The 142,553-nt window shown below is 46.1% G+C and overlaps 3 protein-coding genes, 1 long non-coding RNA gene and 6 other non-coding genes across 12 annotated transcripts; 3 read left to right on the top strand and 7 right to left on the bottom strand.

Moving 5' to 3' along the window:
* Positions 1-1,640: 1,640 nt before the first annotated feature.
* LOC133228748 (uncharacterized) lies at positions 1,641-5,260 on the bottom strand. The gene is made up of 2 exons (XR_009730353.1): positions 2,083-5,260; positions 1,641-1,779 (listed from the first exon to the last, which is right to left on the bottom strand). It is a non-coding gene; the product is annotated as an uncharacterized LOC133228748 (long non-coding RNA).
* A 20,443-nt stretch (positions 5,261-25,703) lies between these two features.
* UBC (ubiquitin C) lies at positions 25,704-29,773 on the bottom strand. The gene is made up of 2 exons (XM_061384544.1): positions 29,442-29,773; positions 25,704-28,517 (listed from the first exon to the last, which is right to left on the bottom strand). Exon 2 carries the CDS (start codon positions 28,512-28,514, stop codon positions 25,758-25,760), a length of 2,757 nt encoding a protein of 918 aa, XP_061240528.1. The 5' UTR covers positions 28,515-28,517; positions 29,442-29,773; the 3' UTR covers positions 25,704-25,757.
* A 6,462-nt stretch (positions 29,774-36,235) lies between these two features.
* TRNAA-UGC (transfer RNA alanine (anticodon UGC)) lies at positions 36,236-36,307 on the bottom strand. The gene has a single exon. It is a non-coding gene; the product is annotated as a tRNA-Ala (tRNA).
* A 3,431-nt stretch (positions 36,308-39,738) lies between these two features.
* TRNAD-GUC (transfer RNA aspartic acid (anticodon GUC)) lies at positions 39,739-39,810 on the bottom strand. Its single transcript has one exon. It is a non-coding gene; the product is annotated as a tRNA-Asp (tRNA).
* A 506-nt stretch (positions 39,811-40,316) lies between these two features.
* On the bottom strand, positions 40,317-40,389 carry TRNAF-GAA (transfer RNA phenylalanine (anticodon GAA)). Its single transcript has one exon. It is a non-coding gene; the product is annotated as a tRNA-Phe (tRNA).
* A 2,320-nt stretch (positions 40,390-42,709) lies between these two features.
* Positions 42,710-42,781, bottom strand: TRNAD-GUC (transfer RNA aspartic acid (anticodon GUC)). The gene has a single exon. It is a non-coding gene; the product is annotated as a tRNA-Asp (tRNA).
* A 259-nt stretch (positions 42,782-43,040) lies between these two features.
* On the top strand, positions 43,041-43,112 carry TRNAA-UGC (transfer RNA alanine (anticodon UGC)). The gene has a single exon. It is a non-coding gene; the product is annotated as a tRNA-Ala (tRNA).
* A 5,020-nt stretch (positions 43,113-48,132) lies between these two features.
* On the bottom strand, positions 48,133-78,887 carry DHX37 (DEAH-box helicase 37). 2 transcript variants are annotated; one of them, XM_061384542.1, is made up of 27 exons: positions 78,670-78,886; positions 75,477-75,646; positions 72,402-72,514; positions 70,768-71,110; positions 67,710-67,858; positions 66,776-66,868; positions 65,500-65,596; positions 64,504-64,617; positions 61,600-61,701; positions 61,300-61,414; positions 60,600-60,695; positions 60,313-60,395; positions 59,337-59,484; positions 58,827-58,903; positions 58,269-58,501; positions 56,348-56,459; positions 54,781-54,887; positions 54,502-54,690; positions 53,917-54,041; positions 53,706-53,822; positions 52,276-52,448; positions 51,251-51,365; positions 50,990-51,127; positions 50,698-50,792; positions 50,531-50,604; positions 48,805-48,902; positions 48,133-48,649 (listed from the first exon to the last, which is right to left on the bottom strand). In XM_061384542.1, exons 1-27 carry the CDS (start codon positions 78,773-78,775, stop codon positions 48,564-48,566), a joined length of 3,468 nt encoding a protein of 1,155 aa, XP_061240526.1. In that variant the 5' UTR covers positions 78,776-78,886; the 3' UTR covers positions 48,133-48,563. The 2 variants fall into 2 exon arrangements, with proteins under 2 accessions (XP_061240526.1, XP_061240527.1); XM_061384543.1 differs by lacking the exon at positions 48,133-48,649 and having other exon boundaries at positions 48,814-48,902; positions 50,698-50,806; positions 78,670-78,887.
* Positions 61,991-62,063, top strand: TRNAR-UCU (transfer RNA arginine (anticodon UCU)). Its single transcript has one exon. It is a non-coding gene; the product is annotated as a tRNA-Arg (tRNA).
* A 3,187-nt stretch (positions 78,888-82,074) lies between the features above and the next one.
* Positions 82,075-108,806, top strand: BRI3BP (BRI3 binding protein). Of its 2 annotated transcripts, XM_061384540.1 has the most exons (4): positions 82,075-82,647; positions 94,791-94,893; positions 102,495-102,578; positions 102,978-108,806. In XM_061384540.1, the coding sequence occupies exons 1-4, from the start codon at positions 82,444-82,446 to the stop codon at positions 103,397-103,399; spliced, it is 813 nt and encodes a 270-aa protein (XP_061240524.1). In that variant the 5' UTR covers positions 82,075-82,443; the 3' UTR covers positions 103,400-108,806. The 2 variants fall into 2 exon arrangements, with proteins under 2 accessions (XP_061240524.1, XP_061240525.1); XM_061384541.1 differs by lacking the exon at positions 102,495-102,578 and having other exon boundaries at positions 82,079-82,647.
* The last annotated feature ends 33,747 nt before the right edge of the window (positions 108,807-142,553 follow it).

The raw sequence follows: 142,553 nt of genomic DNA, 5'->3' as shown, positions 1-142,553 counted from the left end.
TTTGTCATCACAGGTCTGGGACCTGTGTGAGACTGTGTCCCCCTCACCCATAGCAAATTCTCAGCAAACACAGTTAAAAAGCCCTGTGAGTGAGTGTTGAGGGGTCCCCCTTGGTACCACCACATCTTGCCTAAAGGATTTTCTGCAGCTGGCTGCAATGTGCAGAATAGTGTCGCCATCCATTGGTTGCCAAACAATATTTTTGGAACCTGCTTGTACCTAGGTTTCAGCCACCTCTGACACACACATCTCAGCCTGGTGCCCAGAAACAATGTTCCCCTTAGGAAAGAAACTGGCAACTTTGCTGTTCTGAAGTTGAATGAATTTTTTAAAAGAGCAAAGGACTTAAAGGAGTCTTTGTACCAACATTGGCCTCAACAACATTCCTGCCTGGCCATCCTCTTTTTTTCTTTTTCAAATGATTTTATTTATTTATCTATATTTGGCTGTGCTGGGTCTTCGTTGCAGCACGGGCTTTTCTCTAGTTGCAGTGAGTAGGGGCTATTCTCCAGTTGTGGTGCATGGGCTTCTCACTGCAAGGGCTTCTCTTATTGTGGAGCATGGGTTCTAGGGTGTGTGGGCTCAGACGTTGCCATTCCTGGGCCCTAGAACTCAAGCTCAATAGTTAGGCATAGTTGTTCCACATCATGTGGAATCTTCCTGGACCAGGGATCAAACCCACGTCTCCTGCATTGACAGGCAGATTCTTTACCACTGAGCCACCGGGAAAGCCCTAGCCATCTTCTCGCTCTGATGCTGTGAGATATGGCCCCAGGCCTCAGCAGGCCCCAGGCAAAGGAGGTAGGTATTGGAAAGGAAGGGGCCATGACAGGAGCTGAAATTTTCTGGGCAAGACAGAAAATGTTGCTCTGGCAGGAAAAATAGCAAAACAGACGGAGACTTACTGCAGATGGAGCCGTTTAGACAGGCTGAAGCACAGATACCTGGCTTTCACTGAAAAAAACCAGTGTACAGCAGACCACACACAGTGAGAGGTTAAGTGGTTCTCTTGAGTTAGGAAGAAAAGCCTGAAAAACTCCACTCAGATTTCAGCAAACCAGAGCTCACACACTTTGGGCCTAAGAACAAAAGCCCTAAGAAATTGAGACAGAAACTTGGACTGTGGACCTTTTGTGTGCTTTTAGCTACTTCCCTGAAAACCTCTGCCATAATCATGCCACCTTCACAGTCCACATTTCACATGCTTGAACAAAGTTCACTCCCACCCCAGGGCCTTTGCACCTGCTGTGTCCTCTACCTGGAATCCTTCCTGCAGGGATGTTCACATGGCTGGCTCTTCTTCATTCAGTTGTCTGCTCAGATGTCACCTTCCCAGAGAAGCCCCAGTCTCCTGCACTCTCAAACCACTCTATTTTCTTTCTTGAACATTATCTGAAATTATTACTTTCGTGTCTGTCTTCACCCACTGGAACGCAGCTCTATGACAGCAAGGCCCTCTCTCAAGCTCTCCACTACCCAGAACCATCCTGACACACAGAATGCCCTCAGTAGACTTTCACTGAATAAAGAAATCAATAAAGCTGTTGATTGTGGCTGCTGGCTCCTTGCCAAAAGATTTCACATCTGTAGCAACTGTAATGCTTTCAGTTGAAAGTACTAGAAAGCACCAACCCATGCCATTTAATAATAAAGACATTTATTACTTCCACATCTCAGGAAGTCCTGAGATGGTGCAGCTTCGGGGTTCTCAGTTTCAGTGGTCAAGTATGGACACCACTGAGAACTCAGATTCTTTCCGTCTTCCTGCTGTAGTATCTTCTGCAATGCAAGACAGTGGTTATTAACCCAGAAGTCCCCCAGCAACCACCCCCTTGTCTTATTGTCCAGAATTTTGTCACTGTGTCTACTGCTCAGCCAATCATAGTGATAGAATGATGCTAACCTCAAACCTGACTATCCTTTAGAATCCTGGGGTACTCTAAAGTCAGAGGTAATGCTCCATCCTTGAAGATTCTGGCAGTCTGGGATCCAGCACTGGCATTAGTATTTTTAACTCCCCATATCCCTGGGTCAGGAAGATCCCCCGGAGAAGGGCATGGCAGCCCACTCCAGTATTCTTACCTGGAGAATTCAGGTAACCTGGAGGTTACAGTCCATGGGGTCGCAAAGAGTCCAGCACAACTGAGCAACAAAGCACAGCACAGCACAGTGACCCCTACACGCAACCAGGGCTGAGAGCCGTTCATCTCTGGCTGTGGTTCTCCATTCTCAGAAATGGGAACAACACAGAAATGCAAACTTTGGGTCCTTACCCCAGACCTGCTGAATCAGACACTCTGGGGTGAGGCCCAGTAATCTGTGTCTTCCCACGTCCTCCAGAGCATCAGAACCTCTGAGCACTGCAAGAAAGGAGGAAAAGAAGCTTCCAGGAGAGCAAATGCTTTGAGTCCGGCCTGAGTCAGAAAGGAGGGACTCCCGCACCCACCGGTCCTCTAGATGGTCCTCCTTGAGAAAGGCCCATGGTCTCCCATTCCATCCTTTCTTTGAGGCAGCTAAGACATGGAGCAGCTTCAGGTGTCCCCAGCACTCTGTGATCTTGATTTTGGCTTTCCAGTGTGTTCTGAATTGAAGTTAGTGCGATCAGCCGGGGACTCCATGGGCAAAGGGCATGTGCTCTTCCAGCTCCTCCCTCCCCAGACCTGCCCCACGGGTAAGGGAGACAGGCTCTCAGGCAGAAAGTTTATTTCAGCAAGATGTTTACTGATCCCAATATATTGGAATCAAGTTCCTGAAACCCTACCCTAAGGATCTCATTCAGAGAGGAGCAAGACACCAGCATCACTCCAGGCTTTGTTATGTATGTAACAGTATTTGAGTCATTTTACTCTTTGTTCTGTTTTCCCTCCTTCCTCCCCCCAAATAATCATTAAGATTTCTCTTGTTTTGATATTTCTCGAATCCCTTCATTTCTCTCCATATGTTGTGTGTGAAATTGTGTGCCCTGAAAAAGGTTATGTTCAAGTCTTAATCCCAGGACCTGTGAGTGTGACCTTATTTGGAAACAGGGTCTTTGCTGGTGTGATTAAGTGAAGATGAGGTCATCTAGGATTTGGGTGAGCCCTAAATCCAATGACTGGTGTTCATACAACAGGAGAGGGGGACTTCCCTGGGGTCCCATTGGCTTAAGACTCCATGCTCCCAATGCAGGGTGCCTGGGTTCAATCCCTGGTCAGGGCACTAAGATCCCATATGCCACAACTAAGACCTGATACAGCAAAATATATTCATTCAGTTCAGTTCAATCACTCAGTCGTGTCCGACTCTTTGCGACCCCATGAATCACAGCACACCAGGCCTCCCTGTCCATCACCAACTCCCGAAGTTCACCTAAACTCATGTCCATCGAGTCGGTGATACCATCCAGCCATCTCGTCCTCTGTCGTCTCCTTCTCTTCCTGCCTGCAATCCCTCCCAGCATCAAGGTCTTTTCAAATGAGTCAGCTCTTCACAGGAGGTGGCCAAAGTATTGGAGTTTCAGCTTCAGCATCAGTCCTTCCAATTAACACCCAGGACTGATCTCCTTTAGGATGGACTGGTTGGATCTCTTTGCAGTCCAAGGGACTCTCAAGAGTCTTCTCCAACACCACAGTTCAAAAGCATCAATTCTTCAGCGCTCAGCTTTCTTCACAGTTCAACTCTCACATCCATACGTGACAACTGGAAAAACCATAGCCTTGACTAAACAGACCTTTATTGACAAAGTAATGTCTCTGCTTTTTAATATGCTATCTAGGTTGGTCATAACTTTCCTTCCAAGGAGTAAGCATCTTTTAATTTCATGGCTGCAATCACCATCTGCAGTGATTTTGGAGCCCCCCAAAATAAAGTCTGACACTGTTTCCACCGTTTCCCCATCTATTTCCCATGAAGTGATGGGACCAGATGCCATGATCTTAGTTTTCTGAATGTTGAGCTTTAAGCCAACTTTTTCACTCTCCTTTTTCACTTTCATCAAGAGGCTTTTTAGTTCCTCTTCACTTTCTGCTATAAGGATGGTGTCATCTGCATATCTGAGGTTATTGATATTTCTCCCGGCAATCTTGATTCCAGCTTGTGCTTCTTCCAGCCCAGCGTTTCTCATGATGTACTCTGCATAGAAGTTAAATAAGCAGGGTGACAATATACAACCTTGACGTACTCCTTTTCCTATTTGGAACCAGTCTGTTGTTCCATATCCAGTTCTAACTGTTGCTTCCTGACCTGCATATAGGTTTCTCAAGAGACGGGTCAGGTGGTCTGGTATTCCCATCTCTTAAATAAATAAAAAAGAAAAGAAAAAAAAAAAGAGTCACTTGATGGGGCTGGGGGCAGGGGAGGGGTTGAGAGCACTGCCCCCTGTTACCCAGGGTGCCAAATTCAGTAGGTTTTAATGAGCTTATAATTTTGCATTTCTAGCAAGTTCCTGGGAGACACTGATGCTGTTACTTCGAGGACCACACTTTGAGCATCACTGAAACACCGTCATGCTGCCTGGATGACCGACTCATCCCCCGACTGGCCTAAAGTGTCTACTCCGCCCTCCACCCGCAGGCAGACAACTTTTTAAAACTCACCTCAGAAACAGTCATTTTCTAATTTAAAACCCCCAGGAGCTTCTCAGGGCCTTCAGGACAAAGTTCAAACACCTTCAAAAGCCACTTTCACTATCTGGTCTCAGCTGTGCAAACTCACCCCAGACACAGGAAGAAATAAATAAAGAATCACTTTTCTTTGAATTTATCAAATAATTTTGAATAGATATAGTATTGCTCTCCTAGGCCTGTTGTAACAAAGTATTTACCACAAAAGGGGCTGCTTAAAATACAGAGATGTATTCTTGGGCAATTCTGGAGGCTAAAATCTAGAATCAAAGCGAGAGCTGGGCCTTACTCCCTCGGAAGGCTCTTAGGGGAGGATCCTTCCTTTCTCTTCCAGCTTCTGGTGGTTGCTGACTTCCTTGATGTTCCTTAACTTGTAGACACATCTCATCACGTAGCCGTCTTCTCCCTTTGTGTCTTCAGAGGCCTTGAGCAAAACATCCAGCTAAGCTGTACCAGAGTGCTGACCCACAGACTTGAAAAAAGGTATCTGTCTCCTCTCCCATAGGGACATCAGTCACCTTGGATTAGAGGCCCACCCTATTCCAGTATGACCTCATCTTCACTAATCCGCAATGACTTTATTTCCAAATAAGGTCACATTCTGGGACTTCCCTGGTGGTCCAATGGTTAGGACTCTGTGTTTCCAGTGCAGGGGATGTGGCTTCAATCCCTGGTCTGGCAGCTAAGAGCCCATCTGCCTCGCAGTTAGTTCAGTTCAGTTCAGTAGCTCAGTCATGTTGGACTCTGTGACCCCATGGACTGCAGCATGCCAGGCTTCCCGGTCCATCACCAACTCCAGGAGCTTCCTCAAACTGACGTCCATTGAGTTGGTGATGCCATCCAACCAGCTCATCCTCTGTTGGTCCCTTCTCCTCCTACATTCAATCAAGCATCAGGGTCCTCTCCATTGAGTCAGTTCTTTGCATCAGGTGGCCAAAGTATTGGAGCTTCAGCTTCAGCATCAGTCCTACCAATGAACATTCAGGACTGATTTCCTTTAGGATGGACTGGTTTGATCTCCTTGCCGTCCAAGGAACTCTCAAAGAGTCTTCTCCAACACCACAGTTCAAAAGCATCAATTCTTCGGTGCTCAGCCTTCTTTATGGTCCAACTCTCACATCCATACATGACTACTGGAAAAACTGTAGCTTTGACTAGATGGACCTTTGCTGGCAAAGTAATGTCTCTGCTTTTTAATATACTGTCCAAGCTGGTCATAGCTTTCCTTCCAAGGAGGAAATGTTTTAATTTCATAACTGCAGTCACCATCTGAAGTGATTTTGGAGCCCAAGAAAATAAAGTCTGTCATTGTTTCCATTGTTTCCCCATCTATTTGCCATGAAGTGATGGGACCAGATGCCATGATCTTAGTTTTCTGAATGTTGAGCTTTAAGCCAACTTTTTCACTGTCCTCTTTCACTTTCATCAAGAGGCTCTTTAGTTCTTCTTCACTTTCTGCCATAAGGGTGGTGTCATCTGCATATCTGAGGCTATTGATATTTCTCCCTGCAATCTTGATTCCAGTTTGTGCTTCATCCAGCCCGGCATTTCACATGATGTACTCTGCATATAAGTTAAATAAGCAAGGTAACAATATATAGCCTTAACGTACTCCTTTCTCAATTTGGAACCAGTTCGTTGTTCCATGTCCAGTTCTAACTGTTGTTTTTTGACTTGCATACAGGTTTCTCAGGAGGCAGGTAAGGTGGTTTGGTATTCCCATCTCTTGAAGAATTTCCCACAGTTTTTTATGATCCACACAGTCAACGGCTTTAGCATAGTCAGTGAAGCAGATGTTTTTCTGAAATTCTCTTGCTTTTTCTATGATCCAACAGATGTTGGCAATTTGATCTCTGGTTCCTCTGCCTCTTCTAAATCCAGCTTGGACATCTGGAAGTTCTTAGTTCATGTACTGTTGAAGCCTGGCTTGGAGAATTTTTGGCATTACTTTGTGCAGTACTGCCTCCAAATAAACAAACAAATAAGGTCACATTCTAAGGTATTTGGGGTTAGGGCATCCACATGGCTTCTTGGAGCACACACTTCAATGCATAACAGATGTTGATCATAACAATAGCTGACACTTAGGGACCCTGAACTGTGCCGGCTGCTATTCTAAATGCTTTACATCTTAGCTAACTGAATCATCACACTGGCCTTCGGATGTCAGAACCCATAGTATTCCTACTTTCCAGATGAGGAAACTGAGGCACAGAACAGTGAGGTGTCCTGTCCAAGGTCACACAACCAAGAAGTGACCAAGCCTGGATTGGAAGCCAAGTCTTCAGATTTTAGGGCCTGAGTGCTACAAGATTCAAGATAAACATAAAGGCCTATCTGATGAATTCAGTCCCCTCCCTTGCCTGTCCCCCAGCTACTTGTTCCATTCTTACAAATTCTGAGGGACTTCCCTGGTGGTACAGTGGATAGGAATCTGCCTGCCAATTCAGGGGACACCGGTTCAATCCCTAGTGGAAAGATTTCATATGCTGTGGAGCAACTAAGCCCGTGAGCCGCAACCAATAAAGCCCACAGGCTCTAGAGCCTGTGCTCCATAACGAGAGAAGCCAGCACAGTGAGAAGCCCGCACACTGCAATGAAGAGCAGTCCCCACTGGCCACAACTGGAGAAATCTAGCTTGCAGCAACAAAGACCCAGTGCAACCAACAAATATATTTTTTTTAATTCTGAACAATTTGGTATTTATTATTTTTAAAAACACATCAAGGTGGCCAGCGTGAGATTATTATAAAGCTGTTAGAGGACTTCCTTGGAGATCCAGTGATTAAGACTCTGGGCTTTCACTTCAGGGGGCACAAGTTTAATACCTGGTCAGGGAGGTGCCACATGCCACAAGGTACAGCCAAAGAGACAAAAAAAAAAACAGCTGTTAAACTTGCTTTACCCACTTTACTATTAAACCATGGGGTTATTTTGAATCACTTCTTTGCCCATAATTTTTTTGAGTTTTAAACCTCCAAAAGCTTCACTCCAAACTCCAACAGCAGAGGTCTACCCAGCAGCCATTCCTCATCCCTTCCTCCCCGTCTCACAGAATCCTGACAGTATTTAACCAGCAGAGTTTGCTAACCCCTCCCCAGGCCTAGGATCTGGCATCCTTATGATATTATACTACTGCTACTGCTAAGTCGCTTCAGTCATGTCCGACTCTATGTGACCCCATAGGTAACCATTATTATGCTAAGGTAAAAGCAATGGAATTTTTTAAAATTTTTCATTTTATATTGGATATAATTGATAAACAATGTTGTGTTGGTTTCAGGTGTACAGCAAAGTTGTTCAGATACACATATATATGTGTCTATCCTTTTTCACATTCTTTTCCCATTTAGGTTATTACAGAATATTGAGCAGAGTTTCCTATGCTATACAGGAGATCCTAGTTGGTTATTTATTTTAAATATAATAGTGTGTATATGTCAATCCCAAACTCCCAATTTATCCCTCCCTGTTAAAAAACAATGGAAGTTTTAAAACACACAAACACACAGTTTGCATCTCTATATATTTGTGCGCATTTGCACAGTGCAAGCAAATTTTTTTTTTAATTTTTAAATAAAATAATCAACTTTTTTTTCTTTTTTCTCTTTTTCTGGCCATACCATATGGCATTCAGGGTCTTAGTTCCCTGACCAGCGATTGAATCTGTGCCCCCAGTAGTGGAAGTGCAGAGTCTTAACCACCGAACCACCAGGGAAGTCCCTTAACTTCCTCTTTTAAAAAACAATTTTATTCATAAAATTCAGTCTTTTAAGGTGTATAATTCTGTGACTTTTAGTATATTCATAATGTTGTACAACCATTACCACCATTTAATTGCAGAACATCTTCACTTCCTCAAAAAGAAACCCCAGCATACCATTTCAAAGTCATTCCCTGCTCCCCCTCTTCCATCCTCTGACAACCACCACTCTACTTTCTTTCTCTGTGGATTTGCTTATTCTGCACAGTTCATATAAATAGCATCCAGTTAACTCTTAAAAGAACATAAACAGACCTTGTATGGGCTAAATGATGAGACTGTGCTATGAACCATGAATTATGGTACATTCACTTCTGTGCCCTCACATTCAACTGAGAAAAACCAGTACCTGAGTCCTTGTGGTGATATTCAGATACTAAATTAACCCCCACTGGAGCAGCCTCATTTCTGGCTTCTTGTTATGCAAAGTAACAAATCTCTTAAAAAATTGTTTTGTTTATTTATTGGCTGTGCTGGGTCTTAGCCGTAGCATGTGGGATCTAGTCCCCTGACTAGAGATCGAACCTGGGCCCCTTGCGTTGGGAGCATGGAGTCTTAGCCAGTGGACCACCGGGCAAGTCCCATTTTGATTGGATTTGTTCTTATTTGCCACCCAGAGCCCTCAAAGTGATACAGCCCTGCAAGCCACACCCCTACAGCTACTACTCCTTCCAACCATGAGCCTCTGTATGCACTATTCCCTCTGCCTGGAAACACTCTCCAATCAGCTGTGGCTTCCCCATTCTTTTTATTTCAGCCTGTGTTTAAAAGTGACCAGAAAGTCTTATTTTAGGGGCTTGTTGGAGGCCCTGCTTACATCTTGCTGGATGGGCACATCAGCATTCACAGAGATACATGCCTTGTAGAGGAAAGAGTTCTGCTCCAGAGGAGGCAGAAGGAGAACAATTCTGTCAGGGGGTAAAAAAAAGCAACTATACTCCAATAAAAATTAATTAAAAAAAAAAAGATTCTGGTGGGGCAACCATCAATGCCACCTAGGCTGAATACCCAACTGTGAGCCCGCTGGATCCAAAGTATGCACTTTTTTCATCTTGAAAAACTTTCCCAAGCCAGTCTCCAAAAAGTATCACTGTTTATACTTCCACCAACAATATATGCAGTGTTTTCCCTGTATCCTCAACAGTTGAATTATCATCAAACTCTTTATTTTCACATACTGGATACACAAAAGATTACTAATGGCTTTGCTCTGCACTTCTTTTCATTATAAATGAGGCTGAACATTTTTTCATATAGTTATCAGCCATTTGTGAACTTCATTTTGACCTCCGGTGATTATTTCTTCTACTGGCTTGTTTGTTAGTGCTCACTTTTTGTATATGAAGGACATATACAATTCTTTGCCTAACACAGGAATTCTGAATATATTTTCCAAGCTGACTTTGCTTTTGATATTTTGCAAAAGACGAAATTTTATTTTCTCATGATCAGATTTATTTCTATGAACTCTTAGTTTTGGGTTATATTCAGATAAGGCTTCCAGGACTTCCCTGGTGGTCCAGTGATAAAGAATCTGCCTGCAATGCAAGGACATGGGTCCAACCCCTGCTCCAGGAAGATCCCACACACCAAGAAGCAGCTAGGCCCCTGCATCACAACTACTGAACATACATGTTGCAACTACTGAAGCCTGAGAACCCAAGAGCCAGTGCCCTGTAACAATAGAAGACACACCACATGAGAAGCCCGCACGCTGAAACAAGAGAGTAGCTGCCACCCACTGTGACTAGAGAAAGCCTGTATCCAGCAACAAAGACCCAGCACAGCCAGAAAGAAAGAAAGAAAACAACGTTAGAAAAGACAGTCTGCTAAAGAAAAGAAAAGGCTCCCAAACCAAGAATTTTTTAAAAATCTACATTCTCTTCCAGTGTTTAGTAGGTGTTTCTATTTTTAAATCTCTGCTCTGTAAAGCGAATTTCCCCTCACTATTCTCCATTTCCCACTTTTCCTGGCAATTCTTATGCCAGGAAGAGAATGGAATTCTCTTATGGTCCACTGGCTAAGACTCCATGCTCCCAATGCAAGGGGCCCAGGTTCGATCTCTAGTCAGGGGACTAGATGCCACATGCTACGGCTAAGACCCAGCACAGCCAATAAATAAACGAAACAATTTTTTAAGAGACTTGTTACTTTGCATAACAAGAAGCCAGAAATGAAGCTGCTCCAGTGGGGGTTAATTTAGTATCTGAATATCACCACAAGGACTCAGGTACTGGTTTTTCTCAGTTGAATGTCAGGGCACAGAATTGAATGAACCATTCAGTTCCTTATGTTGAGGAAGGAACCTTATGTTCACTTTTTAATATATTTCAGCATCATTTTCTCATATTCACCCATAATTTTCTGTTGGTTATTTAATTGGGATTGTATCAATTTCTGGCTAAATCTAGGAACTGACATTGTTCCAAAAAATTCTCTAAGAACAAAGATCATCTAGCTATTCATCCAAACTTTCTTTTATATGTGACAGTAGAATTTTAACATCTTTTATATTTATATCCTCCACATACCTTGAGAAGGTTGCCACTAAATATTTCATCATTATGGTTGCTATTGTAAATTGGATCTTTTCTTCCATGATAAGTAAAATTGTATATTTATAGCCAAGTCGAAAGATTGATTCTGCAGGTTTGAGTCAAAACTCAAAAAATTCTGTACTGTTAATCCAAGATGCAGTCCAGCGTGATGCTCCCTGACTGGAGCCTGAGAAACTTTTTATTCAACACTATGAATCTCAGATTGGGGAAGAATTTTAGGGCGGAGCAGCAGATTCGTTTTCTTCCTGTGCCATATTTCACATCCTTTGTAATTTCTGAAAAATAAGAACTGAAATGAGAGTTTCGCCCAGCACAGAACTGAAGAACTGACAAGAGGAACTGTTTTCTTATTTAAATGAAATGAAACACAGCCTCAGATTCTCACATAACAGCAACTCAGACTGTGCTCAGAGTGAATGCTTTCTCCTTTAAGAAATCACCTTCCAAGACAAGCCCAAACTTCCATCAATCGAGTGAAAGGAGGCTCAGAAGCTTGTGGGAAAGCACTCTTTCCCAGCATGCAGCCCATGTTCACTCAGGATGTAGGGTATTTACAAATCACCCACTCCAACTGTCCTGTGTTACAAATCAGCATTATGAGGTTCAGAGAAACCTGTCACAGAGAAGCCAGTGTCTACTTCACAGTTCACTTTGCATGAATACAAACTCTGCACAATTTCTAGAGACATTACATCCCAAAGCCTCAAAGAAAATCTCTGGAAAGCTTCACAATAAATCGGTAACAGAGGTGATCTCTAGGGAGGGCAATCAGAACACAGCAAGAATTTTTCTTCCCCCAAACTCTTTCATGTTGTGGTGACTTTAAAATATATTTGTGAATTCTTGGACATTTCTCCATTAAAGATGGGAGAGGTTGTGAAAAGACAACCTCTCTTGCCTGGCAAATCCCATGGATGGAGGAGCTTGGTAGGCTGCAGTCCATGGGGTCGCTAAGAGTCGGACACGACTGAGTGACTTCACTTTCACTTTTCACTTTCATGCATTAGAGAAGGAAATGGCAACCCACTTCAGTGTTCTTGCCTGGAGAATCCCAGGGACGGGGGAACCTGGTGGGCTGCTGTCTATGGGGTCTCACAGAGTCGGACACGACTGAAGTGACTTAGCAGCAGCAGCAGCAGCAGAATGGGAGAGAAAATATTTGCAAATCCTACATTTAGTAAAGGGTTTTCTGAATGTTGAGCTTTAAGCCAACTTTTTCACTCTCCAGTTTCACTTTCATCAAGAGGCTTTTTAGTTCCTCTTCACTGTCTCCCATAAAGGTGGTGTCATCTGCATATCTGAGGTTATTGATATTTCTCCCAGCAATCTTGATCCCAGCTTGTGCTTCTTCCAGCCCAGAGTTTCCCAAGATGTACTCTGCATAGAAGTTAGATAAGCAGGGTGACAATATACAGCCTTGAATACTCCTTTTCCTATTTGGAACCAGTCTGTTGTTCCATGTCCAATTCTAACTGTTGCGTCGTGACCTTCATACAGGTTTCTCAAGAGGCAGGCCAGGTGATCTGGTATTCCCATCTCTTTCAGAATTTTCCACAGTTTATAGAGATCCACACAGTCAAAGGCTTTGGTGTAGTCAATAAAGCAGAAATAGATGTTTTTCTGGAACTCTCTTGCTTTTTCCATGATCCAGCGGCTGTTGGCAATTTGATCTCTGGTTCCTCCGCCTTTTCTAAAACCAGCTTGAACATCAAGAAGTTCACGGTTCACGTATTGCTGAAGCCTGGCTTGGAGAATTTTGAGCGTTACTTTACTAGAGTGTGAGATGAGTGCAATTGTGCGGTAGTTTGAGCATTCTTTGGCATTGCCTTTCTTTGGGATTGGAATGAAAACTGACCTTTCCCAGTCCTGTGGCCACTGCTGAGTTTTCCAAATTTGCTGGCATAGGAAATAGATGGGGAAACAGTGTCAGACTTTATTTTGGGGGGCTCCAAAATCACTGCAGATGGTGACTGCAGCCATGAAATTAAAAGACGCTTACTCCTTGGAAGGAAAGTTATGACCAACCTAGATAGCATATTCAAAAGCAGAGACATTACTTTGCCAACAAAGGTTTGTCTAGTCAAGGCTATGGTTTTTCCAGTGGTCACGTGTGGATGTGAGAGTTGGACTGTGAAGAAAGCTGAGCGCTGAAGAATTGATGCTTTTGAACTGTGGTGTTGGAGAAGACTCTTGAGAGTCCCTTGGACTGCAAGGAGATCCAACCAGTCCATTCTGAAGGAGATCAGCCCTGGGATTTCTTTAGAGGGAATGATGCTGAAGCTGAAACTCCAGTACTTTGGCCACCTCATGTGAAGAGTTGACTCATTGGAAAAGACTCTGATGCTGGGAGGGATTGGGGGCAGGAGGAGAAGGGGACAACAGAGGATGAGATGGCTGGATGGCATTACTGACTCGATGGACGTGAGTCTGAGTGAACTCCGGGAGTTGGTGATGGACAGGGAGGCCTGGCGTGCTGCGATTCACGGGGTCACGAAGAGTCGGACACGACTGAGCGACTGAACTGAACTGAACTGAGTAAAGTGTTAATATCCAGAATATAATCTTACAACTCCACATCCCTAAAATCAAATAACCCAATTTAAAAGTAGACAAAGGACTTGAATAGAAATTTCTGAAAAGATGATACACGAATAGCCAAACAGCATATGAAAAGATTCTCAGCATCACTGTCAGAGAAATGGAAATCTAAATCACAGTGAGATAGCACCTCACATCCATTAGGATGGCTACTGTATTAAAACACACACACACAGAAAATAACAAGTGTTGGGAAGGATGTGAAGAAATTGGAAATTTTGGGACCTGTTGGTGGGAATGTAAAATGGTACAGCCATTATGGAACACAGTATGGTACTTTCTCAAAAAATTAAAATAGAACTACCATGCATGCTAAGTCACTTCAGTTCAGTTCAGTTCAGTTCATTCGCTCAGTCGTGTCCGACTCTTTGCGACCCCATGAATCGCAGCACGCCAGGTCTCCCTGTCCATCACCAACTCCCGGAGTTCATTCAGACTCACGTCCATCGAGTCAGTGATGCCATCCAGCCATCTCATGCTCTGTCGTCCCCTTGTCCTCCTGCCCCCAATCCCTCCCAGCATCAGAGTCTTTTCCAATGAGTCAACTCTTCACATGAGGTGGCCAAAGTACTGGAGTTTCAGCTTTAGCATCATTCCTTCCAAAGAAATCCCAGGGCTGATCTCCTTCAGAATGGACAGGTTGGATCTCCTTGCAGTCCAAGGGACTCTCAAGAGTCTTCTCCAACACTTCAGTCAGTGGTATCCAACTCTTTGGGACCCACCAGGCTCCTCTGTCCATGGGATTCTCCAGGCAAGAATACTGGAGTGGTTTGTTGCCATGCTCTCCTCCAGAAGATCTTCCTGACTCAAGGATCAAATTTGTGTCTCTTATGTCTCCTGCATTGGCAGGCAGGTTCTTTACCAGTAGGCCACCTGGGAAACCCAGAACTACCATATGATCCAGGAATTCCACTTCTGAGAATATACCCAAAAGAATTTAGAGCAGCATCTCAAAGAGATATTTATACATCCATGTTCATAGCAGCCAAGAGATAGAAGCAGCCCAAGTGTCCATTGACAGACGGATAAGCAAAACGTATACACATAAAATGGAATACCATTCAGCCTTAAAAATTAGGAAGGAAATACTATCATGGATGAAATTTCATGATATTATGCTAAGTGAAATAAGAGAGTTACAAAAAAAAAGACACATTCTGTAAGATTCCACTTACATGAAGTATCTAGAGTAGTCAGACTCTTAAGGACAGAAAGTAGAAAGCTGGTTACCAAAGGCTGGGTGGAAGTGGGTGGGGAGTTGTTATTTAATGACTTTTAGTTTTATGAGATGCAAATGTTCTGGGCTTCTGTCATAATGATGTGCATACAGTTAACAGTACTGAGCTTCTTACTTTAAAATGGTTAAGATGGTACATTCTATGTTATGTGTTTTTTTAACCACATTGTGGGGGTAGGGGGAGGCAAAAAACAGAATAAAAATGTAGAAACTGATTATCTTCCCCTTGAATGTGGACAGCTGCCTCACAGCTCTGCCACTCCCTCCCTGGGGTCAAAGCTGGCGCACTGGCACCCTGTTAACAAGCCCAAGGGAAGAAGGAAAGAAAGGGTGGAGGACAACCAGTTCTTTTTTAATAACGTGACCTTGAAGTTGTACCTTCTAGCTGTACTTGATTCTAATGCATAGAATGTGGTAGAAGTCATGCATTGTTCACCTGGCTCTCAATGGCGGCTGGCTCTTGGAAGCCAGCCGCTGTACTGGGAGGAACCCCCAACCACATGCAGCTGATCCATGCAGTGTTCTGGTAACAGCTGCCACTGAGGTCTCAGCCAAAACCAGCTCCCAATGTCAGACGAGTGAGTGAGGAAGCTTCCCTGATTCCTCTAGCCATCTTCCACGCCAAGCACATGAGACATCCCTGCAGTAACCACCCTGCTGAGCCCAAAAACCATGCGATATCATCATAAACAATCATAATTATTTTCCACCACTAAGTTCAGAATGGCTTACAAAGCAGCAATAGACAATCAAAACCATACTGTTGATCTTTTTGTGTGTGTGTGGGGGGGGGATTGCTGTGCTGGATCTTTCCTGTGGCGCACAGGCTTCTCTAGTTGTGGTGCATGGGCTTAGTTGCCCATGGCATGCAGGATCTTAGTTCCCCAACCAGAGATCAAACCCATGTCCCCTGAATTGCAAGGCAGATTCTTAACCACTGGACCCCCATTGTGCTCATCTGTGTCCAATTCTTTGTGAACCCATGGGCTGTAGCCCACCAAACTTCCGTGGAGTTGCCATTTCCTCCTCCAGGGAATCTTCCTGACTCAGGGATCAAACCCATGCCTCTTTTGCCTCCTGCATTGGCAGACAGATTCTTTACCACTGTGCCACCTGGGAATAGGTAGGCTTTTAACTTGAAAAAGATAATCAAAGCCTTATTGCTCCTTTTAAAGTCTAAGGATTTACGTAAAAGCTAAAAGGATTCTAGTTCACAGTTTTTTGCCCATGTGTCCTAACGAACTACTTTCAGAGTTTTTTCCTAATTGTGGAATATTTTAAACATTCAAGAAAGGACAGAGAATAATATAACCAGCATCCATCTCTAACAAACCTCAATGTGCTCCGTGCTAAGTTGCTTCAGTCATGTCCGACTCTTTGCGACCCAATGGACTGTAACCCACCAGGCTCCTCTGTCCATAGGATTTTTTTCAGGCAAGAATACTAGAGTGGGTTGCCATTTCCTTCTCCAGAGGCTCTTCGGGACCCAGGGATAGAACCCACATCTCTTGCCTCCTGCATTGGCAGGAGGGTTCTTTTACCACTAGCGCCACCTGGGAAGCTCAAACCTTAATAGTACATGTTTGCTCTGCTTGTTTTTTGAAAGTACATTAAAAAATTTTTTAATTGTAATTTTAAAAATACACACAACATAAAATGAACCATCTAACCACTTATAAGTGTACAGGGCAGTGGTGTTGAGTACTGTGGTACAAAGCCCCTTACCACGGCCCCTGGTGGCTGTTGAAGTTTGCGGCTGACCTTGGAGAGAACTGGACTCTCTCATTTAGGTTGTAAAGCTTTTCACTAGCACCCTCTTCCACCCCGATGCTCCATCCCCTTGAGCATCTGGGAGAAACCTATACATGGGGGTAATCACAGATGGTTCATTTTCCAGACAACATTTTAAAATCTTCCCAGGGAAGTCCCTGACTGTCTGGTGGTTAGAACTCAGTGCTTTCACTACAAGGCCAGGTTCCATCCCTGGTCGGGGAACTAAGATTCTGCAAGCCACTTGGCCTGTCCAAAGAAAAGAAAAAAAAAATCTTCCCAAGCAAGAGCCTCTATGACTATTTTCTATTTTTCCACCTATTTCCTAAACACTTTTCCATGTATATACACGCACGCACACACACATATAAATAGCCATTTTAATATGTTCCAAGTGTACAGTTCAGTGACATTAAGTACATTCACGTTTTTCATGAAAGCATCACCATGATCTCCATAGGTGACTGAAACTCTGTCCTACTTAAACAACTCCCCATGCCCCTCCCCCAGCCTCTGGTAAACCCCCATTCTACTTTCTGTGTCTATTAATTTGATCTCTCTAGGACCTCATATTGGAGAAGGAAATGGTAACCCACTCCAGTATTCTTGCCTAGAGAATCCTGTGGACAGAGGAGCCTGGTGGGCTGCTGTCCATAGGGTCGCACAGAGTCAGACACAACTGAAGCTACTTAGCATGCATGCATACATTGGAGAGGAGATGGCAGCCCACTCCTGTATTTTTGCCTGGAGAATCCCAGGGACAGAGGAGCCTGTTGGGCTGCTGTCTATGGGGTTACATAGAGTCAGACATGACTGAAGTGACTTAGCAGCAGCAGCAGCAGGACCTCATATAACCGGACTTGTACAGTATTTGTCCTTTTATGACTGGCTAATCTCACTGAGTATAATGCACTCCAGATTCATCCATGTTGCAGCCTTTGTCAGAATCCTCTTCCTTTTCATGGCTAAACAATATCCTAATGTATGTATATACCACATCTCATTTATCCATTTTTCTTATTGATAGACATTTTGATTCTTTCCATTTTTGGCTATGGAATAATGCTGCTATGGACATGGGTGTACCATAATTATCTTTAAATGTTACACAGTTTGGGGGTCTTTTTTTTATTACTTATAAAGTTTTATAGAAAGAACACATTTGAGTATCATTCTATTGGTGATGACAATTGAACAATACTCATAAAGCAACTGTTCTTGAGTAACTAATAATTATCAAGATTATAACTGTACAATATTGAGAAGTATAGAACAAAATGCAAGTATTGGAGGCCAATCGCCCTACAACACTGTGCTGGTTTCTGCCACACATCAATACAAATCAGCCATAGGTATACATATGTCCCATCCTCTTGAACCAACTTTCCATCTCCCACCCCATCCCACCCCTCTAGGTTGTCACAGAACGCTGAGTTGAGCTCTCTGGTTTACACAGCAAATTCTCACTTGCAATCTATTTTACATATGGTAATGTATATGTTTCCATGCTATTTTCTCAATTCGTCTCACTCTCTCCTTCCCTCGCTGGGTCCACAAGTGTGTTCTCTATATCTGCGTCTCATTTGCTGCCCTGCAAGTAGGTTTATCAGTATCCTCTCTCTAGGTTCCATATGTATCCGTTAATATACAATATTTGTCTTTCTCTTTCTGACTTACTTCACTTTGCATAATAGGCTCTAGGTTCATTCACCTCACTGGGGTCTTGTTTTTTTTTTTGACTGATTGGCATGTGGGATTCCAGTTCCCCAATCAGGGATCAAACCTGTACCTCCTCCTGCATTGGAAGCACAGAGTCTTAACCACTGGACCACCAGGGAAGTCCCTATACAGTTTAAGAATCAACAGTCCTAAAAATCAACAACAGTCCTGCGTATATGTCTCTGCAGATTTGCATTCTAAGAGCAAGTCAGTCAACCACTCAAGAGGATAAGAATCAGGTGATAGCCCCTTATCTGTCCAGTTACAAGCTGTTTGTGAAATGGAATGTCTTATGAGAAACATACTCTTTTTAAGTGACAGCCAGGCCCTTTTATAGTTTCATAGCTCTGGGCATTCCATATCCAATTTTGCCTTTCCCTCTGCATCCACCATAGCTAATAATTAGCAGCACACAGTTCAAAACCAGTGATGGGTGAGGCAATCAATATAAACAGTAGACACTGTCCTGAAGGACAAAGTCCCCCACTAAGATACAAATGACTTGGAAAAATGTTTGTCATATTGAAAGTACTTTTGTCAGTGGAATAATGAATGAGGTCCTAATGGTGTTAGGAGAAACTTAAAATAATTTCCAAATTAAAACTATTATATCATTATTCACCTAGTGGACAAGCAAAGATCAAAGGTTGAGAAGCCCCAGTTCTGGCCAGGCTGTGGGTGTTGATTCTTGTTGGCTGAGTAAATTTGAGTAACCTCTTTGAAGGGGGACTTGGCAAAGTCTAAATGTAAAATGCATGTGCCCTTTTACCTACAAGTTCCCTTGAGAAGTGTAGCTATCAGACATACACGCACACATGGGCAAAGATCTGTGTGTAAGAAGTCTTACAGTGAATTCCCCAGCAGCCCAGCGGGTAGGACTCTGTTCTCTCACTGCTGAGGGCCTGGGTTCAATTCCTGGTCAGGGAACTAAGATCCCACAAACCACAAGTGGAGGACAAAAAAGAAAAACCAAAAAACTTTATAAAAAGAAAACTTTATTTTAATGAAAGAATAGTTTTATAATCTTGTCACACTGATTATAGTAGCAAAATATTGGAAGCAACATGAATATCTAATAGTAGAAGAATGCTTAGCTAAATGATGGTCCATCTGCACCAACACCATTCCACGGGATTTTCTGCCATGATGCGAACATGCCCACTAGTCACATGTTTCTACTAAACTTTTTTTTTAAATTTTGGCCAGGCCACAAGGCTTGAAGAGATCTTATTGATCTTATTGGCCAGGGATTGAAACCAGGCCACAGCAGTGAAAGGGTCAAATCCTAATCACCAGATCATCAGGGAATTCCCCCCATCCCAAACTCTTAATATGTGGCTTGTGCAACAGATGAACACATTTATTTGATTTTAATTAATTTAAATGTAAATAGCCATATGTGGTTAGCTTCTTGAAATTGTGCTACAAACTTCTAACAAGTTCGCTTTGACTTTCATTTATCTACACCAATGAGTTATGCCTGAGACTTCCCTTAAGCTGTTCATTCTCCTAAATGCGTGACCTGGCTGACTATTCCTGAGGCCCAGAGCGTGCTGCAATGGCTCCACCACCCAGCCCAGCAAGGAGATAAAATGCTTCTTCTTGGAACTGTACCCGGATTCAGACATTTTAGGTTCTTAGCACTGAGAGCCAAGGTCAGAGCAATAAAACAGAAAAAGCCTCAATCTTCATGGTGCTTCCACGGGGATCTGAGAGCACAATGGTTAAGAGTGGGCAATTCCACTCCTGGGTCTATATCTGAAAAAACCAAAGACACTAATTCAAAAAGATTACTCACACCCCAATGTTCATAGCAGCTTTACAATGGCCAAAATACGGAAGCAACCTAAGTGCCCATAAACTGATGAATGGCTCAAGATGTGGTATACTATATATATACAATGGAATACTCTTCAGCCATAAAAGCAATGAAATAATGCCATTTGCAATTACATGGATGAACTTGGAGGGCATTGTGCTAAGTGAAATAAGTCAGACAAAGACAAACACTGTATGTTATCACTTACATGTGGAATCTAAAAAATATAACAAACCAATGAATAAAATCAAAAAGAGGCAGATTCACAGATACAGAGAACAAATTAGTGGTTACCAGTAGGGAGGGAAGGGAGGAAGAATATGTGGATGATAAGAGAGGTACAAACTACTGGGTATAAGACAGGCTCAAGGATGTATTGTATAACACAGGGAATATAGCCAATATTTCATAATTATAAATGGGAAGTAACCTTTAAAAATTGCATAAACATTTAAAAATACCAAAAAAATCAGTATAAATATGTAACAGGAAAAAAAAAAGAGCATGGAACTGGAGCCAGACTGTCTGGTGCCCTCCCTTTACCCGCTATGCCTCAGTTTCTGCATCAATAAAATCTGGAACACATTTCTTGTCTTCCAATTTGCCTTTGCCGCAGAGTCACTAAGAAGTTTCAGATTGAGGGACTTTCTTGATGGTTCAGCAGTTAAGACATCCTCTTCCAATGCAGGGTGTGCAGGTTCAATCCTTGGTTGTGGAACTAAGATTCCTCACACCTCATAGCCAAAAACAACAACAGAATGAAATAAAACAGAAACAGTACTGTAACAAATCAATAGACTTTAAAAATGGTCCATATCATAAAAAGCTTTTAAAGAAAATTTCAGATTGAAGTGAGCCCAGTGCATGGTGAGAACTGAGTTATCAGTATCCTAACGGGTAGGGGATCTTACCAGATATTCAACTGGTGCCTTGGCAATGAGAGAGTGGATTCTTAACCACTGGACCACCAAGGAATTTCCCTTCTCTTAATCTAGAACAACCCTATGCTTTTTTTCCAAAGACAGACTTTGAAGAACCAGACCAGCAGACTTAATAAAAGTCTCCCATTCTGGATTTGTCTGTTTTCTCATGCATGTGGACCATTCTGAAAGATATATAATAGAACACATCTACTGTCTTCAAATTTGCACATCTCCACCTCTCATCTTATCATTTCAGCTAGTACCTCTTCCGTGTCTTCTTGTTCCAGCCAAAGCCTTAATCTCTTCTTTCCATCCATCCAGTCCCTCCCAATGAGGAGGAGAGGGCAGGGAGTGTGTAAACCAGTGTGGAGGGATCAGCATTTCCTTTAAAGCCTGTATGACAAGTCTGTTCTGCATTGTATATTACCCTCTAGGAAGTCCACTTACCAGTTCCCCTTTCCTGGTATTTTTGGGGGTTTCTGAGGAATACTTATACTTTCCACAAGTCTGTGCTGATAGTCACTTGTTTCTCTGCCAGCCTCCTGCCCCAGGAAATTCTGCCAGTGACCTCTTGCCATCCTATATGTGGCTTCTCTGAGAAGCTACTTAATCTCTCTGTGCTGTCCCAGGAACCCAGCTCTTTCCTCACCACAGCCAAGGATAAAGATTTTAAGTCAGAGATAGGGTAATGGTGGTATATTAGGAAAAGGGAACAGCTAGAATGGAACCAAGTGGAAAATGTCAGAGAGCATATGGAAAAAAAAGAAAGTGACCAGCAGTTAAGAGAAGCAGGCAGAAGAGTATTTTAAGGGGTCAGACCTGATGAGATGCTGTAAGAAACGGAGTCTATGTTGAATAACAGCTACATTAGATGCTGTGGAATCATTCCAGCTGAAATCGAAAGAGATGGCTTCAGGACTGGCAGAAAAAGGATAAAGTAAAAGGAAATGGAAGAACAGTAAGTTAACTTTTACTGATGAGTAAGCAACCTTCTGAGAAATACAGAAGTATTAAAAGCACAAACTGCCTGGCCAACCACAACCGCTTGAGGGCGTTGCAAGCTACATGACTAAACCAAAAATCTGTCCCCGTAGCTCCCTCTTCCGGCAGGTAGGCGCTACACACTAAGGATGATATCACTTTAAAAAGCGCTTACCAATCAATACACATACCCCTGTGAGAACCATATTTATAATAATGCGACCAGGATTTTGTTGTGCTTTCAGACAAAAAAAAGAATATTAAAAAATATGAGCCACTCATTTTTCTTCTGGTTTATTCAACATTCACATGATCACATCTATGTAACTGAATCCTTCAGTTCAGTTCAGTTCAGTTCAGTCGCTCAGTCGTGTCCGACTCTTTGTGACCCCATGAATCGCAGCACGCCAGGCCTCCCTGTCCATCACCAACTCCCGGAGTTCACTCAAACTCACGTCCATCGAGTCAGTGATGCCATCCAGCCATCTCATCCTCTGTCGTCCCCTTCTCCTCCTGCCCCCAATCCCTCCCAGCATCAGAGTTTTTTCCAATGAGTCAACTCTTCACACGAGGTGGCCAAAGTACTGGAGTTTCAGCTTTAGCATCATTCCTTCCAATGAACACCCAGGGCTTATCTCCTTGCAATCCAAGCTCTCAGGAATCTTCCTCAACACCACAGTCCAAAAGCATCAATTCTTTGGTGCTCAGCTTTCTTCACAGTCCAACTCTCACATTCATACATGACCACAGGAAAAACCATAGCCTTGACTAGACAACCTTTGTTGGCAAAGTAATGTCTTTGCTTTTCAACATGCTACCTAGGTTTTACATAGTATTAACTCATGTGTGAAACCTCACTTTGGGGTACTTTTGGATTTAGCAATCATCCAACTTTCAGAAACTGAACAAGTCTAACATTTCTGTTCTCTAACTAGAGACTAGATCCCTTGATATTAGAAATGCTTCTCATTCATCACCTTATCATTATTGTTCCCAACAAGCTTATATTTGTTGGAGAGTCCTGTAAATATTCACTAGGGATTGTGTTGCTCTCGTGGTCTTTGAGAAAATCACATGAAAAGTGTATTTTTCCTTTATACAGAATGAAAGGGTGTAAGAGCTCTATCAAACTATAAAAGATATAAAGTGAAAAAGCATGGTGCAAGAGACTGTAAACCAGTTTATACCTTTTGTGTATAAACTGTATATATATATATACACATATATATATACACACAATTATACACATTTCCCTGTGTATAAAGAGAAATTAGTAGTTGCTTGTTGTACATGCATGGGGAAACTCTGAAAGTATATATATATACTAGGGCAGGTGGAGAACTGGGAGAAAAAAGTGGAAGAGCTTGCACTATATACTGTTTATATAACACATGCAAAAATTACTCAAAAAAGTAGGAAAATATGATAATGGTATTCATAAAACTGTTTTGACTGATTTTTAAATTATCACCAAGAACTTCATTAAATAGAAATCTTGATTTTATACTATCCAAGTATTAGCATGTGAAAAATACATGTATAAGGATGTACTTCACCAGGATCTTAACAGCAAAAACCTAGAAACAATGTTGGTGAGCAGGTTAAGTAAATCATAGGGCATCTATACAATTGAATACTAGAATATTAAATAGAATGACAGCAATATTGATATGCTGTCACAGAAAGATATCCACAATTGCCTAGTTAAAAAAATAGCTGAGAAACACCATGTGAATTGTCCTATTTGTATGTATGTATACATATATATGCATATATGTATTTACTACACAGGAGTCCAAAATACCACCAAACTAATTTTAGTTATCCCTAGCAGACTTCCCTGACAGTCCAATGGTTACGATTCTCTGCTTCCACTTCAGGGGGCACAGGTTCAACCCCTAGTTGAGGAACTAAGATTGCCACATGCTGGAGTGGTCCAAAAAAAATGTCATTAACTGGTAAGATGTAGTTAACTAGTCAAGAATCCGACTGCCAACACAGGAGACATGGATCCCCTGGAGTAAGAATGACAACCCACGCCAGTGTTCTTGCCTGGAAAGTTGCATGGCAAGAGACTGGCAGGCTTCAGTCCATGGGTTTGCAGAGTCCAACACAACTGAGCACACACACACACTTTGGGACTTACATGGGCTACCTTTGACTTTGTAAAACACATGCGTAAACATTTTAACTATAAACAGTAAGAGGCAAATATACTAATTTCCACCCCCACCCCCCACCCCCCTGAATAAGCTTATATGGAACTTTCAATTTCTACATCCATTTTAATGTTTGCACTAACCTGTACTTGTTTTTCAAAACTTTTCAAGTATTTACATTTGTGATTAACAATTTCCTTCATTAAACTTGACAGGAAGGAGCCACTGTGTTCTTCCATCTCTCCAGTAAGCATCCCCACCCTGCAATACCCACAATTGCTTCAGAGCCAAGACCCTTCCAACTGCAGTGCACATGTGTCCCGGTGAAATGACCCAGCCCCACCTTCTCGAGTGCTAACTAGCCATTGACACACTCATACTTGAAGACAAAGAACTCATCATTTGATAACACTGATGGAGGAATTGTGCAAAACCTATCCCACAGAATGGTCATTTTCAAGATGCTGTTGAAGTTTCCCCCCTAGTTATGACCACTCATTTTCAATGAGTAACACAACTATACAAAACCTATTCACATAGTGACTAGATGTGGTTACAGGTCTATTCACATTGACCAGATTCACATAGTTGACTGGATGTGTGAAGTTCCACATACTCTTGTCATATTGCTTCTTGACCTATGTATTCATTTGTATGGGTGAGTCATGGAAATCCAATGAAATATACAGGCATACTTGACAAATGAAAAACTTTAAGTAATGAATTTGCCTAATTTACAAATTTACCAAATGGCATTTCTTGTCCCCCATACCTAGGCCTTACTTAGCTATCTCAGTAACACAAATTTTTCTCTACACAGATTCTACATGTGCATACCCTAAATATGGGAGAGTGGAAAGGAGAAATTGGAGTAAATTTGTTCTTTGGAGTAAACAACCTCTTAAACTCCTTCCAACTTTCAAAAACCTTTGGCTCTCGTTATGACTTAAAAAGTATACCAAGAGCACCTATTTGGTAATAAATGTCACTACTATAGAACACCAAGAGCCAACTGCTTTATCCAGCACAATTAAGCTGTATATAAATTCTTTATATAGTCATATAAAAGTAAGGAATCTTGACACAGCAAAAATGACAATAGCTTTAATTACTAAATCCCAAACTTTCTAGCATGAAGTCTAATGAGATTATGCCACATCTTTTTCAAAAATCTGGTCAAACGATTTTCTAGGCACCTCAAGGTGAACTTGCAACTATGTACTAAAGGTGATTTTTCTCTCTTCCACCATTCCCACCCTCTTTTTTTTGTTTTCCCCCACCCTCTTTTTAATACCACCTCCCTGCTGGTATTCCAGAAACTTTCCCACTCTTAAGCACAACTCCCAAACGTGTGCTTTTAAAAATCAGTAGCTTATAAGTAGATCTACATATGAGTGTACATATGGAGAATTCTAACTACAACCTCCAAATTTTTTATTTATACTCACCCACTACAGTTCTAATTAAGGCCATGTTTTCTTGACATTTCTTACCTCCAGATTACTACTAAAACATCTGGTAGAACAAAAACCTTGAACTCTAACCCACCCCTAACTAAATAAATAAATTACACTATTTGGAATGCAACAACTTTATTGAAAGAAAAGTGCAATGTAACTTATCGAAAGCTTAAAAGGGAGAACTTAAAACACCTCCCCTTAAGCGCAGGACCAAGTGCAGAGTGGACTCTTTCTGGATGTTGTAGTCAGACAGGGTGCGGCCATCTTCCAGCTGTTTCCCGGCAAAGATCAGCCTCTGCTGGTCTGGGGGGATGCCCTCTTTGTCTTGGATCTTGGCCTTGACGTTCTCGATGGTGTCACTGGGCTCCACCTCCAGGGTGATGGTCTTGCCGGTCAAGGTCTTCACGAAGATCTGCATCCCACCTCTGAGGCGGAGGACCAGGTGCAGAGTGGACTCTTTCTGGATGTTGTAGTCAGACAGGGTGCGGCCATCTTCCAGCTGTTTCCCGGCAAAGATCAGCCTCTGCTGGTCTGGGGGGATGCCCTCTTTGTCTTGGATCTTGGCCTTGACGTTCTCGATGGTGTCACTGGGCTCCACCTCCAGGGTGATGGTCTTGCCGGTCAAGGTCTTCACGAAGATCTGCATCCCACCTCTGAGGCGGAGGACCAGGTGCAGAGTGGACTCCTTCTGGATGTTGTAGTCAGACAGGGTGCGGCCATCTTCCAGCTGTTTCCCAGCAAAGATCAGCCTCTGCTGGTCTGGGGGGATGCCCTCTTTGTCTTGGATCTTGGCCTTGACGTTCTCGATGGTGTCACTGGGCTCCACCTCCAGGGTGATGGTCTTGCCGGTCAAGGTCTTCACGAAGATCTGCATCCCACCTCTGAGGCGGAGGACCAGGTGCAGAGTGGACTCCTTCTGGATGTTGTAGTCAGACAGGGTGCGGCCATCTTCCAGCTGTTTCCCGGCAAAGATCAGCCTCTGCTGGTCTGGGGGGATGCCTTCTTTGTCTTGGATCTTGGCCTTGACGTTCTCGATGGTGTCACTGGGCTCCACCTCCAGGGTGATGGTCTTGCCGGTCAAGGTCTTCACGAAGATCTGCATCCCACCTCTGAGGCGGAGGACCAGGTGCAGAGTGGACTCTTTCTGGATGTTGTAGTCAGACAGGGTGCGGCCATCTTCCAGCTGTTTTCCGGCAAAGATCAGCCTCTGCTGGTCTGGGGGGATGCCCTCTTTGTCTTGGATCTTGGCCTTGACGTTCTCGATGGTGTCACTGGGCTCCACCTCCAGGGTGATGGTCTTGCCGGTCAAGGTCTTCACGAAGATCTGCATCCCACCTCTGAGGCGGAGGACCAGGTGCAGAGTGGACTCTTTCTGGATGTTGTAGTCAGACAGGGTGCGCCCATCTTCCAGCTGTTTCCCGGCAAAGATCAGCCTCTGCTGGTCTGGGGGGATGCCCTCTTTGTCTTGGATCTTGGCCTTGACGTTCTCGATGGTGTCACTGGGCTCCACCTCCAGGGTGATGGTCTTGCCGGTCAAGGTCTTCACGAAGATCTGCATCCCACCTCTGAGGCGGAGGACCAGGTGCAGAGTGGACTCCTTCTGGATGTTGTAGTCAGACAGGGTGCGGCCATCTTCCAGCTGTTTCCCGGCAAAGATCAGCCTCTGCTGGTCTGGGGGGATGCCCTCTTTGTCTTGGATCTTGGCCTTGACGTTCTCGATGGTGTCACTGGGCTCCACCTCCAGGGTGATGGTCTTGCCGGTCAAGGTCTTCACGAAGATCTGCATCCCACCTCTGAGGCGGAGGACCAGGTGCAGAGTGGACTCCTTCTGGATGTTGTAGTCAGACAGGGTGCGGCCATCTTCCAGCTGTTTCCCGGCAAAGATCAGCCTCTGCTGGTCTGGGGGGATGCCCTCTTTGTCTTGGATCTTGGCCTTGACGTTCTCGATGGTGTCACTGGGCTCCACCTCCAGGGTGATGGTCTTGCCGGTCAAGGTCTTCACGAAGATCTGCATCCCACCTCTGAGGCGGAGGACCAGGTGCAGAGTGGACTCTTTCTGGATGTTGTAGTCAGACAGGGTGCGGCCATCTTCCAGCTGTTTTCCGGCAAAGATCAGCCTCTGCTGGTCTGGGGGGATGCCCTCTTTGTCTTGGATCTTGGCCTTGACGTTCTCGATGGTGTCACTGGGCTCCACCTCCAGGGTGATGGTCTTGCCGGTCAAGGTCTTCACGAAGATCTGCATCCCACCTCTGAGGCGGAGGACCAGGTGCAGAGTGGACTCTTTCTGGATGTTGTAGTCAGACAGGGTGCGCCCATCTTCCAGCTGTTTCCCGGCAAAGATCAGCCTCTGCTGGTCTGGGGGGATGCCCTCTTTGTCTTGGATCTTGGCCTTGACGTTCTCGATGGTGTCACTGGGCTCCACCTCCAGAGTGATGGTCTTGCCGGTCAAGGTCTTCACGAAGATCTGCATCCCACCTCTGAGGCGGAGGACCAGGTGCAGAGTGGACTCTTTCTGGATGTTGTAGTCAGACAGGGTGCGGCCATCTTCCAGCTGTTTCCCGGCAAAGATCAGCCTCTGCTGGTCTGGGGGGATGCCTTCTTTGTCTTGGATCTTGGCCTTGACGTTCTCGATGGTGTCACTGGGCTCCACCTCCAGGGTGATGGTCTTGCCGGTCAAGGTCTTCACGAAGATCTGCATCCCACCTCTGAGGCGGAGGACCAGGTGCAGAGTGGACTCTTTCTGGATGTTGTAGTCAGACAGGGTGCGGCCATCTTCCAGCTGTTTCCCGGCAAAGATCAGCCTCTGCTGGTCTGGGGGGATGCCTTCTTTTTCTTGTATCTTCCCCTTGACGTTCTCGATGGTGTCACTGGGCTCCACCTCCAGAGTGATGGTTTTACCAGTGAGGGTCTTCACAAAGATCTGCATTGTCTGTTGGAACAAAAAAGTAACACAAAAAAGAGCCCCACCATTTAGCAGTTAATTCACGGCTCAACCAACGCCTAATGTTAAAAACTTCACTACGTACCAGCCAAACAACTAACTTGCCCAACAACTCACAAGCTTAAAAAGCTCAACAACAGTTTCAGGTACTTAAGAGAGAGAAGCAGAGAAGCCTGACCCAAATCAATTAATGGGCCTCACTTATCCTCCCCCCTCACTGGATGTCTGTCCTTTGTCAACACTGCAGCGTCCACCCCAGGCCCAAACCCTGTGTCCCAAGACGAGTAAACACCTCCCCACATACACGCCGGGAGATGGCCCCACCCTAGATTATGAGCCCACAGAAGGGCTGATGTCTCCTAACTGCGGTGGCCAGCGCGTCCCCTCCCCCATCGCGGGCGTAGGACGGCTCAGTGGCGTCTGCAGTAAGTAGCCCCCGAAAGACAAGAAAGCTTGTCGTGCTGTAGCCCATAGGCTTGCAAAGTAAGACACGACTGAGCGACTGAACACCACCACCACCACTGCGACGGGAAATCGAGTAGTCGCACCTGTCAAACCGTGACCTAATATTCGACTCCCTCACACGTCACTCAACCCTCGTCCCCCAGAAAGCTGAATCCCGCCGCCATGGAGAGATTACGGGCCTCTCGCGTTCACTTGACACTCGCAGTCCCCTCCCTACCCCCCATCCTCGCGTCCCACCTCAGAACCACCTTCAGAGCCTGCCTTCTCCCACTGAGGGATCAGGGACGGCCGCCATTTTGCCGCGTTCCTACCCCTCAGGGCCACCCTGTTGCTCGCGCGCCCGGGGGAATTGTAGGCCCCGAATGCCCCTCGGCCCGCAGTAGGCCGGTGAACCACCCGCGTCCCCAGCGGCTGCGCGGCCGCAAGACCCCCGGGACCCCTCCTCACCAATTAGTGGTGGTGTCAGCAGCGAACACAGAAGAACGAAGACTGAACTCCCGGTCCGGACGCAACTGCCTGCGCCACACCCGGGGCTTCCTTATATAGTCATGGGTAACCCCACCCCGATGGATTCTTCCGCAAAAAGCCAGGAAGGGACTACTTTTCGCAGGCCTCCCACCCTCTAAAGAGAAAAGCAGTCCCCAAGAATCGACTCATTCTCCTCTTAAGACGCTCTCTTATGAAGACTGGGGCTTTGGGACCGATTCTGCTAGGGAGCGGGCGGCCGTCCTGAGCGGCCGAGCGGAGGGATCAGCGCGTTCGTTGAACAGAAGACATCGGAAGCAGCCGGACCTCGACTTGCCCGGAAGGAGGCGGGGAGCGGCAGGCGCGAAAACCCGGCACGGATTTATCTGGGCGTCCGGAATGGGCTGTCCAGCCAACCGGACCCGTTACCCCCTCCTCTCAGCCCGGACGGGTCCCGCCGTTCGCGAGACCCGCCCTAGGCGGACAGTGGTCCCGTCAAGCGCCTCACGCCAAGCCAGGGTCCGGGTCCCCAGGCGCGGACGCCTCCCTGCCCCTCCCCCCACCTCGCGAATAAAGAGGGGTCTTTATTCTGGATCTACTTTAGACAACGACAGTATTTCCCTAACCCCCTTATCTTCAGCCCGTCGCGAGGCCTCCCTGGGGGTCCAGCCCCCAATTTATGGCGGCCGAGCCCGTCCCCCACCGGGCGGGCACCGGGACAAGGTGAATGACTCGGCAAATATCAGGGCTACGGTCTAAAGCTCGCCTCAGACAGGTCGTCAGAACCCTCAGGAATTCCTCCGAACAGGAATAAAAAATAAGTTTCCAAGGGAGAAATCCCTATGGCGGGTGTACATTGAATTTTGAAAAGAAAAGCACAAATTGCACACAGCTGTGTAAAACTCTTTGAGCTGGACCTGGAAGCTGATAGAACTTTCCAGATTGCTCTTTAGGCTTCCTGGTTTGTGCTTCATTTGTAAACAGGGAGGCGTCAGGATTTGAATTCTGTTGATATTTATTTGAGCTCAGAAATCAAAAATCAAACCTGTTTAAGCCCAAGACTTTAAAAAGATATTAATTGAATCTAAGTCCTGTTTATTCCTGGGGGTGAAATTAATATCCCAAACATAAAACTTAATTCTATAGTCAAATTTCATTTGGGTAAAAGGATTACCAGTTAGTCTTTTTTATTTTTTATGACAATGTATTTTGTGGTTGATTTCTATGTCATTTCTGTAGCAGATTTTTAAACGTATTTAAACCATATGAATATGATGAAACCTTAAAACACTTTTAACATGTTTACATGAAATTTACAGTGAAAAATCTTCCTCCTGTCTGCAATTCCCCAGCTACTGTTCTTTCTGGACTCTTCTAGAATATTTCCTATTTCTATAAATGAGAGAGAGTGTTTTTAAGTTTTTACCACTAACGCCTTCAAAAATATATGTATATAGAAAAAGAGGCAACCAACTAAGAAATATTCTGCCATTAGGAAAAGACTGCATTCCTGTATTACATAATTTAAAGATTATACATAAAATGTGAATAAAAACAAAACTGGTATATATTTTCTTTGGTAACCCATATATATGTAGTTACGAAAAAGATCCAAGCAGTTTTCTTAACAGCCTCTGTCAATTTTTAACATTTTTCAGGATGAGTTTATTACTGGGAAGTTAAAATTTAAAATGTCATTTTTCATGTTAGTAGACCCTAGGGACTAAGAGACAAAGTTGGTGATTAAATAGTTAATCCCCTAAGGGGTTATAAGAGAAAAGAGTAAGGGAGATCCTTATAAATTAAGGGGTCTTTCACTCAAGAAAGCAGCTATACTTAACCATGAAAGCAAGCAGGCTTTCTCAGCAATAAAACCATGCAACAGAAGCATCAGGCAGGCCCCCAAACCAATGAAACAATGGTAGAATGAGACCGACATCCTGCCCACTGAGCTCAATAACATTGATTCCTAGGACATGCTCCTCTGGGCACACTAAAAAATATAAAGAAAGGGTGACATTATACTGAAACCTGATGTGTTTTACCATTTTTAGTATATGTTACCACCTTTTTTTGCTCATCTCTGTCATGCCATGACCATCCTGACTCGACCACTTAGGGATAAGAAAACTACACTGCCCGATGTGGAGGAGGAACTGATGATGGAAGCTTTATGTCTACGTGAGAATGAGGAAGATGGTTTTCTCCCCCTCCCCAATTTTCTTTTGATTATAAAACTGTAGCCCACTAAGTACCTGGCGTGCAGCACCTCTCACCCAGCCACTTGTAAGCCTTACAATCATCTTAGTCTAATAAATCACTTTTTATTTATCACTTTGCCTCTCACCAAATTTTTTTCTGTACTGAAACTTACAGAACTGGAGCTCCTTGGAGCCCCTTCTCCCTGCAAACCACATTTCTGTGGTTTCACAACGACTTCTAATACAGATTTCTGTGAAAGTTATTTCTAAATTTTTGGAAAGGGGATTTAAAGGAACAAAACATTGAGGCTCTAAGTTTTTGTTTTTGTTCCCTCCCCGCCAGGCTCCCTAAATTTCAGAAAGAAATTTACAGAAGAACAAAAAGGTGAGGTTCTTTCTCAGATGACCAGGCCTGGCTTCAAACCACACCCTGTTTGCTTTGGGCTGTTCCTTTGCTGCAAGCCTTGTGATTCATGCTGTTTAAAGCCTGAGTCACAAATTTTTTTTAGAATCCAAAAGGTACAGAGAAAAACAGGCCTGATTTCAGAGACATGGGAGGAAAGAAGGATAAAGAGGAGAGAGAAGAGAGGCTCAAAGGAGGGGGAGGGGAGGGGAGGCGGGAATAGGCCAGGGGTTATCTCCAAAGAGAAAACTATATTCTTATGAACTGAAAACACGGATGTTGTCTCTATCAGAAGAGTTCTCTGCCCAATACCTTTGCAGTCTCTAATTTAAGTCTAATTGTGGGTTTGGTTGAAGCAAATAGAAATAAAAATTTGCCCAAGGTCTAGCCCTGAGGTAAGAGGGAGGGGAGAGAAAAATGACCTCTCCAAAGACAGGTGGCTGCTATTTCTCCAGAGCGGTAGTTTTCAACCACGGGAGATTTGGCCCCTGGGTGGACATTTGACAATGTCTAGAGACCTTTTTTTTTTTTTGTCCCAGCACTAGGCTTATAGCATCTCAGTTCTCCAACCAGGGATTGAAACCAGGCCACAGCAGTGAAAGCACAAGTTCTAACCACTGGACTTCCAGGCAATTCCCAGGAGCCATTTTTGGTGGTCACACTATGCTGTTGGGGTTGAGGGGTGCCACTGATATCTAGTGAGAAAGGCCAGGGATGCTGCTAAACAATCTGCAGTGAACATTCCCCCACGATACAGAATTAACTTGGCCCCCAATGTCAGTAATCCACTGTGTTGACAAACCCTGATCTACAGAGGATTATTGTTGTTGTTACAACTGCTTTTCTTTTTGCTGAGAAGGGCTCCCAAGATTTAAATGTCCCACTTGGATTCAGTAATCCAAGTCACGCTCCTAAAATCCCCTGACCTAGAAAGCAATGTGCTAGAACATGCCAGAAGCAGGATGAGTCACTGGATCCATTTTCAGTTTCTTCCACCCACTTATCCGTCCTTTGCAAGCACCCCAGAAAGGATTGCTTCAGAGCTGGCACCAATGGAAGAGTGACAGAGGCCCAGCAACAAGGCAGAATTGGCAGGCAGGCACGAGCGTGTGATGAGCTGAGCTCACAAAGGGCCTGGGTGTTGGGCTGCAGGAGATTGGACTGCCTGCCTTTCCTCCTTCCCCCAACAGATTCAGTCCCCCTTGAAGGTCACAACACTGTATGGGACTTAACTCAGCATCATGAGAATGTCCACAAAATAACCAACAAACATTTTCCTCCCAAGAGAGAGGGTGAAATCGGAGAGCTAAACGGGAAAGTTTTGCCTTGCAGTGTCATCAGTTATATAACTATAAAAGGAAGTCAAGGAAACCTACTGCTTGGGGGAAAAAAAGAAGCCCTAGAGACTCTGTTCCTTTCCCTGCGTACATGTGTGCATTTGCATTGTGTGGGCAGAACACGAACTTGCCCAGCTTCAAAACAACCCATTTCATAACCCACCAGTGAGAAAATCATACTGAAGTTCCAGTCCCCAATTTTGCCTAGTATAGGAATGTTAAGCAGTTAGTTAACTTATTGGGTCTTTGCTTTGTTTTGTGTTTTAATTTGTTGTTTTTAGATTGTGGCAAAATACACACAGAATATATCCTCTTAACCACTTTTAAGTGTACAAGTCAGTAGTGTTAAGTATATTGCAGGGGAGGAAAAATTATTTTCCTTTTACCCTTCTGAGTTCTTAGCCAAAACACCTGTAATGAAAGATTTAGCAAGAGATATTACAGACAAAAAACCAATAGTTTATTAACATGCACACCTCGTGTATGTTAGGGAGATACTCCAGAGGGAAAATGTGTCACTCAGAGAGGAGACTTTAGAATTTAGGCTTACATACCATTTTAACAGGCTTCCCAGGTGTCTCAGATGGTAAAGAATATGCCAGCAGTGCTGGAGACCGGAGTTTGATCCCTGGGTCAGGAGGATCACCTGGAGAAGGCAATGACAACCCATTCCAGTATCCTTGCCTGGAGAATTCCATGCAAGAGGAGCCTGAGAGGCTACAGTCCATGGGGTCCCAAAGCAACTAACACACGCACATCCTCTTAATATAGAAAGGTCTCTTAAGGGAGAGTAAATGATTTTTACTGGGAGAACAGAAGAATAGATAGAGATATGATAGTTTGTGACAAAGTTCAGTGTCATTTTAGTCTCTCCTATGTCAAAAGCCATCTTCTCTGGTTAGTTAAACTCTTGGTAAGAGGATCTAGGACCACTGAGTTCCTTTTGAAGGATCTGTGTTTGGGCAGATAAGGGGAGTTCAGTGAAAACCTTGCTTTGCTGTTTTTCAAGTGCCAATGGCTCAAAATAATATCAAAGGAACATATTTTCGGGTGGTATATTCTACTACCCTTCAATTTTCAGTTCACGTGCAACCATCACCACCATCTGTCTCCACTCTTCATCTTGCAAGACTGAAACTCTGTACTCATTAAACACTAACGCTAATCCTTCACGCCCAATCCTTGGCCACCATCATTCCTTCTGTCTCCATGAATCTGACTGGTTTTTTGTTTGTTTTTAACTCCTGGCAGAGTGTATGCAGGGATGTTAGTTCCCTGGTGAGGGATGAAACCCCTGCCCCCTGCAGTGGAAGGATGGAGTCTTACCCAGAGGACCATAAGGGCAGTCCCATGAATGTGACTACTTTTGGTACCTCAGAAAAAGGGCTTTGATTTTTTTTTTAATTGTGAAACCAGATCTAATGATTGGAAAACATTTTTTTTTTCCCAAAGATTCAAGACATCTTTTCTAGAAAGCTCCATTTCCCAGCACAAGCCTTGTTCTTTCTTCCTTATGGTGTTTTTTTCTTTATCATTGTGCCATTAGAAATATTAATCATAAGATACACAATAAAACAGAAGCATATGATTCATTTCGTGTGAGGTCTGATAACTTTAATCTCAACTTTTTTTTTAATCTCTTAAAACCTTGTTGACATTTAGGGAGAAATAACCTTCATGGAATTTCCTTACAAAGAGAAGCTGTCACCGGTATTTCACACCCCAACTGGTGAGTCATTTCATGAATTTCAGTTTCATCTCAAAACATGAGGGCTGTGCAGAGTCAGATCCCGCCAGCTCTAAGCTGAGCTGTTCTTATGATTTAAAATATGAGGTCAGATCAAATGAGAGAAAGGATTTGATGGCTGACAAATTCGTTATTACTGCAAAGAACCGCCAACCCCACAGAGTGCAACAGGATCCCTTCTTTTAATAAAATAGCTTTTATTTTTAATGATAAAGTACAGTGTACAAATATAGGTTGAAAAGGTTTGTGCACCAGAGCCATTCATGCATTCATCTGTGGCCTGTTAGGGAGGAAGCGGGAAGCAAAATGCCACCTCCTCGAACTGCTGGTTTCCTTTTGGGTGGCTGCCTTTGAAAAATGGTCGTTACTGAGAGCAGAAAAAAGGGCAAAGGCCAGCACAGTCGCTCAGACCTTTGAAGGACTTCCAAGCTTGCCGTCTCACGGCCTGGAATGAGTCACCAGGCCTCTAACTGCAGTCAAATGCCAGGAAGCAGGGGGTAAACTCCCTAAATGATTGTTCTCACTTTTGCCGTGGTTTCAGTCATCACCTTAGGTTTTGCCTTGACATGTTTCTTGTAACTGTTTCCTTTTGCCTCTTCTAACAAAATTACTTTGGGAGTGTTAGGGAGTTAAGCAAGGGGAGGTCACATCTATTGTAAAAATCTCATTTTCAGGTAGTGACTGGGGGAGTAATCAGTTCAGTCCCTCAGTCCTGTCCAACTCTTTGTGACCCCATGGACTGCGGGACGCCAGGCTTCCCTGTCCTTCACCATCTCCCAGAGTTTGCTCAAACTCATGTCCATTGAGTCAGTGATGCCATCCAACCATCTCATCCTCTGTCATCCCCTTATCCTCCTGCCTTCAGTCATTCCCAGCATCAGGGTCTTTTCTAATGAGTCTATTTTTCACATCAAGTGGCCAAAGTATTGGAGTTTCAGCATCAGTCCTTCAAATGAATATTCAGGGCTGATCCTTTAGGATTGAGTGTAATACCACGTGTTATAATCACATCCGAGGTGTTTGTATGGTGAACACTTGCGTAAATTGAAGTAAAATGAAATCACAAAGAAGAATAAAGGACACTGTAGTGGAGATGCCGGGGATCGAACCCGGGGCCTCATACATGCAAAGCATGCGCTCTACCACTGAGCTACATCCCCCTCCCTCCTTGATATGGTTTCTGAAATTCTCTGCTATAGTCTATTCTTTAGATTTTTTTTTTTTTCAAATAAAAGTTTGTATATTTACATGGGTTTCCAGTTTAGCAAAAACAAACCGAAATAAATCCGGACTTGACTTTTATGTTTCTGAACTAGGCCTGTGGTTCATAGCTCTACAGCCGAAATTCTAACTGATACCAGAACCAAGAACCAAAGGGAGACAGGCCTATTTGTGAATGTTGCTCCTCACAATCAGAAAAGAAGGAGAGGAAAATAGAGTTTCTTTCCAACGAATAAGGACTTGCCCCCACTGTACCCCCACCCAGAAATCTCTGGTTTCTTGTTCTTTACAATCATTCCAACTTTCAGTGACTTATATTTTTATCTATGTATAACTGAAAAAGAATATATATATATATATGACTGAATCACTTTGCTATACACTTAAAACTAACACAGCACTGTAAATTAACTATACTTCGATGAAAATGGAGTGTCCTTCAAGTCAACAAGTTGCCATTCACCGGTTAGGTGAGAGACAAGGAGAATGCAGAAAACAGGCTTCTTCACCTTTTCCCACCAGCACTTGAGATTTCCTGGCAGAAAGAGTCACTTACAATGATGTGCAGAACACACCTGAAAATACCCTGCTACCTCAATCCTCAACTGATCATCTCTCTTCCAGTCTGTGGATACCTGAAACTCTTCACAGTAAAGTCCAAATGAACTGGTACCCAGGACACTGGAGCCAGCAGCTGTGATTTCATTACCTTACCTCTCCGGGCCTCCTTTGTGAAATGGAGATTTGAATAGTAACTACTTCATAGAGTGATTGTGACCATTGAATGAGTTACACAGAGAAGGTTGATCTTTTTAATTATTTTTTCATTTTTATTTTGACTCCAGAAACAATTTGTATTGGGTTATAGCCAATTGACAATGTTGTGTTAGTTTCAGGTGAACAGTGAAGGGAGGCCGCCGTACATGTACCCATTCTCCCCCAAAGCTCCCTCCCGTCCAGGCCAGCACATAACATTGAAGAGAGCTCCATGTGCTGTACAATAGGCTTTTGATTGTTATCCATTTAAAATATATACTGTGTGCATGACCTTCCCAAACTCCCTAACTATCCCTTCCCTGTGGCAACCATGAGTTCATTTTCTAAGTTTGAATCTCTTTCTGTTCTGTGAGTAAGTTCACTTGTATCATTTCTTTTTATATTCCACATATAAGGGATGTCAAATGACATGTCTCCTTCACACAGAGAAGGTTTAGAACAGTGCCTGGTACAAGACCCGTACCCTAAAATGCCAGTTCTCATTATTAAAAATGCTGTTATTTGAACTCCAGCAAAGGCCTATTGCTTTGCATAATCACCCCATGTGTGGACTGATGCTTTGCTGATGCTGTTTGGTGAAACAGAGAAAGAACATGAGGGCACTGGGGTGAGGTGTGGAATGGGGCTCTGTAGAAAGCCATCGTCTGACCTTATTCCCGTAGCTCAAGGGGACAACCACAAGAGCGACCTTACCTGCAGAAAGGAAGAGGATGGTGGCTTAGGCAGAGGTATTCTGGACCTGGCTCGGAAGCCAGTTGAGGGGTTGTAGGAGAAGGCAGTGGCACCCCACTCCAGTACTCTTGCCTGGAAAATCCCATGGACAGAGGAGCCTGGTAGGCTGCAGTCCATGAGGTTGCTAAGAGTCGGACACGACTGAGCGACTTCACTTTGACTTTTCACTTTCATGCATTGGAGAAGGAAATGGCAACCCACTCCAGTATTCTTGCCTGGAGAATCCCAGGGACGGGGGAGCCTGGCGGGCTGCCGTCTGTGGGGTCGCACAGAGTCGGACACGACTGAATCGACTTAGCAGCAGCAGCAGTCAGTTCAGTAGGTGTCCCTGAGTGCTCTGCTCCAGACAAGTCCAATCACGTTTCCTCTCTGTGTAAAACTTAGAATCAAAACCATACTCCTAACTGCGGCCTTTAAGGCTCTCAGTGATCTGGTATCTCTGTGATCTGGCATCTGGGGGCCCCTGCCCCGCCAGTATCCCTCCCTTACTCCCCTCCTCCTCTCTAGGAGAACTCTAGCCACACACCTGTCTTTGCTGTTCCTCAGGCAGACCAGACTTCCTGCACCTCAGGGCGTTTGCACTTGCCATTCTCTTGGCATGGAAAGCAGATACACTCATGATCATCTTTTTCTCACTGTCAGGGTCCTCAGAAAGGCCTTCCTGACTACCTCTCTGAAAGGATCTGAGGGGACATCCCTGGCGGTCCAGTCCTTAAGATTTTACCCTCCTACTTCAGGCGGGTGAGTTCGATCTCTGGTCGAGGCAATAAGATGCCACCTGATGTGCTGGTGGCCAAAAATAATTTTTTTTAGGTTTTTAATAAAAAAGGCACCCATGAATCCTTTGCATTCACTTTGTTTTGTTTTTCTTCATAGTATATATCGGTCTCAGAACCTGTTTTTACACTGTTTGTTTATCGTCTGTGTCCCTGACTTGGTAGGTTCATGAGAGCAGAGCCTCCTCTGTCTTGCTTTCTGCTCTAACTTCTGTGTCATGAACAGTGCCTGACAGACAACTACTCAGTAGATATTCATAGAATTAGTGTGGGGGAAAAAAAAATGAACAGACAAATAAATGAATGAAGACTAGGAGCCTGGGGAGAATGATGGCTATATTCAAAAAGTTCAGTCTGCAAGTGAATTAAGACGAGAAAACAGTTCGGTTTAGAGTCACTCTGTTTCAAATCCATTAACATTTTCTGAAGGCCAACCTCTGGGCTGGCGCAAGACCTAAGAAGATGAAATATTTGCAGCAGAGTGAGCATCTTCTCCGAGAAGGCAATGGCACCCCACTCCTGTACTCTTGCCTGGAAAATCCCATGGACGGAGGAGCCTGGTAGGCTGCAGTCCAGGGGGTCGCTAAGAGTCGGACACGACTGAGCGACTTCACTTTCACTTTTCACTTTCATGCATTGGAGAGGGAAATGGCAACCCACTCCAGTGTTCTTGCCTGGAGAATCCCAGGGACCAGGGAGCCTGGTGGGCTGCTGTCTGTGGGGTCGCACAGAGTCGGACACGACTGAAGCGACTTAGCAGCGGCAGAGCATCTTCTGGTTTTAGAGGGAAACAGTTTTATTTGGGGAAACCATTATATAAACCAAACAGTTGATAGCCGCGTTGTGGCATGCCGGAAATGGAAAATTCCGCTTCAATGTGAGAACTTTTTCTTGTAACCAAGGGAAGAAGTGAGGGCGCTCGTGGGTGACTGTGACCAAGCAGTTAATAAAACAACTGCCTGACCAAATCTCGCTTGCTTGCCAGGTTTATTTTTTTAGAGAAGAGTAAGGAATTTTTATGAAAGTTGAAGAATTCACTTGAAAGAGAAATGAAAATAAGATATAGGCGATAGAAAATAAGTTGCCTCCCCGTCGGGGAATCGAACCCCGGTCTCCCGCGTGACAGGCGGGGATACTCACCACTATACTAACGAGGACTAGCTCTGCCAAGAGCTTTTCAGCTCAGCCCTTAAAGGTATACTGTTCCTTAGCGTTCCTTAATTAGTGACATGTTCTAAACGGTTAAATATCTCATCTTTTCTTACAAAATACAAAAAGGCAAAGTTCCACTTCATTTAATTCTATCTTAAAGAGTCCGTTTCCTCCTCGGCTCATGATTTAGTCGCGAGGGTTCTGAGAACAGAAATTAATAAGCAGCAAAAAATAACCCGCAAAAAGTAACCAACAGACGTCAACAAACGTTTAACAGAGGTAGTTTATGAAACGAAAGAAATGGAGTCAAGTAATTCTTGGACTTGGATTTTTCCAGTCGGAGAAGTGCGAGGAAGTTCCCATACCGTCTGGCTTCCCTTTGATAGTACTCGAAGCTGTTTTAAACAAAGAAAATTAAATCCTTTTATTAATTCGAAAGAATCGTTTCGTCTTGTGTTTCTCCGACACAAGAGGAAAGAGGGGGGGGGAAAAAAGAAAAAACGAGCGCCGCTGCCGAAACCCGGGATCGAACCAGGGACCTTTAGATCTTCAGTCTAACGCTCTCCCAACTGAGCTATTTCGGCTACTGGTGGCATTAAGCTGCATTTCTTTCCTCCTCGTGATCTAAGGGCCCCGCGTCATCGACCAGGAGATCCCCTGCTGGGGGACCTGGATCAGCTGGAATGCTCGCATTTCAGGATTGCCCCGCACCTACCCCTCTCGTCCTTCAAGGTCGTCGCCTCCGAGAAGCTTCCCCTGATCACTCCTCCCACCACTACCCCAGCCCTGTATTGTTTATTGTTAGCCTAGGTACTGTTTTCCTTGTCCATCATCTGTGGCCTCCCCTCCCCAGCTAGAATGACAGATCCACGACGGGCAGAGAAGTCATCAGCCTCGGTCACTGCTGTATCGCTTAAGGCCGACAACAGTGCCTGGCACTTAATAGGTGCCTAAAAATATTAGTTGAATCTTACCTTTCTCAGAGTTCCGCTTTCTCAGGATCTCTTCTCTGAGCAAAAGAGTAAGGTCTCCCCTTGGGTGCAGCTCCCGGAGCAGCCCAAGGCACAGCAAGGATGCTGACCACGCCACGGCGTGGGGATGCCCTATGGGCCAGATTGTGGCTTTCCTCGCGGCAGTAAGTGACTCAAATCCAGACTCTAAGCATAGCCACCTCACCCGTGACACCTGCTCAGCTTCAAGACACCAAGAAATCAGCAGGTCGGCATTCAGGTTCGGCTCTCTCTGCTTCCCTGCCCTCTGGGAGATGGGTGGGTGGGGAGTACTGTTTGGGAGAGATTGAGCAAGTGGGTAGGTCCTTCATGATGTGAAGTCGTTTAATAAGTGTTTGCGAAGCACTTAATATCTATGTGATCCAGTCACAAATACGGTAACAAAATAGCTCCTTGTGATAGGAATGCTAAGAAGCAAAATAAATGGTAGTGTGGGGGTGGAATACCTGGTTATGGGGGCAGTAAGAGGAAGGGAATGCTGGGAAGACTTGGAGAATGAAGAGCCCGCTGAGGAAGCCTCTGGGGTAGAGGCAACAGCTGATGCAAAGGCCCTGGGGCTGAAAGAGTCTGGCTATTTGTAGGAATGGAAAGGAAGCCGGTATGGAAGAGGCAAAGAGGGTGAGGGGGCAGAAGGTAGGAGGCAAGAAGAAAGAGGTGGACAGAGGCCAGGTCTTGCCCACCTTGAAGGCCATGGTAAAGGGTTTGTACTTTCTTCTGTGTGGGAAGGCCTCTGGGGAGAGAGTGATATTATTTATGTCTTAAAGTCTCCCTTGGCTTTCTTGTGGAGAATGGGCAGGAGGGACTCAAGTGGCAGCAAGGAGACCAGTGAGATGCTGACAACTCAAAATAAACAATACACCAAAGCAGCATCTCCAGAATTCCTTCAGGAGAGAGGGGATATGGCAGGAGACCCTGCTGCTTTTCACGAAAGCATAGTAGTGTATCAACTTGATAAAAATCCAGTATGGAAGAAAGGAAGGAAGGAAGTGAAGGAGAGTGAAAAAATTCACGGAAGTACAGAATTTTGGAAAGGCAGAGTCACTCCCACCTTATCCCAGTTTCCCCAGAAGTAACCAGTGTCTAGACCAGATTGTGATTTATGTGAGCAATGGCACCCCACTCCAGTACTGTTGCCCGGAAAATCCCATGGATGGAGGAGCCTGGTAGGCTGCAGTCCATGGGGTCGCGAAGAGTCAGACACGACTGAGCGACTTCACTTTCACTTTCCACTTTCATGCATTGGAGAAGAAAATGGCAACCCACTCCAGTGTTCTTGCCTGGAGAATCCCATGGACGGAGAAGCCTGGTGGGCTGCAGTCCATGGCGTCGCACAGAGTCGGACACGACTGAAGTGACTTAGCAGCAGCAGCAGCAGCAGACCAGTTATTGAACCCTTTCTCTGTGCCTGCATTTGATCTGTTTAATATCATAAACTGACCCCCACCGGACTTGCTGTGAGGACTAAATGAGTGCACACCTACTAAGCGCTTCTGCAGATAAATTTATATAGTCTGAAATTAACCACAGTACAGTTTTTCATTATCTGACACAATAACCATTTCTTTTTTTGTCATGATAGCATGTGAAATCTGCTCTTTGAGCAATTTTCATTTTAAACTATAGTCATAATGATGTGTTAAAATAAATTTTCTTAAACATACAAATATGAATACACTCACTGCATATTTATTCTTACATAAAGGAGAGCTTGTACTACCTCTGGTTGAGTACCAAATCCTTTTCGCTATGTTCTTGGTGCCACGGACATCCTTCGAGATTTACACATACTGGTCACAAATGCGATTAGCATGCTTTCGTTTAATTTACCTGTACGTCGTACACTGTTATAAGGAGACCTTTTGGAGATTGTAGTGAATTAAAACGTCTTGTTGGCCTCCCCGTCGGGGAATCGAACCCCGGTCTCCCGCGTGACAGGCGGGGATACTCACCACTATACTAACGAGGATGCAACTTATACGGTGTTCTCCAGCCGGACCCATAAAGAAACACCGTTCTTCCGCTGCCACATCTACTCCGCGCTACGATCTCCACCTGCTCAGTGCTGGGCGTCCCTGGCTAGCGGGATCCCCGGGATGTGGACCTATTTGAATTGGTAAAGGCACTCACGGACTGAATTCTGAGTGTCCAGAAGGAGCGCAATGTTTGGGAAAAGAGAAAATCCGATTTTCTATATCCTCATTCCAAGAACAGAATATCCTAAGAAAGGGGATGTAGCTCAGTGGTAGAGCGCATGCTTTGCATGTATGAGGCCCCGGGTTCAATCCCCGGCATCTCCACATTTTCTTTCTCTTTTTTTGCCACCTCCTCTGGATCAGTCACACAGCAAACCAGGAAAGGGGACCTAAATTCTCCGTACCATCTGACTTAAGAAGTGGGCTTCATTGGAGAGGGCTGCTGCTGCTGCTGCTGCTAAGTCGCTTCAGTCGTGTCCGACTCTGTGCGACACCATAGACGGCAGACCATCAGGCTTCGCAGTCCCTGGGATTCTCCAGGCAAGAACACTGGAGTGGGTTGCCATTTCCTTCTCCAATGCATTAAAGTGAAAAGTGAAAGTGAAGTCGCTCAGTCATGTCTGACTCTTCGCGACCCCATGGACTGCAGCCTACCAGGCTCCTCCGTCTATGGGATTTTCCAGGCGAGAGTACTGGAGTGGGGTGCCATTGCCTTCTCCGTTGGAGAGGGCAGTACTAGTCAAATGCCCCTGGTCTCAATCACAGATGCCCCTGTCCCCTCCCCTGAAGATTCCCATTTAGGTCAGCAGGGAGCCTGCGATTTTAAACTAACACTCCTAGTGATTCGGGTCATCAAGCAGTTAGAAAACACTAACTTTCTAAGGAGGGTTTTGCAACTGGCCATTCATTCATTCAAGGACTCCTAAGCACCTAGTGCAAAGAAAAGTGGACACATTGAGCACCTACTGTGTGCTCCCTTGTATCCCGAGATATGGCATGCAAGATTTCACACCCCTCCCAGACTTGGTATTCTAGTTTAGGAAGCTAGCAATAAGCAAGGAGCAGTGAATCTTATTAAGACAGTAATAGTGATGACATGGAGACAAAAGGGGGAGGATGTGGGAGCTGCCATAGATAAAGTGTGTGGCGGGACACTGTCTGCAGAAACAGAGGGCATAGCAGATGCAAAGGCCCTGAGGTTGAGAGCAGTGGGGGATGGAATTTGCCTTCAGTGAATGAGAGTAGGAGAGAGTTCACTTCCACTGTATAATTGTAAGGGATTTGATTTAGGTCATATCTGAATGGCCTAGTGGTTTTCCCTGCTTTCTTCAATTTAAGTCTGAATTTTGCAATAAGGAGTTCATGATCTGAGCCACAGTCAGATCCCGGTCTTGTTTTTCTTGACTTTGTAGAGCTTCTCTTGGCTCCTGTGGGTAAAGAATCCATCTGTGTGCAATGCAGGAGAAGCAGGCAGACATGAGATGGGTCCCCAGGTCAGGAAGATCTCCTGGAGGAGGGCATGGCAACCCACTCCTGTATTCTTGCCTGGAGAATCCCATGGACAGAGGAGCCTGGTGGGCTACAATTCATAGGGTTGCAAAGAGTCAGACAAAAAAAAAAAGAGTCAGACATGACTGAAGTGAGTGACTATGCATAGAACTTCTCTATCTTTGGCTGCAAAGAATATAATCAATCTGATTTTGGTATTGACCATCTGGTGATGTCCATGTGTAGAGTCATCTCTTGTGTTGTTGGAAGAAGGTATTTCTTCTTGACCAGTGTGTTCTCTTGGCAAACCTTATGCTAGCCTTGGTCTTGCTTCATTCTGTATTCCAAGGCCAAACTTGCTGGTTACTCCAGGTATCGCTTGACTTTCTACTTTTGCATTCCGTTCCCAAAAAAAGAGGATCTTTTTTTAGTGTTAGTTCTATAAGATCCTGTAGGTCTTCACAGAACCATTCAACTGCAGCTTCTTCAGCATTAGTAGTTGGAGCATAGACGTGGATTACTGTGATATTAAATGGTTTGCTTTGAAAACAAACCGAGATAGTTCTGTTGTTTTTGAGATTGCACCAAAAACTGCATTTTGAACTCTTTTGTTGATTATGAGGCCTACTTCATTTCTTCTAAGGATCCTTGCCCACAGTAATAGATATAATAATCATCCACTATTTGTCACAGTGGAATTGACAAATAGTTTCAAGGGATTAGATCTGATAGAGTGGCTGAAGAACCATAGACAGAGGTTCATAACATTGCACAGGACGCAGTGATCAAAACAATCCCCAAGAAATAGAAATGCAAAAAGGCAAACTGGCTGTCTGACGGGGCCTTACAAATAGCTGAGAAAAGAAGAGAAGTGAAAGGCAAAGGAGAAAAGAAAAGATATAGCCATCTGAATGCAGAGTTTTAAAGAATATCGAGGAGAGATAAGAAAGCCTTCCTAAGTGAACAATGCAAAGAAATAGAGGAAAACAACAGAATGGGAAAGATGAGAATACTGGAATGGGTTGTCATTTCCTTCTCCAAGGACAAGAAAGTTAGAGATACCAAGGGAACATTTCATGCAAAGATAGGCACAATAGAGGACAGAAATGGTATGGACCTAGTAGAAACAGAAGAGATTAAGAAGAGGTGGCAAGAATACACAGAACTTAACAAAAAAGATCTTAATGACCCTGATCACCACGATGGTATGATCATTCATTTAGAGTCAGACATCCTGGAGTGATAAGTCAAATGGGCCTTAGGAAGCATCACTACAAACAAAACTAGTGGAGGTGATGGAATTCCAGCTGAGCTATTTCAAATCCTAAAAGATGATGCTGTTAAAATGTTGCACTCAATATGCCAACAAATTTGGAAAACTCAGCAGTGGCCACAGAACTGGAAAAGGTAATTTTTCATTTCGATCCCAAAGAAGGGCAATGCCAAAGAATGTTCAAACTATCGCATAATTGCACTCATTTCACATGCTAGCAAGGTCATGTTCAAAATCCTCCAAGCTAGGCTTCAACAGTATATGAACAGAGAACTTGTAAAGGCAGAGGAACCAGAGATCAAATTGCCAACATCAGTTGAATCATAGAGAAAGCAAGAGAACTCCAGAAAAACATCTACTTCTGCTTCATTGACTATGTTAAACCCTTTGACTGTATGGGTCACAACAAACTGTGGAAAATTCTTCAAGATGGGAATACCAGACCACTTTACCTGCCTCTTGAGAAATCTGTATGCAGGTCAGGAAGCAACAGTTAGAACTGGACATGGAACAACAGACTGGTTCCAAATTGGGAAAGGAGGACGTCAAGGCTGCATATTGTCATCCTGCTTATTTAACTTGTATGCGGAGTACATCATGAGAAATGCTGGGCTGGATAAAGCACAAGCTGGAATCAAGATTGTCAGGAGAAATATCAATAACCTGATATGTAGATAACACCACCCTTATGACAGAGAGCAAAGAGGAAATAAAGAGCCTCATGATGAAGGTGAAAGAGGAGAGTGGAAAGCTGGCTTAAAACTCAACATTCAATAAAACAAAGATCATGGCATCTGGTCCCATCACTTCATGGCAAATAGATGTGGAAACAATGGAAACAGTGACAGACTTTATTTTCTTGGGCTCCAAAATCACCGTGAATGGTGACAGTAGTCATGAAATTAAAACACTTGTTCCTCGGAAGGAAAGCTATGACAAACCTAGACAGCATATTACAAAGCAGAGATATCCATATAGTCAAAGCTATAGTTTTTCCAGTAATCATGTATGTGAAAGTTGGACCATAAAGAAGGCTGAGTGCCAAAGAATTGATGTTTTCGAACTGAGGTGTTGGAGAAGACTCTTGAGAGTCCCTTGGACTGCAAGATCAAACCAGTTGATTTCAAAGGAAATCAGTCCTGAGTATTCTTTGGAAGGACTGATGCTGAAGCTGAAACCCCAATACTTTGGCCACCTGATACGAAGAACTGACTCATTGGAAAAGACCCTGATGCTGGGAAGGATTGAGGGCAGGAGAAGGGGATGACAGAGGATGAGATGGTTGATGGCATCACCTACTCAATAGACATGAGTTTGAACAAGCTCCAGGAGATGGTGGAAGACAGGGGGAAGTCTGGCATGCTGCAGTCCATGGGGTCACAGAGACTTGGACACAACTGAGCACAACAGGAGAGGGTTGACTCTTCCAACACACTGGAAGACCTGTTGCAGGGGAAGGATGTGATATGTTTTAAATGGTTCCCTCTGGCTGCCATGTGGAAAATTCATCATAGTTGGGCAGAGGGGACCTGAGACCAGCCAGGAAGCTACTGCCACGGCCCAAGTGGGAGCTGGTGGTGGCATCCTGGCAGTGGAGGTGGGGGTGGCCCAGTAGTAGAAATGGAGAGGTCAAGGGGCAGATCCTGGAAATGAACCAATAGACAGACCTGGCAGATGGCTTAGATGTGGGCAGAGGAGTAGGGGAGACCTCCTGGTTGGGGAACACTAGGGCCATGCTCGGAGAAGGCAGTGGCACCCCACTCCGGTACTCTTGCCTGGAAAATCCCATGGATGGAGGAGCCTGGTAGGCTGCAGTCCATGGGGTCGTGAAGAGTCAGACATGACTGAGCAACTTCACTTTCACTTTTCACTTTCATGCATTGGGGAAGGAAATGGCAACCCACTCCAGTGTTCTTGCCTGGAGAATCCCAGGGACGGAGCAGCCTGGTGGGCTGCTGTCTGTGGGGTCGAACAGAGTCGGACACGACTGAAGTGACTTAGCAGGGCCATGCTGTGAAGAAAGTGAATAGTTTTGGAAATATTAACCCCCATGTATCTTTGTTGTTTTGTCTTATGTATATATATTATGGAATGTATGTTTATTTTTTTGGCTGCACTGCAAGTCTTGTAGGATCTTAGTTCCCTGACCAGGGATCAAACCTGGGGCCCAGCAGTGAAAGTGCACACTGCCTGTGCCCTGGTCATTGATAGTGCAGGGAGAGGAATCGCTGAAAGCCTTTCCCCGTGTTTGGAGGGTCCAAAAAAAAAAAAAAAACAAACAAAAAAAAAGAAAAGTGCACAGTGCTAACCACTGAACCACCAGGAAATTCCCGAATTTATGTGTTTCTATTAGTGCAAGTTGATTCAGGGCAAAAACCTAAGTAAAAGAAAAATGATCAACTTCTATAGGCTCACTGTGCCCTGTATCACCACTAAGACGTTTGTGAGCATTTACCCAGACTAGTTCCCACATGTGTGCGTGCATGTGTTGAGTGCACGCACAGGCAGGATGTTCCCAGGCCCCTCTCCCCCTGCTCCCCCCAATTTGGAGATTCACCAAAAGAACTCACTAGACTCAGTATATAGCTGTTGTCAGTTAGGATTTATTACACAGCAATGTAGACGGCGGGGAGCTGACCCCGCCAGCTCCACAGGAGCCAGCTGGAGCCCTGGGGGCCCTCCCTGGCTGGGGCAGGGGAGGGGCTTGCACCATACCGGCAGGGAACGAAGAGCAGAGGAGGCCCTGCTGCTCTACAAGGGACTAATGTAGTCCACAGAGCATGTTTAAAACAGGACCAGCATGGGAGATAAAACCATTATCCATTTTGTAATAAATAGTTAAAAAAAAGTCACCCTGGGTTGAACTTCCCAGGATGGCAGCAAGTTGTGCCCAGGATTGAGCCAAGAGGGTGTCCCAGGGCTCCACCTGTTTCCGGGGTGCAGTCTGGATTCAGGGTGGCCACAGTGGACCCTGATCGCTGCCAGGCCCCCTTGGCCTGCAGGCAGGCGCCGCATCAGTGGTCACAGGTGGGTGGCCAGGCTTTCTCAACATCAGCGTGCACGGCCTGTGGGAGCCACTCAAGGTACTCGGTCAGCAGGTCTGCAGAGAAGAGAGGGAGGGCGGTCAGAGTGGCTGTGTGCCCGCCTACCAGTTGCAGGGCAGACCCTCCCACCAGCCCCAGGTCCCCTGGGTGGCCCCATCCCATCTTCCCCTCAACCCTCCTGCTGTGGGACACCCGCCCTGATCAGGCTTACATTTGGGGTTTTTGCTCCAAGCCACCAGCAAGGCATCTCGGCAGTTGGCTTTCTTGGCAACAAGGGCTCTCAGGAGGCTCTCTGTCCTGGGCTGCAGCCTGTGGATGGGATGCAGGACATGGGGCCTCTTCAAGTCCACTGCCAGGCCAGCCCCGCCCATGAGGTCTCCTTCCCCTCCTCTCACTAGGGGTGCCGGGTGCATGAAAGGATCTAGACTCCATCACCTCCTACCACTTGCCTCTGATCCACCCACCCAGGCTGCTTCTGTACTTGCTGCTCGTCCCATTTAGAACCTTCCTCCAGACCTCTGCCTGCCTCACAGCCCTGCCTCCCCTGAACCTGCTCAGTCAGGCTTTCCTTTTCTTTCCCTGCCTGGTGCCTCATCCCCACGTCCTGCTCTGTCCCTTCGTGGCTGGGCCACCACCTGCCCCTTGTACTAGTTGTTCAACCTCCCTGCACTGGAACATCGCACAGGACATGGTCGTGGCTCGATCCCAGCACGAGAACACCGCTGGCACAGAGTGGATGCTCAAAACCAAGTGCTGGTGAATGACCTGGTAGGTAGGGGCTCCTGGAACCACAGCCCCATCCTGAATCCCCGGGGGGTGCAGGTGTGTGTGCCTCAAGCCCCTTGCCTGGTCTGGGGTGCCAGCCTCAGGAAGAGGGAGGCAGCTTCTTGGGACTGTTCCATGGGCAGAAAGAAGAAAAAGACAGGAGTGTGTGTGCTTAGTCGCTCAGTCGTATCTGACTGTGACCCCATGTACTATAGCTGGCCAGGTTCCTCTGTCCATGGGGATTCTCCAGGCAAGAATGCTGGAGTGGGTTGCTATTCCCTTCTCCAACTGATCTTCCCAACCTAGGGATCTAACCCAGGTTTCCCGCTTTGCAGGCGGATTCTTTATCATCTGAGCCATCAGGGAAGCCTTAAGAGAGGAGCAGGGATAAGCAGAGACCAGAAGGAAGGGCAGGAGTAAGATGGTGGGTGGGGTCGGGGTGGCTTCATGCTCAGTGGGCAGAAGCCCCCAGGGGCACAGGTGTACAGGGTGCCTCCTGCTCAGACCTGGCAGCTCTATAATAGGCTGACTTGTTTAGTCACTAAGTCATGTCTGACTCTCTGCAACCCCATGAACTGAAGCCCACTGGGTTCCTCTACGCATGGGATTCTCCAGGCAAGATTACTGAAGAGGGTAGCCATTTCCCTCTCCAGGAAATCTTCCCGACCCAGGGATTGTCTCCAGCATTGCGGGCAGATTCTTTACCACTGAGCCATCTGGGAAGCAAACAGGTTGGCTAGTATCTCCCCCAAAGACCATGTCTGCCTAGAACCTCAGTATTTAACCTTATTTGGAAGGAAGGTCTTTGTAGATGTAATTAAGACAAGGTCAAACGGGAGAGAGTGGACCCTGGATCTGATAACCTGAGAAGACACAGAGGCGAGGGAAAGCCATGGGAAGAGAGAGGGAGAGACTAGAGGAATGTGGTGGCCAAGGAGTGCCTGGAACCACGAGGGGTGGGAAGAGGCCAGGAGGATCCTCCTCTGGAGCCTTCAGAGGGAGCACAGCCCTGCTGACACCCCAACTTTGAACTTCTAACCTCCAGGACTATGAGAGAATACACGTCTGCTGCTTTAAGCCCCTCAGTGGGTAGGGATCTGTTACGGCAGCCCCAAGACACAGCTCCTCCACCACCACCTGCCTGATCTGATGCTCCCAAGGGAAGCCCATACCTGGCCCATGTCTTCAGCATCGTGCTGGGGCTGGACAGCAAACAGCCCTTGTATGAGGCCAGCTTGGGGAAGACCTGGGGAGAGATCACAGGACGGTGGGGAATCCAGGGCTCATATCCTGCCCATGGTGCCAAGGAAGAGGCCAAGGGAGTTGCTGGGCTGCCTACCTGCCCCTCCAGCAGAACCCGGGCAAAGTGTTTGTAGCAGTCAAGGCCTTCTGGAAAATCCACCTGGACGGCTGGGAGCGGCCAGCCAACGCGATCTGGAGCACAGGAGCTGGTGAGCGAGGGGCCGCGATGGATCCCCATGGCTCCCCACTCAGTCCCATCCCCACCCATCTGCAGGGTCCTGCAGCCTGGGATGACACTGCCCAGGACGCAGACACTTCCCAGGGCACACAGGATGGGGAACCACGTGTCCACTGGAGCCCAAGGCCACTGGGAAGTCACCCTGACTCACAGAACACGCTGGCCCGGTGACACAGCATCCGGCCCTTCTCGGGGCAGTAGGCGGGGGGCGGCTCCTCCAGGGGCTTGTCAAACTGGCAGTAAGAAGGCAGCAGGACTGGGATCCACTGCATGTCCACAGTCGATACACCTGGGGGCCCAGAAGATAAGGATGGGGTCTCAGCGAGGGGCTTGTGGGCTCTCCCCACACAGGTCCGGTGACACAGCTCACCAGAGCAGGGGGGTCAGGTGAGGGTCCAGCCAGTTGCACTACCTTTCATGTACATCTTGGTGGTCTCCACGATCTCCTGGTAGACCACAAACTCAGGGAGCTCCTTGAAGAGCACAGAACTGGGGTGGATGAAGACAGGATCATCGAGGAGAGGGGTCTGCAAGAGAGATGGTAGGTGGGCATGAGTCTGGGAGATACGTGAGCAGCGCGTGAGGCTGACCCCTGTGAATTCAGTTACATCCTCGGCCAGAAAAGCAGGACAGCATCCATCAAAAGACAAATGGCTATACCAGCAGGGTGTGTCCACCAATGGAGCGGGCAGCCTGCTGGGAGAGGTACAGACACAGGCCACAGTTATGACCCGCCCAAAATGGGAGACTGAGCTAAAAAAGCCAGTGTAAAAGGCTACACAGGGCAGGATCCCATTCATGGGAAACGCATTAGAAAAGCAAATCCATGTAGATGGAAAGCAGACTCAAGGGGTGGATACACCTGTGGCGGATTCATGTTGATATATGGCAAAACCAATACAATATTGTAAAGTAATTAGCCTCCAGTTAAAATAAATAAATTTAAATTAAAAAAAAAGGTGGGGTGTGGAGATTCAGGGAAAATGTGGAGTGATACAGTGATGGGTACAGGGTGTCTTTTTTGGGGTGATAAAAATGTTTTGAAATTAACTACGGTAATGGTTACACAACTCTGTGAATAGACCAGAAACCTCTGAATTGTACATTTTACAGTGGCGAGTATGGGATGTGCTTTCTGTCTCTGTTCAATGAAGCTGGGGGGAAGCTCACGCCCAAAGGGAGAAGCGGCTGCATTGTCATTTCACCTTGGTCCTAGGTGGGAACTTTCCCAGGGACGGTGGGACCAGTGACCAAGGACGAGAGGCCCACCCAGAGCCAAGGGTCCCCCCAGCTGCCGCTCACAGGCATCCTGACACTGTCCAGGGCCAGGTGTCTTAAGCGCCCAGGATGCTAGGACACGAGACAGATGGGAGGATGAGGAGGGCAGGGGCCCTAGGCACGACTGCCCTGCTGGCCATTCCCGAGACAGCGGCAAACCTTGTAGGCATTCTTCCACTTGTCGTCCACCAGGTCCTCGCTCTGGACTTTGCGGGCCAGGTGGTCACCCAGGCCGGCTGTCACAATCTGCCGCAGGTAGGTCACCTGGTCCTCATTAGGCGGCTGCATCTTAGGGTCCACGAAGAGCCCGGCCTCAGGGCACATGGTGTTGGCTGAGAGGGGAGCCAGTTGTCAGTGCAGCCGGGCCCGGGGGTGACTCTGCCTGGCCTCAGCCACTTGTGTATCTAGGCCCCTGTGCACAGAGCTTGCCGGGAGACAAGGCCCCCAGTGGGACAGAAACAGCTGCTCACACGTCTGCTCCTTCCTTGGGACAAAACCCCAGTTTCCTTGTGGGCAGCAGACTATGCTGAGACAGCCTACACCCGCCTCCCTGTCGGCCTCGGGGCAGGGAGCACACCCACCCAGGAAACCCAGTGCACGGGCCATGCTCTCTGAGAAGGACAATGTGGAGACAGACCATCTCTCCCGAGTGCCCTGTGCTGCAAGGCCCTGGCGTGAGACCCAGGGCGAGGCTTCCTCCTTCCACATAAGAAGGATCTGAAGCCCACTGTGCAGCAGGGAGGAGATGGGGCTTTGGGCCTTGCTGTTTGCGTGGGAGGGAGCAGAAGGGTGAAAACAAGAAGGACCAGGAAGGCAGGAGGGAAGAGTGGGCTTGTGGATCTTAGTTCCCTGACCAGGGATGGAACCTGCACCCCTTGCAGCGGAAGCCCCAAGTCCTAACTGCTGGACTGCCAGGGAATTCAAGGGCTTTCTGTTATGAGGTTTGCAATGTAAATCTGTCTTCTCTAGAAAACCTTCAGTGAAACCCATGTTGTTTAACTTAAAAAAGAAAGAAGAAGAAGGAAAAAAGGGGAAGGAAGCAGATCCCTGGGCTGGACAAAGATCTGCCACCCACGCCAGGCCCTGATGTGGCTTCAAACAGGTCTGGTCCTCACCGTTCAGACTAAAGGGGGGTGGAAAGTGGAGGGCTGAACCGCCACCTGCTCCCCAACTTCAACAAGAGGGGCCCCTTCCACTGCTGGAGAAACAAACCAGGATTGGACCCTACTTGAGAGCAGAGACCCCTGGATGTGGCCACTGGGCAGGAGGTGCAGCCAGCAGCTGGTCCACACTAGACCTGGGACAGAGGGCAATGAGAGGGACATCATCAAGGAAAAGATGAGATAGACAGACAACCTGATGAGAGAGGGTCCACGTATCACTGCCCTGCTTGTGTGTGTGTCCTCAGAGGATCACAGAAGTGCCGCACACTATAGTAAATTTTACTGAAAATGTGAATCCGCAAATACTGAATCTATGCATAATGAGAACCGACTATATGTAGATGACATGGCTCAGAATGTCAACAGGGTCAAGTTCTCTGCCGGGGGTTGCCCAAGGATGGGAGGAGGCCGGAGGGTGGGGGGTACCTGCGGTGGTCAGCTGGCCCCGCAGGCGCCGGATCTCCATCATGGCCTTGTACCGCAGTCCGTTGGCCTCGCAGAACTGGGGTGAGCAGCCTGCGTACTCGCAGGCTCCCACGGCGCCTGTGCAAAGAGGAGGGGAGCGCTTGCTTGGTGCCCCACCCCACCCTCCCACCCTCCCCACCACCCCCAGGCCACGCCCACGTTGGGCACTCACCCAGCAGTACCATGAGGTCTCCAAGCTTCAGAGAAGCTCCTTGCCCTGCCCAGATCCTCTTCATCTGAGCCACGCGGGCCCGCTTGCCCTTCAGTCTGGCGAGCTCCTCGTCACTGGCAGCTGGCCTATGAGCACACGCCACTTGGGCTTTTTGCCCTGATGCTTGGGCCACAGGGGCAGGGGACCTGCCAGTTACTCAGAGAGGGCCCAGAAAATGCCTCGTGGGGTCTCTGATCACCATGATCGTGGTCTTGGGAATTCCCTGGAGGACCAGTGGTTATGACTCTAGGTTTCCACTGCAGGGGGCACAGGTTCGTTCGATCCCTGGTCAGGCAACTAAGATCCTACAAGCCTTGTGGCAGGGCAAAAATAAAAAACAAACCACGCCCCCCCTACCCCCCAACCCAGAGATCTGTAAAGACTGGAACACTGGCAGGGCGCAGGGAGGATGCAGATTTCATATAAGACCACTCACTAAGTCAGTTATGCCCCAGGAGGCTGGATTTCACAGCATTATTCAGCCCATGGTGGGCTCCCCCCACCCACGCACCCCGATCCCTGAATGCCCGTCCCACAGCCCCCCACCTGTCCAGCTCCTCGAAGAGCTCCCGGACGGTCATGGCGGCCACAATGGTGATGGTGTAGGGCAGGCAGCCATGTTGCCTGCTCAGAGCCAGCATCTTGGCGTAGCGTGGCGCCACAGGGAATGTGGCCATGGTCCTGCCCAGCTCGGTGATGGGGCAGCTCAGCCGGGACCTCTGCAGCTGCTTCACCCTGGAGGATGGAGGGTCAGCTCGGAGATGGGTCAGAGCCGAGAATGGGGCAGGAGCTGGGCTCCCCTCTTCCCTCAAGTCCCTCCCCTACCTTTCTGTTTTTGGGGGAGCCTGCAGGGCACCCAGTGCAATCAGCAGCTCCTCAGCAGCGATGAGGGCCTCCACGGACGGGGGTGTTGGAAAGGGGAAGTTGATGACCTAGGACACAGGGAGCCATGGTGGGAGACATGTGAACGCAGTGGAGGGCTGGAGGAGGGGGCGAGGGCAGGTCTGGTAAGGGGATGGGGCTCCCACTGCCTACCCTCCAAGCACCACTCATGCTCAGAACATGGGACATGGGGGCCTGGGCACACTCAAAGTCCCTGTGCCGGGGGAACCCCAAAGGCCCTCTTTGTTCATTCATTCACATCATCTCTTACTCAAGAGCATGTACTGAGCACTTCATGTGCACCAGGGGCTGTTCCTGGTGACAGAGGTTGATAAAACAAGACAAGGGCTGAATGGGGATATTGGGATTGACATGGAAACACTACTGATACTATGCATAAAATAGCTAACTAACAAAAACCTACTGTATAGCAGAGGGAATCTACTCAGTGCTCTGTGGTGACCTAAATGGGAAGGAAATCCAAGCAAGAGGGGAGATACATATACATATAGTTGATTCACTTTGCTGTACAGCAGAAATAAACACAGCACTGTAAAGCAACTACACGCCAATAAAAACAAAATGAAAAAAATAATAAAAACAAGACAAGGGCTCTGGCCCCACTGAGCTTTCATTCCAGATGAACAGTGAGTATACATGTGAATAAACAGTCTCACGGGAGAAAATGTGCCCAGACAATGTGATGATCAGGGCACAGAGTGACCGGCCTCAGGGATCGCCTGAGGGTTGCTTAGAAAGAGTGACCAACTCAAAACCAGTGCTCAAATAAATAGTTGTACACAAATGTTCATGGCAGCATTAGTTGTAGGAGCCAAAAGGTGAGAACAATCCAAATGTCCATCAACAGGTTCTTTGACAGTGAAAAAAAAACCCAAACATACTAATGTAATGAAAAGCATGATCCTCTCTTTTATGATGTTATCTTACTGTGAATTAAGCTGATTGATAAACGAATTTTAAATTGGCTAAAACAAACAAACAAAAATCCACAACGTTGACTGAAAGAAGTCAGATAAGAAAGAATAAGTATCAAAGGATTCTATTTTTATGAAATGTCCAAAATGTAAATTCCACAGAGATTAAAAAGTAGACTCATGGTTGCCAGGGGCTTAAGGGAGGAAGGCTTGAGAGTGACAGCTGATGTGGAGGGGGTTTCTCTGCCTACACCACCCCTCTGGGAGCAGGGGAGAGGCGAGTGACCCTTCCCTTAGAGGACCAAGTGGGCAGAACATCCCTTGAGCCGCAAGGTCACTGACCGCCCTCTCCTTAGAAGGCACAGTACTGGGAAGGTGGGGGTCTCACAAGAGACCACCAGGGAGGGGCTGGGTGAGCACCACAAGGCTCAGCTCTCAGGGCCACAGGGAATGGGGAACAGCCCAGGAAAGAGGAACAGCCCATGAGGGGGCTCAGGCTGCCCAAGAACACCAGCCTGAACCCTGGGACAATGGCAGGTCAGTGGCGCGAGGGCAGGGCTGTGGCTACAACTGACCTTTTCGATGTTGAGAGCTTTCATCTGAAGGATCAAATCCTCCACCGGCCTCCGGGTGATTTCAGGAGGGGGGTACTTCTCAAAGTCACCGAAAACCGCAGATGAGTAGAGTCTGAGCAGAGGGAAGCATCAGAGATTTAAAAAAAAATGAAGTAAAAAAAGAGACTCAGCCAAACTACCTGGGATTGAATCTTGACTCCACCACCTTACTAGGCAAGGTATTTACCCTCTTCCTGCCTCACTTGCCTTACCTGTGAGATGGGCTAACACAGCAGCTACCCCATCGAGACTGGGAAAGATACTTTATTATTTAAAATTATTATTTATTTATTTGGCTGAGGCGTGCAACATGTGGGATCCTAGTTCCCTGACCAGGGATCGAACCTGCGGTCCCTGCACTGGGAGTGTGGTGTCTTACCACTGAACCACTAGGGAAGTCCCCAGTGAAGATACTTTAGGTGTCACACAGAGTGTTTAGAACTGTGCCTGGCACATGGCACTCAACTACTTTATTTCTTACTACTTTTCTTTGCATAGTTTCTCAATTTTCTTTCTTTCTTTTTTTTTTTTGTAATTTAAAGCAAGGTTGAAAAGAATGGTGTGAAGTTAGTTATTGGGAAAAAAAAAAACCAGCACATAAACTGGGAGAAAATTATCTGCCAATGATACCTCTGACAAGGATCTAACATCAGGATCATCAGGGAATACTTACAACTCACCAATCAAAAGATAGACAGGACTGAAAAATAAACAACATGTACAAATGGCCTATAAGCATGTGAAAAGATGCTCACTGTCATTAGAGAAATGGAAACCAAGACCACCGCGAGATACCACCTTGTACTTTCATTTTCATGAAGTGGAAAATAGCAAGCATTGGAGAGACGTGGAGAAATTAGAACCTTCACACACTGCTGGTGGGAATATAAAATGGGGTGCCTGCTGCAGAAACAGTCTGGCGTGTTCCTCAAAATGTCAGCATCACCACATAACTGTGAGATTCTACTCCCTAGGTATTTACCCGAGAGACATGGAAACAGACATTCAAATACTTGTACATGAGTGTTCACAGCGGCACAATTCACAAGGGCCAAAATGTGGATGCAATCCAAGTGTCTATCAGCTGATGAACAGACATGGGAAATGTGGTCCATCCAACGTGCAACAGAATGTTGTTCTGCCATTAAAAGCAACGAAGCACTAACACAGGCCGTGGATGAACCTTGAAAACATGATGTGGGGTGAAAGAAGTCACATACAAAAGGTGACATACCGTCTGATTTCCTTTACAGAAAATGTCCGGAATGATCAGATCCATACAGGCAGGAAGGAGAGAGTGGCTGCCAGATCCTGGGGGGTGGGGATGGTAGGGAGGTGTGGGGAGAAACTGATTACTGGGTATTGGGTTTCTTTTGCAGTGATGAGAATATGTGAAAATGAACAGTAGTGGGACTTCTCTGGTGGTGCAGTGCCTAAGGCTCCACACGCCCAGTACAGGGGGCCCAGGTTCACTCTCTGGTCAGGGAACTACATCCGACACGCCACAACGAAGACCCGGAACAGCAAAATAAATAAGTAAAAATACATTTTTTTAAAAAGAAAATAGTGGTGATGGTTGTACAACTCTGAATATATTAAAATCCACAGAACTGCACATTTCAAAATGGTGAGCTTTATGCTATGGGAATCTGATGTCAATAAAGCTATTAATAAAATAAAAACAAAGGTGCTAATAAACACAGGGCCTGCTATCAGTAGCAGAATAATGAATAATGAAGTGCCTGAAAGCCAACAGGAAAGGGTGTGTGGACCCCAAGGAAGGACAGTCTCCAGTGGGACATGGGACCCCCTTTCCCCGGACGAGGGTGGGTGACCAGTGCACAGTAGCCCAAGGACACTGGGGGACCCCAGGGAGCCCCACCTGTAGCAGTGGCCAGGCTCTGTCCGGCCCGCGCGGCCCGCCCGCTGATCAGCTGAGGCCTGGGAGACCCAGGTGACGCAGAAGGAGGACACGCCAGTGACACGGTCGTAGTGCCGCTTCTTGACCTTTCCACAGTCTACCACGTACTTGATGCCCGGGATGGTCAGGGACGTCTCGGCTACGTTGGTGGCCACGACACACAGCCGTGTCCCCTCTGGGGGAGGTTGGAAGACCTAGGATGGACGGGAGGGTGGCAGCAAGAAAACTGATCACCGTCTCGCCAGTCAGGGAAGAAATCATGGGACTGAGGTCAGAGGAAGTCAGCAGGCAGGGCAGGGCCCGGAGGTGACGAGGTTGATAGGTTCTCTCCTTGCCTACAGCCACTGCTCCCAAACTGAACGTGGGCATGCTCTCCAAGTAGGAGACCCCAAGACCCTTTCAAAAGCCTGGAGTGTTGATCTAACAGCTGATGGGGAGGTGACCCAGGGCCTGACCCGCCCCCATCTCAACATCCTAGGAACCCCTGCTGGGCATCCATTCCAGGGCCCACCCGGTTACCTGCGCCTGCTTCTCCGGGGCCAGCAGCGAGTACAGAGGGAGCACGTGAAGGGGGAGAGAGGCATCGGGCTGCTCACCTGCAGGGGCAGCAGAGGTCGGCTGTATCTTGTGCCCCTAGCTCCTGGCACCCCTGCCTGCTCTGCCAGAGAGGCTCCCCTGCAGCTCCACTGCCAGGGCTCAACCCCGGGCACTGGCAGAGAGGGTGGGCACACTGCAGTCTCTCCTCGGGAAAGCCCCTAGTCCTGCATGGGGATCCCCAAGGGCTTGATCTCAGCCTCTCTAACCCCCCACTGCCTGCAAAGCCGAGCCTGGGAGCGTCGCCCCCATGACAACCAGCACAAGAGATATTTGAAGGCCTCCTCTGTGCTCCGTGGTTTCAGGAGCTCAGGAGACAGCAAAGGGTGGAGCAGGCAGAAACCCCAGCTCCCCTGCGGGTCATCCCCAGGGAGGATTCCTCGCTCGACCCCAGCCCGTGCAGCAGGAACCAGCCGAGTCCCTGCCAGGTCCCACCTCCATCCGCTCCGTGGTCCCCTAAGTCCAGGTCCAGGTCAGAGCCCAGGGCCTCCTCCTCCTCGTCGTCCATTTCTGCCTCCCTATCCTCATCGCCTTCGCCCGCTGGCAGCACCGAGTAACTGTCCAAGCTGATCTGCGGCAGGGTCTATGGTAAACAAGACGTCGGCATGGAGGGCTGCAGGTGGCCCTACGTGGACACTGGTGTCACGAGCAGAGTCCGAGGCCACATGACCCCAGGCTGGTCACGTGCTACCCCTGCCTCAGTGTCATCTGGGAGTCAGGGGTGGTCACAGGACTGCTTGCAGGGCTGCCCTGAGGACGCAGAGCTAACACACGTGAAGCCCTGAGACCACTGCCTAGCACGGTGTAGAAGCAATAGTGAAGTCTTGCAAATGCCCTGGGGTGAAAGTCCCCAGTGCCCGGCTCGCCCACCCCCAGCTCTCCAGCAAACCCCAAGGGCCGCTTTCTCTGTCCCACCCACCCTGGGCATTTCTGCAGGCCCTGCTCAAGGCCCCAGGGCTGGGCCTTCCAGAAGCTTCCTCCCAGCCCCCAGCATAGGGAGCCTGGAATGTGAAATCCCAGCCCACCCTCCAGGCCCTGAAGCGGCACCAGCCAACCACTCTCTCTTCAGCAAGAAGGTTCTAGATCCCTGCTGCCCAACAAGGTCACCAGCAGCCCTGGGGGCCCACTGGACACCTGAAAAGTATCTAAAATGACCAAGGAATTGAATCTTAATTTTATTTGGGTTTTCTTCTGGCTATGCTGTGTGGCTTGCAGGATCTTAGCTTCCTGACCAGGGACTGAACCCAGGCTCTCAGTAGTTAAAATACTGAATCCAAACCACTGAATCACCAGGGAACGCCCTTATGTGGTTTTAATTAACTTTACATCTGTGCAGGTGCACAGGGCTGGTGCCTACCACGCGGACAAGGCAGCTTCAGAGTCTGGGCTGCCTTTTCTGGCCTCTACGTACCATGGCCTGGGCCTTCTTCGCCCGTGCCCGTGACTTCTTAAACCTCCTTGTTTCTTCTACTGAATCTCTTTGATCGTCCTTTTCTGGGAAAAGATGAACCAATTAGGAAGAAAGATATCTCCAGGCTCATGCCAGGTAAGCAGGATCCATCATTCACTGTCCAGGGTCACTGATCACCATTCACGGGGAAGGGAGGGCAAGCAAGGGACTGGCTCCTTTAGGGAGGCTCCGAAGGCCAGGCCGCCTGCCCCCAGCCTCTTGGGTGATGGGCTTGCACTTGGGGTTACCTGGGGGCCTGTGTCTGGTGAGGGGGAAGGCTCTTCTCAGCCTGCGGCACAGCGCGTGCACCTCCGCCTGCCCCGTGAGGAACACCAGGATGCCGCCTGCAGGGAGAACCAGACCCGCCGTGACCCGCTTGTTCACGTGGCAGACGTGGCCTTGGTGATGACCATGTGCCAGGCCCTCATCTGAGAGCTGGGGCGCAAGGAAGTGCTGGTCAAATCAAGGCTGCAGAGGCCCACACGAGCAACAGGATGAGCTGGGACAAGGAGCTAAACCTATACCATGGAAACAGGCATTGAATTCCTGGACATGAGCACTGGGAAAGCAGGTCTACTCCCAGGAAGTGGGCGCAACCCAAGTATCCATCACCTGGTAAATGGATAAATGGAACTATCAGAGTATGTGTCATGGGGATGTGGCGAGAACTGTGAGGGTGGGGGTCAGGAGGGACACTCAGGTGAAACACACCTGTCCACTTGCTCTGTGTCTGTGGGGACAAAAGGCACTCACAGCCCCACTGTCTGGTTAGTCCCTGAAGCCTTGCAATCCTTGGGGCAGAACAAGGCAGGGCAGGTGCGGTGAGTGCCCTGGGACCATTGCAGACACTGTGGTACAGAGAGGCCAAGTGCTACCCCGAGCCCCCACTGCCTGCACCCCTGGGTCTGGAAGGGGAGGACCCCCCGCCCCAGCCCACCAGGGTCTCACCTGCGGGCAGCATGCGATGGATCTTGCAGACCTTCCGGAAGCACTCCCCGCTGTAGTCTTCCAGTGGCGTCCGCTTGTTGAAATGCACTGTCACCGGGAACTGCCGGGACTCGACCTACCGGGAGGCATGGGGTCAGGGGTGGGGGATGACCTGAGCCAGGCCTGAGCCCTCCCCCTTCCCTGAACTCTGACCATGAAGGCTGCTACCATCCCAACCCTCAGGCAATCCCAAGCTCTGCTGTGGCTGACAGAGGGGCCCTCCTCCCCCCGGCAGCCCTGAGACCCTGGCCTGGATGGTACCTTGATGACCGGGGGTGGCTGGGTGAAGAGCCGCTGGTTCTGGGTGAAGTCCTCCACTCGCAGCGTGGCCGACATGATGAGCAGCTTCAGCGGCAGGTGCCTCTGGGGAACGAGAGACCGGGGACCCATGGCCACCCGGGGCCAGGAACACTGATGGCAGGGTCAGGGGAGACTTCTGCCCTCTGGGGAACAAGAGACTGGGGACCCACGGCCACCTGGGGCCAGGAAAACTGACGGCAGGGTCGGGGGAGACTTCTGCCCTCCTGGTCTCATCTCCAGCCCCACAAACCTGCTCCTCAGCCCCTCTTCTGGATGCCAAAGATCCAAGAAAAAGTTGAAGTGGATGGTAGTGGCCTGTTAAAGGAGCCCTTAAGATCCCCCCTGAGGGACTTCCCTGGTGGTCCAGTGGTTAGGACTCAGCACTTCTACTGCTGAGGACCGGGGTTCAATCCCTGGTCGGGGAACTAAGCAGTGTGTCATGGGAAAAAACAAAGGCTTAAAAAAAAAGATTCCCGAGTAAGCTCTGATGACGTTAGGCGAGACAGGAGGGCTTAGCTTGGGGTCCACCCCACACACGGGAACAGTGGGTATGGCTGCTGTCAGCCCCCGCCCGACATCATGACTGTCTGTCTGTCCCCAAAATGGACAAGGAGGTGCAGCCTGACTCAGGGATGGGTGCAGTGGGTGTGCCTGGTTTTCAGCCTCCTCAGCAGCACCTGCTGTGCCCCCCGTGGTGGGCTCTGCTCTCAAGCCTGTGGAAGCTGTCTTCTGAAGCTTGTAAACTGCAAACCCTGGAAGTTCAGTGTCTTTGGTAAACAAAAGCCAAGGTGAGAGGCACAGTGTAGACCAAAGGTTCTGCCTCCTCCCCAACACAACCTCTTCTGTGTGGCCCCAGCACATGCACCTCTATGACCCCATGCGTCTCCTGTTCTTCCCACCTCACTCGCTCTGCTCTGCCACCCTCAGCTGCCTGACCATCCTCAATGCACAAATCAAGACCACAGTGAGATGCTGCTAGAATGGCTGAGGACTAAAAACATGCAAAATGTCAAGTGTGGGTGAGGATGTGGAAGGCAGCCTGTACATCGTGGGCGAGAACACGGGAGGCGTGACCACTGCAGAAGCCAGTCTGGAGCGGCTCAGATGATTACATGAGGAGCCCCTGTGGGACCTGGCAACCCTGCTCCTGGGACAGGCCCAAGAGAAAGAAAACGGCCCTTGGACAGACATTCACGAGAGATGGAAAGTGGGAAGAGCCCAAGTCTCCAACAGTAGATGAATGGGTATGTGAAATGTGGTCCAGCCACACAATGGATGATGATTCGGCCATAAAAAGGAATGAAGCACTGACATACGCGACAATGGGGATAAACTCTGAAAATGTGCCAAGTGAAAGAAGCCAACCACAGAAGGCCACGCGCTGGGACCGCCCTGGTGGTCCAGTGGCCAAGGCTCTGTGCTCCCAATGCAGGGGGTCTGGGTTTGGACCCTGATCAGGGAACTGGACGCTGCACACTGCAACCAAGAGCAGAGATCTTGCATGCCACAACTGTGACCTGGTGAGCCAAATAAATAAAGTTTTTAAAAAAACACGCATATTGTGTGATTTCATTTATGTGAAACATATGGAATAGATAAATCCACAGAGATGGGAAATAGACTATGGATACCTTGAGATGGGAGAGTGGGGGAGGACCATGGAGATAGCTAACAGGTTTCTTTTCAGGGTGATGAAAATATTTTAAAGTTGACTGCAGTGATGGCATATAACTCTGAATATGCTAAAACCCACTGAATTGTACACATTAAATGCATCAATTACATAAAGTTAACAAAAAAAACCCCAAAATGAAAACCCGACACAAGCCCTACACCTGCCCCAGGGCCTTTGTGCCTGCTTTTCTTGACATTTAGAATCTCCTCCTCTCAGCAGCTGCTTCTCATTCCTTCCCTTCCTCCAACCCCCCCACTCAAAGGCCACACTCTCTGAGAGTCTCATCACACTACCAACCCTCTACCTTCTGCCTGATTTTGCTCTCTCTTCCTGGTTTTGTCCACCGGGAATTCACAGGCTTCTGAGTGGCTTACTGCCAATTGCCTTCACTAAAATGGAAACCCCATGAGGGCAGGAACTTCTGTCTTGTTCACTGACAGCCCTGCACACAGCACACACAGAACTGATGTCTGATGACAAAGGTTCTGCACTTCTAAGAAGGGGGTATGAAAAAGCATCAACTTCTCAGTGGGACTGGCGGGAACTGTTCCATGGCACCCCATCCTAGCACAGCATCCCTTTGACGACCATCCCTGCCCAATCGAGGGAGGGGGCAGGTGGAGGGAAAAGTTGACCCCAAGCCGGGCGCAGGGTGTCTCACAGCACATGGAGTATATGGGCTTGGTGGCTGGCCCCACCAGTTCTGTGGATTTCAAAGACCTGGCTGGTGTCTTAAAGCCAGATGCAGTGGGGTCTGGCTAAGTGCATGCATGCTCAATCATGTCCAACTCTTTGTAGCCCCATGGACTATAGCCCGCCAGGCTCCTCTGTCCATTGAATACTGGAGTGGGTTGCCATTTCCTTCTCCAAAGGATCATCCTGACCCAGGGAGCAAACCTGCATCTCCTGCATTGGCAAGTGGGTTCTTTACCACTCAGCCAGCCGGGAAGCCCACAGTGTCGCCTGGCCCACCGTGAACTCTTTGCTTGAGCCTCTTGCTCTGACAGAGGGAAAAGTAACAGATGACGAGGAGGCTGAACCTAGGGTTGGAATCTGTTTACACCAAGACCCAGAGCCCCGGCTCCTGGCCTGGAGGAGGCTGTTCTAGGAGACCCTCTCACAGCAGCAGTCCGGGTGTGGATGGGGGTGGGCTGAGTGGGCCTCGGGGTCCCCCGGCACCTCCCGCCTACCTTCTCCCGGAGACACACAATGCGGGACAGGAGGCCGATGAGGATGTCAGTGTACACGCTCCTCTCGTGGGCCTCGTCGATGATCACCACCTTGTACTTCAGCAGCAGGAAGTCCTAGGGAGGAGTGGGGAGGAGGTCCAGGGATGAGGACGGCCACCTGGGCTGGAGCACCCCAGGATGAGTGTGCCTCCCAAAGCACCCACTCAATGAACCCCTTTGGTAGCTGGCACGGATTCAAGAGCACTTGGCCTGCAGGAGGTCGTCGCCTATGACCCCAGGCCTACTTCTTCATCTGTAAAATGGGACAAGAGGACCCATCTCAAGAGGTCATGGAGAAGTTTCGATGACAATTACTGTTTGTAAAGCAGACAACACAGAGCCTGGGGCCTGGCAGAGAAACTGCTAGAGAAAAGGCAGCTGTGATCTATTAGAGCCGAGCTACCAATGCGGGTGGTGGGGAGGCAGGCAGGAAACAGGGACCAGGGGATGTTGGGCGGGGACCAGGGCAGCACACGCCACACAGACAGGGGCCATCAGACCCCAAAACACACTCACAGCCGCCTTCACAGTGATCTTGGCTGGCCTCGAGGCAGAGGAGGCAGGAGTCACCTCTGCCCTCCCCAGAGACCCCTGCCCAGGGGAACCTCAGCCAGCCAGTGGGTAGTAGTGTGCTTTTGGCTAATGCATAAAGTCTGTGAACCAAACTGCAACAAACATACAAGCTCACATGTAATGAACACCTATTAGGTGTTCTGCTAAAGTGCCTTCATGCTTCACATGATTTAAAGCAATTAGGAGGAAAGTACCAGCTTGCAGATCAAGAAACCAAGGCTCAGAGAGGTTAAGTAACTTATTCAAGGTGACACAGCAACACAACAGTAAATGCAGTGCTTTGCCAAAATTTGTCACGCTGGCTGCTCACACCCTGGGTGACATCCTATCTTCCCACCCTTACGCTTAGCAGCCTTGCTCTGTGACATGAGAAAAGCAACCAACCTTCTGGATTTCCTTGAGCAAGACACCATCAGTCATGAACTTGATTCTGGTCTCTTCGGTCACGTTTCCTTCATATCGGATCTGGTAGGAGACGACCCTGCAGGCACAAGCTACGGATCAGTCCCCTAGAGCTGCGGCTGCTTGGGGTGGTGGCTACTCCAAGGAGACCAGCAGAGCAGGCCTGGTCCCTCTAGGCAGGCGGCTAAGGGTAGGGCCCACCAGCTCACCTACTAAGGCCCAGACACTGAGCCACTCTGCCTCCCTCTCTAGGACCCTGGCCTCCAGTGTGAGGGGTGAGGGGAACTCACAGACAAGTCCAGAGCATATTAATCACACATGCACACAGATCTTGGCTGGAGCCTGATGTAAACAATCAACTCTAAACACTTTTTAGGAGGCAATCCAGGAAATGGGAACACAGAAGGAACACACTCAGGAGTTAGGACATACTTTTTAGTGATGGTTACAGTACTACAATTATGTTTATAGTTGTCTTTAAAAAAAAAAGTTACAGGGAATTTCCTGGTGGTCCTAGGGCTTCCCTGGTGGCTCAGACGGTAAAGAGTCCACCTGCAATGCAGGAGACCCGGGTTCAGTCCCTGGGTTGGGAAGATCCCCTGGAGGAGTGCATGGCAACCCATTCCAGTATTCTTGCCTGGAGAATCCCCATGGACAGAGGAGACTGGTGGGCTATAGTCCATGGGGTCGCAAAGAGTCAGACAAGACTGAGCAACTAGGCACCCTGGTGGTCCAGTGTTTAGGACTCCGAGCTTCCACTGCAGGGGCCCAGGTTCAGTCCTCAGTTGGGAAACTAAGATCCCCAAGCTACGAGGGGCAGCCAAAAACAAACAAAAATCCCCAAAACAGTCTTGATCTTTCAGACCTACACGATGAAATACTGAGGCTGAGATGATAAGACATCTGAAACTTGCTCCCCAAGAACTGAGGGAGAGCATGGGGCACAGATGAAACAGAGCTGGTCACGAGGTGACAATTCCTGAAACCGGGTCTCGGGTACCTGGGGGCTCGTTATACTAGTCTTTCCACTGTGGCATGTGGTTGGAAACTTAACACTAACGAGTTAAATAAAGAGGATGAAAGAAAGTGGGGGCAGCTTTGTGTATACTATAAATTTAAAGATATGCAGTGAAATGGCATAGGAAAGATACGGACATCTGTGAACAGCCTCCAGGGTGAACGAGGGCGTGTGTCACGGCTCAGCTCGGTGGGTCTGGAGGGCCACCTTCAACCCTCCTCCAAGAAGCAGAGCACTCACCGTGGCGACAGATTCATCTCCTTGGCTACCCGCTGGGACATGGCCACGGCAGCCACTCGGCGGGGCTCCGTGACGCCAATGATGCTGTTGTCGCTGTGAGGGGGAGAACACAGGGCTGAATTTCAGGCAGGAAGGAGCTGACCCAGCAGGCCCGAGGCTGCTGTCCCTACAAATGTCCCTGGCTGGTGTCTGGGATCCTGGATTTCAGGGGGGCTCCCACCTCTCCCTGATGGATAAGAGGGGCTCCCTGGGCCTGGACCGTCTGTACAAACTACATGGTTCATGCTGACAACTGCTTTCCTTCAGGGAGTCTAGAATTTGGCAGGTACCAGGCAGAGAGTACCCACGTGACCAACCCCCAACGAAGAACCCTGGGTGCTGAGTGTCTACAGGCATCCTGGTAAAGGACACTCATACGTGTTATCACAACTCGTTGCTGGGGGAATGAAGCACGTCCTGTGTGACCGCCCAGGAGAGGGCTCTGGGAGGCTGCGCCTGGTTCCCCCAGACTTCACCCCACGTGCCTTCCTCCTTTGCTGATGGAACATTGTGTCCTTCACTGTAGGACCTGGAGTCTTCCAAGAAAATTGCTGACTTGGGGGCGGTCTTGGGGACCTCAACATACACGGGTCAAAAGGGCTAACAGGAGACGACACACCGCCGCTCTCACTAGGAACTGATCTAAGTGTTTTACACAAATCCAGTCATTTCATCTACATAACAACCCTATGAAGTAGCTGGCAATGATGAGCCCCCATCTCACAGCTGAGGCAACTGAGGCCCAGAGAGGTTAAGGAGCTTGCCCCAAGTCATACAGCATGTCAACCACAGAACTGGAATCAGATCTCCAGGAGCCCGTGCTCCTAACAACTTTGGGGAACCACGTCCACTGTCAGCTGAGAGACCTGCGGGGGACCCTGTGGCCAGCCCTCACCTGCTGTAGCCTGCTTCGTAGAGAAACTGCGGCACCTGGGTGGTCTTCCCGCTGCCGGTCTCACCACATATGATGACGATAGGGTGCTCAGCCACTGCCTCCATGATCACTTGTTCTTCAGAGAGAATCGGGAGCTTCAGCCGCTCTTCCTGGTGAGAGAGAGGAAGTCAGAACTCAGGGAATGAGGGGTAGAGGGGGGTTGCAGCTGCTGCAGAAGGGCAGACGGGATGAGGGGTCTTTGCTCAAAGCAAGACTATACAGGTGATGTGGTTCCTACAAAGGCAGCAGCTGGCACCCAGTCAAGGGGGAACAGGAGGGCCACTCTGGAGGATGGAAGCCTTGACGGCTGGGGAGGGGGCCCAGAGACATGGGTTGGGTCCTTTGGAATGTCACACCCGGCATCCAAAGGGTCAGCCTGGTGCAGAGAAGCCCCTGTGCGGCACAAGAACCCTCCGCTGCTGCTGGGGGTAGTTCACACTTATGGAAGAGTCAATTCAGCAAACAACTGGCTGCTAATTTTACCAAAATTCAGGATGTGAGACACAGCATCACATCCTAGGTGTGATTCTGCTAGGTACTCACACATGAGTGTATGCACATGCACACACATACATGCACACACAAGTATTCCATAGTGAGGGAGGGGTTTTGTGAAACCCTGCTTGCTCTGATTATGTGTGAAGCATGCCTAATTTTAAAAATTCTGTTCTCTACTTCTATTCTATTGGTTAAAAAAAGCAGCACTGTCCATCTCATGACCCCATGATGGCTGTGACCTCCAGTTTGCAAACCCTGTCCCCCAAAGTTTTGTATCTGTGATGACGAGAAAAGGACAAGAAAATGTAAAGCAGCAGAGAAGATGGGAGTAAAAAGCAAGAATATTTCAAATGTCCAGCCGGAGATGACTACTTAAACCGAGCTCTATTCAAGCAGAGGAATACTCTATAGCAGTTTCAAAACCGAAACCAAACCAAACAGACCTCAGTGACATACATCTTCCCAAATAAGTAAATCCCAGGAACATAATGCTGATTAACAAAAAAACAAAGTGCAGGAAAACATATATGATACAAGGCCACTTACAAACCTAGCCTCAGTAATACACTTGTGGAAAAACCACAGTGAAAGGCCAAGGGAGGAACCCCGGGGGGCACCAGGGACGCTGGACGGTGGAGCCTGGGTCGCTGAATCAGTGTGTGGACCAGAATCCCATACCCCCCACTTGCCAGTGGGTAGCATCAGGCTCTGACATCACCTACAAGGAAACCTTTGTGGCGTGAAGCCAGTGGCACTTCAAGGTCTGTTATAGCAGTGAGCCCACCCTAATTCTTTATATGTGTCCAGGGAATTTGTAATTTCCTCAATTCTGTCTTATTCCAGCAAAAATTTGAAGCCCTTGGATGGACCAGGGTCAAAAGCCCTTGGATGGACCAGTGTTACAGCTCAGTTTTATTCAGAAAGTAAAGAAAAATACATCTTCAAGGCGTGAGGGCATGCAACCCAAAAGACAAGGAGAGAAGAGAGGCCCCCGGCCCAATTTTGGCTCTTCTTTTTATATGTTTTTTCCTCCTCCCCCTGGGCCTGCCCTATGTAAACTGGGCTAGCCAGAAGTGCCGTTTGTTTTACCTGAGGTCTTCACTCTGGTCCTCGGACCTTCCTTTGTTCTATTTTCATGGGCTTTTCCCTTCCTTGTCTTTTTGCTACCGCCATTCTGGACTCCTTTTTCCTATTCTAACTACCTAATGTATATAAGCACACAAATGTACCTGTGACTGGAATTGCAATCTCATTAAACTGTGTATGTTAAGTTGCTTCAGTTGTGTCCAATTCTTTGCGACCCTATGGATTGTAGCCCACCAGGCTCCTCTGTCCAGGGATTCTCCAGGCAAGAATACTGGAGTGGGTTGCTGTGCCTTCCTCCAGGGGATCTCTCCGATCCAGGGATCAAACCTGCGTCTTTTACGTTTCCTGCACTGGCAGGTGGGTTCTTTACCACTAGCACCACCTGGGAAGCCCTCTCAGTAAACTACTACTTTTCGTATGGAACAGTGACTAATATTTTCTATTCTTTTCCATTAAAAAAAAAAAGCTGGTCACAGCCCACGTTTCCACAATCTAATCTGTGGTTTGAAACTGCTGCTCTGAGACCCATGCGCCCTCTTGCCTCAGGGCCTTTGCTCACGCAGTTCTCAGTATGGGATGGCCCCCCTGTTCTCAGCTGGTCACCGAGCTCTTATCCCAGAAGATACTTTCCCTATCGAGCCTATGTACTCCTGCACTGCCCCTTCATGGTACCCGATCTTCCCCTCCGTGGCTCTTGTCCCTCCCCTTGTGTGACACTGTGTTGTCCATCTTGGTCTCGTCTGCTGGACTGAAAGCTCCAGAGGCTGTAGACTGCTCTACTTCCTGGGCTGGCGGGTGGACGGAGTAACCACCATCTACAATGGGCCAAACCCTGAGGCATCACCAACCTCAAAGCAGTCTCATTAAATGACTTATTCTTAATTGGAACAATGTACTAATATTTTCTATTCTATTCTTCCATGGGCCTTGAGCTTCCTGTCCCTTAATCTTGTTGTTGTGACAACCCAATAAGACAGTCACTTTACCAGACAAGGAAACCAAGTGCAGAGAGGTGGAACCCTTGTGAGTAGACAGGTACTCCCATTCCACACATCAAGAAAACGGGGCCCAGGAACGAGCTGGGCAGTGGAGGGATCAGCACTCCGTTCCAGGCCAACTGACTCCATAGCCTAAGCTCTTGTCCCGAAGAGTGGACACTTGGGCCAGGACCCGTGGTCAGAGGCTGCAGGGGACAGTGACCAGAAGATGAGAAAGGCAGCTGACACCCATCTCAAGAGCCCCACCACATGCCAGGTACTCATTCATCAGCCTGACAAGGCAGGTACAGCTATCCCCCTTTTCCAGATGATGAAACCTAGACACAGAAGGCGAGGCAACCTGCTCAGATCCCGAGATGCCTTCTCGCTGCACCCACAGCCCCTCACTGTACTGACCTGATCCCCTAAGCTCTCCATCAAACACTGGAGCGACCAACCTGCATTTCGGGGGAGCGGTTCACGGGGATGAAGACTGCGGGCTTCGATGGGGGCCTGACCAGGGCAGAGGCTGCCGTGGGAGTAGCTGCTGGAGGGGCAGGAGTCTCAGCTGGGCCGCTGGGCACTGGGTTCTGGCCCCTGGCCCCAGATGGAGCTGGAGGCACGTGTGCTGGGGCCGACCCTGCACTGGCCTCTGACCGATTGTCTGTTGGGGCCTCCTCGGGTTCAGAGTCCACTGAGGATTCAGACTCCTCTTCTGCCTCCTGGCGGCGGCGCTTCCGGTGGGCTCCACTGAGGCTGCTGATCTTCTCTGAACCCTGGGCTGCCACATCATCCGGTTTCCTGCAGGGAAGGCACAAAATCAGGCTCTAGGATGGGCCAGCCAACCTGAGGCAGCTCTGGGTTGCTGAAGGCTCATCAGAGGCAGGACTCAGGAGCCACGCCCCTTCCTGCCTCAAGGCCTTTGTACCCGCTGTCCATGGTCCCTGCAGGCAGCTTCTCCCTCACTTGACTCAAAGGTCGCCTCTCAGGAAGACTTCCCCTGACTGCAGCCTCAATCACCTCTCCCACCGCCTCCATCCTCTTCGCCCTGTTCTTTTCTACTGAGCAAAAAGCTCTTTCTACTATTTATCTAACTACTGCCCATCTCCCCACTATCAGAACGTAAGCTCCTTATGGGAAGAAACTTTATTTTTGTGTACTGCTCTATTTCTAGGGCCCAGAGGAGAGCCTGAGATGCAGTTTGCATTCAACAAACAGTCATTAAATGTGCCACAAGTCTTATGGGACGGTACTGGAAATGAACACAGTGGGCCAAGTGTGAGAGAGCAGGGAGCAGGGGCCTGAGCTGAGGGAACACATGGGCCCCACCTACGGCAAGCTGCCCTGTGGGAATGCCAGCTGGTGTGGCCACATCCTTCAACGGGTCAAGACTAGGGCAGGAAGGGGAACCAAGGATTTTAACATGAAATCTCCTAATTCTTAAATATTGACTGTGGAAGTATCTGTCTTCCCCAAATTCGTGGCCACCCAGATACTCAAAATGTGATCTTATGTGCAAACGGGGTGTTTGCAGATGTCATGAAGATGAGGTCAAACTGAGTTAGGGTGGGCCCTAAATCCAGTGCCTGGTGTCCTTATAAGAGGAGAAAACAGGGACCCAGACCCAGACAGAAGAAAGCCATGGAAGACTCAGAGAGACACACGGAGGACACCGCAGTGGCACACAGACTGGGGTGACATGGGCTGCGGAGCACCCAGGACTGCTGGCACCACCAGAAGCTGGGGGACAGAATGGAACAGATTCTCCGGCCTCTGGCAGGAAACAACCCCACTGACACTTTGACTTTGGACTTCTGGCCGTCAGAGCCACGAGAATAAATTCCTCTTGTGTTAAGGTACCTGGTTTGTGGTGCCTGGTTACTGAAGCTCTAGAAGACCCACACGTGGGCAAAAGATACCAGCATATTAAGCGGCATGTGAGGTCTCTACCCGTTGGACGTATTTTAGCACATGGGTCATTACAAATGTATTTTCTCATAACTCCAGAAGACCCCATGACTCCCAAGACATTCCCCCGCCCTGGGAGCCCTGGAGGGAGGAACGGGCTTCCGAGAGGAACCTGGTGACTTACTCTTTGGTGTGGTACATGCGTTCTCCAGTGCCCAGCTTGGACGTGGTGTAGAAGAGTCTCATCTCAGCTTCTGAAACCTGGACTTCACTCAATTTCTGTAGCATCTCAGCTCGCTGGGGAAGGAAACGAGTGTGTTATACATTTGGCATCATGAGCCTCTTTAGAAGGGAAGTTGAGACTCTAAATAAATTTACAGCATCTCTAACACCCACAGTCTTTTTTAAACCAAAGGCTGAACTTCAATTGCCTGGCATCACAGTGTTCTTAACATTGACAGACATGTGAGCTTGGGCTTCTCGTCCCCTTACAGAGTCTGTGGTTGGATAAACAAGGTTCTCTTTGCCCCATGGTGTGTCATGAGAGATTATCGACTAGCCAGATGCCCATCAAAGGGAGATGGAATAAATAAAATAGGGCCCATCTGTATAATGTAAGACTCCCCGGCAGTTACTACAAGGGAGGAATAGCTCTTTGTGTGATGGCAAGTAGTCCCCACGCTATCTGGAATAAAGCAGTGAAACGTGGGCCCAGTTGGCTTCCTTCCTCTGGGTGAACGAGTCACAAGTATTTGTTTCACTATTCTTGAAATTATACAGATACTTTAATATGTGCTCATATTTGTGTATATATGTACACACACATATATACACACGTGCACACACATATATACACGCGTGCACAAATTTCCTAATTGAGAAAAGAAAAAACAACATACAAAACAGCAAGCAAAGATGCTCGCAGGATGAAAAACAGCACACACTCACAGGCCAGTGAGTCCTCCCCTGGATGAAGAGCTCCAGGGACTGATGTCAGAGCTGCTAATGGCAGAGCTGCTAATGGCAGGCCTGTGTGTCCCCTGGTGGTCACGGCACCCTGTGTGGTCACCCTGTCAGAAAGACTAAGGAGGGATGGGAGAGAGGCTCAGGAGGGAGGGGATATATGTATACGTATAACTGATTCACGCTGTTATACAGCAGAAACTAACACAGCATTAGAAAGCAATTATACTCCAATTTCAAAAGACTGTTAGGAGGCAGTCTCCTGAAGCCTTTAGATCAAGTTTCTTGGTCTCCACACACTAGCATTTAGAGTCAGATAATTTTTTGATGTTCTGGGCACTGCAGGCTATTTAATAGCATCCCAGGCCTCTACCCTGCAAAATGCTAGTAGCATCCTCCAAATCGTTACAACTCCAAAAGTCTCCAGACTTGGCCAAATGGTCTCAGTGGGGGCAAAACTGTCTCTGTTGAGTCACTGCCCCGGACCCGAATACCAATTTATAGGAAACTGGACAGTGGAAGAATACTTTTTAAATTACAGAGATAAAAAAATTTAATCCAGACCATGGGAAAGTCTTTGAGACAAACAAACCAATCTCTGCAACAAATGATAAGGGGGAAAGACAAGAGATGGGGTGGACAGCGCAATGAAATGGTGCAAAGTTTGACTATTTACTGGCTATTTGATGGTGTTTTAAAAAAATCTGGACGTGTTAAAGGCACTGCAGTTATTGGAAATGGTCTTTTATTTTAGAGATGCAAACTGAAATATTCAGGGATACAATGCTACATAATGGGTTGAATGGTGGCCCTTCAAAAACATACATCCATGTCCCAGTGCATGCTAAGTTGCTTCATTCATGTCCTACTCTTTGCGATCCCATGGACTGAAGCCTGCTAGGCTCTTCTGTCCGTGGAGATTCTCCAGGCAAGAATACTGGAGTGGGTTGCCATGCACTGCTCCAGGGGATCTTCTGAACTCAGAGATCACACGCAAGTCTCTTATGTTTCCTGCACTGGCAGGCGTGTTCTTTACCACTAGCGCCACCTGGGAAGCCCGTGTCCCAGGATGGGATCTTATTCAAGTTAAGGGTAATTAAGGATCTCAAGATGAGACACTGGATTAACCAGGTGAGTCCTAAATTCAAAGACAAGTGTCCTTATCAGAGATACACAGAGGAGAGACACACAGGGGAGCAGCCCATGTGAAGATGCAGGCAGAGAATGCAGTGATGTGGCCACAAGCCAAGGAAACCTGGAGCCACCAGGGTTTGGAAGAAGCCAGGTACTGCCCTCCCCTGTAACCTTCAGAAGGAGCACAGCCCTGCCCACCCTTTGATTTCAGACTTCTGGCTTCTAGATCAGCAAGAGAACCCATTTCTGTTGTTTAAGATACCCAGCTGGTGGTCATTTGTCAGGATAGCCAAAGAAACAGTACAGACTGAGGCTGCCTGGGCTCTGATCTATGGGGTAGGAAACTGACTGGCCGTGGAGATGATTGAGGTTGACCATGGGCTTGACAACTGTTGAAGTTGGTGACTGGTAGGTACATGGGAGCTCGTGACCCTAATGTCTCTACTTTTATATATGCTAGAATTTCTCAATATAAAATATTCTCCTTAAAAAAATATTAAGTAAAAAAGGTCAAAACTCTCTAGGATAAAGTTTAAAAAATAAACAAAATGAATGTGGGGTGGAGAATAAACAGTGAGCACGTTGATCGACTGACTCCTGGTTCAACAAACACGGTCTCTACAAACCTGAACCCATTCCAGACCGACAGACACCCCAGAAGCATGTCCTCCTTCGAGGGCTGGAAGGTTCTGATTCTGCGTGTCCCACAAGGGGCATTAGTTATATGTGGCTATTTGCATTTAAATTAATTAAAACCAAATCACATTAAAAATTCAATTCCTCTGCAACTTCCCTGGTGGTCCAGTGGCTGGACATGCTCCCAATGCAGGGGGCCTGGGTTCGATCCCTGGTCAGGGAACTAGATCCCACATGCTGCAACTAAAGATCCCGCATTCTGCAACTAAGACTGGGTGCAGCCAAATAAATACATTAAAAAAAAAAAAAATCAATCTCTCAGTCTGACTGGCCACATCTCAAGTACTCAACAGCCACACATGGCTGGTGACCACCATATTGGATGCTGCAGACAAAGAACTTGTCCTTCATTCCAGAAAGTTCTATCTGATGGTCCTATTGAAGAGATCATGTCAGGGGACACAGAGCCCTTCCATCCCCATCCCTTGCCAGTCTGAAGGGCTGAGTACAGACGCAGAACGCATACCTGGCTCTTCTTCTTCTTCTGGTCTAAGATTCTCTGCAGTATTTTCCGTTCTTTCTTGGTCAGCGGCTTCTTCTCCTTCTTGGACAGGGGAGGGGCTTTGGTCTTTTTCTTCTTCTTCCCGGGAAGGACAAGAGCGTTGCTTGCATCGACTCCTTTCAACGTGTCCTTATCTGAAAAGATATGCTCGCCTGACCCACAGCCCTGGAGGCTAGAGAGCGAGGATGCCTAGGGTCTCAAGATGCTATCTTAATGCTGTTTTCCTCTGGGGGGCCCTTCTGCCCTCTGTGTGAGCCATCCAAGCACCTGCACAGGAATGGGGATGTAGGGCCGCCACACCTTCACCACACTGTCCATCCAGCACCTGCCACAGGCCAGCCTCCGCCATGAGTCGGGTACCTCCACCCTTGTGTTTTGGGAAGACAGAAGGAGGTAGAGCAAGGAGGGAATAAACTACACCAGTGCGTTCCTCCCGTAGGGTCCTGCTTTCAGAGAGTCTGTGAGATCAAAACCACTTTTACAATAACTCTAAAAGATACTCTCTTCTGGGTGTACAGTGAACTAAGTACTGAGCTTGTGTTATATTTATTTTTAAATGTCGGCGTTTTTGGGAATTCCCTGGTGGCCCAGTGGTTAAGACACCATGCTTTCACCACAAGGGGTGCAAATCCATTCCTGGTTGAGGAACTAAAACCCCCCTCACAACTAAGCTCGCATGCTACAGCTGCTGAGCCCATGTGCTGCAACAAGAGAGCCCCTGTGCTACAGTAAAGATCCACTGAAGCCAAAAATCAGTCAAAAACAAAAAAAACCCCAAACCCCTACATCTCTGTTTTAATTTCTACTATGATAAATTTCGATAGAACTCACACTAACAAAAGCACTTTGGGGTCTTCAACGTTTAAGAATGTTAAAAAAATGTCCTTAGAGGAAAACATTTGAGAACCAATGTGCCATAGGAAGGAAAAAGGGGGGACATGTTAAAAATAAAAATAAGAAAGAGGGTAACAACATTGGATCAGTGATCAGAGAAGGCTCTTTGCAGAAGGCAAGCTGCTTTATAATCTTATAAGGTCCCTCTGGCCCCTAAAAGTCTCAAGGATAAATGGAGATGTCTTGTTCTAGGGTGAGAAACTTTTCCCAAATCTTTGGGTCTAAAAGACCTCAGGCTCCTCTGCATTCACTTCACTGTCAGTCTATCTCACCTCCTGAGCTGTCACTGCTGTTAGAACGAACAGTGCCCATCACAGGACAAGTCAGTAAAGACACAGCCTGTCTTTACTTTTCAAAGCATTCTCAGTTACAAATATATTCTCCCCAACTACCACCCCCATGAACAAGTATGTAACTGCTGGATCCATGTGACAGCTGAGAAAATTAAGGCACGGAGATGTCAGGTGAGTTACTTCAACTCCCAGCCAATCCCTGCAACTTCTGAGGAGGGAATTCAGATTCCAGATTCCCACCTTGACAATCTTTCCCATAACTTCACTTCCTTCAGGGTCCAAGAGGAGAGTGTGGAAGAGGAGGCTGGTTAGTGGGTGAAGTGAAGTAGGCTTCCCCATCGGGCCTGGTTCTCTCTCCCTCCAGCTCCAGAATCTAGGCTCACTCTTCCCTCATGCCTAAATCAGCTTGAGCTTCGGGGATCCTATACAAGCAGCCGGATGAGTTTAACTTTGGAGTGTGTTCAATTTCAAGGGCCAGCAAGACAACTGAACTCACTCAATAACTTCATCCTCAACTCTCCTGCGAAACCGGACCCATCAAGGCCACTGATGGCCTCCCTGGTGTTACATCCAGGGGTCCTTCTCTCCCTCCCTGACCCCACAGCAACATGACACAAATGGTGGGTCTTCTTCATGGTCCCTGGACAACCACACTCCCAAGGGGCTCCTCCCACCTCACTGGGCTAAACTCACTGCTCAGTGAGAGCTGGTCCAGTCTTCAGACTTAAATAAATATCATCTATACACAGTGATGATTCCAAACTGCTATCTCCCCTGGACTTGCCTCTTCTAAGCATCTGAGTCAACAGCTGCCTGACTATCCCTCTACTTGGATATATAACAGGGCCCCCAAAACACACATATCCAAAACCAAGCTCCTGGCCTCTTCCCAAGCTGGCCCCTCCCCGCCTTCTCCAGCTGCCAGCCACTGGACCCCACACCTGGGATTCATTCTTGACATCTCCTTTGTTCTTGTGCACAGTCAGCCAGCAAATCCTATTAGCTCCATCTTCCAAATACATCTTGAATTCAACCACCTCTCACACCCTCGGCTGCTGCCGCCCCGGACCAAGCATCAACTTCTGCCCTACTGACTGTACTCGGCAGCCTCCTATCCAATCGCCCTGATTCTTTGCCCTCTACTGCTCTTCCTCAACACAGCACCAGAGTTATGCTGTTAAAACCTAAGCCCATGCCTTGTTCCTCCTCTGCTCTAAACCCTGCAGGTTCACTGTCCTCACCATGACCCACCAGGTCCTACCCATCCTGGCCCCACTTAATATTTCATCTCCACTCAGCCATTCTGATGGCCCTCAGGTCTTAAGGATCCAATGCTTTCTCAATGGGGTCTTCCCCCTCTACCGCACAAAACTCTGCAACTCACCAAACACCTCTTGTACTTTATCTGTTTAGTATGAATGTGTATGCAAAATATTCTATATATTCTGTGTTTTTCTTTACTTGTCTCTTCCCAAAAGCATATAAACTGTGCACGACAGGGATTTTTTTCCGCCTTAATCTCATCTTCTGTTACTCTCCTAGACTGGCACACCAGTCTTCCCTAACAAAACGGAGGGGTCTTAGCAGAAATGTCAAGCAGCCTAGAGCTAAACAGACAGATCTGGGCTGAAAAATACAAACTTAAAAGTCGCTGGTAGGGAGGATATAATTGATGCCATCAAAAGGAATGGAATTACCTTATTTTCTTGTCCAAATTCCCCACGTTGCTATACCACGACCACACTGGAAAGAAACTCCAGGTATTGTTCCAAACTCAGTTAAAAAGAAAACTGTCACCATTCCCCCTTTCTTTGGATCATCTGAGGTGGGAGGCCTCTCTCCGGGATCGTTCCGAAGTCGCAGACGCAGGACATAGTCCGGGCGTCCTTCAGCCCCACTAGCCAGCCCTGGCCTCAAGGCCCTGGTTGGTCTCTCACCCGAAACCCAGCCCCTGTCCAGGGCCTTCTTACCCTCCAGTTCCAGCCGCACGGGGGGCGGCTCGGGAGGGCCTTTAGAGGTGCCGGGGGCCGTCTGCTGGCGCCCCTTGATGTTGTACCTCCGGCGCAGCTTCCCCATGGCGCCCGAACTCCTGCTCCTGAAGGTAGGGTAGCAAGACCCTAGCACTTCTAAGCCCAACTCACGTGGGCCCCCACCAAGGTTCAGGACGGAAAACTTCCGGGCTACGCTCTCGCGAGAGCTGGTACTAACAGATCTCCTGCGGGCGGGGCTAGAGGCGGGGTCACCTTAAAAACCAAGGCCGCTGGGGGCGGAGCGAGGCGGGGCCAAGTTAGGGAGGGGCGGGGCCTGAGGTGCCCAAGAGTCTTCTGTTTCAGCCCAGGGCTGTTTGCAGGAATGTAACCACTAAATCTGAATTATCTACTAATATTAATTTGGGAATGAGAGTGTTTTGTCGGCTTTAAAAATATAACCTACTCCTAATACAGTCTTCTTCCCTCTTTTTTTGGCTTATCTGTACTTTCTGATATTCTTACAAGCAACATTATTTGTGTAGTAAAAAAGGCGTTAAATATTTTCATTACAAAGACAGAAAAAGTAAAAGAAGGCATCAATTAGACAACTTTGCATTTTCATGACCACATCAAATTTTCTGCATTGCACTCGGAAATATTGTATTTTCTGAATTCTGTAATTATTTTGTGAACAGAACAGCTATACTGTGTCTTCACTAACTCAACATTCAAAAAACTAAGATTATGGCATCCAATCCCATCACTTCATGGCAAATAGATGGGGAAACAGTGGAAACAATGACAGACTTTATTTTCTTGGGCTCCAAAATCACTGCAGATGATGACTGCAGTCATGAAATTAAAAGATGCTTGCTTCTTAGAAGAAAAGTTATGACCAGCCTAGGCAGCATATTAAAAAGCAGAGACATTACTTTGCCGACAGAGGTCCATATAGTCAAAGCTATGGTTTTTCCAGTAGTCATGTATGGATGTGAGAGTTGGACCATAAAGAAAGCTGAGTGCCGAAAGGAGAAGACTCTTGAGAATCCCTTGGACTGCAAGGAGATCAAACCAGTCAATCCTAAAGGAAATCAGTCCTGAATATTCATTGGAAGGACTGATACTGAAGCTCAAGCTCCAATACTTTGGCCACCTGATGCGAAGAATTGACACATTGAAAAAGACCCTGATGCTGAGAAAGACTGAAGACAGGAGGAGAAGGGGATGCCAGAGGATGAGATGGTTGGATGGAATCACCGACTCAATGGACATGAGTTTGAGCAAGCTTCGGGAATTTGTGATGGACAGAGAGGACTGGCGTGATGCAGTCCATGGGGTCATGAAGAGTCAGACATGACTGAGTGAACTGAACTTGTGTCTCCATTTTTTTCTATTAAAAGCATAAATGGTTAAGGCTAAATAAATTATATCATCAAAAAAAAGTGAAGGCGCTAGAAGTTATTTTAGAATTTTAGAGAGGATAAAGTTATTTTCAAGAATTAAAGTCATTGCCCCAGGAAAAGCATTTGAATAACCCAGGACAGCAGCTGGCTGCCAAGTAGGTAAGTAACAGTTGTTGAAGGTAAGAATGAATGATAACTGTGATTAATCTGGACAAGCTCCCTTCTTCTTCAGAAAAGCAAAAACAAATCCCACAAACACACAGGTGGAGCATGAAAGGATTTTGATAGCATACATATGAACATTCTTTTAATTAATTAAAAAGGATTGGGGGGGGGAGTTAAAATGAGCAAATCAAACTTGTATTTTCATGGATTTTATTGCTTAGGATAATAGCAGTCTACAGTTTCTTTAAATGTACTTATTTAAGTAAATAAAGTTATTATTAGGTAGGTAATAGTACATTCTCTTATATTTTCTTCTAAAATATTATATACCAAAGGATTACCTCCAGAAGATATAAAGAACATTCTATAAAGTAAAAGGAAAATACACAACGGCAGGGATCTCATAAATATAATGTTGAACAAAAGAAGCCAACCACAAAAGATCATATTTTATGATCCAATTCACAGAAGTTCAAAAACAGGCAAAATGAATCCCCTAAATTTTGGAGGGGGTGTAGTGAACAGGAGAGGGCAAAGGGAGCCTTTTGGCAAAACTGATAATGTTCCTTTTCTTGACCTGGGTACTGGTCACCTTGTATGTTGTTTAAATTCATAGAGAAGCACCTATGACTGAGTATTTTCTGCTTGTATGCCACTCAGTTGTGTCTAACTCTTCACCACCCCATGGACTGTAGCCCACTGGACTCCTCTGTCCATGGGATTCTCCAGGCAAGAGTGCTGGAGTGGGTAGCCATTCCCTTCTCCAGGGGATCTTCCCAACCCAGGGATCGAACCCTAGTTCTGAATTGCAGGCAGATTCTTTACCACCTGAACCACTAGGGTGTCTTGTATACTGTACTTCATTTTAAAAAGTTTACTTTAAATACAATATATTTTTTATGATGATGAAATATACACCAGTGAATATATGAAAACCTCACCAGAAATCTAGAAAAATGTAAGTTCAAAACAAGATACAGGGACTTCCCTGGTGGTCTAGTGGCTAAGACTTCATACCTCCAATGCAAAGGGACCTGGGTTTGATTCCTGGTCAGAGAAATAGATCTCAAATGCTGCAAGTCAGAGTTCGCATGCTGCAGTTGAAAGATCCTGCCTGCCACAATGAAGACCTGGTGCAGCCAAATAAATGAATAAAGTAAATATTTAAAAAGATAACTTTTCACTCTGGGTTGACAAAAGTTAAGTTTTATTTTTATATCATTTACTTATTGAAGAAACTAAGGTTGTTTATCCTGTTGAACGTTCCACATTCTGACTTTAGCTTCTGCTGTTTCTAATTTTTCTGCTTCCATCCCCCATATTTCCTGTAAACTGTGAGTTAGATGTGGAGGTCACATCAAGTTAGGGTCCAAAATGTTTTGGGAAGAATCCATCACACAGGTGGCTTTGGTACTTCTACCACCAAGACTGGTGGGTCCAGGCCCCTCCATTTTCAAGTTCTCCACCAACATGTCACCTTTGGGTTTCAGTCTGTTGATGATCATGGCCTGGATCCATCATTTCATTAAGGAGTGCAAACTTATTTTCTAATCTCTCTCACTCCCTTTTCATTTACTACCTGGATTTCCTAAAAAGAACTTCCCGTTCTCAACCATTTTCTGAGTCTGAAATAGAGTTCGTTCAAGAAGGGCAGGAGCGAGTGCTTAAACGCTTTTCTTTTAAACACTTCAGAATGAATGAGTAAGCTGGTGCCCCTGCCATCGGCAAAAGTGGCCAATTATTGGGTGTTATAAATTCAACGATATGCAAAATATATATAATTCATATTTCCCGATCAATGGTAGTCATTGTTCCTGTTGGGGCTGTTTCACCTCTATAATCTTGAGTTGCTTTTTATAGAAAAGTTTAAGATAAAGTTCTGGTTTTTTTTAAAGGAAAGATTTAAAGGCCCCAGGTCACAGAGGGCTTGGGTGGGGAGGGCGGCGGGGAGATCGGTAACCTGCCAGTTGTCCCGCGCTCCCGCCAGGTCGTCCGCAGGTCCCGCGTCCGGGGGCGGGGCAAGGCGTAGGCAGGGCCGTCGCGCCTTTGCGCGCGGGGCGGGGCAGGTGGCGCGGCGGCGGCGGCGCGCGGGCAGAGGTGAGGCGCGCGGCCCCCTAGCGCGCCAACGCGATCCCCGCCGGAGCCGCGGCGTCCCACCGTGCGGCCCTCATCCTTCTTCCTGACCCGACATCCCGCCGGCTCCAGGATGGGCGCGCGCGCTTCGGGAGGACCCCGGGCCCGGACAGGGTTCCTGCTGCTGCTGCTTCTGCTCGGGCTGGTGGCCCCGGGCGCGCAGGGGGCGCGGAGCCGCGGCGGCACCGAGAAGAACAGCTACCGCCGCACGGTCAACACCTTCTCGCAGAGCGTCAGCAGCCTGTTCGGCGAGGACAACGTGCGCGCCGCTCAGAAGGTGGGCGCTGGGCCCGCGCCCGCGGTCACCTTGCCTCGGCCGCCGCGCACCTGGCGCCCAGGGCCCTCCTGGGCCGTGCGCGGCCTCCGGGGCTGCAGGCCGGCCGGGGCTCAGAAAGAGGGAGGCCCGGGTCTGGGGCGGGGGGTCCGGGCCTGCAGCCTGTGGCCCGAGCCGGGCCAGGCCAGCGTCGTGTCTGGGGGCGAGTTCCGGCTCAGGTCTAGTGCGCAGGGCCTCGGCGCGCCCTGTGTTCCATGCGGTACTTCTCCTTGAACCTTGCTCCCGGGGGCACTCGGTCCGGGCCTGCCCTCGGCAATTCTGACGCCGCCGCGCCTCTCATTCATTCATTCAACACGTTTGAATGAGCGCCTACTGTGAGCCAGGCACCGTGGCGGCTGCCCAGAGGGCGCCCTGCTCGCCGGCGCCCTCTCCCCACGCTGCTGCGCTCTCCCCAGCAACCCCGAATTTCCTGTAGCCTTAACGCCGACCCACTTCCCCTGAGCACCTTAGGCCCTCCTCCTTCTGCTTTGAAGATATTTAGGCTTTTTATTACTTTACTGTTATTTTTTTAAGAATGAGAGTAATGCAGTCTGCTCCGTTGCTTTGGCAACCTGGCACAGTAACCCTTTTAAGCACCTACTGTGTTCTGGGCCTTTCACTTAAAGCGTTTTATTTACTTTGGAGCTGTTGAGGAGCCCCTGGCCCCTGGGGATGGTGTTGAGCGCTCCGGAGAAGCCCTTTCTCTCCCTGCTCTGCCCTCGGCAGCTGGGTGAGCCACTGTGGGTTAAAAAGTCCACCGAGCAAGGGGAAGTGAATAAGGGGGACTGTTGAATGTGGTCAGGCGGTTCCTGGAGTACAGCCCATACTGTTCCTTCTCTTAAGCGCTTTGCTCTGCACCAGCCCTGGGCTTTTGGAGTGGAGAAAAGTTCCACCTCTGACTGGATGGCTTCAGGCAAGTGGCTTCACTTTTTTGAGGCTCAGTCTCTTTATTCCTTCAATGGGGATAGTAATCATATCCTCTTGTAATTATGAATTGTAGGTCCCTTCTTGGCCCAGAGTCATGGCTGAATCAGTGTCAGATACTGTTGTTAGTTATATCCTGGCCAAGGCTCAAATCTCAATTGCTTAGCCCTGCTGGCAGTGCTTTCAGGTTTTTAAAAAATGCTTTCTGCTGCTTGAGATGAAGGGGAAAGAAAACATTAAACCCCAAATCAGACTGACTGAACATTCTAATTGGATGAGATGAAATATAGGTTAATTTGTTAGGAAAGCTGTTAACTTCTGAGCGTCCTCTCCTGTGGGTGTTCTGAGAGGCTGTAAAGGTTGTGGGTAATGGGGCGGGGGAATATCTCTTTGTAGCTGGCTACAGAGGGAGAGCATAGAATAACTGAGTGCAGAGAAGTGGCCTCCAGACTGCCTGAGTATGCAGGGTGAATCTGCACCTCCCTCCTGCTGTGTCCCTTAGCCATTTGAAGGCAGAAATCATTTGTTTTACAGCAAAAAGACCTTCCCTTGTGGCTCAGCTGGTAAAGAATCCACCTGCAATATGGGAGACCTGGGTTCGATCCCTGGGTTTGGAAGATCCCCTGGAGAAGGGAAAGGCTACCTACTCCAGTATTCTGGTCTGGAGATCCCATGGACTTCCATGGGGTCACAAAGAGTTGGACATGGCTAAGCTACCTTCACTCGCTCACAGCAAAAAGAAGTCTGGCCTTTTTGGGGGAGGGTTAAGCACAAGCCACCATGTCTAGGCTGATTATTCTATCTGGGAATCTGAGATTCATAGACATGAAATACAAAGTAGATATTTAGGGGTTCAGATGTGGGTTGATATCAATAAGACAGCTGTATTCTAGCAAAGTATCTGAGAATCTTGAAATCAGAATTCCTTTTGAGGTAAACCAAGGTTTGTGCTTTCAATAGAGATGACCATAATACTAACTGCTGCTAAGTCACTTTAGTCCTGTCCGACTCTGTGTGACCCCATAGACGGCAGCCCACCAGGCTCCCCTGTCCCTGGGATTCTCCAGGCAAGAACACTGGAGTGGGTCGCCATTTCCTTCTCCAGTGCACGAAAGTGAAAAGTGAAAGTGAAGTCTCTCAGTTGTATCCAACTGTTAGTGACCCTATGGACTGCAGCCTACCAGGCTCCTCCATCCATGGGATTTTCCAGGTGGTAAAGAACCCATCTGCTAATGCAGGAGACATGAGAGACATGGGTTCGATTCCTGTGTCAGGAAGATCTGGAGAAGGTAATGGCAACCCACTCTAGTATTCTTGCCTGGAGAATTCCATGGACAGAGGAGCCTGGCGGACTACAGTCCATGGGGTCGCGTAGAATCAGAGACGACTGACGCAACTTAGCACGCACATTTGTTTAAAATACACCTCCTTTTTTCTGGCCAAGCATCATGAGGGATCTTAGTTCTCCAACCAGAGATCAAACCCATGCCCCCTGCAGTGGAAGTGCAGAGTTTTAACCACTGAACCGCTGGGGAAATCCATGCCTTTTTTTTTTAAGATCTAATTGGCTTTAATCAGCAATTTGTGAATTGGGCGACATCCTTTCTAGCATATAAGTGCTCCCTGTTCTAAGTTCTTTTATAAATAGAATAACTCACTTCATCCTTAGAACAGGCCTATAAGGTTGGTACTGTTAATATTTCCATTTTACAGATAGGGAAACTGAGGCACAGAGTGGTAAAGTGACTGGCTTCAGTGCAGCCTGGGTGGCAGAGCCAGGATTTGAATCCAGGCACCGTGGGGCTTCCCAGGGGGTGCAGTGGTAAACAATCCACCTGTCAATGGAGGAGATGCAGGTTCGATCCCTGGGTGAGGAAGATCCCCTGGAGTAGGAAATGGCAACCCACTCGAGTATTCTTGCCCGGAGAATCCCATGGAAAGAGGAACCTGGAGGGCTCCAAAGAGTTGGACACGACGGAGTATGCACGCATACATGTACACAGTAGGTCTGGAGTCCACGCTGGTACCTTCACTGGTCTTTTGGTGTCACGACCCTCCCTGAGCCCCTCAATCAGTGCAGCATCCAAAATGAGGCTCCCTGACATTTCCTGTGGAGTGTAGCTTAGGCCAGCCAGGCTTAGGGAAATTGCTCTGTTAATTATAATTAAAGGAAAACTGAATCTGCTAGCAACTATAGTTTTCAACAAGCCAGACCTTCTTAGTGGGTTGTAAAGTTTGAGGGTATTTAATGAAACACTCTATGTTCTATCTAGGAATTGTCTAAAATTAACCCCAGCCCTTCTGGTTCAGAGCCTAGGCCTTGCTCTCCCACAGACTTGGGTTCAAATCCCAGCTCTGCTTCTTACTAGCTCTGTGACCTTGGGCCGGTTGCTTGACCTCTGTGTGTCTCCTTTGTGCAAAGGAGATAAATTGGCAGGTTGAATGTGACTAGTCATGGTGTACAATACCAGGCACTGAATAAGTATTTAGTAAAATGGTAGAAGATATAAGAAGGATTCATCTGGTGTGTGTAGTATAAAGATGTACCCTCATTTAACCAACTCCTCCTGATGGTCCATGTTTTGTTAGTTTCCGATTGGATTGGATTGGCCACTCCAATCCTGGCTGCAGTAAAGGTTTTTCTATCTAAATTTTTGGGAGTGCGCATATACAAGTTCATCTGTAAATTGTCAGAAATTCAATTGCTGAGCCAGAGGGTCTGTGTATTAAAAAAATTTTAATTGAAACATAATTAGTGCACTTTTCTGTGTTAAGTATACAGTGAAATGAATTGTCATATACCAAACATGCCCATGTGACCCACACGTCGCACTGGAAGTATAGGGGTCCAATCCCCTAGCCCCAAGATAACCTCTCTCCTAACTCTGACAACATAAACTAGCTTTGTCTGCCGTGTCCTTTATGCACAGTTCCAGTTCATATACATTTTGAGTACTGAGAGACGTTACTGAAATGTTTACCAGTTATACCAGTTTCCATTCCTGTCATACATGTGAGGGCTGCTTTCCAACACCTCTCTAACGAAGTGTCAGTAAACTATTTGGTTTTATTATTTTACTGTGAGATAGATGATCTTTTCACTTTTTCGGAATCCAGTGGCATCTTTACTGGGAACTGATTTTTGTTTTCTTTTGCCTAATACTGAAACTGTTAGTCTTTTTCTTTTTAAGAGGCTGGCATTTTTTTTTTGCTTTGTAAGAAAATATTTTGAGCAGAATAACTTTGACACTTTCCAGTCTTCCCCCCCGCCCACCAACATTTTAACAGGTTTATTGAGGTGTCATCGACATAGACTACACACATTTAAAGTGGGACAAAAGTGTACGCGTTGGTAAATTTTGACATATGGATACACCCCTGAAAACATCACCATCATCAAAATAATGTTGTCTGACTTTTTCTTTGAAAAGCTGGAAGAATTGAATAAGTTAACAGTGAGACATTCTACCTGGGATAACCATATTCTCCCCAAACTGTTTCTTTTTCTCTACAAACACACACACATACACTTTTTTTTTTGGAAAGTAAATTGTGGACATGATGATATTTTCTCCTCAGTTCAGTTCAGTTCAGTCACTCAGTCGTGTCCAGCTCTTTGCAACCCCATGAATCGCAGCACGCCAGGCCTCCCTGCCTATCACCAACTCCCGGAGTTCACTCAAACTCACGTCCATCGAGTGAGTCGGTGATGCCATCCAGCCATCTCATCCTCTGTTGTCCCCTTTTCCTCCTGCCCCCAATCCCTCCCAGCATCAGAGTCTTTTCCAATGAGTCAACTCTTTGCATGAGGTGGCCAAAGTACTGGAGTTTGAACTTTAGCATCATTCCTTCCAATGAACACCCAGGGCTGATCTCCTTTGGAATGGACTGGTTGGATCTCCTTGCAGTCCAGGGGACTCTCAAAGAGTCTTCTCCAACACCACAGTTCAAAAGCATCAATTCTTGGGCACTCAGCTTTCTTCACAGTCCAACTCTCACATCCATACATGACCACTGGAAAACCATAGCCTTGACTAGACAGACCTTTGTTGGCAAAGTAATGTCTCTGCTTTTCAATATGGTATCTAGGTTGGTCATAACTTTTCTTCCAAGGAGTAAGCATCTTTTAATTTCATGGCTGCAGTCACCGTCTGCAGTGATCAGAACCTAATACCATGGCCCCTTCACCCCAAAACTTAAATTTAGTTCAATAACATTTTGTAATATACAGCCCATATTCACATTTCCTTTATAGCTTAAAAAAAAATACAGCACCCAATCAACAGCTCATTGCAATTGGTTTTAATGCCTCTTTAGTTCCTTTTAATCTATCAAAGTCCCTTTACCCTTTTGGGAATGGGAGTCAGGGGTGCTTTTATGACATTGATGTTTATGTCTTCTTTTTCTTAACAGCTTTATTGAGCTATAATTCAGATACTATACAATTCATTCACTGAAAGTTCAGTGGCTTTTATTATACTCAGCGGGGTTGTACATCACCACATTCTGTACATTTTACCACATTTCTGTACATCACCACAATCAGTTTTGAACATTTTCATCACTCCTCCCCGCCTTAAAGAAACCCTAAATTTCTTAGTGGTCACCCCATCTCCCCCAATCCCTGGCAGCCCATAATCTTCTTTGTTCTTATGGATTTGCGTATGTATTCTGGACATTTCCTGTAAATGGAGTCAGCCAGTAGGTGGTCTTTTGCATCTTGCTTCTTTCACGCAACATCTTGTTTTCAAGGTTCATCCATTTTGAAGCTTTTGTCAGTATTTCATTCCTTCTTAGGGTTTTCCTTTGATCCATTTATCAGTTAATGGTCATTTGGGTTGTTTCCACTTGTTGGCTACTATGAATAGTGCTGCTCTGAACATTCATGTGCAGGTTTTTCCAGGAATATATGTTTATTTTGGAGTATGTACCTAGGCATGGAATTTCTGGGCTTCTCTGGTGGCTCAGACGGTAAAGAATCTGCCTGCAATGCGGGAGACCTGGGTTCCATCCCTGGGTTGGGAAGATCCCCTGGAGGAGGGCGTGGCAACCCACTCCAGTATTCTTGCCTGGAGAATTCCATGGACAGTCCATGGGGTCGCAAAGAGTTGGGCAGCTGAGTGAGTAAGCACACGGCACAGCATATGGCAGCTCTGACATCTCAAGGAGTTTCTGTTCAGACCATTTGACGTTCCTATCAGCAGTATATAAGGATTCCAGTTTCTCCTCATCTGCGCCAACATAAGTTCTTGTCTTCCCCACCACCCCTTGGATATATTTAATTCAATTTATTTTTAATTGAAATATAGTTGATTTACAATATTATACTAGATTCAGGTGTACAACCCAATGATTCAGTATCTTTGGACTATACACCGTTTATAGCTATTATAATAGGATATCAGCTATATTCCCTGTGCTAGGCAGTATATCCTTGTGACTTACTTTATACATAGTAGTTGTATCTCTTAGACCTCTACCCCTATCTTGTCCATCCCCCTTCTTCCCTTTCCCTGCTGGTAACCGCTAGTTTGTTCTCTGTATCTGTGAGTCTGCCTCTTTTTCGTTATATTCATTACCTTGTTATATTTTTTAGATTCCCCACAAAGTGTTATCATACAGTAGTTGTCTTTCTCTTTGACCTTGCCTCACAGCGTGTCAGGTCCTAGTTCCCCAACCAGGACCTGCACCCCGTGCAGTGGAAGCTCAGAGTTGTAACCACTGAACCACCAGGGACGTCTCATTATTTGTCTTTCTCTGTCTGACTTATTTCACTAAGCAGAGTACCCTCCAGGTCCATCCAGGTTGTTGCAAATGGCGAAATTTCATTCTTTTTTATGACTGATTAGTATTCTGGTTTATGTGTGTGTATGTATATCACATCTTTCTCCATTCACCTGTTGACGTAGGTTACACTTTTTGAGTGTAACCATTCTAGTAGGACTGACATGGTTTCTCCCCGTGGTTTATCTTACTTTTTGGCCTCAGCATATATCACATGGTACCTCAGTTACCCAGCCAGGGATCGAACCCTTGCCTCCTGCATTGGAAGCATGGAGTCTTAACCACCAGACCACCAGAAAAGTCCCTCTCTCTGTGGTTTTGACACCCAGTTGGTTTTTCAGTTGTCCCATGATGCATCTAATCTGTTTCCCCAGGGTTAGATTGAGGACCTAGCATTCCAGTAAGAATTCTACCTGAGGGCCTTGTGTCTTTAAGAGGGCAGCATGTCAGGACATATGGTGTCATTTAGTCCCATTGCTTTGACCCACCCTCCCAGAGGTGCCTTTTCCCCTTTGTAATTCACTCCTGATCCTCATGTGTGTTCCAGCACTTCAGTTCCCATTAACTTTGTCTTACTTCCTGTTTCTCAGATCCTTAGGCAACCTCTAAACTGCTCCTTTGCTGCTTTTCTTATGAAAATGCTTGGGCGCCAGTTTAAATATGCTTGGGGGTAATGGGGGTGAGGAGAGTTTAGGACGCCCTCCAGATTTAGGACGGGGTGATGAAATGCTGAGCTGGAGTAATTGTGTCTTCTCCCTTGGACTGGCCACAGCCGCGGGCCTCCTGAGTTGGCTCACTTGAATCTTTTTCATTTTATCTGTTCATCCTGAATATTGCCCAGGAGACACAAAGGGAGAAAGAATTGTATGATGAACCCCTGTACCCTTCACCCAGTTTTGACATTCTTGTTGTATCTCTTCCCCCATCAAAAAAATGTTTGAAGCCTGGCATAGTGTTTTAAAACTAATCCAAGACATATTGGTTCACTTTTGAATATTTCAGTCTCTGTCTTTAACAGATAAACATTTTGCAAAAATGTTCTCCACAATACCATCATCACAGCTCCTGACAATTTTTTAATAACCATCCCAAGTCCATTTTCCTATTTCCCTGACCAACTCAAAACATCTTTATGCAAAAGTGCTTCATTTGAATTGGGATCCAGTTTCCTGACCAGGGATTGAACCTGGGCCACCACGGTGAAAGTCCGAATCCTAACCACTAGACCACCAGGGAATGCCCAAGCTTGGTTTGGTTTGTTTAATTCTATTATTAAATTTTTGAATTGAGGTAGAGTTGATGTACAGTAGTATATGATTATACAGTGCTGTTCGCGGTATACAACATTCACACTTTTTATAGGTTATACTTCATTTATAGTTACTATAAAATTTTGGCTATATTTTATAGGTTGTAGAAAAAACATACAACCTGTGCCGTTGGTTTGGCTTTTCACCTATTTCTGTGAACTGCTTCAGGCTCTGGGCTTCACTGAACCTCACCTTAGTCTGCAGGGCTCCCATGAGGAAGGGCCACAGTCTGGCTGGCTCACCCAGAAATACCGTCTGGAAGTTCTGGAAGCTGGAAACCTGAAATCAAGGTGTAAACCAGGCTGCTGCTTTCTGAGGCCTCTTGCTCACGGATGGCTGTCTTCTCCCTGTGTCCTCACGTGATCTTTTCTCTGTGCATGTCTGTGTCCCCATTTTCTTTTTTTCTTTTTCCTTTCAACAATTTTTTTTATTGGAGTATGGTTGGTTTACAATGTTGGGTTAGTTTCAGGTGTACAGCAGAGATTCAGTTAAACATGGGCATGGTGGTGCCTGACTCTTTGCAGCCCCTTGGACTGTAGCTCACCAGGCTCCTTCGTCCATGGGATTTCCTGGGCAAGAAGACTGGAGTGGGTTCATTTTCTTTCTTTTAAAAAAAATTTTTTTTCCCATCAAATGCAGTGTTAACCTTTTTTTTGCCACGCTGCTCAGCATGCGGGATCCTAGTTCTCTGACCAGGACTGAACCTGCGCCTGTAGCACTGACCACACCGAGTTCTAACCACTGGGGGACCTGTGGGGAAGCCCCCCATCTCTTCTTGTAGGGCCCCCAGTCCTGTTGGATCCAGGTCCTCCACATTGGCCTCAGTTCACCTTCACTGAGATGTGGAGGAACACAGTGCTGCCCACAGCATCCCCTCAGGGCTCCTGTGTCTTCACACAGACAGGGAGCCAAGGACTAACTTGCTGGAGCAGAAGCCACAGTGAGCGGTGCCAGCCCCAGGGGGCAGAGTGTTCCCACCCACCCGGTCCAAAAGGCCCCCGATGAGCCTTTCCATGTATCACCCTTTCCTGCCCTGGCTGGTCCCCAAGGTGGGCCTCACCTTTCCTCTGAGCACAGCCAGGTCCTATTTGGGCCTGTGGGTTTCCCAACACCTGCCCAAAGACAGTTGTTTGGTGGGAAGGAGATGACTCCCTTTGGAAAGAGGACTGGACCTCCAACCTTACTGGGTGCGCTGGGTTGCCACCCAGCTGTCCTCAGATCTGACACAGGCAACCTAAGGGGTCCCCACATCGTTTTTTGTTTTTTTTTTAAATTTAATATTTATTTATTGGGCTGCACTGAGTCTTAGTTGTGGCATGTGGGATCTTTAGTCGCAGCATTCAAACTCAGTTACGGCATCTGGGATCTAGTTCCCTGACCAGGGAGTGAACCCGAGCCCCATTGCATTGGGAGCATGGACCCTTACCCACTGGTGGACAGGGAAGTTCCCTAATGTCCATTCTTCCTCAGTCCCATTTTACAGCTGAGAAACTAAGGCACAGAGAAGGTCAGCGGCAGCAGAAGCTGTAATGTCCCTTCTTCCCAAAATAGCTACTTTTTCACACCCTTTCTAGGGGAGCTGGTACCCTCGAAAGGCCTGCTAATTTTTTTCCCAGGTGCCTCAGGGAGTCCTTTCCCTTTTCCTCCACTTGAACAAAATGTAAAAATTGCTACCTATGGACAAATGGGCACAAATTGTGATGCTTTTAAAGAATAACGAGAGGAGGAACAAAGCGTGGAGAACCCTGGAAGGGAGTGCTATTTGGCAAGAAAGAGGAATTAAGTACTGATTCACGCAGCCACATGGGTGAAGCCAGACATTATTATTTTGAGTGCAAGAAGCCAGGCACAAAAGGTCACGGATTGCCTGATTTCATTTGTACAGAAAGTCCAGGAAAGGCAAAACCGTGGAGACGGGAAGAAGATTAGTGGTTGCCTAGGCTGAGAGGGAGAAGGCACTGGCAACCCACTCTGGTACTCTTGCCTGGAAACTCCCATGGACAGAGGAGCCTGGTAGGCTGCAGTCCATGGGGTCGCTAAGAGTCGGACATGACTGAGCGATTTCACTTTCACTTTTCACTTTTCACTTTCATGCATTGGGGAAGGAAATGGCAACCCACTCCAGTGTTCTTGCCTGGAGAATCCCAGGGATGGGGGAGCCTGGTGGGCTGCCATCTATGGGTTGCACAGAGTGGGACACAACTGATGTGACTTAGCAGCAGCAGGCTGAGGGGAGGAGGGAATGAGGAGCCGCTGCAGATGGGGACAAGACTCCTTTTGGGGAGATGAAGATGTTCTAAAATTCAATTATGGGGGATTTTTTAAAAAAAAACAACAACACTGAATCATGCATTTTAAAGACGAGAACCTTATAGTATGTAAATGATACATCAGTGAAACTAACAAAAAAAAGAATTATAACTAAATGGACACCAGTGTGTCTTCTCTCCAGGGGATGGTACATTCTCCAAAATGCCCCCACCCACGTACCCCTATCCAAGAGAGGTCCAGGGACCCTTTCTTCTCCCTGACATAAATACTTCCTTCTGTCATTCCCACATGATTTTTTTTTAATGTCAACTGTTCCATTATTATTATTTTTTACTCTTTCAGTTAAAAAATTTTTCTTTTAAAATAGAGGTATAGTTGAGGACTTCCCTGGTGCTCCAGTGGTTAAGAATCCACCTGCCAATGCAGAGGACATGGGTTCCACCCCTGGTCCAATAAGATTCCACATGCCACAGGGCAACTAAGCTTGAGTGCTACAACAAAGATGAAATGCAGCCAATAAATAAAGGAAGTATAGTTGATTTGCAGTGTTAGGCTAGTATCCTTCTGGTTTTCAAATAGCAACTTATTAAGGAATAATTCATATATTAATACTATACAGTCCTTCCATTTAAAGTGTATAATTTAGTAGGTGGGGGGTGGGGTCATTTCCTTTTTATCTTTTGGTCACACTGCAGGGCAGGCAGGATCCTAGTTCCCTGACCAGGAATCAAACCCTGGCCCCCCTGCATTGGCAGCTCAGAGTCGTCTTATCTGCTGGACCACCAGGAAGTCCCTGTCTGTGCCATTCTTCACCTGGGCATATAAGGGAAGATCCATAAGCGAGTGGTAACAGTGCTGTCTCTGGAAGGGGATTCAGGTTGTAGGAAGTGAGACTTTATACCATATCGCTATACCATGCTGCTATACCATGTGTATAGCATATCGCTTAAAGTGATATGAAGCTGCACCTTGTGTTCATACTGGGAGAGCTACTGCAGCCCTCCAAGGCCCCTGGGTCCTTAAAACTGGGATGGAGGTGCGTCTCTGTCGTTTGCACGTGCCCGAGATGTGACGATGGGACTCAACTGTGAGAACCGCCGTTCTCGCCCTTTAGAGTTGCTCCCATGCAGCAGCACCCGGCCTCTGGGTGAAATAGGTTGGTTGCAACACCTTCACCATTTAGAAATGAGAATTCAGGCAGGGACTTTGACAAGAGTCAGCAGAGGGCTCTGGGAGTAATCAGAAGTGTAGTGAGCACTTTTGCAGAGGGCTTCTGGCTTCTCCGATGGATCCCTCCACCTGTAGAAAGAAGACCTTTTTTTTTTTTTTTTTGAATATTTATAATTTTTGGCTATGCTGGGTCTTTGTTGCTGCAGGCAGCTCTTCTGTAGTTTCGAGAGCTGGGGCTACTCTAGCTGCAGTGTGCAGGCTTCTCATTGCAGTGGCTTCTCTTTTTGCAGAGTACGGGCTCTAGGGCTCATGGGCTTCAGTTGTTGTGGCACACCAGCTTTGTTGCCCCACAGCATGTGGGATCTTCCCAGACCAGGGATCGAACCCATGTCCCCTGCATTGGCAGGTGGGTTCTCAACCACTGGATCACCAGGGAAGTCCAGGAGGGAGATTTGACCATATTCACTTGGTTCTTGGCGCCCCAAGCTAGTCCTATGCTCCATTAATCCACAGGGCGATTTGGCCAAGCCCTGGGGTTGGCCTTTTTCACCAGCTGGCTGAGTTTTCTCATTCAACTGTAAACTTGGCCAGACTAGGAAGAAGGAAGCTGTGGCCGAGTTGGTAATGACTTTTCTCTCATTTCTTCAGTTCCTGACAAGGCTAACCGAGAGGTTCGTGCTGGGAGTGGACATGTTTGTGGAAACCGTGTGGAAAGTTTGGGCAGAGCTCTTGGAAGTTCTTGGACTCGACGGTAGGTGTTGGGGGGCATTCATTTGAAGGCAGTGTTTCATTCTGGTGCTTCTCAAATTATGGGAGTGGTATCCAGGGTGGGTGGTACAGGAGAAGACTACAGGGGTGGAGGGGATACAAAAGAACCTATTTTATTATCGTAGTTATGTTTGTAAGTAGCTGGGATTCCCAGATGCTACTTAGAAGGTGTAGGTGGGTATTGCCAACTTGTCTGTCCCTAGACTTGCCTGTTGGCTCAGATGGTAAAGAATCCGCCTACAATGCAGGAGACCTGGCTTCAATCCCTGGGTCGGGAAGATCCCCTGGAGAAGGGGATGACAACCCACTCCAGTAATCTTGCCTGGAGAATCCCATGGACAGAGGAACCTGGTGTGCTACAGTCCATGGGATTGCCAAGAGTCAGACACGACTGTCACTCAGGCAAACCTTGGGGACTGGAGGTGGAGTCTCTGTGTGGTCGGGGTCCGTAACAAACTGCTCCAGTTACTCAGACAGGAAGCGATTTAATACAGAGAATGAGGTGCTCACAGAATCATTGGAAGGAGCAATGTGTGATTCCCAGGAAGTCAATGTGCTGGTCCAGGAATCAGGAGGCAGCTGCTGGAACCCTTTGAGTTCAAGCTCATGGCCCTGGTCCAGGCTGCTGCCTCTTTCCAGGAAGCCTGCAGCAATCTGTGTCAGGGTCACCAAGACCACCCCCCGCCCCCAGGTCCCATGCATCTCTAGAAGGACTCCCAGGACCCAGCATTTGTTGGTACGCTCAGCTGTGATGGTTACAGGGAAGGACACAGCACTCAGCAAAGGGAAAGACATGTGGGGTGAAGTCTGGGGAACCAGGCACAAGCTCCCAGAGCCCTCTCCAGGATGGGGGTGGGAGTGTCACACAGGACACGCTTTGTTCCCCATGTGAGGTGTCCTCAACCAGGGACATCCAGTCGAGACTCAGCACCCAGGGTATTTATTGAGGGGCTGGTCATGTAGGTACCCTCTGCCTCATACCTTCTAAATTCCAGACTCCTAGAAGGAAAGCATATATCAGCGTGAACCACATTGTTTGCAAAACCTCCAGGCCCAGATTGAACTCAGTTCTGACCCTGCCTCCCTGGAGGTAGCATCTGATCCTACGGGTCAAAGGCTTAGTCCCACAGTTGCCCCCACTTCAGACACTCGTCCAGGTTGTCGCCAGTGCTTCCGACCGGCTGGCATAGATCAAGAGTACCAATGGCCCGTCCCCGCCTTGGGTTCAAGTAACTTGCTCGAGCTGCTTGTGGAACCCTGGAAACCTGTTTACTCAGTAGATAACTTTTTTAATGATAGGATGTAATCCAGGAACAGCCAGGTGAAGGCGATGCATGGGGCAGGGTTTCTGGGCAGGACTCGGAGCTTCCATGGTCCGAGTTCTGTTGACTCATTGGCCACTGGTGATCGATTCAACCTTCACCTCCTCCCAAGAGGTCAGGAGGGTCAATCGAAAGGCTCAACCCTCTAATAACCAAGTTGGTTCCCTTGGCAACCAGCCTACATTTTTAGAGGCTTTTCAGAACCACCTGATTAACAAACACAGGTATGTGTGAAAGGGGCTGTGAATTATCAAGACACCTTTACTGCTCTTATCACTTAGGAAATTGCAAGGGTTTTAGGAGCCTGTGCCAGAAATGGGGATGGAGGCCACTTATTTCTTATGCATCCCAATCTCACACTCCAGAAATCCAAGTTCCCAGATGCTGGCCAAGGGCCCAACTTGCAAACCTTTCTGGAAAGTGGCCTTAGGCCTGCTGGCTGAGCGCTTTCCTGCTTATCTCCTAACAAGATCCCTTTCAACAAATCAGCTAGAGTGATTTTTTTTTTTTTTTTACTACTTTTTTGGTTAGTGATTTTAAAAAAACAAAATGTAAAAGTCAGATTAAGTCACTCTCGTTAAAACTGCCCAGTGATTTCCTGATGCACTTTCAAGTGACAAAGTTCACACCAAGGATGCTGCCTAGCCCCTGGACATACCCAGCTTGACGCCTTCCAGTCTCTGTGTTTCCTGCTGGGGACGATCTTCCCAGCCCTTTGCCTGCTCCCGTCTTTCCCATGCTTGGTTCTCTGGTAAATGGCACCTCTTCCAAGCAGCCCCTCCTAACCACCTTGTGTGAGGAACCTCATGCTCAGTTCTCACACTCACATTCTTCCACCTCCTATCCTCCTCCCACGTGTGTGTGTTTGTTACTCATCTCCCCTCTGAGATCCGTGAGCAAGGTCTTGTGTGCCTTCTCCAGGCTGCAACCTTGGCCCCGGCTCTGCCCCTGGTACAAAAAGGCCCATTGTCAGTAAGAGTTGGAGGCCTGTTGGCCCCACTGCTTCATTCTTTGGTGAATTGAGTTGTGTCCCTCTCCAAAAGTGCCCCTCAAGACCCCCACACCTGTGAATGTGAACTTACTGGGGAATGAAGTCTCTGCATATGTAATCAAGCTGAGGTGAGGTCATCCTAGGTTAGCGTGGGCCTTCAATCCAACGTCTGGTGTCCTTATAAGAAGATGAAGGGACTTCCTTGGTGGTCCAATGGATGAGACTCCGAGCTCCCAATGCAGGGGTCCCTGGTTTGATCCCTGGTCAGGGAACTGGATCCCACATGCTGAATCTAAAGATCACGCATGTCCCAATGAAGATCAAAGATCCCGTATGCTGCAACTGAGACCTGACGCAGCCAAATAATAAATAAAAATAAATATTTTTTAAAAAGAGGGAAATTTGGACAGGGACACAGACACAGAGATGATGGCCATGTGAATGTGAAAACGGAGACAGAGAAGGAGGGGTGCAGTCCATGAGCCAGGGACCAGCTGGAGCGACTTGAGCCAGAAGGGGCAGGGAGAGAGCCTCCCCTGGAGCTTTAGCTGGGGTGCAGCCCCACCCACACCTTGACTTCAGAATTCTGGCCCCCAGAACAGTGAGGCTCCATTCCTGTTGCTTGAAGCCACCACTTCTGGTCATTTGTTACAGAAGCCCGAGGAGACCAATATACTCTCTGAGTTCCACGCACCGTCTCTTTGAATCCACCTACCACCCCCAACCCTCTCCATTGGCCCTGACATTCCCACCTTACAGATCAGAGACCGAGGCCTTGGAGTTGAGCTGGCTGCTGGCCCAAACCCATACCCTGGTACGCGCCCACTGTCATCCCCTCCGTCCCTGGGAACCCATCCTCCAGCTTTGAACCACCGAATTCAGTCTCTGAGAGGCCTTAGGCAGAGAATCAGAGGCAGCAGCATCGCCATTTGAGAGGCTGCTGTGCAGCTCCAAGCCCCCTGGGGCTACGAGGGCCCCTCCTGGGACTCCGGCTGAGTCAACACGGAACCTGGCTCCTGCAATTGAGTGCAATCCCGATTGGAATCCATTTTCACCGCCTGCCCAGATCATTAAATTCTTGGTATTTCCATCCCTGACCAATGAGCCCTGGAGAAACAAACCTGACTGCAAGAAATTGCACTCGGCTTGAAATGAAAGACTGGAGTCAAGTAAGCCTCCTGGTCGGGGAACTAGATCCCACATGGTAAAACTAAAGATCCCGCATGCTGCAGTGAAGATCAAAGATCAAAGAGTTCTTCCACAGCCAAGAGGCCCTGAATACTCATGTTCATGAGAAGGGTGGCTGGCACATTCGGAGGTGAAAGAACTCACTTCTGTGTTGTCGTATTTTTCCCCTTGATGTGTTAAGTTTCAAAGCATCTGAAGACCTCTGGAGTCTGTGTCTTACCCTGAGATGTTTGAAGGTGCAAAAGGTTTTGCAGGAAACTGGACTCCAGAGTTGGATTTTCTGGTACAGAATGCATCCATGAGCACAATCCTTTAATTGCCTGCTTCAGAATGTTTCAAGGTACTGGTTAAAATGGAGAGTCCTTAGCCTGGAGTGGTTCCGTAGAAATAGAATGCCAGCCACATATGTGACGTTAAACGTTCTAATTGCCATGTTAAAAAGGTAAAAAGAAACCAGTGGAATGAATAAGGTGTTTTAGTTAACCCAACAGATTAAAAATATTGCCATCTTGGTACTTCTCTTGAACCTCCACGCTTCCACTGGAGGGAGTGTGGGTTTGATACAAGCCACCAGCACAGCCACAAGAAAAAAAGAATGTCATCTCATCTTGGAATCAATAGGAAATTATTAATGAGGTGTCTTACATTTTGGGGCACACTAATGTCTTGGAAATCTAGTCTGTATTTGGCCCAGCACATCTCAATTCACACTTGCCATGTTTCCCGGGCTCGGTGTCCACCATAATGACAGCACGGTTAGCTCCACCCTTGATCTCCTGGCTGAAGGCACTTTTCTGGGAAATAGCATCCAGAGTCAGAAGGAAGGATTTCAGTCTCCCATCTTCAAGTTGTTGACTTTCTCTGAAGCCTTGGAGCCCTTGTGACATTGTGACAAAACGGGGGAAGTAGGGATTCCTCTTGGAGGCTGCCTCAGGACAGGGCAGGGACTGGGTGGCTCTGTCAGCCAGACTCTACCTTGGAATACCGGCTCCACTGTGCCCTAGGCGTGCGACTGAAAAAGGTTCCTGGACCAAATTCCAAAGTGTGTGTGTGTGTGTGTGTGTATGTGTGTGTAGGCTTCCCCCCACCAGCTAGCAATGTGCAGATACCATGCGGTGACAGAGAATTCAACTCAGTTCTGACACTGTCTATCTAGAGGCAGAATCAGACTCCACAGGCAAAGGGCTCAGTCCCACAAGACCACCCTCCACTTTGGATGCCCAGCATGAGTCCAGGTCATCACCCGTGCTTCTGAGCAACCGGCTGCAAACTAGCAGTTCCCATGACCTCCTTCTTCTGCTCAGTTAATTTGCTAGAGCAGGGACTTCCTTGGTGGTCCAGAGGCTAAGAGTCTGCACTTTCTCTGCAGGGGGCAAGGGTTCAATCCCTGGTCAGGGAACTAGATCCCACATGCTGCAACTAAGAGTTTGCCTGCCACAACTAAAGATTTTGCCTTCTTCAATGAAAATCGGAGATTCCCTGTGCCATAGCTAAGACCCGGTGCAGCCAAATAAGTAAATAAAAATATATTTTTAAGAAACATGGAGCTTAAAACAGTATAGTATTGGCATAAAAACAGATACATAGACCTGTGGAGCTGAGAAATAAAGTCATGCACATACGGTTAGCTGGTATTTGACAAAGCCAAGCATGCTTAACGGAGGAAAGACAATCTCTTCAATAAGTTGTGCTGGGAAAACATTCACATGTAAGAGAATGGAATTAGATCTCTGTTTCACACCACTCATAAAAATTAACTCGAAACGGATTAAAGACTTAAATGTGAGACCAGAAACCATAAAACTCCTGGAAGAAAACAAGCAGTCAGCTCTTTGACCTTGTCCTTGGCAGTGATTTTCTGGATTTGACACCAAAAGCAAAAATAAACAAGTGGGACTACATCAAGTAGAGAGTTTCTGCACATCCAAAGAAACGATCGACAAAATGAACTTACAGAATGGAAAAATATTTGCAAACGTATCTGTTAAGGAGTTTATATCCAAAATAGATAAAGAACTCACACTACTCAATAGCAAAAAAAAAAAAAAGAGAAAAAAAAAATGGACAAAAAGGAATTCCCGGATGGTCTAGCGGTTAGGACTCTGAGCTTTCACTGCTGAGGGTGCAGGTTCAATCCTTGATCAGGGAACGGAGATCTCATGTGCTACATGGTGCAGCCAGGAAAAGAAAAGGGTGGGGGGATGACAGTGGGCCTGGATAAACATTGTTTCCCAAAAAAGGAAACATATGAATATGAATGTTTTCATATTTATTTAAAAAAAGGAAACATATTCCTTCAATATGAATGGTCAACAGGTACATGAAAAGGTACTGTATTACCAGTAATTCAGCATTGCTAGTCATTAGGGAAATGCAAATCAAAACCACAGTGAAATGTTAATTTGGTTACTAGAATGACTGTTACCAAAAAGATAAGAGAGAACAAATGTTGCTGAGGATGTGGAGAAGTTGGAACGCTTGGGCACTGTTGGTGGGAATGTAAATTAGTCCACCACTGTGGAAAACAGTATGGAGGTTCCTCTTAAAAGCAGAGAACTTCCCTGCTGGTGCAGTGGATAAGAATCTGCCTGCCAGTGCAGGGGACACAGGTTCCATCCCTGGTCCGAAAAGATTCCACATGCCTTGGAGCAACTAAGCCAGTGGGCCACAACTACCAAAGCCCACATGCCCTGTAGCCTGTGCTCTGCAACAAGAGAAGGCACCACGATGAAAAGCCCGCACGCTGCAGCCCAAGAGGAGTCCCCGCTCGCCACAACCAAAGAAAGCCTGCATGCAGCATCCAAGATCCAGCACAGCCAAAAATAAATCAGTAAAATTAAAAAAAAAATTAACAGTAGAACTACCATACGATCCAGCAGTTCTACTTCTGGGAATATATCTGAAGGAAACAAAAACACTACATCAAAGAAATAACTACGCCATCACTGCCAGCCCCCACCCCCACCCTGTCCCTGGCCATGTGCATTGCAGCATTACTTAGAATAGCTAGGGCATGGAATCAACCTAAGTGTTCACTGACAGGTAAATGGATAAAGAAATTTTGGTGTGTCTATATATGATGGAGTATTCTTCAGCCATAAAACAGGAAATCCTACCATTTGCAACCACATGGATGGACCTTGAGGGCATTAAGCTAAGTGAAATAAGTCAGAGAAAAGCAGATACTGTATAATCTCACTTATATATAGAATCTTAAAAAAAAAAAAAAAAAGACTCATAAGTTGAGAGATCAGATTTATGGTTGCCAGAGACAGTGAATGGAAAATAGGGGAATTGGAGGAAGATGGTAAAGAGGTACAAACTGCGGTTATAGGATAAATGAATCCTGGGGGTGTAATGTGCAGCATGATGACTGTATTTAACCCTGCTGTGCAGTATAGTTGAAAGTTATTAGAGTTAGGAGATCCTCAAAGTTCTCGGGAAAAGGAAAACTTTTTTTTCTGTCTGTGAGATGATGGACATTTTTTTGTTTTGCTTATGTATTTTTAATTGCAACACATTTGCTTTACACTATTGTGGAGATGATGGATATTAACAAAACTGATTTTGATCGTTTCACAATATAAGTCAAGTCATTCTGTATACTGTGAACTTAAATAGTGCTGTATGTCAGTTATGTCTCAATAAACATGGGAGAGAAAGTTGCATGCTGAAGTATGATGTGTGCCTCTTTCAAATGGTTTGGTTAAAAAAAAGGGGGGATTATGTGACTAGAGATGGAGCAAAATGTTAAACGTTAAACCTAGATGATTTCGATAGGAGTATTTATATTATCATCCTTTTAACTTTTCTGTTTGAAAATTTTCTTAAGTCGGGCACACAGAAGATGCACGTTCTTCATTTCACTCAATTCTTAAGATGGAACTTCATGTGTGGGTACCAGTTACGATTAGGTTTGGCTGTGAGTAACAGAGACCCCCAAATTACAGCAGCTTATACAAGATGGAAGCTTATATTTCTCTTATGTGAAAAGTTCACAGGTAGGTGGCTAGGCAGGTAGGTGGCTTTGCAGCACATTCTCCTCAGGTCCGAGGCCCCTTCCATCTTATTGCTCCCCAATAGGTGACTTCCCTTCCCTCATGACCCAAGACAGCTGCTCCTATACCAGCCATCGCATCCACATTCCAGCAGGCAGAAGAAGAAGAGGTAAAGGGCCTATTACTACTACTTTTAGGAAGCCATCCCAAAACATTTCTGCCCACCTCTCCTTGACCAAAACTTAGTTATGTAGCTAGCTTCAAGGGAGGCTGGGAAACACCCTTCTCCTAGGCAGCTGTGCACCCAGCCTAATGCTGGGTATGGAAGACAGGAAGGAAGGCAGCTGAAGGCCAGTGTGCAGGCTCTGCCCTACCTGAAAGGTGTTTTAAACCCATGATAGAACAGTGTTGCCCTGTCTTCTCCCAGGGTTCTATACCCAGGCAGCCAGCTTTAGTTTCTCAGGGTGTGGAAGAGGCCCAGCCAGTGAGCTGAGCCACCCAGCCCAGCTCGCAGAGAAGCCCCGTGACTCCCTGTAACTGGCCGCTGTCCCTCTGTTCTGTCCTGCAGTCTCGAACCTGTCCCAGTACTTCAACCCCAGCTCGGTGGCCAGCAGCCCCGCCCGGGCCCTCCTGCTGGTGGGCGTTGTTCTCCTGGCCTACTGGTTCCTGTCTCTGACCCTGGGCTTCACCTTCAGCGCCCTGCACGTGGTGTTTGGCCGCTTCTTCTGGGTGGTGCGGGTCATTCTGTTCTCCATGTCCTGCGTGTACATCCTGCACAAGTACGAGGGCGAGCCTGAGAATGCTGTGCTGCCCCTGTGTTTCGTGGTGGCCATCTACTTCATGACCGGTCCCATGGGCTTCTACTGGCGAGGCGGCCCCAGTGGCCCCAGCGTGGAGGAGAAGCTGGAACAACTGGAGAACCAGGTCAGACTGCTCAACATCCGCCTCACCCGTGTGCTGGAGAGTCTTGACCGCCCCAACAGCAAGTGACAACCAGCCAGCCGGCCGGCTCCCCCTCCACCAGCGCCCTCTCTCCGGAAACAAAAAAGAAGAAGAAAAAAAAGAACGCCAAACCCCAAACAATCTTAATAAACATGCCTGAGCAAGAGAGGGGCGCTTTGTGAGGGTGTTTCCGGCCACGTGTCAACTCTTAGGACATCTTCTGGGAGGAATTGACAAGATCGTTGTTGTAGGACTACCCGCCAAGTGTCATTAGTGGAAAAAAATATTTTTTAAACAAAGGATATAACCATATTAGCTGTACAGTAAGAGAAGTTTATCTGTGCATAGAGCATAAAGTTAATTTTTTCAAGCATTTAAATACATCTTTTGTAAGGTTTTTTAATAAAGGCAGATTGAGTTGAGTTTATTAAAACTTTACACAGAGGGGAAGAAATTGCTAATTCGACCTTTTGGGAATGTTTCAAGGCAGGTGTTTGCTTTTGCAGCACAGGGATTGGTGGGTGAGGTCTGTGTGCGTTCTTTTCATGTTCCAAAGCTGTGACCTTCATTTCATGTTGTTTTTGGTTGATGTTGATTTGATGAATCGTGTCGCTTCTGAATGTGGACTCTTGGGTTTCAAGGTTGAAACTCAATGTCTTTGAGATCCTAGATGATTCAACCAAGCCCCCATCAATCAGATTTCTGAATGAAGAAGTCATTATTTGTAGAAAACCTAAGATTCCCTCTCCTTTCTGTACTTTGATGTATTTTAACCTCCACATTTTCTAAAGGAAAATTCAAGAACCAGACAAAGAAATATCATTGGAGTTTGATACCAAGAACTGCCTGAGTGAGCATCGAAGCTCATTCAGGTATCTAATTTGAGTCCTAATTTTACCATTGGCCAGCTAGGGGGATATAGGAAAGCTACACTCTCCAGGGTTTTTTGTATACTTATTTCATTTTGGTTTTTGGTTGACTCAGGACCTTAGAAGGAAAATCAACCATAGCAGCTAATAACCTTTCAAGTCTGTTGCTGCTTATAAAGCATTCTCAGGAACAATAAGCAGAAACCCACAAGACTTGGAGAAGATACGATTTATTCTATCTGAAATTTTTACAATATATGTGTTAGGTGCTTTTGGTTTGAATCTGTGGTGGCTTCATTTTAGGTGGTCTCTAGTGGTGAAGAGAACTACATGGGGGGCAGACAGCTGTGGGGGTCCTGAACAAAGGGGGCTTTGCAAGGCTTGGATCAGGCGCTAGTGGAGATGCCCCTTTCTGGGTACCAAACAAGCACAGGAAATCAAGGAAAGGATGACCCAGGTTTTGCTACTAGGCTTCATGACTGTCTCCATCGGCCTTCCTTGCTCACCGAGTATCCTGGCAGCCCTCTCACAGAGCCTCTGTACACAGGTTTTCAGAGACCCCTGTCAGATAGGGTAGAACCAAGACTTTCTGGTCCAGGTATCCTTTCAGGGAAAACTCAGCCACCTGCCAACTCTTCCTGTGCTGCTTTATTTGAGGTTGCAAGTACCTGGAAAAGAGAAGCAGATGTTTTTCAAGAATGTTTATGAAACTTCTGTTTTTAAGGTGCATATTAACGGGACCCAAACTCTCTTGCATTTGCAGCTCACTTCTTGAAATTATGTACATGTCCTCTAGAATTTGCTTGGGCAAATCTTTATCCATGGGCGTTGGAATACCCTTTGTTTCTGCATTGAAGCCGTTCCAGTTTTGTCAATGGCACCCCACTCCAGTACTCTTGCCTGGAAAATCCCATGGACAGAGGAGTCTGGTGGGCTGTAGTCCATGGGGTTGCTAAGAGTCGGACACGACTGAGCGACTTCACTTTGACTTTTCAGTTTCATGCATTGGAGAAGGAAATGGCAACCCACTCCAGTACTCTTGCCTGGAGAATCCCATGGACGCAGGAGCCTGGTGGGCTGCCATCTATGGGGTCGCACAGAGTTGGACACGACTGAAGCGACTTAGCAGCAGCAGCAGCAGGTACTTAGAGACAGATCTGTTTTCACACAGGGTATAGAGAACTCCAGGGAGGTTGTGTTTGCCTTCTTTCCCCTTGTGCATTTGGCTTCTATGTTTCTGGCATGTTTGGGTGTTTGCTTTGCTCATGTTAGGCAGTGGGATAATTGACATTCTCTGCACAAAGATTTTAAGTTTTAAATTACTGTGTGGGTACAACATCCACCCTTCTCTCGCCCACTCTCACACCTGGAAACCTGATGGAACTGTGCTGTCTTGAGACCCTGGCAGAAAAATAATTTTAACTTCTAGTAAATTGAGGAAGGCTCACATATCTGAGTACTGGTAGACTGAGGCCTCATCATCAACTGGAAATTATTGTTAAGAATATATACACCTTGGGATTTCCCTGTGGCCCAGGGGTTAAGAATCTGCCTGGCAATGCAAGGACATGGGTTCAATTGCTGGTCCAGGAAGATTCCACATGCTGTGAGGCGACTAAGCCCATGTGCCACAATTAAGACCCAATGCAACCAAATATGTGAATAAATAAATACTAAAAATAATATGCACCTTGTTTTCTGGATTGGCTAAGTGTAGGCTATGAAGCCAGTTGAACAATCTGATACATCCAAATGAAAGATGTCTTTATTTTTAACAAAAGTTAATTAGTTCCTTAAGAGTGTCTCTTCAGGGTAGAATAGTCCTTGAAATTCTGATGAAAGTCACGGAGGTTTGATATGCGTAACTCCTGTCTTTTAATGCGTAAATTCGACTTTTGCTTGGACGTCCTCTTATCCTCAGATAGTTTGGATTTTTTTTTTTCTTCTTTCCATGGAAGCTTGTAGGATAATTGACCTCCCCCAGGACCCCTCATCTCCTTTTCTCTCTCTTTTTGTACATGAGAAATGTATTTTTGTATCATATCTCATACCTTGAGGAGAATTTTTTTTATATCTTCAGGGCTGTAGAATATATTAGTGTAACATCATTCGATGTGATATGAAAACATCCTGACGAAAACTACTGTGAATCTCTCTTATAGTTAAAACTCATTTTTTTAGATATCTTCAAGTTCATCAGTGTTAATTTCCCAATGCTTCAATATCGCAGTAAATACCAAGAGCAGAAAAGAGCCCAGAAAAGAAAAAGAATCTGTTATCTCCACCTTGCTGGATTTCCGTGGATATTTTGGGATCAATGTTTGGAGCAATCTCTTCCTTGACATCCTGGCAAAGATGCTTTTGTGGCACATCAGCCTTTCATATTTTCCATTTTTGTATTTTCCAATACCAATCAGCATTACTTGCCTTCTGGGGTTTTTTTGGTTTGCTTGCTTTTTTTTTTTTTCCCCAACCCCATATCATTTCTTGTAGCAAAATGCAACAACAGAATTTCCTGAAAGCTGGCCTTGTGAATTATGCCAGGGTCTTTAATTTATGAAGGGGACCGAGTGACATCATGGAGAGAGGTTAGTGCCTTTGAAAGAGATTTTAAATACCCATAGTTGCCCAGAGACAACAGGCACACCATGCCTCTCAAGACCACAGGGAGCCTGTCACACATGGGCTCAAGAAGCAGACAGGAGAGCAGGATCTGTGCCCTGCTGACTGGCAGGGGGTAGCTAGTTGGAGACATTGCCTGTTGGCACTAAGGGTGAACATGCAGGGTGGCGTCAGTACTTGGGAGGGTTGTGAAAGGACTTTAGTACACCCACCCACCAGGGCTGGCTTGTGGGGAAGATGTAAACCACTTTGGTGGTGTTTCAGTAGCCTTCTAGAGAGGTTAGGAATATGACATCAGACGTCCAGTGCAGAATCTAAAGCATGGACAAGACACCTTCTCACTATCGGGAATCCTGCTTTATTTCATCCTCTTGCTTCCTGCTACATTTTGTTTTTCCTTTTTTTTTTTTTTTTCCAGCTGCACTGCATAGCTCATGGGACCTTAGTTTCCCACTCAGGGATGGAACTTGGGTCCTCTGCAGTGAAAGCATGGCATCCTAACCACTGGACTGCCAAAGAAGTCCCTCTGCTACTTCTTAAGATGCTTTTGAGGAAGGCTATCTGCCTTATAGGCTGATATCCGATCACTTCTCCCGATGGGTTTTTAATTGACTGACTGAACCAAAAAGCCAGCTCTTGCCATCACTTCTCGGCCTTTTGGCTAAGATCAAGTGTAGTATGGGGGCTTCCCTAGTGGCTTAGTGGTAAAGAATCCTCTTGCCGGTGCAGGAGATGCAAGAATTGCAGGTTTGATCCCTGGTTCAGCAAGATCCCCTGGAGTAGGAAATGGCAACCCACTCCAATATTCTTGCCTGGAAAATCCCACGGACAGAGAAGCCTGGTAGGCTACAGTCCATGCGGTCACAAAGGGGATGCAACTGAGCACACACACAGCCATCATCTAGCTCACTTGAACAGGCATTTCTGGGGACTTCCCTGGCAGTCCAGTGGTTGAGACTCCATGCTTCCAATGCAGGGGACATGGGTTCAATCCCTGATGGGGGAAATAGCATGGCCAAAAAAATAGAAGGAATTTCCAAGACCTAAAGGTGTCACCCGCCTCCCCCAGCTTTTTTTGGATAATATATCACTATTCTGCAACATTTTTATTTATGGCCATTTGAGTACTTCAACCTTTGCTCCTTATTGTGAATAATAGAAGCATATACTTTTGCAGAATCTAACACAGTAGCCTTCAAATTAGACTTGGACAACCATCAATGTGATAAATAGGATCTGGAATAAACAAAGCTTGTCCAGTCTATTGAAATCTGCACTCTGCTCTTCACTGATTCCTTGATAAGTAGGAGATACACCAGGACCAGTATTTCCCTGGTGGTGGTATGAAAACCTGATTGCCCTTTGCACCATCTACTGAAAATCTGTGGCAGCTAGTGGTGATATCAACCATATGTTCTAATGTCTTTTTGCAGATTTAAAGATTTTATTGTAGTGTCAATTTAATATCCGCATGTGTGTTAACTCTTTGAATACTGTAATTGATTTCTTTGTGATGGTGGTGGTGATTAGCGCTCACTTAAAATCCAGCTTAGCACTTATTTCCCTCTTCTCAACTGGAAATTATATTTGTGAGGTATGGTACCCATGATCCATAGTGTATTCATGAGTCAACTTCACATTTCGTGTATCTGGTTATACATTTTACATGGCATTTAATTTGATACTCTGAATCCATCTGATTTTAATATAGTGGTGTGTGCGTGTGCCTATGTGGCGTGTGCTCACTTTAGTTTCATGAGCTTGGGAAACTGATTCTACAAATATCATAAATAAGCATAAATGTATAACGCTTATTTTTTTGGCAAAGCAATCCGTACATTTCTCTTATTTATTAAATCACTGGCTTTGGTGTTACGTAGAGATATTTGTAGACCAATTTCAAAACAGAATTAAAATATTGTGAAAATTACATCTTAATAAATGTTTATTGTAATTTTGGTGTACAGACTTCTTAAATTTATTTCATTACTTCCAACCAAGCCTGTGTGCAGTTTTCCCAATCCTGACATGTCATGCTGATTCCATGATCCTGTTTCCCAGTCTGAAGAGTGGTCATACCATCTTGAATTCAATTGTTTAACTGGAGGTAGGGTTGCCAGATAAAATACAAGATACCTGTCTATTTGTCAGATAGACAACAAATACTTTTTTAGTATGTGTGTGCCCTGCAGTATTTAGGACACACTTACAACAAAGGGAGAAAAAAAAAAAAAGAGCTGTTGCTTATCTGAAATTCAAATGCAATGGGGTGTCCTTTATTTTTATTTGCTAATTCAGGCAATGCTAGCAGGGTATAGCAACTGATGTACGCCTCTCCACCTGACCCTGAACTGAGATGCTCTCATGGGCGCTAAAAATTATTTCCTTAGCGTTAGCCAACATTCAGGAACAAATGTTCCCACAGTTAAGACCCACAGTTCCCCAGAGACAACAGGCATACCATGCCATGTGAGACCACAGGTGACATTAAATGCGCTTATCAGTGGAGTGTATTGCTCCTGAGAATATTTATATTGCAAAGAAAATCTCACAGAGGTCTCCAGAAGACAGTTGAGGATAGTCATTGTGACATTACCTGGAGGCCCGCTGGCTGGCCTGGCTGGGAGAGAGAACACCTCAAAAGCCGGGATTCCACATCGTGAAAGACAATGTAGCAATGAGCCACAGCATCAGTGCTGGCTGAGAAAGTAGGGACCAGAAGGAGAAATGCTAATATCACTCATTTGAGTGAGTTAATATGTGTGGTTCATCATTTTGCAAGAGCACACATCTTTTTAAAATAAAGATCCATGCACCCTAATATTCATAGCAGCACTGGTCACAATAGCCAAGACATGGAAGCAACCTGAGCGTCCATCGACAGATGAATGGAGAAAGAAGATATGGTACATATATACAATGGGCTATTACTCAGCCATAAAAAAGAACGAAACCATGCCAATTGCAGCAACATGGATAGAACTAGAGATTATCACACTGACTGAAGTAAGACAGAGAAAGACAAATGTATGGTATCACATATATGTGGAATCAATATTAAAAATTATATAAATGAAGTTATTTACAAAACAGAAACAGACCCACAGATTTCAAAATCAAATTTATGGTTACCAATGGGGAGGTATGGGGGGGGGAGTGATAAATCAGAAGATTGGGACTAACATATACTCACTATTATTTATAAAATAGATAGGGACTTAGTTCTCTGGTGGTCTAGTGGTTAGTTTTTTAGTGTTTTCACTGCTGTGGCCGAGGTTCAATAACAGATCCCACAAGCTGTGAGGTGCGGCCAAAAAATAAAATAGATAACTAGTAAGGACCTAGTGTATGGCACAGGGAACCCTACTCAATATTCTGTAATAACCTATATGGGAAAAGAATCTGGAAAAGGATGTATGTGAGTATTTGTACAGTTGATTCACTTTGCTGTGCACCTGAAATTAACACGACATTGTGAAGCAACTATATTCCAATTAAAAAATTTTTAAATGGAGCTACTAAAATATTTTATTTAAATAGGCTGCATGGCGTGTGGGATCTTACGTCCCCTGACCAAGAAGCCTGCAGTGGAAGTGTGTAGAGTCTTAACCACTGGACCAACAGGGAAGTCCCTACCTGGAAATTTAAATTGCACATGTGGCTTGCATTTGTGGCTTTCATTATATTGAATTATATCATTGAATTATATTAATATAAATAGTGCCAGAATACGGCCAGCATGAATCACTCAGGTTCTTGTGCTCATGACATTGAAGCATCTTGGTAGTAATGCCTGGCTCTGTGAGCTTATGTGGTCCCCAGGGAGGGGAGAAATGTGAGCTTAGGGATCTTTATGCAAGACACAGGCTCAGTCCGTGTGGCTCAGACCGTGAAGAATCTGCCTACAAAGCAGGAGACCTGGGTTTGATCCCTGGGTCAGGAAGATCCCCTGGAGAGGGAAATGACAACTCACGCCAGTATTCTCGCCTGGAGAATTCCATGGACAAAGGAGCCTGGTAAGCTACGGTCCACAGGGTCACAAAGAATTTGACACTACTTAGCAAGTTAAAACAGAGGTTCAACGCCAGACACAGAGCCTCAAGTCATATTTGTTGGGAAAAAAATGAATCTCATAATTCAGGACAGTATTTCATCTGCACAATACAAACTATACTTGAGTCTGTGTCTAGAAATGGTCTCATTGTGGGATAATCTACCCTGATAACAAAACAATTAAACACACCATCAGTTTTCCCAGCTTGATAGTAGTCCTCTGTTCTGCAAACCACTGTCGAATGGCCAGAGGATCAGATAAAGATGAGGCTGGAGGATTTCCAATTATAGAGCTAGAATTGGACAAATGCAGGTGTGCGTGGCAGGGGAGGATAGCCCTAGGGAGTGATGATGTGATAGTATCAGTTCAGTTCAGTCACTCAGTTGTGTCCAACTCTGTGCAAGCCCATGGACAGCAGCATGCCAGGCTTCCCTGTTCATCACTAATTCCCGCTGCTGCTGCTAAGTCGCTTCAGTCGTGTCTGACTCTGTGTGACCCCACAGACAGCAGCCCACCAGGGTCCTCTGTCCATGGGATTTTCCAGGCAAGAGTACTGGAGTGGGTTGCCATTGCCTTCTCCGACCAACTCCTGGAGCTTGCTCAAACTCATGTCCATCAAGTCGGTGATACCATCTAACCATCTCATCCTCTGTCGTCCCCTTCTGCCTTCAATCTTGCGCAGCCTCAGGGCTTTTTTCCAATGAGTCCTTCACATCAGGTGGCCAAAGTATTGGAGCTTCAGCTTTAACATCAGTCCTTCTAATGAATATTTAGGACTGATCTCTTTTAGGATGGACTGGTTGGATCTCCTTGCCGTCCAAGGGACTCTCAAGAGTCTTCTCCAACACCACAGTTCAGAAGCATCAATTCTTCAGTGCTCAACTTTCTTTATAGTCCAACTCTTACATCTATGCATGACTACTGGAAAAACGATAGCTTTGACTGTATAGACCTTTGTTGACAAAGTAATGTCTCTGCTTTTTAATATGCTGTCTAGGTTGGTCACAGCTTCTCTTCCAAGGAGCAAGCATCCTGTAATTTCATGGCTGCAGTCACCATCTACAGTGATTTTGGAGCCCAAGAAAATAAAGTCTCTGACTGTTTCCATTGTTTCCCGATCTATTTGCCTTGAAGTGATGGGACTGGATGCCATGATCTTCATTTTCTGAATATTGAGTTTTAAGCCAGCTTTTTCACTCTCCTCTTTCACTTTCATCAAGAGGCTCTTTAGTTTCTCTTCACTTTCTGCCATAGGGTGGTGTCATCTGCGTATATGAGGTTATCGATATTTCTCCCGGCAATCTTGATTCCAGCTTGTGCTTCATCCAGCCTGGCATTTTGCATGATGTACTCTGCATAAGTTAAATAAACCGGGTAAAAATATACGGCCTTGATGTACTCCTTTCCCAATTTGGAACCAGTCTGTTGCTCCCTGTCTGGTTCTAACTGTTGCTTCTTGACCTGCATACATATTTCTCAGGAGGCAGATAAGGCGGTATGGTATTCCCATCTCTAAGAATTTTCCACAGTTTGTTGTAATCCACAGTCAAAGGCTTTGGTGTAGTCAATAAAGCAGTTCAGTTCAGTCACTCAGTCGTGTCTGACTCTTTGTGACCCCATGCATCGCAGCACGCCAGGCCTCCCTGTCCATCACCAACTCCCGGAGTTCACTCAAACTCATGTCCATTGAGTTGGTGATGCCATCCAGCCATCTCATCCTCTGTCATCCCCTTCTCCTCCTGCCCTCAATCCTTCCCAGCATCAGGGTCTTTTCAAATGAGTCAACTCTTCACATGAGGTGGCCAAAGTACTGGAGTTTCAGCTGTAGCATCATTCCTTCCAAAGAACACCCAGGACTGATCTCCTTTAGGATGGACTGGTTGGATCTTCTTGCAGTCCAAGGGAGTCTCCAACAGCACAGTTCAAAAGCATCAATTCTTTGGCACTCAGCTTTCTTCACAGTCCAACTCTCACATCCATACATGACCACAGGAAAAACCACAGCCTTGACTAGACAGAACTTTGTTGGCAAAGTAATGTCTCTGCTTTTTAACATGCTGTCTAGTTTGGTCATAACTTTCCTTCCAAGGAGTAGGCGTCTTTTAATTTCATGGCTGCAGTCACCATCTGCGGTGATTTTGGAGCCCAAGAAAATAAAGTCTGACACTAGTTTCCACTGTTTCTATTTGCCATGAAGTGGTGTGACCAGATGTCATGATCTTAGTTTTCTGAATGTTGAATTTTAAGCCAACTTTTTCACTCTCTTCTTTCACTTTCATCAAGAGGCTTTTTAGTTCCTCTTCACTTTCTGCCATAAGGGTGGTGTCATCTGCATATCTGAGGTTATTGATATTTCTCCCGGCAATCTTGATTCCAGCTTGTGCTTCATCCAGCCCAGCGTTTCTCATGATGTACTCTGCATAGAAGTTAAATAAGCAGGGTGACAATATACAACCTTGACGGGCTCCTTTTCCTATTTGGAACCAGTCTGTTGTTCCATGAACAGAACCTTGTGCACCAGGACACAGGAGAAAGGAACATGACCCCACAGGAGACTTGCCTGTGGGTGTCCGGGAGTCTCCGGCAAAGGCGTGGGTCGGTGGTGGCCTGCTGCAGGGTTGGGGGCATGGACTGTGGCAGTACTTGCCTGGGGTCTTTTGAGGGAGGTTTCCATTATCTTCATTACCTCCACCATAGTTTGGCCACAGGTAAATAGCAGGGAGGGAAAACAGCTCCACAGTCAACAGAAAATTGGATTAAAGATTTACTGAGCATGGCCCTATCAGAACAAGACCCAGTATCTCCCTCAATCTATCCCATCAGGAAGCTTTCATAAGCCTTTTATCCTTCTCCATCAGAGGGCAGACAGACAGAAAACCACCATCACAGAAAACTAACCAGTCTAATCACATGGAGCACAGTCTTGTCTAACTAAATGAAACTATGAGCCATGCTGTGTAGGGCCATCCAAGACGGATGGGTCATGGTAGAGAGATCTGACAGAATGTGGTTCACTGGAGAAGGGAATGGCAAACTACTTCAGTATTCCTGCCTTGAGATTCCCATGAACAGTATGAAAAGGCAAGAAGATAGGACAATGAAAGATGAACTTCCCAGGTGGGTAGTTGCCCAGTATGCTACTAGAGATCGGTGGAATAATAACTCCAGAAAGAATGAACAGATGGAGCCAAAGCAAAAACAACACCCAGTTGTGGATGTGACTGGTGATGGAAGCAAGGTCCGATGCTGCAAAGAGCAATATTGCAAAGTTTTCCCTTAGATGAGTTCTTAAGACCAAGGGTCCCACAGGTCGACATGAAAGGTAACAGGAGAGGTGATGATGACACGGCCACCTTAAGTGACAGTGGTGATTCTGACAAACAGGCCTTCTGTGTTTCAGTTCTGCTCCACCTGCACTGGCTTCGTGAAGCTGCATTCTCTCTCTGCCAGCAGAGATGAAGATTCTGCTGTTTTCCTTAAGTGAGACATTGTTGTTGAGTCGCCAAGTCATCTCTGCCTCTTTTCCACCCCATGAACTGCAGCACACCAGGCCTCCTTGTCTCTCACTATCTCCCAGAGTTTGCCCAAGTTCATGTCCGTTGAATTGGTGACGCTGTCCAGCCATCTCATCCTCTGTCAGTCAATCCTAAAGGAAATCAACCCTGAATATTCATTGGAAGGACTGATGCTGAAGCTGAAGCTCCGATACTTTGGCCACCTGATGCAAACAGCCGACTCATTGGAAAAGACCCTGTTGCTGGGAAACATCAAAGGCAAAGTGAAACATTAGAGATTTGTAAAAATGGAAAACAATGCCATTCTTCTAATTTTTTTTGTGTTTAACAAAGTGTAATTATTTTTCCAAAAATACGTTGTTTACAGTACTATGGAATGAACTTATCATCAATTTTTAAAAGTTTTTTTAATGTGGACCATTTTCAAAGTTTTTATTGAATTTGTTACAGTATTGCTTCTGTTTTATGTTTTGATTTTTTTTTTTTTCTTTTTTTTTCCCTTTGGCTGGGAGACTTGTGGGATCTTAATTCCCTGACCAGGTATTGAACCTGCACCCCCTGCACTGAAAGGTGAAGTCTTAACCACTGGACTGACAGGGAAGTCCTTATTATATTTAAATAAATATATTGGATTAGCCAAAAAGTTTGTTCAGGTTTTTCTATATGATTTTCTACACAGAAAAACCCAAAAGAAATTTGGTCAACACTGTGTGTGTGTGTGTGCGCGCGCACACACGCATGTGTGTAGGTTCTCAGTTTTTATTCTAATTTGGTAATTATTTCTAATTTGATTGTTAATTCTGATAGATTCTAATTCTAATTAATAAAGCACAAAAACAAAACCTTTCGGGGTCTTCAGTAAGTCAAAGTATATATGTATATATAAAGCTCCTTGCCGTAGTCTGTTTGGGCATCCATAACAAAAATACCATCAATTGGGTGGCTTGCGCATTTATTTCTCACAGTCTGGAAACTGAGATGTCTGAGATAAAGGCACCCACAGATGTGGTGTCTGGTGAGAACCCGCTTCCTGGTTCAGAAAAGGCTGTCTTCTCTCTGTGTCCTCACATGGTAGGAAAAAAGCAAACTAGCTCTTCTTATAAGGGCACTAATCCCATTCATGAGGGCTCCACCTGCATGACCTACTCACCTCACAAAGCCCATCACATTGGGGGTTGTGTTTCAATATATGAATTTGGAGGAACACAGACATTTCATCTTTAGCAGTCCTGAAACCAAAAAGTTTGAGACCTGCTGGCAAAGGTAAGTAATCAGGGACTTCCCTGGTGATGCAGTGGCTAACTCTTCTTGCTCTCAAAGCAGGGGGCCTGGGTTCCATCTCTGGTTAGGGAACTAGATCCCACGTGCTACAACTGAAGATCCCAAATGCCGAAACTAAGACCTGGTGTGCCCAAATAAATAAATAAAAATTTAAAATAATAATAAAATAAAAAAATTTTAAAAGATAAGTAATCACATAGTACACAGTTCAGAGGAACAGAAGGGGGTTGGGTGAACAATATCTAGTGGTCTTGCTCCCATGACCATCACATTCTCCTGCCCAAGGCAAACCTCTTCATCAGTTTCTCGTGACTCATGCAAGGGAGAGCCAAGGACTACAGGAACATGTATGTGTGTACCATTATCTAACTAACAATAGCACATTATGTACACTTTCTGAACCTTGTTTTGTTTTTTTGTACATATATCTCAGAGTTCTGTACCATTCTTTGGTGTATTTTTATGGATATACCACCGTGTATTTAACCATTCCTTTATTGATGGACATGAAGAATGTCAGTAAATTTGTTCTGATCAACAGAAGCTGCCCTTGTTTACTTGTTCACAACAATTAACTTATTGACCTTCAGTCCCCATACTAGGGACTTCCCTGGTGGTCCAGTGGCTAAGACTCTGAGATCCCAATGCAGGGACCCTGGGTTCAATCCCTGATCAGGGAACTAGATCCCACATGCTATATCTAAAAGATCATGCATGCTGCAACTGACTTGATGCAGCCAAATAAATAAATATTTTTAAAAAGTCCCCATTCTGGCTAACTTCACTCTGTATAATAGGCTCCAGTTTCATCCACCTCATTAGAACTGATTCCAATGTATTCTTTTTAATGGCTGAGTAATACTCCATTGTGTATATGTACCACAGCTTTCTTATCCATTCATCTGCTGATGGCCATCTAGTTTGCTTCCATGTCCTGGCTATTATAAACAGTGCTGCGATGAACATTGGGGTACACGTGTCTCTTTCCCTTCTGGTTTCCTCAGTGTGTATGCCCAGCAGTGGGATTGCTGGATCATAAGGCAGTTCTATTTCCAGTTTTTTAAGGAATCTCCACACTGTTCTCCATAGTGGCTGTACTAGTTTGCATTCCCACCAACAGTGTAAGAGGGTTCCCTTTTCTCCACACCCTCTCCGGCATTTATTATTTGTAGACTTTTGGATCGCAGCCATTCTGACTGACGTGAAATGGTACCTCATAGTGGTTTTGATTTGCATTTCTCTGATAATGAGTGATGTTGAGCATCTTTTCATGTGTTTGTTAGCCATCTGTATGTCTTCTTTGGAGAACTGTCTATTTAGTTCTTTGGCCCATTTTTTGATTGGGTCATTTATTTTTCTGTATACACATACAATATACTAACGCACATATATGGAATTTAGAAAGATGGTAACAATAACCCTGTGTACGAGACAGCAAAAGAGACAGTGATGTATAGAACAGTCTTATGGACTCTGTGGGAGAGGGAGAGGGTGGGAAGATTTGAGAGAATGGCATTGAAACATGTAAAATATCATGTATGAAACGAGATGCCAGTCCAGGTTCAATGCACGATACTGGATGTTTGGGGCTAGTGCACTGGGATGACCCAGAGGGATGGTATGGGGAGGGAGGAGGGAGGAGGGTTCAGGATGGGGAACACATGTATACCTGTGGTGGATTCATTTTGATATTTGGCAAAACTAATACAATTATGTAAAGTTTAAAAATTAAATAAAATTTAAAAAAAAAAGAAAAAAAAAAGTCCCCATTGTGTTTCTATGACTTTTATGCAAGTGGTTGCACTTAGTGCAACTATACCACTTTGTAACATTAATATATAACACAACAAAATATTATTATAGAATAGAATAGAATAGAAGGTCATTAAGTATTTGGTTCTGCCTATAGTCTTCTAGGAACCAGGCTGTTAATTTCATTTTACCCATCTTTCCCTTGCTGCAGAAAATTTGAAACTGATCTATGGAGATTGAATGAAAAGGTGCATTTACATCATTAGTCTAATGGATAAACTTGCTTCCCATTTCCCCGTCCCCCCACACTTTATTTGTCCTACCTATGCCCATTGTGAGAAGGCAATGGCACCCCACTCCAGTACTCTTGCTTGGAAAATCCCATGGACGGAGGAGCCTGGTAGGCTGCAGTCCATGGGGTCACGAAGAGTCGTACACGACTGCTCGACTTCATTTCCACTTTTCACTTTCATGCATTGGAGAAGGAAATGGCAACCCACTCCAGTGTTCTTGCCTGGAGAATCCCAGGGACGGGGGAGCCTGGTGGGTTGCCCTCTATGGGGTCGCACAGAGTCGGACACGACTGAAGCGACTTAGCAGCAGTAGCAGCAGCATGCCCATTGTAATGCAATGAGGATAGCATTATTAGCCAGAGTGAAATAAGAGCAGTAGTGTTTAATTCCAGGGATCCCTAAGGTGGGCCAAGTTCATTTGGGGCCCAGGTTACTGTTCAGTGGTGTAGGTGGAGTAGGATGTTATTTGTTCTGTGGCAGAGGTACGCATGCCCATATCCTGTCTCTGGTTGAGTGTTTGAACTGGATGTTGATTAAATCATAAAACGTCAGCATTGGAAAATGTAAATCATAGACCATGCAATAAAAAATGAACAGAAATAGCAAAAGAAACTGCTACAAGAAGCTATCTCATAAGAGAGCATGAAATCAGCATTTGTGTCAACCAACTGGAGTAAGAAAAGGGATCTAAAGAAAGGATGAAATGATCAAACCTGTTCAGGCCTAGATAAGGCCCCAGTCCTTTAGAAGACTGGCCTGAATCTTCAGAAAGGCCCCAGTCAGTCGGAAAAAGACTGTCCCCAACTCTATTTTGTGTTCTATCAGATTTCTGGGTAAAAATGCATCTGTGAATAAATAAATATTGAGTGTCTACAGTTTGCCTGCATTATGACAATGGATTCTCTCCTCTCTTACATTTTGTTTCTCAGTGTCAAAATTCTTCCGGGAGTGTTTTATCTCAATGATTGCAAGTCTCTGTTGATAAGACTGATTATAAAATAATACCATCATTAAAAAGGGCAGATTTTAGGACTTCTCTGGTAGTCCAGTGGTTAAGAATCCACCTGCCAATGCCAGGGTGTGTGTGTTCTCAGTTGCTCAGTCATGTCTGACTCTGTGACCCCATGGACTGTAGCACTGCCCGGCTCCTCTGTCCATGGGATTTCCCAGGCAAGAATACTGGAGTGGGTTGCCATTTCCTATTCCAGGGGATCTTCCCCACAAGGGACTGAACTCCCGTCTCTTATGTCTCTTGCATTGGCAGGTGGATTCTTTACCACTGTGCCAATTCTTTACCACAGGGAAGCCAATGCAGGGGACAGGAGTTCAATCCCTGGTCCTGAAAGATCCCACATGCCCTGGGACAACTAAGCCGGTGCCCCATTACTGCTAATCCTGCGCTCTACAGCTTGTGCTCTGCAGCAAGAGAAGCTACAGCAACAAGAAGCCTGAAACCAGAGGAAGTGCTCGTGTGGTAACGAAGACCTAGGGCCAAAATAAAGCCAAAAATAAATAATAAATTTTTTTTAAAGTGTTGATTTTAGTAATTGGAGAATTCAAATATAAGCTCTATGCAAATATTCTATAATCTATGTTTAGAAAATGTTTAAAAGAACAGAACTGGAGAAAATAACAGAAAAGGAAACATCATTATGTAACCCCTACCAGAATTAGAACTATGAGCTTAGGTTAGATTATCTTTTTATTTCTGGAGTTATATGATCGGAGTGTCATTTTCCTCCTTCTTCTACTTTGGTATTTCCAGTCATATTTATATATTTATTATAATTTGGCTCTGGCTCCCATCTTCACAAAAGCCTAGAAGTAGCCTGTGTATTTATCTCTAAGAGTGATTATTTCTACAGTCACAGATTCACAAGGTTTTCTGTTTAAAGTTGCATTTTTATCACGCAACTTAATATACTCTCTTATAAGTACATATCGAATCAAAATCTTTAATCCCGAAAGTTTCCTCTAACGCAAAACATTGCTCTGTGTACATATTCTAACATTGTCTGAGGACTTCTTTGGCAGTCGGTGGTTGGGACTTTGAGTTTTCCCTGCCAAGGGTGTGGATTCACTTGACTGTGGAACTAGGATCCCACATACCCTTCGGCACGCCAAAAAACCCAAAATGAACAAAAATAATAACATTGTCTGAATTAAAATAATTAACATTAATTAAAAGCATTATCTTATTAAATATAAACATTTACATCATAACCCAATTTGAGAATTTCTTCACTTTTTTTCCTATACTAAAAAAAAAAAGTAAGTGGCTTGGTCCTTTTTCAGCTTCTGAGTTTGGGTTCAGTTCAGTTCACTCACTCAGTCGTGTCTGACTCTTTGCAACGCCATGAACCGCAGCACGCCAGGCCTCCATATCCATCACCAACTACCAGAGTCCACCCAAACCCATGTCTGAGTTGGTGATGCCATCCAACCATCTCATCTTCTGTTGTCCCCTTCTCCTCCTGCCCTCAATCCCTCCCAGCATCAGGGTCTTTTCAAATGAGTCAGCGCTTCACATCAGGTGGCCAAAGTGCTGGAGTTTCAGCTTCAACATCAATCCTTCCAATGAACACCCAGGACTGATCTCCTTTAGGATGGACTGGTTGGATCTCCTTGCAGTCCAAGGGACTCTCAAGAGTCTCCAACAGCACAGTTCAAAAGCATCAATTCTTCAGCACTCAGCTTTGTTGATAGTCCAACTCTCACATCCACACATGACCACTGGAAAAACCATAACCTTGACTAGACAGACATTTGTTGGCAAAGTAATGTCTCTGCTTTTTATTTTTTTATTTTTATTTATTTATTTATTTTTGTCTCTGCTTTTTAATATGCTCTCTAGGTTGGTCAAAACTTTCCTTCCAAGGAGTAAGTGTTTTTTAATTTCATGGCTGCAATCACCATCTGCTGTGATTTTGGAGCCCAGAAAATAAAGTCAGCCACTGTTTCCACTGTTTCCCCATCTATTTACCATGAAGTGATGGGACCGGATGCCATGATCTTCGTTTTCTGAATGTTGAGCTTTAAGCTAACTTTTTTACTCTCTTCTTTCACTTTCATCAAGAGGCTCTTTAGTTCTTCTTCACTTTCTGCCATAAGAGTGGTGTCATCTGCATTTCTGAGGTTATTGATATTTCTCCTGGCAATCTTGATTCCAGCTTGTGCTTCCTCCAGCCCAGAGTTTCTCATGATGTACTCTGCATATAAGTTAAATAAGCAGGGTGACAATATATAGTCTTGACATACTCCTTTTCTTATTTGGAACCAGTCTGTTGTTCCATGTCCAGTTCTAACTGTTGCTTCCTAACCTGCATACAGGTTTCTCAAGAGGCAGGTCAGGTGGTCTGGTATTCCCATCTCTTTCAAAATTTTCCACACTTTTGTGATCCACACAGTCAAAGGCTCTGGCATAGTCAATAAAGCAGAAATAGATGTTTTTCTGGAACTCTCTTGCTTCTTCAATGATCCAGTGGATGTTTGCAATTTGATCTCTGGTTCCTCTGCCTTTTCTAAAACCAGCTTAAACATCTGGAAGTTCATGGTTCATGTTTTGCCTGGCTTGGAGAATTTTAAGCATTACTTTACTAGCATGTGAGATGAGTGCAATTGTGCGGTAGTTTGAGCATTCTTTGGCATTGCCTTTCTTTGGGATTGGAATGAAAACTGACCTTTTCCAGTCCTGTGGCCACTGCTGAGTTTTCCAAGTTTGCTGGCATATTGAGTGCAGCACTTTCACAGCATCATCTTTCAGGATTTGAAATAGCTCAACTGGAATTCCATCACCTCCAATAGCTTTGTTCGTAGTGATGCTTCCTAAGGCCCAATTGACTTCACATTCTAGGATATCTGGCTTTAGGTGAGTGATCACACTATCGTGATTTTCTGGGTCGTGAAGATCTTTTTTGTACAGTCTGTGTATTCTTGCCACCTCTTTTTAATACCCTCTGCTTCTGTTAGGTCCCCCCTACCTTTTCTGTCCTTTATCGAGCCCATCTTTGCATGAAATGTTCCCTTGGTATCTCTAATTTTCCTGAAGAGATTTCTAGTCTTTCCCATTCTGTTATTTTCCTCTATTTCTTTGCATTGATCTCTGAGGAAGGCTTTCTTATCTCTCCTTGCTATTCTTTGGAACTCTGCATTCAGATGTTTGTATCTTTCCTTTCCTCCTTTACTTTTCACTTCCCTTCTTTTCACAGCTATTTGTAAGGCCTCCCCAGACAGCCTTTTTTTTTTTTTTGCATTTCTTTTTCTTGGGGATGGTCTTGATTCCTGTCTCCTGTACAATGTCACGAACCTCCGTCCATAGTTCATCAGGCACTCTGTCTATCAGATCTAGTCCCTTAAATCTATTTCTCACTTCCATTGTATAATTATAAGGGATTTGATTTAGGTCATACTGAATGGTCTAGTGGTTTTCTCCACTTTCTTCAATTTCAGTCTGAATTTGGCAATAAGGAGTTCATGATCTGAGCCACAGTCAGCTCCCAGTCTTGTTTTTGCTGACTGTATAGAGCTTCTCCATCTTTGGCTGCAAAGAATATAATCAATGTGATTTCAGTGTCGACCATCTGGTGATGTCCATGTGTAGAGTCTTCTCTTGTGTTGTTGGAAGAGGGCGTTTGCTATGACCAGTGCATTCTCTTGGCAAAATTCTATTAGCCTTTGCCCTGCTTCATTCTGTACTCCAAGGCCAAATTTGCTTGTTACTCCAGGTGTTTCTTGACTTCCTACTTTTGCATTCCAGTCCCCTATAATGAAAAGGAAATCTTTTTTGGGTGTTAGTTCTAGAAGGTCTTGTAGGTCTTCATAGAACTGTTCAGCTTCTTCAGAATTACTGGTCGGGACATAGACTTGGATTACCGTGATATTGAATGTATTACTGAGTGTATTACTATTTAAAAAAGAAATGCTCCATAAATGTTGAAATAATGAATTCCTGTAAGGTGAAGCAGGAATTCAATCATTTTTTTAAGGCGTTGTCCTGGGGGCTTTGTGGCATTCTGCAGTGAAGTTATGAAGTCTCCAACAAGACACAGCATTGGTTTGAATTGTTGTGTTTTGGGATCTGACCACAATCACCTTCGCAAGATCTCACAGATCCTCAGACCTCACCACAAGGCAGCACAACTTAAGAAATGGACTGGCCACACACATATCCTGGTTCTGCTCTGAAGAAACAAATTGATAGCTTCTCACAACCAAGTCTTCAGGAAGGGTAATGAGTCTGGTGGGACCAACTGAGGCAGTTGTTGTTCAGTCTCTCAATTGTGTCCGACTCTTTGTGACCCCATGGACTGCAGCATGCCAGGCTTCCCTGTCCTTCATCATCTCCCAGAGCTTGCTCAAACTCATGGCCATTGAGTCGGCCATGCCATCCAACCATCTCATCCTCTGTCATCACCTCCTTCTGCCCTCAATCCTTGCCAACATCAGGATCTTTTCTAATGAGTCGGCTCTTCACATCAGGTGGCCAGAGTATTGGAGCTTGAGCTTGAGCTTCAGCATCAGTCCTTCCAATGAATATTCAGGATTGATTTCCTTTAGGATTGACTGGTTTGATCTCCTTGCAGTCCAAGGGACTCTCAAGAGTCTTCAACACAACAGTTCAAAAGGATCAATTCTTCGGCGCTCAGCCTTCTTTATGGTCCAACTCTCACATCTAAACATTCAGTTCAGTTCAGTTCAGTTGAGTTGCTCAGTCGTGTCTGACTCTTTGCGACCCCATGAATCGCAGCACGCCAGGCCTCCCTGTCCATCACCAACTCCCGGAGTTCACTCAGACTCATGTCCATCAAGTCAGTGATGCCATCCAGCCATCTCATCCTCTGTTGTCCCCTTCTCCTCCTGCCCCCAATCCCTCCCAGCATCAGAGTCTTTTCCAATGAGTCAACTCTTCACATGAGGTGGCCAAAGTACTGGAGTTTCATCCATATATTACTATTGGTAAAACCATAGCCTTGACTAGACGGACCTTTGTCGGCAAAGTAATGTCTCTACTTTTTAATACGCTGAGTCAAGGAGACGTGAAATCTCCTTGTAGGCACCTGTGTTTGTGGAATCCAGCCTTCAGGTCCCATACCTGTGCTTGCCCCATAGCCAAGTAGAGGGGATGGTTGAAAAGGTGCCTCCTGGTAAAGATCACAAAGCTCCAATACTTTGGCCACCTGATGCGAAGAACTGACTCACTGGGAAAGACCCTGATACTGGGAAAGATTGAGGACAGGAGAAGATGACAGAGGATGAGATGTTTGGATGGCATCACTGACTGAAAGAAAATGAATTTGAGCAAGCTCCGGGAGATAGTGAAGGACAAAGAAGCCAGGGGAGCTGCAGTCCATGGGGTCGCAGAGTCAGACACGACTGAGCAATTGAACAACAAGGATCACAACTATAATTCTAAAGTATCCAAATGTTAACTCAGGCCATGTCCGCATCAAAAGTAGCCCCCTCCTCACCTCCGCCCTCAGCCACTCTCTGTTCTGTGACTTTATTATATTTGGACATTTCTCACTAACTTGAGTTACCTGATGAATTTGTTCACTTTCTTCCCTCCCGACCTGGTCGGGTTCCCTCTGATTCCCCAAGTGCATTGAGTCTCGCAAATATTAGGAGCCCTCTATAAGCATCTGCACGTCTCGTGAAAGAATAAGCGTGTCCCAGACAGTTTAGAAGCAAATCCTTCCTTTACTCGAGGCTGTGACTCAGTGAGGTTAACGTTGAATATTTCGGGACTGGGGGAGACAAACAGTTGGTGCAGGGTGACCGGCCTGAGACAGGTTGTCAAGGTGACAGCACTCCGCCTTAGCGGTCAAGATGACCCCGCCCCCCTGCCCAGCGCCAATTGGGCACGCCTTTTTCTGAATCCCTTTTACAATTGGCTGAGAGGCGTGGCCTCGATGCAACGGAACGCCTTGCGATTGGTTGGAGCTCAAGGCCCGCCTTTCTAAGTGAGGCCGACTGAGCTGATGTGAGACCAGCTCCCAGACAGCCAATCAGTGTGGGAGTTAAGTGTGGTTCGTACTTGCAGCTTGGATCCTTCCGCCGCCGCCTGGCGCGGGCTCCTGGAAGGGCGGGTCCTGCTGGCCCAGGGTTAGTGGAGGGTCACGGGGCGTTGAGGAGCATCTGGCGAGGTTATCCTGGAAGAAGCCTACACGAACGCAGTCGTGCCAAACGGAAAAAAAAGAGCAGAGCCGGACAGCTTTATCCAGTGTCCTTTCCCTCCTTCTAAGGAACCCCTCCATCAAACTCTTTCCTGGCATCCTAAAAAATTTAAAATCAAAACCAAAACAATCTTGACTACATAAGTAAAAAGATCGCTAATAAAAATAAATGAAAGATTTAGGTTGTCCGATATTGCCAAAAGAAATGCCCAATAAAGACATAATATAGACAGACAAATTCTGAACCCTCAATTCTGAATCTCTCCGTAAGTGTTTATTGAGCCGCTTCTTTCTTCCCAGAACCGATGGGCAAGAACCAAGTACTGCTCTGGAGCTTGCTGAAGGCACACCAAGGACTTCCTTTCACAATGTGATTAGCGCTGTGAGTGGGGAAAAAAACGGCCATGGGGTGGAGAATCTGGGCAGTATTTTGAATTGTAACCACCAACAAGGACATGGGGTAATGTGATGGGGGAAGGTTTTCAAGCAAAGGGCAGCCTCCTGGAGGCCTTTTACTGTGCTCACAGGAGACTGTATAAAAAAGGGAAGGGAAATCTGCGTGTGTGAAAATAAGATTGCTCTGCAAAAATAAAAAAAAATTTTAATATAAAAATAAATTTTAGAAGATTTCTCTCCATCTTTCACACCATCTAGCCCACTCCTTCAACATGTGCGGTGTTGAATACACTAGAGACTGTTTTTCATGAAATTTGGTCCTTTTCCTTGGAAGCCTGGTTTCTGAAGAATGAACTTTGCAAATACATAAGGAGCCAAATCAAGCCAGAAGGTGGAAAGTCACCTCATCTGGTCACCATTTCTTGCCCTGTTAAAAACAGTCTAGAAGGGAAACCATAGGAAATCTTGGATGACTTGTAGGGCTGGTCTAAATCTTGGGTTAAATGAGGCTTCTTGTCAGAATACCTCTTTCACCAGAAGCACTCAGCTAATAAGGATTAAGACTGTCTTAAAACCCTTGTAGACAGTGAATCTCCACATTGTGGATGGTGTTGAGTGACTGAATGTCGTACAGAAAGCACAAGAAAGTGGCCTGTGTCCTCTGTTTGCCGTGAGCCTACAGTGGTAGAGATCATTGAGCTGTAAGGGACATTTGTGTTCATGTGACACATTTCCTGAGTGCCTGCCATGTGCCAACACAAGGAGAAGACTCCCTGCTTTCAAGGAACCTCGTGGAAATGGGGGAAGACAGAAGATAAAAAAGTAAAAAAATTAATAATCAGAATAAGGGACTTCCCTGGTGGTCCAGTGGTTAAGAATCCACCTTGGATGGAATCCACCATCCATACAAGGGATGCAGTTTTATTCTTGATCAGGGAACTAAGATCCCACAGGCCTCAGAGCAACTAAGCCCCTGAGCCACAACTAGAGAGTCCATAACAAAAGATCCCTTATGATGCAACGAAGACCCATGTGCCACAACTGAGACCCAACACAGCCAAATAAATAAAGAAATACTTAAAAAATAAATCAGAATGGTTTTTTCTTAGACTATGAAGAAAGCAGAGTAAAATAATCTGTAGCTGGGCAAAGAGTGGGAGGAAGGTTTATTGAATTGTTGGCTGCCTGGGGAAGGCCTTTTGCAGGGAATGACATGTGAACTAATAACAAATGTCTATGTCAAGTGATCCCAGAAATGGTCTGATTCATCCAAAACCAATTTGCCAAAAACCAGTGTGCCAAATAAGCAGTTTACTGGATTTGCAGAAATGGGTATATGCACCAATTTATCAGAAAATTGGTGACTTTATGAAAAAGTCACTGATAAAATTTCATCCCATTCTCCTATTCACAATTTTTCTAACCAAATAAGCCTTGTATCTTCCTAGGCTTCAGTGCATGCCTCTTGGAAATTCCCTGGCGGTCCAGTGGTTGAGACTCCATGCTTCCAGTGCAGAGGGCACAGGTTTGATCCCTGGTCAGGAGAACTAGGATCCCACTAGCTGCATAGCGTGGCGTGGCAAAAAATAAAAACTTATCATCTTTGTTTACCCATCCATGATCTGGCTCCCCTTGAGAATGTCAGCTCCACAAGGTCACATCACAACAAATATCCACCCACCTTTCATTTCTTTTATATGTATTTGCCTTTCTTCGAGTCAGCTCAGTTTAGTTGCTCAGTCGTGTCCGACTCTTTGCGACCCCATGGACTGCTGCATGCCAGGCCTCCCTGTCCTTCACCAACTCCCGGAGCTTGCTCAAACTCATGTCCATTGAGACAGTGATGCCATCCAACCATCTCATCCTCTGTCGTCCCCTTCTCCTCCTGCCTTCAATCTTTCCCAGGATCAGGGTCTTCTCCACTGAGTCAGTTCTTCACATCAGGTGGCCAAAGTATAGGAGTTTCAGCTTCAGCATCAGCCTTTCCAATGAATATTCAAGACTGATTTCTTTTAGGATGGACTGGTTGGATCTCCTTGTAGTAGAAGGGACTCTCAAGAGTCTTTTCCAACACCACAGTTCAAAAGCATCAATTCTTCGCTGCTAAACTTTCTTTATAGTCCAAGTCTCACATCCATACATGCTGCTGCTGCTGCTGCTGCTAAGTCACTTCAGTCGTGTCGGACTCTGTGCGACCCCATAGACGGCAGCCCGCCAGGCTCCCCCGTCCTTGGGATTCTCCAGGCAAGAATACTGGAGTGGGTTGCCATTTCCTTCTCCAATGCATGAAAGTGAGAAGTGAAAGTGAAGTCGCTCAGTCGTGTCCGACTCTTAGCGACCCCATGGGCTGCAGCCCACCAGGCCCCTCCATCCATGGGATTTTCCAGGCAAGAGAACTGGAGTGGGGTGCCATTGCCTTCTCCGATCCATACATGACTACTGGAAAAACCATAGCCTTGACTAGATGGACCTTTGTTAGCAAAGTAATGTCTCTGCTTTTTAACATGCTGTCTAAGTTGGTCATAGCTTTTCTTCCAAAGAGCAAGCATCTTTTAATTTCATGGCTGCAGTCACCATCTGCAGTGATTTTGGAGCCCCCAAAAATAAAGTCTGACACTGTTTCCACTGTTTCCCCATCTATTTGCCATGAAGTGATGGGACCTGATGCCATGATCTTCGTTTTCTGAATGTTGAGTTTTAAGCCAGCTTTTTCACTCTCTTCTTTCACTTTCATCAAGAGGCTCTTTACTCTGTTTTCTGTCATAAGGGTGGTGTCATCTGCATATATGAGGTTATTGATATTTCTGAATCTTGATTCCAGCTTGTGCTTCATCCAGCCCAACATTTCACATGATGCACTCTGCGTATAAGTTAAATAGTTAGGGTGACAATATACAGCCTTGACATACTCCTTTCCCGATTCTGAACCAGTCTGTTGTTCCTTGTCCAGTTCTAACTGTTGCTTCTTGACCTGCATACAGATTTCTCAGGAGGCAGGTAAGGTGGTCTGGTATTCCCATCTCTTTCAGAATTTTCCACAGTTTGTTGTGATCCACACAGTAAAGGCTTTGGCGTAGTCAAAGCAGAAGTAGATGTTTTTCTGGAACTCCCTTGCTTTCTTGATAATCCAACAGATGTTGGCAATTTGATCTTTAGTTCCTCTGCTTTTTCTAAATCCAGCTTGAACATCTGAAAGTTCACGGTTCACATACTGTTGAAGCCTGGCTTGTAGAATTTTGGGCATTACTTTGCTAATGTGTGAGATGAATGCAATTGTGCAGTAGTTTGAGCATTCTTTGGCATTGCTTTTCTTTGGGATTGGAATGAAAACTGACCTTTTCCAGTCCTGTGGCCACTGCTGAGTTTTCCAAATTTGCTGGCATATTGAGTGCAGCACTTTCACAGCGTTATCTTTCAGGATTTGAAATAGCTCAACTGGAATTTCATCATCTCCAATAGCGTTGCTTGTAGTGATGCTTCCTAAGGCCCACTTGACTTTGCATTCCAGGATGCTCTAGGTGGGTGATCACACCATCGTGGTTATCTGGGTCATGAAGATATTTTTTTGTATAAGTTCTTCTGTGTATTCTTGCCACCTCTTTTTAATACCCTCTGCTTCTGTTAGGTCCGTACCATTTCTGTCCTTTATTGTGCCCATCTTCACGTGAAATGTTCCTTTAGTATCTTGAATTTTCTTGAAGAGATCTCTAGTCTTTCCCATTCTATTGTTTTCTTCTATTTCTTTTCAAAATGTATGTCAAATTCAACGTCTCCATGAAAGCTTTCAGTTCTGAAGGAAATCATGAAAAAAGTGCTTACCTGGCAATTTTACATGAGGAAAATACTGCGAAATAATATTACCAATTTCTTAAAAATGTGTCCTTCATCTGATATTATTCACAGTTTCTGTGGTCACTTTCAGAATAGTGATTTAATCCAACCACAATGCAGTTTAATAAAAATATTTAGGAAAAAATTTTTTTTTAATTTAGGAATAGTTATGTAAGTTCCTAATAAATAGCAATGTATTATGTTTAAAATCAGTAATCATAGCAAATAATCATTCTTTGCATGCAGATTTAATTTTCTGCTAATGGAAAATTGCCATGAAAATTTGTAACCAATAAAAAGTAATCAAGATCTTAAAAAATCAAACAAACAGATTTTATGGCTTCATCTTCCTTTCCTAAAAAATACTTATTTATTTGGCTGCACTGGGCCTTAGTTGCAGCATGCAGGATCTTTAGTTGTGGCACATGGGATCTAGTTTCCTGAGCAGGGATTGAATCTGGGTCCCCAGCACTGGGAGTGAGGAGTCTTAGCCACTGGACCACCAGGGAAGTCCTAGTCTTCATCTTCTTAAATTAGCTTCAGTGAGTAATATAGTCTTCTGATTTTTCCTTGAATATAGAAAATATGCTTCATAACATATTTTCATTCAGTCTATTGAGGAACATCCAGCCAGAGAAACTTGAGTGTTAGCCTTGAGGTTCCTCATCTAATTCTAGCCCCTGACGCTTGTGTCGGGGGGGCAGGGGTATGCTGTGATTGCCCTGTTCAGTCTCTTCGCTCCTGGCCCATCCCATTCTAGGCTTTTGTGTGGGTCAAAACCAGTTTGTAGAAGACCTAATTCCATGTCCAATTGTGCCAGTGGAAATCTTCCTTTCTAGGCTGTGGGAAAGAGAAGGCTTGAACTGGAGGGTTCTGCACATGGATGGACATTTGGAATGGACATTTACATACACTATGATCCTTCATGTATTTATTCTGTATATCTTTATGGAGCATCCTCAGGGTGCCAGGTTATGATACTGAATAAATCTGACAAAGACCCTGACCTTGTGGAGCGAAGATTCTCAAGGGGAGCCAGATCATGGATGGGTAAACAAAGATGGTAAGGCTTTGTTTCTTTTTTCTTTTTTTTTTGCCACATCACGCAGCATGTGGAATCCTAGTTCCCTGACCAGGGATCAAACACATACCCCCTGCACTGAAAGTATGGAGTCTCAATCACCGGACTTCCAGGGAATTTCCAAAGATGATACATTTTAACACTGCAAGCAATAACTGAATACATTCTCCCTATTAAAAGAGGAATACAGGAAACAAGATTACAGCATCTTTCAACATCTCTTCTGTGGATCCCATCAGGTGACTTTCTCACTATTTACTTAGTCCTTTTCATGGTGAGAATCTTGGACTGTGGCCACATCTTCTTCTCTCCTCTCTCCTGGGTGCTGGAGAGGAGGTAGAGACGTTGAACTTTGGATGATCACTTAAGGCACATCTGGGTACCATTCACCTGATTTCCACAGACCCATGGGTGGGTGGGGATGGTTGAGGCAATCACGCCATGGAGGCCTGAACAAGAACTCCCTTGGCCTGGTAAACTCAGCAAACTTGGCTGAGTCCCCGTTTGGAATCACGCTTTCACCTCTTTTCTGGAGCAGCCTGAAGGACCTGCTTTGCAGTAGTCGCTGGAAATGGAAATGTGCCAGCCTCTCAGGCCAGAAGGTATTCTTTCTTCTTCTTTGAGTCTTACTTCATGACTCCTTTGGTTAGGACTTGGGGAAAATCAGTTTCCTGTTAGACAGCTTGTTTTCATTTTCTCTGGGCTCCAAGGACTGTGTTAAATTTTTTTTTTTAATCGGAATTAAAGCTCTTAATGAGACATATGGACCATCTTCTTTTATTTATTTATAGCCACTCCACACAGCATTTGGGATCTTAGTTCCCCAGCCAGGGATCGAACCTGCACCCCCTTGCATTGGAAGCACAGACTCTTAATCACTGGACCTGCAGGGAAGTTCCTAATCCAGCAACACACCCCCTTGGTTCTTCCAAAATAGCTCTATGCATATAGACATTTCAGTTCAGTTCAGTCACTCAGTTGTATTTGACTCTTTGTGACCCCAAGGACTGCAGCACGCCAGACCTCCCTGTCCATCATCAACTCCCAGAGTTTACTCAAACTCATGTCCTTTGAGTCTGTGATGCCATCCAACCATCTCATCCTCTGTCATCCCCTTCTCCTCCTGCCTTCAGTCTTTCCCAGCATCAGGGTCTTTTCAAATGAGTCAGTTCTTTGCATCAGGTGGCCAAAGTATTGGAGTTTCAGCTTCAGCATCAGTCTTTCCAATGAATATTCAAGACTGATTTCCTTTAGGATGGACCTGTTTGATCTCCTTGCTGTCCAAGGGATTCTCAAGAGTCTTCTCCAACACCACAGTTCAAAAGCATCAATTCTTTGGTGCTCAGCTTCCTTTATAGTCCAACCATCACATCCATACATGACTGCTGGAAAAACCATAGATTTGACTAGACGGATCTTTGTTGGCAAAGTAATGTCTCTGCTTTTTAATATTCTGTCTAGGTTAGTCATAACTTTTTTCCAAGGAGCAAGCATCTTTTAATTTCATGGCTGCAGTCACCATCTGCAGTGATTTTGGAGCCCCCAAAAATAAAGTCTGACACTGTTTCCACTGTTTCCCCATCTTTTTGCCATGAAGTGATGGGACCAGATGCCATGATCTTAGTTTTCTGAATGTTGAGCTTTAAGCCAACTTTTTCACTCTCTTCTTCCACTTTCATCAAGAGGCTCTTTAGCTCTTCTTCTTTTTCTGCCATAAAGGTGGTATCATCTGCATATTGGAGGTTATTGATATTTCTCCAGACAGTCTTGATGCCAACTTGTGCTTCATCCAGCCCAGTATTTCTCATGATGTACTCTTCATAGAAGTTAAATAAACAGGGTGACAATAGACAGCCTTGCTGTACTCCTTTCCCTATTTGGAACCAGTCTGTTCTTTGTCCAGTTCTAACTGTTGCTTCCTGACCAGGATACAGATTTCTCAACTGGCAGGTCAGGTGGTCTGGTATTCACATCTCTTTAAGAATATAGACATGTAGGTGGTGCAGAATTCTCTCAGCTTTTGCTTGTCTGAAAAGCTTTTGATTTCTCCTTCATACTTGAATGAGATCCTTGCTGGGTACAATAATCTGGGCTGTAGGTTATTTTCTTTCATCATTTTAAGTATGTCTTACCATTCCCTCCTGGCTTGAAGAGTTTCTATTGAAAGATCAGCTGTTATCCTTATGGGAATTCCCTTGTGTGTTATTTGTTGTTTTTCCCTTGCTGCTTTTAATATTTGTTCTTTATGTTTGATCTTTGTTAATTTGATTAATATGTATCTTGGGGTGTTTCTCCTTGGGTTTATCCTGTTTGGGACTCTCTGGGTTTCTTGGACTTGGGTGATTATTTCCTTCCCCATTTTAGGGAAGTTTTCCACTATTATCTCCTCAAGTATTTTCTCATGGTCTTTCTTTTTGTCTTCTTCTTCTGGAACCCCTATTATTCGAATGTTGTAGCGTTTAATATTGTCCTGGAGGTCTCTGAAATTGTCCTCATTTCTTTTAATTCGTTTTTCTTTTATCCTCTCTGATTCATTTATTTCTACCATTCTATCTTCTAATTCACTAATCCTATCTTCTGCCTCTGTTATTCTACTATTTGTTGCCTCCAGAGTGTTTTTAATTTCATTTATTGCATTATTCATTATATATTGACTCTTTTTTATTTCTTCTAGGTCCTTGTTAAACCTTTCTTGCATCTTCTCAATCCTTGTCTCCAGGCTATTTATCTGTGATTCCATTTTAGTTTCAAGATTTTGGATCAATTTCACTATAATTATTCGGAATTCTTTATCAGGTAGATTCCCTATGTCTTCCTCTTTTGTTTGGTTTGGTGGGCATTTATCCTGTTCCTTTATCTGCTGAGTATTCCTCTGTCTCTTCATCTTGTTTAAATTGCTGAGTTTGGGGTGTCCTTTCTGTATTCTGGCAGTTTGTGGAGTTCTCTTTATTGTGGCGTTTCCTCGCTGTGTGTGGGTTTGTACAGGTGGCTTGTCAAGGTTTCCTGGTTAGGGAAGCTTGTGTCGGTGTTCTGGCGGGTGGAGCTGTATTTCTTCTCTCTGGAGTGCAATGAAATGTCCAGTAGTGAGTTATGAGATGTCTATAGTTTTGGGGTGACTTTGGGCAGCCTGTATCTTGAAGCTCAGGGCTGTGTTCCTTTGTTGCTGGAGAATTTGCTTGGTATGTCTTGCCCTGGAACTTATTGGCCCTTGTGTGGTGCTCGGTTTCAGTGTCGGTATGGAGGCATTTGATGAGCTCCTGTCAATTAATGTTCCTTGGAGTCAGGAGTTCCCTGGAGTCAGGGTTTGGACTTAAGTCTCCTGCTTCCGGTTATCGGTCTTATTTTTACAGTAGTTTCAAAACTTCTCCTTCTATACAGCACCATTGATAAAACATCTACATTAAAGATGAAAAGTTTCTCTACGATGAGGGTCACTCAGAGAGGTTCACAGGGTTACATGGAGAAGAGAAGAGGGAGGAGGGAGTTAGAGGTGACCCAAATGGGATGAGGTGAATCAATAATGGAGAGAGTGGGGTAGCCAGTAGTCACTTCCTTATGTGCACTCCACAACTGGACCACTCAGAGATGTTCACGGAGTTATACAGAGAAGAGAAGAAGGAGGAAGGTGACAGAGGTGGCCAGAAGGATAAAAGGGGGAATGAAAAGGAGGGAGACAGATCCAGCCAGTAATCAGTTCCCTAAGTGTTCTCCACCGTCTGGAACACACAGAAATTCACAGAGTTGGGTAGAGTAGAGGGGTTAGGGAGGAGACACAGGCGACCTGGTGGAGAAAAAGGAGAGTCTAAAGGGAGAGAGAGCAGTCAAGCCAGTATTCTTGCTCCCTAGTGAAAAATGGGTCCTGAAGATTGGGTTCTTAAAGGTACAAAATTGGTAACAAATACATAAAATCAGTGGAATAAAATAGAAAGCCCAGAGATAAATCCACGCACATATGGACACCTTATCTTTGACAAAGGAGGCAAGAATATACAATGGATTAAAGACAATCTCTTTAACAAGTGGTGCTGGGAAATCTGGTCAACCACGTGTAAAAGAATGAAACTAGACCACTTTCTAACACCATACACAAAAATAAACTCAAAATGGATTAAAGATCTAAACGTAAGACCAGAAACTATAAAACTCCTAGAGGAGAACATAGGCAAAACACTCTCTGACATACATCACAGCAGGATCCTCTATGACCCACCTCCCAGAATATTGGAAATAAAAGCAAAAATAAACAAATGGGACCTAATTAACCTTAAAAGCTTCTGCACATCAAAGGAAACTATTAGCAAGGTGAAAAGACAGCCTTCAGAATGGGAGAAAATAATAGCAAATGAAGCAACTGACAAACAACTAATCTCAAAAATATACAAGCAACTCCTACAGCTCAACTCCAGAAAAATAAATGACCCAATCAAAAAATGGGCCAAAGAACTAAATAGACAGTTCTCCAAAGAAGACATACAGATGGCTAACAAACACATGAAAAGATGCTCAACATCACTCATTATCAGAGAAATGCAAATCAAAACCACTATGAGGTACCATTTCACACCAGTCAGAATGGCTTCGATCCAAAAGTCTACAAATAATAAATGCTGGAGAGGGTGTGGAGAAAAGGGAACCCTCTTACACTGTTGGTGGGAATGCAAACTAGTACAGCCACTATGGAGAACAGTGTGGAGATTCCTTAAAAAACTGGACATAGAACTGCCTTATGATCCAGCAATCCCACTGCTGGGCATACACACTGAGGAAACCAGAAGGGAAAGAGACACGTGTACCCCAATGTTCATCGCAGCACTGTTTATAATAGCCAGGACATGGAAGCAAACTAGATGTCCATCAGCAGATGAATGGATAAGAAAGCTGTGGTACATATACACAATGGAGTATTACTCAGCCATTAAAAAGAATACATTTGAATCAGTTCTAATGAGGTGGATGAAACTGGAGCCTATTATACAGAGTGAAGTAAGCCAGAAGGAAAAACACCAATACAGTACACTAACACATATATATGGAATTTAGAAAGATGGTAACAATAACCTGGTGTACGAGACAGCAAAAGAGACACTGATGTATAGAACAGTCTTATGGACTCTGTGGGAGAGGGAGAGGGTGGGAAGATTTGGGAGAGTGACATTGAAACATGTAGAATATCATGTAAGAAACGAGTTGCCAGTCCAGGTTCGATGCGCGATACTGGATGCTTGGGGCTGGTGCACTGGGACGACCCAGAGGGATGGTGTGGGGAGGGAGGAGGGAGGAGGGTTCAGGATGGGGAACACATGTATGCCTGTGGCGGATTCATTTTGATATTTGGCAAAACTAATACAATTATGTAAAGTTTAAAAATAAAATAAAATTTAAAAAAAAGAATATAGACATGTAGGACACTTATTGAGTGACTTCACTTTCACTTTTCACTTTCATGCATTGGAGAAGGAAATGGCAACCCACTCCAGTATTCTTGCCTGGAGAATCCCAGGGACAGCGGAGCCCGGTGGGCTGCCGTCTGTGGGGACACACAGAGTTAGACACGACTGAAGTGACTTAGCAGCAGCAGCAGAGATGTATAGACATTTAGAGATGTATATCTACAGATTCTGATATTTATATAGAAGTATATAGACCTCCGGGACTTCCCTGGTGGCTCAGATGGTAAAGAATCTACCTGCAATGCGGGAGACTTGGGTTTAATCCCTGGGTTGGGAAGATCCCCTGGAGAAGGGAAAGGCATCCCACTCCATATATATATGGGCTTCCCAAGTGGCACTAGCGGTAATGGCACCATCTGCCAATGTAGAACACATAAGAGATCCAGGTTGTGGGTTCAATCCATGGGTCAGGAAAATCCCCTGGAGGAGGGCATGGCAACCCCCTCCAGTATTCTTGCCTGGAGAATCCCATGGACAGAAGAGCCTGGTAGACTATAGTCCATGGGGTCACGTAGAGTTGGGCATGACTGAAGTGAGTTATCAGGCATGCAGCACATACACATATATATATATGAATAGAGACAAGTAAATGACGAGATAGTCATCCAGTGGAATCCATGGAGGAGATGTCAAAAGATGCTGTAATCTTGTCTGCTGTGTTCCTATCCATGATATGTATATACAATCTCCCCTTTTTTCAGCAGCTCCATGTTTCCACCAATATCCGCCTAACAGGTTTCTCTGCTTGCACTCCATCCTGCCCTCCCAAACCCAACCCTATTCACGCTGTGACCACAGAACAGCTAGAATAATCCTTTGGAAATGTAGATCCCTATCCTACTCAGCACTTTCCAAGTGGCTTCTGATTGCACTTTGAATGAAATCTGAAGTCCTTACCCTAGAGCTTCCCAAGGCCCTATACGTATGGTCACTACCTTTTGACTGTGCCAAGCATGCCTCAGGCCTTTGCACTTGTTAAGCCCTCTGTCTGGGAGGTTCTTCCCGAACATCATCAGGTGAAGAATCTTCAGTTCTCGTCCTCTTTGTCCTTGTGGAATCCTGAGACACAGGAGCTGTGACAGAGGGTGTCCTGACTTGGGGATCTGACTTTCCTTAGTTATTGCTGATGGCTTCATATGGTCTAGACTAGGGGGCCCCCAACTTCTGGTGATCTGAGGTAGAACTTATGTAATAATAGAAATAAAGTACATAATATATGCAATGCGGTTGAATCATCCTATAGCCACTCCCCCGGCATTTCACCATCCATGGAAAAATGGTCTTCCATGAAACCGGTCCCTGGTGCCAAAAAGGTTGGGGTCCCCTGGTCTAGACTATCGCACATGGGTGATGGAAGTTCCAAAATGAACAGAAACCTTTCAGAGTGAAAAGTGAAAGTGTTAAGAGAAACATGAAATTCATGTTTCAAAAACATATGCACTTTCCTCTGATAATCTTGGCTCCTATGTCAAGTGTGGATGCCACTTCTCTTCCAGATCATCGGGGTTTTTGCAAATGCTCATGCCTTTCACATGAAACTGCTTTCAACATATTCCAGAGGACTCAACATAACTTATTCTATCGGTTAAAGGTCAAGCATTTAATAGTGAGAACTTTGAAACATGGAAAATCTACTTGAACACATTCCACAGTGGGAAAAATAAAAATGAACACAGGTGAAGTTAGGGAGAGACATAGGGAAAATTCCAAAGCAGTGACTGGAAGGTCAGCCTCTGATAATAAGATAAGTGCATTTCGTCTGGCAAATGTCTATATTCTTTCACTTTTTGTTTTTTTTTGTTTGTTTGTTTGTTTTTGTTTTTGGAAGCAGCTAGACTAGTCTGGAGAAGCACAGGTCAGGACAGTGGTGTGTAAATAGTATCCATCTGAATCCTTAAATCAAACATAAGCAACTGATGGGACTTCCCTGGTGGTCCAGTGGTTAAGAACCCACCTGCCAATGCAGAGGACACGGGTTGGATTCCTGGCCCAGAAAACTAAGATTCTACATGCCACTGGGTAACTAAACCCACGTGCCACAACTACTGAGCCTGAGACCTAGAGTCTGTGTTCTGCAACAAGAGAAGCCACCGCAATGAGACGTCCTCGCACCACAACTGGAGAGAAGGCCCTGCTCACCCGAACTCGAGAGAGTCCGCACTTAGCAACCATGAGCCAGTGCAGCCAAAAAAGAAAAAAGAAAGCAACTGGTAAGATGGGGAAGATGGGAATTTCAGAGACCTAAGAGGGGTTACCCACAGAAAGTTTAAGATTCTTGGTAAAGGAAAGTCCTTCCAGCTCTGTTCCCATTTTATTTTTTAACTTAATTTTTATTTTACATTGAAGTATAGCTGGACTTACGATGTTGTGATTCAGCTAGTGGTTCAGTTACACATACACGTACATTCCTTCTTTTTCAGATTCTTTTCCCATATAGGTTGTTACAAATATTGAGCAGAGTTCCCTGGGCTCTATAGTAGGTCCTTGCTGATTTTCTATTTTCTATATAGTAGTGTGTATACGTTAATCCCAAATGCCTAATTTATCCCTCTCCTTGCTGTTCCCATTTTCGATGGGAAGAACTTTCTTGAATCTCTTCATTTCCCCCACTCCCTCCTAAGCTTGTTAAGAAGCTTCCCTGGCGGTTCAGTGGTTAAGACCCTGTGCTTCCAATGCAGGGGAGCAGGGTCGATCCCTGGTAGGTGAACTAATCCCACATACTACATGGTGTGGCCAAAAAATAAAAATATAAATAAATAAATTTTTAAAATTCAAAAAAGAAGACTATGAGGCAGCAAGGAGGGGCCTGAAAAGGCACAACCAAGGTGTGTCTGGGAGACAGTCAAGGGGTGAGGACAAATAGCCAGTTATTTTGACTGTAGCTTACTTCTCCCTTGGCTTCCCCTACAGGTCCTGTGCCTCTATGGGGGTGGGGGTGGGGGGCTCTGAGCTGAAAGAAATAAGAATGAACCAAGTAGCTGTCAGGTGTATCAAGCCAGCACCTCCTCTGGCTTCATGACAAATGGTCAACCTATGTGTTCAGTTCAGTTTAGTCGCTCAGTCGTGTCTGACTCTTTGCGACTCCATGAATCGCAGCACACCAGGCCTCCCTGTCCATCACCAACTCCCGGAGTTCACTCAGACTCACGTCCATTGAGTTGGTGATGCCATCCAGCCATCTCATCCTCTGTCGTCCCCTTCTCCTCCTGCCCCCAATCCCTCCCAGCATCAGAGTCTTTTCCAATGAGTCAACTCTTCGCATGAGGTGGCCAAAGTACTGGAGTTTTATCTTTAGCATCATTCCTTCCAAAGAAATCCCAGGGCTGATCTCCTTCAGAATGGACTGGTTGGATCTCCTTGCAGTCCAAGGGACTCTCAAGAGTCTTCTCCAACACCACAGTTCAAAAGCATCAATTCTTTGGCGCTCAGCTTTCTTCACAGTCCAACTCTCACATTCATACATGACCACAGGAAAAACCATAGCCTTGACTAGACGGACCTTTGTTGGCAAAATAATGTCTCTGCTTTTCAATATGCTAACTAGGTGGTCATAACTTTTCTTCCAAGGAGTAAGCATTGTTTAATTTCATGGCTGCAATCCATCTGCAGTGATTTTGGAGCCCCCAAAAATAAAGTCTGACACTGTTTCCACTGTTTCCCCATCTATTTGCCATGAAGTGATGGGACCTGATGCCATGATCTTAGTTTTCTGAATGTTGAGCTTTAAGCCAACTTTTTCACTCTCCTCTTTCACTTTCATCAGGAGGCTTTTTAGTTCCTCTTCACTTTCTGCCATAAGGGTGGTGTCATCTGCATATCTGAGGTTATTGATATTTCTCCTGGCAATCTTGATTCCAGCTTGTGCTTCTTCCAGCCCAGCGGTTTTCATGATGTACTCTGCATATAAGTTAAATAAGCAGGGAGACAATATACAGCCTTGACGTATTCCTTTTCCTATTTGGAACCAGTCTGTTGTTCCATGTCCAGTTCTAACTGTTGCTTCCTGACCTGAATATTGGTTTCTCAAGAGGCAGGTCAGGTGGTCTGGTGTTTCCATCTCTTTCAGAATTTTCCACAGTTTATTGTGATCCACACAGTCAAAAGATTTGGCATAGTCAATAAAGCCGAAATAAATGTTTTTCTGGAATTCTCTTGCTTTTTCCATGATCCAGTGGATGTTGGCAATTTGATCTCTGGTTCCTCTGCCTTTTCTAAAACCAGCTTGAACATCAGGAAGTTCACGGTTCATGTATTGCTGAAGCCTGGCTTGGAGAATTTTGAGCATTACTTTACTAGTGTGTGCTGCTGCTGCTGCTGCTGCTAAGTCGCTTCAGTCGTGTCTGACTCTGTTTGACCCTATAGACGGCAGCCCACCAGGCTCCCCCATCCCTGGGATTCTCCAGGCAAGGGCAAGAACACTGGAGTCGGTTGCCATTTCCTTCTCCAATGCACGAAAGTAAAAAAATAAAGTGAAGTTGCTCAGTCATGTCTGACTCCTAGAGACCCCATGGACTGCAGCCCACCAGGCCCCTCTGTCCATGGGATTTTCCAGGCAAGAGTACCGGCGTGGGGTGCCATTGCCTTCTCCGTACTAGCATGTGAGATGAGTGCAATTGTGTGGTAGTTTGAGCATTCTTTGGCATTGCCTTTCTTTGGGATTGGAATGAAAACTGAACTTTTCCAGTCCTGTGGCCACTGCTGAGTTTTCCAAATTTGCTGGCATATTGAGTGCAGCACTTTCACAGCATCATCTTTCAGGATTTGAAATAGCTCAACTGGAATTCCATCACCTCCACTAGCTTTGTTCGTAGAGATGCTTTCTAAGGCCCACTTGACTTCACATTCCAGGATGTCTGGCTCTAGATGAGTGACCATACATCGTGATTATCTGGGTTGTGAAGATCTTTTTGTACAGTTCTTCTGTGTATTCTTGTCACCTCTTCTTAATATCTTCTGCTTCTGTTAGATCCATATCATTTCTGTCCTTTATCGAGCCCATCTTTGCATGAAATGTTCCCTTGGTATCTCTAATTTTCTTGAAGAGATTTCTAGTCTTTCCCATTCTGTTGTTTTCCTCTATTTCTTTGCATTGATTGCTGAGGAAGGCTTTCTTATCTCTCCTTGCTATTCTTTGGAACTCTACATTCAGGTGTCTCTATCTTTCCTTTTCTCCTTTGCTTTTCGCTTCAACCTATGTGTAAAGCTCTGGAATTCCACTCCCCTAGAGGGCTGTGTGCATGCTAGATGGCTTCAGTCTTGTCTGACTCATTGTGATCCTATGGACTGTAGCCCACCAGGCTCCTTTGTCCACGGGATTCTCCAGGCAAGAATACTGGAGTGGGTAGCCATCTCCTACTCTAGGGGATCTTCCCAACCCAGGGATTGAACCTGCATCTCTCATGTCTCCTTCATTGTCGGGCAGATTCTTTACCACTAACACCATCTGGGAAACTCCCATAAGGGCTGCTGCTGCTGCTGCTAAGTCGCGTCAGTTGTGTCCAACTCTGTGTGACCCCATAGACGGCAGCCCACCAGGCTCCTCCATCCCTGGGATTCTCCAGGCAAGAATACTGGAGTGGGTTGCCATTGCCTTCTCCACCCATAAGGGCTAGGTCTATGCTTTACACAGTGACCCCCAACCCTCTCCCTTGCTAGCCAACACCAGTTACTTGATGGACATTTCTGAATGAATGAATGAACATTTCTTAAGCTCCTACTATGGCTCAGGCTCTGGGGACCCTGTGGAGACCAGTTAGACAAGGAGTTTGCTCCCGTGGGATCTGCAGTCCAGTGTTAAAGGGATGAACATATAAACAAGAGTCCCTCCAAGATGAGCCTTCTGAGTTGAGATGGACTCCTACCCTTCTCTGGGCTTCCCTGGTAGCTCAGACGGTAAAGAATCCACCTGCAATATGGGAGACCTGGGTTCGATCCCTGGGTTGGGAAGATCCCCTGGAAAAGGGAATGGCAACCCACTCTAGTATTCTCACCTGGGAAATCCCCAGATAGAGGATCCTGGTGGGCTACAGTCTATAGGGTCACAAAGAGTTGGACATGACTCAGGTGACTTAGCACGGATGCAGCTGCTTTCACAAAGGAGGTGACTTGTGGACAGAGCTAGAATTGGCCCCAGAACTTGGAGGTCAGGGGAAGGGGAAATTCTGGAAGTTGTGTTAACATAGTAAGCACTCTGTTCTAAGCTAGCACCTCTGTTTATTTGTTGTGACTGGGAGATGGGAGCTATTTAAGATTAAGTGGTGGAGGGAAGGGGTTGCTTCCTAAAATGCCAGCACTGCATAAAACTGTTACTTGGGAGAAGCTGACTGGGTTGCTGTCAGAATAAATAATGAGGAATATGGGAAGGTCCCCAGAACAGTGCCAAGGTGCAGTAAGAGTACAGCAAGTGAGACTTCAAAATAATTCCCATTGCAGGTTTCCCTGGTAGTCCAGTGGTTGAGGGCCTGCCTTGCAATGCAGGGGACATGAGTTCCAAAGCAGGTGGTGGTGGGAGGGCAGGATCCCATTGCAGGGCAAGTAGGCCTGCGCACCACAGCTACTGAAGCCCACATGCCCTGCAGCCTGTGCTCCACAAGAGAAACCACTGAAATGAGAAGATCGCATGCTAGAGAGAGCCCACGGGCAGCAACAAAGGCCCAGTGCAGTAAAAAAAAAAAAAAAAAAAGATCCTATGGCAGTTTCCTCTCCATCTCTATAACAGTCATCATCTCTGGAAACATCACCTTAATCAGTCCTCCAGCTTATTCCCTTGCTTCCTGAAGACTATTCGCAATGCTGCAGCCAGAGTGACTCCTATGACAGTTATAGTCAGAGTATGTCCCTCAGCTGACAACCTTGCAGTGGTCTCGTGTCACGCAAGGTAAAAGCC

The sequence above is a fragment of the Bos javanicus genome, chromosome 17, assembly GCF_032452875.1.
Source record: "Bos javanicus breed banteng chromosome 17, ARS-OSU_banteng_1.0, whole genome shotgun sequence".
NCBI lineage: Eukaryota > Metazoa > Chordata > Mammalia > Artiodactyla > Bovidae > Bos > Bos javanicus.
Note: the sequence above shows the minus strand (reverse complement) of the source record. Positions and strands in the feature narration are given on the sequence as shown.

Excerpts from the sequence above, each read along its gene's own strand:
- DHX37 (XM_061384542.1), bottom strand. The coding sequence starts at position 78,775 with ATGGGGAAGCTGCGCCGGAGGTACAACATCAAGGGGCGCCAGCAGACG. Across the intron at positions 67,859-70,767 it reads ACCGCTCCCCCGAAATGCAG|GAAGAGCGGCTGAAGCTCCC; the intron begins GTTGGTCGCTCC and ends CTCTCTCACCAG. Across the intron at positions 51,366-52,275 it reads AGTGGAAGAATGCCTACAAG|ACCCCTCTCCTCGATGATCC; the intron begins GTTTGCCGCTGT and ends TCTCTCTTGCAG.
- BRI3BP (XM_061384540.1), top strand. The coding sequence starts at position 82,444 with ATGGGCGCGCGCGCTTCGGGAGGACCCCGGGCCCGGACAGGGTTCCTG. Across the intron at positions 82,648-94,790 it reads ACGTGCGCGCCGCTCAGAAG|TTCCTGACAAGGCTAACCGA; the intron begins GTGGGCGCTGGG and ends TCATTTCTTCAG. Across the intron at positions 94,894-102,494 it reads GGAAGTTCTTGGACTCGACG|GTGACTTCCCTTCCCTCATG; the intron begins GTAGGTGTTGGG and ends GCTCCCCAATAG.
- UBC (XM_061384544.1), bottom strand. The coding sequence starts at position 28,514 with ATGCAGATCTTTGTGAAGACCCTCACTGGTAAAACCATCACTCTGGAG.